At 41.7% G+C, this 121,896-nt stretch overlaps 1 protein-coding gene and 1 long non-coding RNA gene across 3 annotated transcripts; one reads left to right on the top strand and one right to left on the bottom strand.

Moving 5' to 3' along the window:
• Positions 1–1,777: 1,777 nt before the first annotated feature.
• Positions 1,778–46,015, bottom strand: LOC311253034 (activin receptor type-2A-like). Of its 2 annotated transcripts, XM_084346752.1 has the most exons (12): positions 44,705–46,015; positions 24,494–24,701; positions 23,334–23,467; positions 20,154–20,308; positions 14,101–14,124; positions 9,132–9,275; positions 8,054–8,197; positions 3,946–4,091; positions 3,742–3,856; positions 3,083–3,221; positions 2,863–2,993; positions 1,778–2,677 (listed from the first exon to the last, which is right to left on the bottom strand). In XM_084346752.1, the coding sequence occupies exons 1-12, from the start codon at positions 44,757–44,759 to the stop codon at positions 2,483–2,485; spliced, it is 1,590 nt and encodes a 529-aa protein (XP_084202878.1). In that variant the 5' UTR covers positions 44,760–46,015; the 3' UTR covers positions 1,778–2,482. The 2 variants fall into 2 exon arrangements, with proteins under 2 accessions (XP_084202878.1, XP_084202879.1); XM_084346753.1 differs by lacking the exon at positions 14,101–14,124 and having other exon boundaries at positions 44,705–46,013.
• A 1,090-nt stretch (positions 46,016–47,105) lies between these two features.
• On the top strand, positions 47,106–74,922 carry LOC311253172. The gene is made up of 5 exons (XR_014621630.1): positions 47,106–47,307; positions 72,426–72,528; positions 72,621–72,722; positions 72,831–72,906; positions 73,888–74,922. It is a non-coding gene; the product is annotated as an uncharacterized lncRNA (long non-coding RNA).
• The last annotated feature ends 46,974 nt before the right edge of the window (positions 74,923–121,896 follow it).

Genomic DNA, 121,896 nt, shown 5'->3' with positions numbered 1-121,896 from the left:
CCGAAGCTTGAGGAGAGACTGCAGGTCTGCCGGCACCAGTGTTCAATGTCCCTCAGAGGAAATAAAGACTCAAAAATGCCACTGTCGCCTTCGCAACAAATGACAGATACATCCGTTTTGCCTGACATCTACAAGAGTAACTAATATGGATACGTAGAGATGGCACCAGGATGAAAGAGGAGAGATTCCTCGTCTCGACTCGTCTCGCTCGAGTTAGCCGTGCGATCGTTTCCAGCCCCGTGTGAGGAACGTAAACTGCACCTTAACGAGCAGTTCGTCTTGTTTTGTGAGCAGCTTGTGTCTAAACTCTGGAGAAGACATAAGACAAGCCGTCTATTCAACCAGTTGTTCAGAGCTAGAAAGGTCGGGAGGCAAACAACCCTCAACCATCAACACAGGCAACAGATAAGTTGCACAAAAGTGGAAACCGAGTAACCATCTCTGAGGGTTAAGGCCGGACCAGATGGTTTGGTTCTAGAGGGAACTTGTGGACAAGGTTTAGTCTCTGGAGAGGATGCCATCTACCGAACTAGTTGTCCAGAGCTAGAAAGGTCTGATCAGGAAGCAAACATCCCTTGTCGTCCACCACAAATCAATCAACACAGACAACTGGGGCAACAAAATAGTTGCCCAAAAGTGGAAACACTGGCCAACTAACTGGATCTCAGGGTTAAGGCCGGACCAGATGTTTTGGTTGAGACCGGTTCTCTAGGATTGGCAAGGTTCGACCAAGTCTTAGAGATGTTTTCCAGCCACGACAGCACAGCTAAACCCTGTTCCAAGTCGAGACGAGGCGAGAAAGAGAAGGAGAGGAAGCGTAAGAATCAGCGAGAGAGGAGGAGGTAATTCCAGTCCGAGACAGGTGAGGATGAGGAGGAAGAGGTGGAGGACGTGAGGCGGTAGTGAGAGTAGCAAAGATTCCTGAGGTGTATCAAAAGAGAGCAGAAAACTCTTGATAGTAATCCAAAAAAGAGATGTGTGCAATCAAATCAAAAAGCAAGCTGGCTCAGCTAAATACAGGTTTTTGATTCCAAAGTAGGGCTGGGTACCGGTGGGAACTGATCTTCAAAATCTGACACCTCATTGGCTTTTTTCTAACTGATCGCACAAAATGATAAGAAGATGCTTCAAGAGTTTGACAATCTTGAAGCGTTATAATACTAAATTTTTATATGACTGGTACCCAGCGCTAATCCAGAGATATAAATACTTTAAATCCAGATATCACGGCCAAAATTAGGCTTGTCAGCGATAGAGATTATTACACCGTTGACAATTGACACGGCAAACCAAAAAAAAAACGACAACTTCATCATGAGGGTATCACCTTTTTTTTTTTTTCTTTTCACCCCGCTATCAGAAGAACAATAAACAAAACTAACAAAAAAGGAGAAAAGTTGTTATTCAGTCAAAAACCAACTAAACGTGAGATTGAGAAAGGGGAGGAAAAAAGGGGAGAAACACTTGTGTTTACGGCGTCTGTGTGTGTGTGTGTGTGTGTGTGTGTGTGTGTGTGTGGCCATGTATGTCGAGGCTTCGCTTGACTACATTACCCATGAGCGTCACGGCTGACAGCAGATTGTTTGGATGTCGAGAGCCAAGGTTGTGGAAAAAAGTGTGAGCTATGACTGTGAAACAGGGAGAGGGACTAAATTTAAACTGTGTCCATCTGAAGTGAGGTATACCTGGTTGAAGGAGGTTTATGGTTTTTTTTTTATCGTCGTAATGCTTGAAAATGGACCCCCCCCCTCCCCCCTTCCCCCTCACCCCCTTTAAAATAAGCTTGATTACCAAGTTGTCTGGGTCCATAATACACTATGTACAGCAGCATTACACTATAAACATTCAGAAGCCGTTGCTTATTGGCAGAACGATAGTCGTTTCTTCAAAAAAACGCACACGAGAAAACAGCAAATGTATCCAGAGCCAGGTGCTCGTCTTTTTTTCTTTTTCTTTTTTTTCTTTTTTATACACTAAAATGCACTGAGAGTTTCTGTGAAATTTCTCTGCCGGATCGTCTCTCTCACTCTCTTTCTCCGTAGAAAACCGAGCAGAGCAGGTCGCCCTCCTATGTGAGTGTATGTGTATAAAAACAATACATGATAAAAGTGTTTTGTCCCAGCATGTCAGCGCTAATCACTTTAGTCCTCGTTAATATCCTGAATCGTTTTTTGTTTTTGCTCGGGATGAGAGAGTTGTTTTTTTTTTCCCCCCCGACCGGTAAAATGTTAAAATCCTCAGGCACACATATCAAAATGAGGTGGATATCAACTGATGTGGTCGTGAGGTTGGGCGCAGGGTGTTTTTCCTGAACGCGAGTAGCGGCCCGCACTTAAAGAAAAAACAAAAAGATAAAAACCAAAAAAAGAAAGAAAGACAGAAAAAAAAAACTCTCCGCCAACCAACCAGGGTCGGCTGCTCATCCCTCTCGTGTTGATCCGTGTTAATGCGAACTCATCCGGTGTCGGTTCATCCGGCCCGATCATAAGCTGGACTCCTTGGGTGGGAGGTCCACGTTGGTCACCATGGTGACGACCGTGACGATCTCCTCGGGGCCGATGACGGGCGCTTGGCGCTGCATTTGGCCGATGCGCTCCTCGACGCAGCCGGCGGACAGGCGAGCCTCGGCCTCGTGGTCCCAGCAGTCCTCGATGGTTTCACACAGCATGGCCAGACCCTGAGGGAGGAGATCAACGCGACTGTCAGAGTTTTACTGACCGGTGTTATCTCTTACATTAATTATTTTGGTGTTCCCAAGACTGCTGATAGATTATTGTGTCAGTCATTATTCTGTTAAACTGGCAATGTTGAACAGTTTTAATAACTCAAAGGTGACAACAGAAAGATCTTCTCTTAGCTCACCGTGTGTTTCTGCCAGCAGTCTCGCAGGCAGGGCCTCAGTTTCTTATGAACGACGACGTCCTGCATGTCCTCCAGTGACGGATGCTGACCCACCTCCTCCTCAAACGGGAGCATGTACTCATCCACTGGGCCTGTGAGCACATGAACACAGTCCGAAATTTAAAAAAGTTAATCTGGAGAATCGTGACGCAATAAAATGATTGCAGTGCATTAGACTTACCGTCGGCGGCGGTGCACCTCGCCGCAAGCTCCCAGAGCACGAGGCCGAAGGCGTACATGTCGATACGCAGGAAGGAGTCGCGCTGGAAGTTGATGGCGCCCTCCAGGACTTCTGGAGCCATGTAGCGCCGTGTTCCCACCTACAGCGTCAAAGGGGGGGGCAGCACAAGAGGTCAAAGGTCAGCACGAGGACAGAAAGACAAAATCAGGCACCAGCAGCGACGAAGAGGAAAGTCATGACACAGCTCACAGATGGGCTGAGACGACGAAAAGTGACGCTCGTCGTGGAGGATTGGTGTCGCTTAGCTGGCAGATGCATCAAAACCAAAACTGTGAATCCGTTCAAATGACGTGATTTCAGCAAGTTTTTACCATTTGACCGCTTTCAAAACGGTCGAGATTAAACTGAGGAATGACCTAAATCTGTTACCACTTACAGATGATTCACATTATTCATCAATACAGAACAATTCCCTTTACTACATTTTTGGCCCGTATGGCCACTCATTCCCGACAATGCACAGGTTTTCCCCCCTTACATTCGAACCAACTAAAACATTAAAAGTGCCACCGTGACAATCGCTTTCATGTCTTTGTTGGTTTTAGACACCTGTGTGTGTGAGGAGTTGTAATATTTTGACCTTTAATCATAAACTGTACCTGTCCATGTGTGTCTCCTGCTGATTTTCCTGCTTCAAACTGCAGGGCAAGGCCAAAGTCAGCTACGCAGGCTGACAGGTTAGTCTTCAACAGCACATTCTTGCTCTTAATGTCCCTAAAACACACAAAGAAAGAAGAAAAATACCGTCAGTGTCTGACTGATGCTGCCGTCTTGATAAATTGGCTCATATGTCGACGGCGTACCTGTGAGCGATGGAGGGCTTGTGTCCGTCCTTGTGTCCCGGGATGTCTTCATGGAGGTAGGCCAGGCCGCGGGCTGCCGTCTGAGCGATGTGGCACAGCTCGTTCCACGACACCACGTTGGCCTTCAGGTAGTCTGTCAGCGAGCCCTGGGCGAAGATAAGGAGAGAAAAGAGACATCTGAGCTTCAGGTGCATTTTTCCCCTCAGAGATATTTTCCAACCATAGTCGGCTTTAAACTCAGCCTGCAGGCGAGGAATAGATAGAGATTAGCGCTGTCAAAAATATTGATTTTTCGAATCATATTTGAAATGTTTTCAATTCTCATTTTCTGCCGCATCAATACACCAGTATCGGCTCCGCTCTCCGCTCTCTCTTCTTGACTAACATGGATTATTTGGGCTAAAGAGAAAAAATAAACAAGTTTCCAAGAAGGTGATCTTTTATCTGGACTATCGTCATTCTGCTGCTCTCGTCTACTATCTTGTTGTCTTAAATCATAAGATCCTCCTGCACAGTTTAAGGATAAACAACAGCTGGTAATCTCAATTCCTGCTGTATTTTAGTGTGGACTAGTAGTTTTTACACACATCTGATGCAGCTTGTTTTTTCTTGGAGATCTAATGAGCAAGCCGAGCCTTCAGCCATGGTGGCCAAAGCTTAGGAAACTTAAAATCAGGAAACCAATATATGACTGTCTGTCAGCGAGCTAGAGAGCTTTTACCAGTTATTCATGTGAGGATATTCACGATTAGCCTGATAATGAAAATTCATGCTTTTTTAATTATTCCGATAAAATCTTCCCATCCCGACTCAACACACCTAGAAATGTGGGTGATAGTACGAACAGAGCTGCAACCAACTACTAAATTATTACAAACTATTTTGATAATCGAGTAAAAAAGTCGAAACTCTCCGATTCCAGCTTCTTACATGTGAATCTTTTCTGGTTTCTTTCCTCCTCTGTGACAGTAAACTGGATATCCTCGGGTTGTGGACATAAGGAGACATTTGAGGACGAGCCTCTTATTTATTCACTCATCGCTGTGATCATTGCTCTTTAATCCCCGTTTATCAAGGGGAAGGTTTGCTGAGCAGGCCGTCTCTTTATCAGCTCAAATCTCCAGACACTGAGAAAATTCTTTGTGCGCATGCTGAGCATCTTTAGCCAAAGGTCTGTTTCATCCCGCTTCCTTTATACAACATCTCTGCTCTTACATAACGTACTGTATATGATACAAGGTCACTTCTGGCAAAGATGCATGTAGTTTGGCGGAGTGGCCACTAGAGGGCAGTAGGCTCCAACAGATGGAGAAACTAATCCAATCTAGTCCTGTTTTTGGATAAATGCTTTCCAGTGTGTGTTTTTATACCAGAGTTCTGTCTGTGTTTTCACTTTTGTGTTAATTTCTATTAAATTGTGGAAATGCAAGAGGCGAATCAGGTAATATCTCTTTAAAAGACACCCGTCCTCAGCTATTAATACCCATGCTTTGTCTAAGATATGAAAAGATTTAGATACAGGGAGTTTTTGGAGGTGGTGGTATCCTTCAAAGCAAGTCATTGCATGCTACGGATGCTGCAAATCTCAAGCTCCCTCAGATGCATGATACATCGAGGCATAAATCAGCTGTCAAGGAGACACTGAACTCTGCAATCACTCTTCCAGCTGTGTTACACAAGCTGAGGCCCAGGCCGAGCTCACGTTGACACCTCTGCGCTGAAAAAACTGGCAGGAAGGAAGAGCTTTTTGTAGGTGAAAGATTAAGTTATGTCTCCTCAAAAGACTTAGAAGATAATAGTGTGTGCTTGACGAGGCACTAAATAGTGTTTCTGATACATTACTGATGGTATGACCTTTCAGAAAACTCCTTTAAAACAAATTCCTTCAATGTTATTTCGACTTGGAGAGCTGCTACAAGTCAAGAGTAGCACTTAGTAGCAGCGCTGCAGAGTTAAGTGGCTTACAAAGAGCCTCACCGCCACACCCACAACCTTTAATTTTTCAACCTTTATTCACGCAGGGAAGGTTTCTTAAGCACACTGATTCAAATTCCTCGCCTGGCTGGGGAAATTCAAGCAAGTGAGGCGTACGCACTTTCGTCGGTAATGACCCTCAACACACAGAGGCACTTAAAGGCCCAAAAGCTCCAAAGACTGTGTGGTTGAGAGGGTGATTGAAGCACAACGGGGCTAACAAAGCTCAAGTTCTCCGGATAAACGAGGCTTAAAATGGGGAAAAAACAGCATCGAGTGTATTGTAATTATGGATTAGCTCTTAAGGCACCAAACACAATCAATACAATGTGGAGGTTTTGGGCATGTTTTCCCCCCCTTTTTTGCAGTGTCGAGCAGCCTGTCCTGGAGGGTTTCAGATCTGTGTACAATGAGCATGACATGCGAGTGTTTACATGGACACAAACAACCTCGTTAGGAGAAGAAATCAGGCGGGAAATCAGAGAATGTGTTGACATGCGCTGTAGAAGACACTTTGTTTTTTACACTTTCATACACAGCTGGTCAGTAATCAGATTACTCCAGCAGCATATCTTGGTCTATTTTTATATTTTTGGACGTGTGACTCCTTATTTTTACTTGGTTTCGGTTAGACATTATGCTCCCATCAGTTGCAGGGGGTACTGGGCTACAGCTAGCTTAGTTTAGCCTAGCCTAGCCTAGCCTATCAGGTTTAAATCAAGCTTATTTAGGAAATTTTTTGGTGCATCTGACTCCTGAATCAAAACACAGCACCTCCTTACACAGTATGTAAAATGTAATTTCTGCAAGAAGCGAGGGATCATGGGACGTTGTCTTCACTGGTAAATAACTGCCATCACTTATAAAAATCTAGCCACATTCATTAAGGGTTAATTAAGGGATCTAACCATAATTTGTACATAGTTGATAAAGATGTTAATTAACAGTTAACTAATTGTCTAGCAATGTTAATTAACATCTTTATCAACTATCTACAAAATATGGTTAGAACCCTTAATTAACCCTTAATGAATCTTAACGAGAAATGTGTTAAATGTGTTACTTAATGCTAATTATTATGTTAATTCACTTTTAGTTAATGCTTAAATAATAATCAACTAATGTTAAAGGCATCTTTATAACCTATTAAATAACATAAATGAATACCTTAGTACATTGTTACTAGCTGTAAATTAACATAACTAATTAACTAATTAGTATAACTAATGTACCCTTATTGTCAAGCTTTACCATTTTAATTGTAGCTGTTTCACATTTAAATTATAAACCAGTTGAATTTAAGGGCTTCAACAAATGTTGTTTAGTACCCTTAATCAACCTTTAATATGTTAACAACATTTACTTAACACTAATTATTATATAAAAAATATATTTATTAACTGCTAATGCTTAAATATTTGACTAATGTTAACAGGATCAATATAAACTTTTAAATAATACATACAGATGTTAATTAGCTGTTAGTTACTGTTTATTACTGTATTATATAATGTTATTAATGTACAATTATTGTAAAGCTTTACCATTTTAATTGTAACCGTTTTACATATCATATTATATACAATAGATGCAAAGTTTTAGTGCTGTATTGGTACTTCACATAACTGTATTTTTACATTTTAACTACCATCATTTATTTACCCATATACCCTCAGACCTGTAAACTCCTGGGTAGTGATAAAAATGAGAAAAGACTCCCGATCTACCTGATTCTCGTGAATGTTTGCAGAACTGTATCCTCCATAATCTAAAAGCTGTTCATGCCTTTTTACTTGCCAACTATGTGACTGCCTTTTCTTTCGGTTCATCTCTTTGTCGTCGTTTTTTCCCTTTTCTTGTGTTCTGTAATGGACTCGATGTCAATATAAATGAGGGTCACCACTCAATGTTCTCTCGAGTGTAAACAAAGGTTGAACAAATAAGGATAAGCCTCACTCGCTTGTACCGTTTAGATGAAGAGGACGCAGGAGGAATCCAAAACCTCTTGAGCTGCGTGTGTTACTATTCAAAATATTAGCTGCAGCCTCATGTTATAAAACAAACAATGAATCAGTAAATAAAAGAGTACATCTAGCAGTTTGCTGGTGCTGCATCTCCACCCAGGATAGCGTACCTTGTCGTGGTAGGCGGTGATGAGCCACAGCTCCAGGTCCAGGTTGTTGTTCCTCTTCTCCACGCCGATGAAGTGGAGGATGTTGTCGTGCTTCATGCCGCTCACGCTGTAGATCTCATATTCGTTCTGCCAAGACAGCTTGTCCTAAAGGAGAGCACGGACACAGATGCAGATGTTATTTATGATATATAGGCGCCACAATTAACAAAAGTTATGGAGGAAAAGGAAAGTAGAATAAGTAAAAAAAGTACTACTCGACGTGAGTAATTGCCTCGTCTGTTGCTCGTTTTTAGCCTCTTCTACTTCTGTTTGTCTGTGATTGATTGTTAAAAGAGGGGACGTACCACCATAACATCTCTTCTTTCAGACTTGTTTTGGTATTTACTTTAGTTCAGATTTATGTTCTGGATCTTTAGCATGATTAATTAGATTGCCTAATTTGCATATTTAAACATTTTTTGTCAAAAAATGTATACAAAAATTAGTTTTTCTCTGACTCTTGAGTTACAATGCTCCACTTTTGTAGCACTTACACACACCGAACTTTCCAGTTTTACTCTTATTTATATTCTGAAGGTTTTTACAAATGGTTTTCCTTATGTATCATTCAAGGCCTGATTTATAGTGGACCTGTGTAGACTTCTGTGTAGGCTGATAGAGACGACGCAAGCGACAGAGTAGAACCATTCAAGTCTGCAGCTAACGATTATTTTCATTATTGTTACGCAGATTCTTTTCTCGTTTTGTCCAAAAACAGGTAAGAAAAATACCTTCAAAAAGCTTCTTTTGAGCCACTAACAGCTGAAAATATTCACATTTCTGTCACATAACACAAAAAAAATCCAGAAAATCTTTGCTTTAAAGTCACCTGAGCTACCAAATGTTCAATAACCTTGCATCGAAAAAATTATCCAAAAGATTCCTTGATTATAACACTTTAATACTAAAAACGACTCTTGTCTCTAATATGTCAATAAAATGGAAATCAATGTCTTAATGTAAGAAACCAACTCTTAAAATATTCATACATGCTACATTAAAAGGGGTCAGACGCCAACAAATCGGTCCAGTATAATACCTGGATCGGGAAGATCTTAACAGCCACATAGTCGTTCAGCAGCTGGGCTTTCCACACGCATCCGAAGCGCCCCCTGGCTTTCACCTCGATCAGCTGCAGCGGTTTGTGTCCCATAAGGGGGGACGGGGGTGAGGGCCCGGGATCCTGTAGAGAGGGGGAAGAAAAAAGAAAAAGAAGAGAGAGGACAGTGTTATTCTTTATTCTTTTTTTGTAGCGCATTAAAATAGCATTGGCTTACACTGAAGGTGACCGGGCTTTTGGCTCAGCAACAACGTGCCTGAGGAGCTTAGGCCAGCAGAATCACTATCATCTTCACATCTTAAATCACATCTTACAAATTACATTTATACACTCGCTTTTATGTGCCGTAATTCTTTTCACCAACATGCTGTTTTGTGCCTTTTTTTTTTGACTTCTCGCTTTATTATTACGGGTCTGTTGTTTGCTTTATTTGATTGTTAAAGAGGAAAATCTGCTGGAGGAAGTGCTGCATGTTTGAGTTTAGTATTATTATTAATACTATATGTTTTCCTGGCAGTGAGGACGCAGCATACCAAGCAGTGTTTAGATTAATTCATTTTAAATTCAGTTAAACCCCCCTCAGGGCTGCACTTGCTTGGGTACATGGAAGCGGGACTGTAACTGGAGGGTTGCCAGTTAAAATCCAAAGAGCTGCAGGGGAAAAGTGGGTAGGGGAGAGATCTGAAGACCTTGATTAGCCATGAATGACATGAATGAAAAAAGGAAGCAGTGCTGATGAACGTGGTTCAGTGAAAACATCGTGTCGAAAAACCCCTGGCAGGTCAAACCTCATGCGTGCCCCCGTGTGCTCATGCTAATCCCGTATAAACAAAAAGTGAAAGCGTGGAAGCCAAGTGCTCCAAATATAAAGTAGGTTAAACACAGCTGGTGATCGGGATTAAGCTGATCACTTTCACATGTGACTTCACAGGGAAGGACAGAGGGCGAGCGAGGATAGAGAGACTCAATGAGAGAGAGAGAGAGAGGAAGGTTAAAAAGAAGCATGCAACGAGGGAGTCACATTTCCAAAAGGATAAAAGGTAGAGGAGAAAGTGTAGCACATGACTGATGGCCTTTGATGAAACCAGATATGCTGCTGTAAAATCTCGACGTTACTTCAATGCCTCTGTATCGCTGCTGTCAGTAAAAAAAAAGAAAAAAAAACTCTCCCCCTGCAACGCTGCCGATGTTCATGTTTTTACTTGAACTGAAGGCTTACAAGGTGCTCGATAAGCTGGAGCAAGTTTCAAGACCCTGAGGCCCACAGGATCCACTCAGACACCGTGACAATATATCAAAAGCGCTCGTCAATCCCAGTCTTGTTTTTCCCTAACTTCCTGTAAAATGCCCCCCCCCCATTTTGCAACAAAATGAAAAACGCTCGCAACAATCAGTTCCCTTTGGTTGTGCGAGGAATAAAAAAGGTAAATCTGAGCACACACGGGTCGAGGCTTTGGCACCCAAGACAAATATTGGTGATATCCGAGTCTTCTCGCTGTGAAAAATGAGCTCAAGCGGGTGCCAAAAAGCATTTAACTGCAAGGGTAGTAAAACAGGGAGAAGTGGCTTCAGCTTTTACCGCCTGTCCTGACAAGATTATTGTGGCTGCAGAAGCAAACTGTATATCACTTAGCAGCATTTATGGGTTTGATTTTTATCGATTTGAAATGGTATGTCTGGTCTTGAACTTTGGCCTTTAGTGCACACAAGAAGACGCTGATGTTTGACTGAAGAAAAATGTGTCTTAGAGAGACAGATGTTGCCATTTCACACTTAAATCTGTCTGAATCTTTTCCTATGAAATTTGGTGCAGCCATTCATGGTTCCCAGAGGATGAAACCTACAGATTTTGCGGATCCCCTGACTTTTCTTCTGCGGTTGAGATTCGAATGTCTCCACAGCTTCAGGATGGACTGCCATGACATTTTGGTAAAGCCGTTCATGGCTCCCAGGGGATGAATCTGTTCAACGTTTTACTTAACGCCACCATTAAGTCAAAATTTCCATTTACGGTTTATAAACACAGTGAAATTTATACCAATATAACACGTTTGCAAAGTCATTGAGAGCATGCTAAAGTTAGCGTTTAGCTGTCCCAAGTGCTGTACAGCCTCAGAAACCTCTTTCCCACCAAACCTCTGGTTCTGGAACCGGTGTTATTCAGGGTTATTGGATCGTTTGGGCTATCTATCGAACCAGCCCACGTTTCCAACTGTTTTGAGCAAAACTGCTGTGATCAAGGATGCATCACCAACGGAGGACTGAAGTCAGAGGTAGTAGCAAGATGGCAGATTGCATGGATTAGCAAGCTTTTGCTCTATTATGACAGATATACCGTGAATGTTAAGAAGGTGACCATCATTTTTTTGGGTTCCCACTGCGAACAAACTTTACGGAGCCCGGACTGATTTATTTCTGGTCCAAATGGTTAAAAGTAAGATGCACAAACCAGCTACTGTAGACTCTTAGCTTTGTTTTTACTCAAAACAAAGTAGTATTATTTGCTGTGAAATGACCGAAATGCTCCCCGGAGATGATGAAGTTTCCTCCAGTCTAATCCATTATTGAGTGGAGCTTGCAGTAGTACACATTGCCATAGTAGCAGCTACGCGTCTGCCTCTTAAAAGAAGCTTTGTGAGACTAAAGGAAAACATTTTCTGTTGTTTTTAGTAGAAATATGGAGCAGGGCGTTGGTGTCTTTCGCTCTCTGCCTGTTAGTGCAAGGGGTAATGGAGGATTTGAGTGGGAACTGGTCTGTTTACTTAAAGCTTTTTCCCTCTAACACCGAGCTGCGAGGCAGACCTGCTGTCTCTGCACCCTGCTTTCACACTGAATGCCAGCCAAATGACGGGGAAAATTACCCACGATGGTGCTGAGGTTGGATTACAGAGCGACCCAAATGGTCCCCAGTTGGCACCTCGGAAAAAATGTCTTCAAAAACACATTGTACGAGCCAACTTAATGAATGTATAGTTTCACAGAGCTGTATCTCTACATCTGTTTTCTTTGCTGTTTTGCATATATAAGAACGTCCTCTGAGGAAGTTTTAATGAAGACGAGGCTGGAGGAAGGTTTTTTTTTTTTCTAGTTAACCATCCACACAGCAAACAAGTCGGTGCAGGACTTGTTTCTGTCTGCATTGTTTCTGAAACCTCTTGTCTGTCTTCCAGGCTTTTGGGTCTGACGAGGCGGCCCGGCTCAGCCCGGCCTCCCTCGGGAGTCACCGGATCCCTTGTCCGATCACAGGGCGCCGTGGCCTCAAACGGGGGCGCATTACACTTAGTCAGCAGACCACAGGAAACAGGAAAACAGAATCTGCTGCTTCACGCCGTTCTTCCCAACCCTCAACCATCTCCCGTGGCCTAGTCGGGTTACACCTTCATCTGTAACACCAGATCAGGTCCTTTAGGTCTGGTTCGTCGTGGGTTTAGGTGCAGATAAGTAGACATAACAGAATTAAAATGCCAAGTTTGATTTTGTCTGGACTTCTCAGGTCATTCTAGGTTTTTCTTAAGGTCATATTTTGTTGCCGGTATGAACCTGAAACTTGAGATCATATCAAAAACAAAAGTTGTTGATATGACCTTAAAGGAAAAGTTCAGCCGATAATGAAAATTCAGTCGTTATCTTCTCGACTCCATGCCGATGGAAAGTAAGATGAAGTTTCGTAGACCACAAAACATTTTTGGACCTTCATAGCAAAAGAGCGTTGCAGTATTCTTCTTAACAACTTAAGTAGCTGGAGATTCGGCGTTATCCAAGTCTGAAGAAGTCCCGAGACCCCAAACTGGATCGCTCATGCAACTACTTCAGACGGGGGTGCCCGCTAATGCTTTTAGTTTAGCAGCTAAAGTTAAGGTTCTGGCTGAAAAACAGGGTATTAATAATGTATTTTCAAATCATTTTGGGATCGTGGGGCTTCTGAAGACTTGCATTAGACAACCGAATAGAATATTAAAGGGATCGAGAAAAAAACCCTGAGGAACTCCATAAATTGACTTCTGCTGGATGTAAAGGTAGGCAGATATTTGCCAACACGTCAGACAGAAGGTTTCAGTTTTACAAAGCGTCTTTTCAAATCAACTTGGGATCTCTGGGCTTCTGGAGACTTTACGCCACACAAGCTATATGCAGTCATTTTTTGTTGCACGCCCCATCTACTTCAGTTGTTTAGGAGAATAATGCAACACTGTTTTGCTGCGAAGCTCCGGATATGTTGAGGACTGAATCTCCACTTTCGGTTGAACTTATCCTTTAAAAAAGAGCTAACCCAGAAGCCTCAGTGAGCTACCGACTCTTTTTAACATGAGGATTTTCAGTGATGTCTGCAGCCACACTTCTACACCACTGTGATAAATTTTGAGCCAAAGTACATTTGCAAAAGGCTTATGCTCCTCTTGTACTTAAGTAATTTACACTCTCTGACTTGAAAAATGTTCCAGGTAAGTGGCAATTCTCATACTTATGCAAAATGTATCCACACTCCTCCTCAGTCTGCTTTTAAGATGAAAAAGCATGCTGCAGTTTCAGTTATAAACACTCCGGCTCTGTCTCTCTGAAACACGGTGAGCCATAGGTCTAGCAGATACTGTTCTGGAAACTGGGTCACATCACACACAATACGTTACATAAACATTACAGGTGGACACTGATACAAAAAAAGGGGGCTGCATTCAGAGCCATTTTGGCTACTCTCCACCATGCACAATACATTTTGAGCAGGGAGCACAAAAGAAATCCATCCATGCAATAAACCCAGGCAGAAAAAATAAAAAAAGACAACAGACAGAAATGTGCTATGAACCGAGTAAACAAGACGCTGTCGAAAAAAGCAAAGAGAGGAACAAAATGGTGGTCTGGGATTGAGGTGGAGAATTCATACCAAGCTCTGAACCCAAAAAAGGGGGAGAAACCAATAGTGTTTCAACTTCAATTGAACTGCTCTTACCTCCACCATAATGTGAAAGGCGTGCTTGTTGAAAAGGAACATAAGAAGCAAACAGAGAAATTATTTTCTGTCAGTTAGTGGATGAAATAGAGGCAGGTAAAAGGTAGGAAGATGATGGCATGTCCTTGGGAAACCTTTTGTTCACCCCCTCCAGTACTCCAGACCAGGGAAGGCTATGGTTTGGGACACATGATGGGGGTTTGTAATCCCACATGGATCGGAGAAGGTGTTAATAAGCATGGCACAAAAAGGACGATGGTACATTCGAAGAACTTAAATGACGCTCTTGAGCAGAGCAACTGAAAATGGAACAATATGTAGAAAAGAGGAACAAAAAACTTGCTCCTCGATCAACAAACAAACATGAATGCAAAGTTCAGAGCAGCAGCACCCTGATGACGGATGCATGAATTGTTCAGACGTACCCACAAAGACAAAGAGATGCTGGGTTAAGAAAGCGAATGAAGAGCTCAGACTGTACCACCTCTTTCTCAACAAGGGCTCGGGAATGTTGTGCCTTTTCGGCACATTTTAGTCAGTGTTTTAAAGTTTTAAAGTTTGATACACATATAGACAAATGTATGGTAGGTGAAGAAAGCAAAATAAAAGACCAGGAGATTTACAGCAGCAATGTTGAGGCCTTTTAAGCTTCAGAGAGCATTAAACCATGAATATTTGAAGCTTTGACATTGGAGGTATGAAATGTGCCGTTCTTATTTACCTTTATACTTTGCCATGATTGTAATTATGAGTTTAAAGAGAGACAAGGACAAGAGGGGAGACATGAGTCACTGGCCTTCAAAATCTCAAAGCGTTGAGCAGTTGTGAGAGAGCGTTGACGGTCGTCATTTTTATGTACACGGGTTATGACACTACTTTGGCATAGTAAGTAAGTAGCTCCATTTCTAGCTCTCTTTTAAAGTCTTTTGCTTCTTTTTTTTTGCAGCCGACGCATCGAAAACTGATTTGGACCCTGAATGTCACGGCAGCGATTGAAGTTTAAAACGTTTGTACCAGCCGCAAACACACAAAAGGTCTTTTTCAACCTGCTCGATGAAGTATAGATTTCAGTGGTATTTCAACATGGCAACACGTGTGCGTAACAGCTGCAGTTACCCAGCTAGAGAATAACTTCCACAACATGTGCCCGAATCCTTTCGGAGTAATCACAGGGTTGGCTTTGGGGCCTTTTTCAGGATATTTGGAGTCTGCCAGCACTTTAGGAGTTCTTTGGAGGGCTGCACCCAGACAAACAAGATGTAAGTAGCTCCATAATAAAGCAATTGATGAGATTTTGGTCAGAATCAATCTGGTAGATGGATAGAGATAAGAAAATAAGGTCCAGGTCTAAAAAAAAAAGAAATGGCCAGACTTATGTTTAAGTGCTCGGGGCCTCTCCGTGTGAAAGCTGTGGGTCTGTGTACTCAGACAGAATCAATTCCAGTTTGCCTCCACTTCACACTGCGCTGTGAATAATGGAGGCTTGGTGGCAAATATGCAGCCCATGATGGACCACAATTATAACATAATGACAGTGTGCAATAAAGTTACTTTGCCGCATGTAATTTCCTGCTTTTTCACACTGGATTTAATCTTTTTAGAGAGGGCTGGGGAGTCCATAAAGTGTGCAAGAAAAATCATCACGACGTGCGTTTTTGGGTGCGATAAACCCTCCATCGTATTTATAAGCTCCACCTCGGGCCTCGCCCCAACGTAGAGCCGATGTGTGAAAGTACAGCAGGAGCTCTTTTCGTATAATTATAGAACAGAGCGGTGATAATGAATCCATTAATGATCATTAAGTGGGAACAATTACTTTTGCATCATGAAGACTGCATGTGTCATTACCTTGCGAAGAAAATAATCGAAGCAACTTGATGTGTTTCTCATTTAATGACTCATCGGCAGAGAAAGATGTGACTGAACTCAACGGAGGAAATGTGCAAAAATGCAGAAAATCAAACCAAGTTTCTATTTATGTATATTTGGATCTTTGTGGTGTGTTATTACTGCTTATTTCCACGATGTAGCGTCAGATGCTGGATTATAAACATCACGAATAACAAGTATTACCAAGTTAAATGTTCATAAAAGATAAGAAAAACCAAAAAAGCTGCGATGGAAATCAGCATTACGTATGTTAGGTCTTTGTCTCCGGCTCTCTCCAGACCGCAGCTGCTTGTTTATGATATAATCAGATTCCTTTTCATTAGAGATTTAGATTAAATGCGCTCAGTGTGATGCAGAGATCTGCCCATCTTAAATCAGATGCAGCGACGTAGATGAAACATGGATGTTAGAGAACAAAAGGTGAAAAGCTGGTGTATGAACAACTATAATGGCGCCCCCAGACACAAAGGGTGCTTTGAAATCTAACTAGCAACAGGTGTGGGTAATTTGTTACCGCCACATTAAAAATACATGAGTAAGTACAGTGTATTATGCTCAGGAGGGCACAGGAACAAGCGTCATAAAGCAGATCTTTGGACTAAATCTATAGAATATCTTTAGTTTTTGACGTTTCGCTGAAAGCTGATATGAATTAAAGTCAGTTGTTTAATGCAACCGATGTCTCTTTAAAAAGGAAAAGTTCAGCATTTTGTGAAACACGCTCGTTTGTTTTCTTGCCAGAGGTTGATAAAGAAGATCGATACAACTCTCTTGTCGGTGCGTTACGTGTGGGATTAAAATTAGCGTGTTATGTCATCAAATACCGATTATTATTATTACCTTTAACTACAGTCTCTTCCAAACTTTACGTTGAGTGAACCATGTTTGAGCGTTGAACGCAGACGGATAGAAAACTCTCCAAATGCCAGTGTCTGAGACTTTAACTTGTGGAAAAGTGGCCAAAATTCCTGCGTCCATCAGGTTATGACGTTTCCATCGCTGCCGAACAGAGTCGATAAATACCGGTGACTCGTGCCACTGAAGGAAAAACCCCATGTTGGTGGGATTAGAGCATATAAACAGGGTTAAGGCAGAGGACTCCTTTCCAACTGTCATTTGATGAGTTGTGTTTACTTCTGCTCTGCAACATTCGATGTCATGAATGCGCAGGAACACCAGGACCAGTAGAAAGACTTGTGGAGGCCAGTGATAATGTGACAGCGGTTTTATTTTTATATCTTAAACTCAGTGCTGACAGAACGTCGTGCCAGGAAAGAGGTGAAAACTACCATGTCCTTTAGGGTGGTATGTTTCCATCGCAGCCAGTACGAACACCTGCCTGCTGCAGAGCCATTTGACCTGAGAATAAATGCAGATTGTACCCTTTGCCACTGAAGAAGAAAGCCAGATGTAAGTGGGTTTTTATTGTAGAGAAGAGGTCCTGTAATCTCTTCTAATAAAGGTGTGATTTCATCAGGTTTTACTCAGAAACCTGTGGTTGAAGTGACTGAGGTGTGTTTTCACTCTCAACAGTGCAAGAATTGCCGAGAGCTGTCCTTGGTGACTTTGCGAGAGTGAGCCGTTTGAGTGATCGTCGAAGTCACCTCTGCTTTTTTTAATACAGCCTGTGGTGCAACACAAAAACACATTCTTCAACAACAACAACCCAAAAGAGGAGATAGAAATAAATCCCCTCTCGCTGTATCCATCTCTCTCCTCTCGATTGGCTTTCTCCATCTTCTATATTGAAAAACTCGGTCTAATCAATTACAAAACAAGCGATGGACGCCAGAGCAATCTGATGTGTATCAGATTGTGTTTGTTTTAGCCTCCTCCCAGCGGCAGTCGAGTGGGGTTTGCTTGCATCACCTCCTTCCAGAAAAGCATACGAGCCGACTTTTAAATACATTCCTGTACGAGTGACCTCCTTTCCCTCTCTTGTCCTTGTACACCTACTCATTCACGCGCTAGTACACTTCTGCACACACATGATTATACACATCCGGCATGACTTCATTTGTTCCAACCTGGCTATTTCATTTTCTCTCCCCCCCCTTCCTGATTTTATGAATATTTTATCTGTTTGTTTTTTTCCACTGTGTCATCATCAGTTATCTGATCCACTCCTCTCTGCTCATGATCTTCATTTGTTTTATGTTGTTTATTTATTCATTTATCCGTTTCCCAGGTATGTTTCATAAGCTGTTTTTTTTTCCTCCGCGGCACATTAGCATTTGTGTCCTGATTGCATTGTGTCACCGTCTTTTTTATCTCTTCCCTGCTTTGCTTTAGCACTGTGCAAATACAATAACTAAGTTGAGAGAATAGCATGTCTCTGTTCGCTCCCTCCCCCGCACTCCCCACCCACCCACCACCACCATCCTCTGAGGCAGGGCTGCGAGCGTCTCTGTGTTTAGTTTTGTTTGCCTATATAAAGCCTCATCAATAATGCAGAGGCCCCTGACTCCTCTTCCATACCGTGGAAGCTCTGCATGGGTTTTCTTTTTCCCCTGCTGCCGCCGAGCAGCAGAGAATACAGCTCTGCTGCTGCTGTCGGGTTAAAACCGCTGCGGAGCCATAAAAAAAAATAAGTGAATCAGGAATTTGGATGAAGAGCTGTATCTGAGAAAGGATATTTGGGACGTTGAAAAGGTTTAGAAAAGGTGATTAAACTGGTAGAGACACGAATATGATCAGAAAAGGTATATGGGAGGTGTTCGAGCAGCGATAGAGCGCCGGAGGGATGATTTGTGTGAGTTAGCATCACTCGCTCCCTCAACAAAAAAGCCTGTTTTCTAATTAATGCAGAAAATAAGCTCTGAGGCTGACAAGTTTATGGCACAGGTTTTGTTCAGCGAGATAACGTTCACAAATCAACACCACTTTTATGCTTTTTGAAGTATAAATCGAACCACAAGAAGTGGAAAGCTAATAACACTGCGGTCACGTGACTTCATCGTCACCACCGGTTTGTGTCTGACTACGATATACTATACACACTTTACTAGAGATGCGCCGATGGCAGTTTTCTTTCTTTCTCTAACAACTATAATTAACAGCAACACACAAACCTTTTAAAAGGAAAATTGCGGGACAAAAAAGCTGTGTGGACACTGAAATGGTTCAGAGAAGGGATCCTTATCCTCAAAGTGAATGCAGCATTCATTAGCCTCTGCTACAATTTTTTTACTTTCCCAACAGTTGCAAAGTGCAAAATGCAAACTTGTTTCTGGGTTTTAGGACTCATTCCTGCAGCACTCAACAGAGAAAACATGGCAGAGTAAAAAAGAGAAGAAACAACTGATCAAATGTGGGTCAAAACTCTTATTTTTCCAACAATTATTCTAACCTGCGCCGCACACTATGCACTTAAAATTTTAAGATTTTAAAGATTAATTGGAGCACTTGTCTGTGATTAAAAGCCAATCTGACACAATAAGAAGCAACCCAATTACAGTCATCTCCAGACACACTCCAGCGTGCTGCATTCAAGGCGAGTCTGAGAAGTTTTTTTTTTTTCCCTTTCAGAAACAGACAGATTTAGGGCTCCTCTCATGCTGCTGAACAAGTTTGAAAGAAGAAACCGAAAAAAGCAATTATCCCCAACGTAAACCCTCCGCACAGTGTGTCTGTTCTGGCTGACCGTAGTTATGTCCCTCTGCTGCGCGGGGCAGGAAAGGTCAAGGCTGTTTCAGTCGGCCCACTGAGAAACTGGAGCAGCGGTGAAATTGAAGGTTGGTTAAATAGAGAAGGTAGAGCGCTGAGTTTATACTGTTTCATGCTGCAAACAATACAAGAGCAGCTAATGAGCTTCCACTCATGTCTTCTGTCGGTGCACGCTGAGTTTTTACAGCGGCTAAACTTGAACTATTACTTGTTTATTTCCAAGTTTTTTTGCGTTTGCACTGTGAGTAAGGAAAGAAATAATTCGCCCCACAGGAACTGGCGCGTTTTACATTTCCCCTTTGTTTGCAATTAACAGATGCAGCGGGACGCCGCGGCTGAACGGACAGAAAGAGAAACTCTAACTGCATCCACAGCAACTTCGAAAGAAAGAGGACACCACGGTCGCACAGCCGCACCGTCTGATTGACAGCTGACCTCTGGAAATGCACCGCGGTGAAAAAAAAAACTTTTCATTTTCTCACCCCGAGAAGACTTACATGTGTGGGGACGAGGGCAGCCGGGTAGGCCAGTTTGTGATGCCTCCACATCCAGAAGGAGAAGAGGACGACGGCGGCCAGGCCTATGATGGGAACCAGGGAGTAAAGCAGGGTGCTGAAGAGCTGGGGCTTCTGGGGAAATGGGTTGGAGGTGGCTGTGGGAGGAGAAGAGATAGTGAAGAAGAAGTTAGGAGGCGTTTTATCTTTGTAAGAACAAACATAAAGCAGTGGAAGAAAGAAAACAGGGTGTCTGATTGGCCTGACATTGTGCTACATCATCTCTAAGTGCAGCACTAACCCTGCTTACAGCTTACTGCCACTGTGCTTAGGGATCATATCAATGCACGCACACACACACGCACGCAGCAGGATTAGCGAATCCATCTCGTGACATAACGTAATCCGCCTGCCAAAAATAACAGAGCTCTGAACTGTGCTCGACCCCTGCAGGAGTCTCTGGGTGACGCCTGCTGGCTCAGCCTGTCCTCCCATCACAAGGTGTGACAGTCTGATTCGGCAGCGCTGTCAAAGCACCGACACTCCGACGCCCACCAACACTGCCATCCTCGGGGGTGGAGGGGTCGGAGGGAGGGGGGTTGAGAGAACGGGCGAGGGGCCGATGGGGGTTGCACCAGCTGCACGATGGGACTCTCGGGGCGTTTGTCAGAGTGATGGTGAAAAGTTTTTCTCTACAGGGTGTCTGCAGGTTTCACACAGTCATATTTAAGAGGAATACAAAGAGACACTCGAGCTGTGGAGTGATGAGTGCAAGGACAACAGAAGTGCCACTGGTTGGTGAATGAACACAGACATTAGTTATTATGTGCGGGTCAAGGCAGTGACTTAATTTGTATTTGAAAACAGTCGTACCTGCATCTCTGCAGATCAGCTTTGTTATTCCCTCTGAAAAACATCAACCACCGTGAATTCTTTGGTAAATACCTCCTCTGCTCTCCTCAGCCTTTTTTTTTTCTTTTCAAGATAGTTATGTCTTTGGTATCTTTTTCATTCGCTGCTAGATGTTGTGCCGTTTTGTCTGCAGCTTCTCTTATCAGACGCTCACTGTTTTGAATGACAATGGGCACCATTATAACTCTTATAGATTAATTGGATTGACAGTATTTTTCAGGGCTTTGTGCTCATCATATAATGCTAACACGTTAGCAATAGGGTTGCAGGGAAAGATTATTAAATGCATCGCAATTCCCTCTTAAAAGATCACTCCGATGGTCCCATTTCTTGAGTTTGGAAGTCGTTCTTCCGACTTTTTGGTGCATTTTATTGCTCAACATGTTAACAGCTGTTTCTAGTATTTGAGTGATAAGGCAGAGCGAAGGACACGATACAGTACATGACTTTAAAAGTTTCTTTCCATCAACCCAATGTTTACTTGGGACGTCAACCCGGCGACTCGCTCCAAGTTGTTGTTACGACTTCACGTGGATTTTCCTGCAATTACTCTTGAAGACCGGGCTTTATGTTCGTTAGGGTTGAACCCTAAAAATATGCGTTAGGTTTACGTTCTAACACTGTGTTTTAACTACATGCAACGTGACTGATGCTCAGCCACATCATCAACTTGATTTCAATGTTTCCTATTGGGTGTCCTGACTGTGAGCGACACAGCGCTGTGCGTTTCTATTTTTATGCCGCCTTCCAGTCAACTCCAAACTTGAACATTTCACACACAACTATGGCAGCACCCCTGGGAAGGGGGTGGGCTATATTTGTATTGGTATTAAAGGGCGATAAAATAAAAGGTATAATGCCGTCTCGTGTCGTTTTTCGTCCTCTATTTCGCTTACAATGCAACGTAGCTGCACTGCTGAGGGGTCAGTCGTGTGTATACTTGTCAAATAGACACAACTTTGTCATGGACACTTTTGGAGTCAACACTTTGAGGTTGGAGATTGGAGACTGTCACTCATGGTAAAAGTAATGAGATGAACAAGGAACGGCTGATTTATTTGGTTGAAACCTAAATAAAGTGGCAGCTGGTGGCGTGATATCACAGAGTATAAGCCTCGAGGTAAGACTGTTTCTTTAAAACTTCTCGGACAAACTTCTGTCCGTTTGTCCTGCACACAGATTCACAACACTTAAAAATGCATAAACTGAGATTGTAGCAACTTTAAATCCTTTCTGGAGATGTCACAGCAGATGTGTTACGGCTCCCTCTCACAGTTTTGGCGAGGACGGCTGAGCGTATCTCACGGTGTGTAAGTAAATTCATCCGTTTGTTTTGGTTATGGATCATTACAAATATGCTGTGTTTGAGGTAGCAAGTAGTTATACAGTGAGAAAAACATTTTAACGCATCAATAATTGTCTTATAATCACATCGTAGCCTGTTCACATATATTAATAGTCATTTTTAATCATTTGTAAGAGGGTTTCTTGTTTTAAACTGCAACAGTGAGCTCACTTAGTCCAGGTGAGATCACTTCATCTCTGGCTGCAATGAATGAAGCACATGTCTTTTCATGTCTTTTGTTACTTTTATTATCCTTTCCTCGAATCTTAACATATTTCTGAAGACAGTAACACCTGGTAGCTCAGCAGCTGGCCGACATCCAGAGCACAAGTGCCTTACATCACACACTTGGTGGTGGAAGAGCTCTTCAATGTAAAAGCCTGGATGTCGTGTCAAGGTTTCCAGATAGTAGAGAAGCGAAAATGTAAACATTTAATTTGAGAAATATCCAAGATCAGAGTAACTTTTAAGAAAAATAAGTCGAAATTCTCTGATTACAGCTGCTTAAATGTGAATATTGTTGGTTTCTTTCTTCCTCTTCGACAGTAAACTATAAATATCTTTGGATTGTGGACAAAACACGACATTTGAGACTTTTTTCACCATTTTCTGATATTTTATAGAACCAGAAACAAGTTGACTGAACAAGAAAATATTCAGAAAAACATCATTTAACCATTAAATGACTTTTAAGGCTTAAGATTATAACATTTAAGACATTTTAAGTCTTTTAAAAAGGACTGGTCGATACCCTTCAGTTCATAGTCTTTGTTCTGGTTTCTATGAATTTGAGGTGTAAACCTGAAGACAACAGGAAATAACTGTAGGTGTGGCTGCAACGCAAACAAAGTAAACACTGCCTGTCATTTTTCAGTGGATTTTATCTGTGCGTGTGTGTGTGTGTGTGCACGTCGGACTGTACATACTGTAGGCGGTTGAATGTTGCAGGTCGCCCTGCAGGGGTGCCTCAGGGGCGTACAGGAACCTCTCGTTGCACATGTTGCCTTCGCAGCAGCAGAAGAAGACGTCGGGACTCTCCTTCCTCTCCACACACTCATTACTGCAGAGGACACACGGGGGAGGAGGGAATTAGAAAACACACACATCTCTCCCCTCTTTCCTCCCCGCACACCGCAAAAGGACATGGAGGCAATTTCAGTTTTTAAGTGCGAGTGAGTGCACATCATCTGCATGCACTCACTGCAGAAGACATGGTGCTTTCTAAAGAGCGTACACACACACACACACACATCTCCCTCCTTCTCCACCACGAGATGTGAAAGAAAAACATTTATAAAATAACTCCCACACACGCCAATACACTCGCATGCAAACAAACACACATGAGCACTAACAATCACACACACTCACTCTCTCCCGCTTTCACACTCACACAGTCATCAGATAAAAGCCAAAGGAAGTGGCAGCCGCCCTCGACTTGCTCTGCCCTCTCCAGGGAGGCGAGGCGGCGCCGTCTGAGCAGAGGTACCCAAACTGTGCGGGCTGCAGAATCTACAGCAACTTTATCGCTCAGGAATCAAAAGGAAAACACAAGCAGAACCGGCTCAAACCAGCATCTCATGCCAGGTTGATGTTCTGGAGCGAGGAAGAAACTATAATAATGCCGTCTATTAATATCTGTTTACTGCTCCGGCCTTGGACGGGTACATAAGGCTGAATCCTTTTGCAGCGGAGACGCACAAAGTAATTTATATTTCACTGCTATGTGGCAATTAAAATGTAGCCTTGTGCGGGTCATTCAGAGGGACAAAAAGCTCTTCAAGGTGTTTTTAATGTCCCACCTTTGTCCTGTCTCAGGGCTGCTGCTTTCCCTCAGATATGAATGTGGAGTTGAACCAGAGTTTAAACTAAAGTGCAAAGAAAATGTTCATTTGCTGGCGCTCGAGGAGAGGATGAATACGCTGGTATGTTTTCTGACAGGGTTCAGTTTATTCAACTGGCCCGATTTTTCCACCAACAGCGAGTCACCACAAACTTCAAATGAAATCAGGATTTGACGCTGAAGGGTCAGCAACTCAAAAATATACATAAAGTCAAATAAAAATATAAAGTCAAAGTAACGTACCTGTCGTAGCAGTTGACGTCGTCCAGCCAGCAGCCTTGCTTGACGACCTCTACGGTCCCGGACACGTTCTTCCACGTGGCGAAGCAGTGCCGCCGCTTGTCTTTCTCGCCATAGCAGGGCTCGATGCCGCTGCGGTTGGTGCGCTCTTTCTCCCAGCTGGAGTTGTAATAGGCGCACTCCTGCGTCTCCGAGCGTCCCAGGATGGCACCTGGAGAAGACAAGGAAGACATTGTTCAGTTTTATTGAGGATTTGACGGATGATCATCGCTCAGACAGTGTCCCAGGGGAGATGAAGTGTAAAAATAACAATTATTTTATTATGAAATGTTGCCAGGTTAACTCTCAGAGGTGTGTGAAAGCAGCTTTTGGATTCTGGGATTTATGAGCCACTGTGGCTCGGAGATGAAAAAGTTATTTTTCCTCCACTGTCATTGACAAAGAATGTGATTTAGTTTTGTATCAATAACTGTTGGAAGGACACGTCTTTACAGCCTCAAAGTATGAGATGGAGAGAAGCCATAAAACATTTAGTAATGATAAAATTCACTTCTGTGGTCCTGTTTTTTTGTTGTCAGAGGTCCCAAGAGCTTTGGAGTCAATACACCAATGAAAAATGAAAGCTTTTCTAAGATGAACAATAAAAGCCAGCCAGGCGTGACAGAGAAAATAAGGTTACAGAGTGAAGCAGAGAAACCAAACTCTCACTGCTCACAGACACAACTCAGGCGAGCCAATCGACTTCCCTCCCCCGCCAAAATAAAGGAGACTCTGATTTCCTGCGGATGAATGCGGGCAGCAGCTTTCCGCAAACCGATATCCAGGGGAAAATACTGCATGACAGCTTGTCAGTTTAGCGTTGCTGCTGCCGCCTCTCATCACCTGTCAGGGAGTTAGTCCAGTTTAGACTGCTGACAAGACTGAAGATAGTCAGCCGCTTCAGACACACAGGAAACCGGCAGGATTGCTTCCTGTGAATCACTCTGTTCCTGCTCCTCAAGGTGTAATAAGTAGGTTTCTGATATTGAGTCTCAGCCATCCGGAAACGCCGTCCAGGGCTTTGTAGAAGTGATAATTCTTCACTTAACCGCCAGCTTTCTCCGCTCTGTTGTGAAAATGTGACTTCACTTGTTTGTGTGAAAAACCGATCATCATCATCATCTGGAAAAAGGAAAGTGCGTGTGAGTGTGTGTCAGATGGTTCAATCAGCTTCTGCAGGCTGCTGATTTTAAGCGAAAAAACAGTTTGCAAATGACACCGTCACGTTAAATTAATCACCAACTATTTTAATAATTGATTTGAGTACGTTTATAAGGAAAGAAAAGTCTAAATTCTCTGATTTCAGCTTCTTACATGAGAATATTTTCTGGTTTCTTTCCTCCCCTGTGACAGTAAACTGAACATCGTTTGGACATTTGATGATGACATCTTGTCGTCATCTTGTCCACCATTTTCTAACATTTTACAGACCAAACAGCTGATTGATTTAGCGAGAAAATAATTGACGGATTAAACGGCTGTTCATTTGCTGGAGCATTGGTTTGCTTTGGTCTGAAGAGGGACTGAGGATCATCATCTGTAACGTCTGTCCTTTGTATTCGTCTTGTTAAATGCTGCAGGATTGACTCTATATTAGGGCCCTTCAGATGAAAACATTTGAAGATACTCTTGTGTAGAGGCATCAAGGATGTGAGCAGAACATCTCTTACATATAGTCCTCGTTACTCATCTGTTTATACCGGTTTTAGTTTTTTAAATTCTTCCAGCCAACAAGGATTTGCACTCTTGACCTTATCTGCTTTTATTTATTCTTCCTCTTAATGTCTCAAAAGCTCTCTGTAATTTAACCGAGCAGCGCACAACAAATAAAGAATAATGCTCCAATCTACGTGATCATCATCCACTCGGCTCTGCCAGTAAAACGCTGTCGCGGAGGAGAAGTGTCCTGCCCCCTCTGACCGCGTCTCTGGTCACAGCGGCTTCCAGAAATTAAGGGCTTAGCTTGCGTAATGGAGGTTACCTTTAGGAAAAGATCATGTATTTTTCAATAAAATGGCTGCTTAAGTAAAGTTCAAGCCAGGAGCTGGACGCGCCGCACATCTCTCTTCAACATTAACAGCTGCAGATGGAAGAAGAGAGGCGAGAGGGGACTTCACCGGCTGGCAGGCGAGGTCACTCTGCCTCGCAGCCGAGCTGACGGCATTTTCTCTCGTCAAATCCATTTCCCATGAAGCCCCCGACTATTTCACAGCAACAGGTGCAACTGTGCGCCGCAGCCTTTATGATCGGGAGCAAATGGCCGAGGTGGAAAGAGAGACGAGAAAAATAGTCCGGGATGATGGATGAGTGCAGCCCGAGCGAGTGTGCTGCAAATGCAGGAATAATTGTTGCACGTGCGTTAACATAGAAACGCATGTGAACATGGAAGAAAAATGTATGGACCGAGCTGCGTGTAGACATGGAAGCTAGGATACGAGTAAATAGACCCACAGGGGAGTATTATATCTGCGAGTGGAAAACATGAATTTGCCCAAACGTGCAAATAAGCATAAATAACACCGCAGGGGAGATGACATCATCTCACAAGTGGTTCATGTGGTCTTCGTTTCCCTCCCACCTACAGACTCTTTGAAAAGGTCTTTAATGCAAACAAATCACTTTCTCGGCTTGTTTTTTTAACTGCACATTTCTGGGTTGTTGTTTTTTTCAAATTTAACACATCTAAGACTAACAAATTAAGGCAAAGAAGGGTGTGAAAGTAAAGTTTTTGAGTTCAAACTGCTGCTGAGCCAAAGAAAAAGGAAGATTAACTCTTTTTTCAACCACAAACTACAGCATAGACCCAATTTATCTGCAGCAAGAGTCTCTAAGTATCAGACACTTAAAGTTAAAAAGGTGCAGTATGTAGGAATCGACCACCTCTCGACCAACTTCTGCTGATTGTAACTGCAGTTAAGTATTCGAGACAATAAGATAAGACAGTATTTGGTTAGGCGCTAAACTTAAAGATTTGTAAAATCAGAAAAATTGACTTTAAATGCAGAAAAGCTTGACTCATTTTGACAAAGGGGAATAAAAGATGGATAAATGACAATAGATCAAATGTAGAAAGTAAGACCTCCTGTTTAATGACCTCCAAGGCGTAATATTTAGAAAAGCAGACACCCTGCTGCAGCGGGGATCAGGTGTGAAAAAGAGCAGTTGTGGTCTACATCGTGCCTTTAGGGTGCTGTGTGCCTCCATCACAGTTTCCACCACATCTAGATGCCACATGAGCGAAGAGACGAATGACAATATTTTCCAACCGCAGATCAACTTGAGGGTAACAAAGATAAAGAAGCAGGTTTTTTCCTTAGGAGGCCCCGTCCTCAAATAACCTCCCCTGGTGTAATGCTGCTACACCATGATTTATGCTAAAACCAAGGTGCAAAATCCCTGCCTGTGTTTGTTAAGTCTATCCCCTCCATCGGGCCCTTCAGCAGTTAGTGTGTCCATTGTATGGCGTCTGGTTTCTATTCTTCCTGGATGGGGATGGATGCGACGTTCCCCTCGCCGGCCCTCGCGGGAGCAGAAGGCGATAATTATGGAGAGGTATGCGGAGGTAAAGCGGAAGGTTAGCTCATTAGCCACTTCTGGTGTAACGGCATTAGCCATGCTAGCGCTGATCCCCATGGACGTTCGCGTCGAGGTGCTTGGCATACGCATTTCCATTTTACTCGGAGTGATTTACAATGAATGCGGGAGGAGGATAAGCCCGAGTTCCTGTATCAACTTCATTACAAGCAAGTCATAATAATGAGCGTGCAGGACACAGAAAGCAGGTGAAATAAACACTGTGTGTTTGTGTTGCTAGAGAACTAATGAGGGATGGATTAAACCAAGATAAATCAACTCAAAATGAGCCATAGATGCAAGAAAATCTAGATTTTTGATAATTTGAGTCGTTTTTCAAGCAAACATGTCACGTTAGAGCAGCAAATTCTCACATTTTAGAAGCAAGAACCAGCAAATCTTTGTCATTTAATGAAGTATATGATGAGTTTTTGGGGGTTTGGCTGTTGGCAGGACAAAAGAAGCAATATGAAGATGTCACCTTGGGCTCTGGGAAACTGTGATGAGCATTTTTTACCATTTTCTGACAATTTAATGCGTAAAAATCATCACCAAATTAATCGATAATGAAAATAATTGATAATTGCAGCCCTCGAGAGAAAATAGCCGTATAGTATAATTTCCCAAAGGTATAAAATCATATCTGGCAAATGAGAGCATCAAATCTTCTCATTTGACAAGCTGGAAACTGCAAATATTTGGCTTTTTGGCTTGAGAAATATGCCATTTCTGTCAATTAACACATTGATTAATTGACCAGTTGTTGCAGACATATATTGGTTTGTCTGTAGCACTGAATCAACCTGCTCTTTCATGCTCTGCAGTGGCCAAATCTGAGCTCCTCCCTCCAAGTCAAAGGCTTACTGTATACACAGAAAGTATAGGCAGCGAGACAATCTTCACCTTATATAAACTGACAGTAAATTGATGTATTTTCTAGAAAGTGAGTCCTCAACTTTTAAAAAGCCGGCCCCTGTTTGTTCTTCAGCCGAGGCAAGCAGCAACACCTCAACAGCTCCATTGATAATGGCTCTATTCAGGTATTACACTGTGTGAGCAAGAGCGAGAGTCATGTGAACTGCAAATACCGAGCTCCGTCGCAAATACAGCCATTGAGAGCTCAAATCAATCACGCCTCTGAAATGAGGTGGCAGTACAGGACGGCTGCCTATAGTGCCGTGTGCCAAAGGTGGCTGCCCGTCACTATGGCGGATATAAAGCAGAGAAATCAATCTTCCGACTAAGTCGCAGCTCAGAGTTCACTAAAGCGGATAATGTCACCGAGTGCAGGAGCCTACACGAGCGATTGTGCAAGGACATACAATAGGGCTTCCACCCACAAGCATACATCCAAGCAATAAAGAGAGAGGCCTCTTTGTCTCCAGGAGATATTTCACGCATAGAAATGTCAAACATGAGCAGCACGGCCTCACTTTGTTTGCCGTAATAAGGTTTGCTGGGGAGAAAGAAATGCAGCGATGGATGGCTATAGCTGCGCTCTGTTAATGCGAGGTCGTTTTCTTGGTAATGACGCGGGCAACATTTATTTCATCCGCGGCACACTGAAACAAAGGAGGAGAGCGAAGAATCAAAAGAAGGAGGGAAATCAAAGGCTTCAGACTTAATCAAGACGTCGAGTTAATTGATAATAATGCCTGATTGTGGTCAAGGTCAGCTCAGGAGGGGGTAAACGAGCAAACGTCTATTTATGTAGAGTATGTGCAGACCTGCGTCACCGGGAGGCCACGTCTGAGGACGTTAAACCAAAGGGTTTTTGTAACTTTTAATTGCTCTGATCCCTCAATATAAGAGCTTTGTCTGTCCTTTACATCATCAAGAAGAATATTTGCTCACCAGGAGTCTCCCAATCAGTCAAAACACAGCAACAGCATGCATGTCCCTTCAGTTTCCTTTCCACAAAACATTTCACAGAGCCTCCTCTATTCTTTCCTTTCCAGTCGTACAAGAGATTTATCAAGGTTAACCGCGACCTACTTTAGCTGCGGACATTTCAGCAATGCCTCCCCTGCACAGCGTCTAAACACCCGACCCACTTCTCGATCCACTGGGGCTTTTTGAAAAACTGTTCCTCACCCCTCGCTAGCTGCCTGGTGGCTCTGAAAATTCACTCTGACATTTTAAATTTTTACATTTCGGGCATTTAAGCTGATGCTCTTTTTTCCCGCAGTGGGTTAAAGCTTCCAATTTCAGGCAAACTCGCAAGAAAGAAATCTTGAGGGTTGCAACGTATTCCTGCAACCACAGAGTGATCAGATAGAGCAATTAGACGGGATTTTCTCAAGAACAATGAGACTGCAAAGATAGTGCAATATGGAGATGAAAAAGATTGTTAACTCGGAAGGAAATGACTAAACGATTATCTGCAGCCATCATAGAGAAGTCAGTCTTTTGTATGGCGGAAGAGTTGCGGTAGAGGCCATGACACCGAGAGCAACTCGCAGAGGTTCATTCTTTCCTCTCTGATAGCAAGATGACAAAACTCACTGCTGGCCTCAGTTCACCTGAAGCTTCTCGAGGACACATCAACCAAATTGATCCAAGCTCTGAGAGCTTAAAAGTTACACCATGGAAGCAAAATCTGCAGCAAAATTGAACTAAATCATTGTTTGATTGCGCAACTTCAGCTGCAGAATTAGTGCTATTGTTGGTTTGAACACGATCATAGTCCCGACTAGAGCTCCAACCATTAGTTGATTAATTGATCAAAAGAGAATAAGTTCATTTTTCAAGCAAAGATGTCAAATATTTGCTGGTTCCAGCTTCTTAAACGTGAGGATTTTCTGCTTTTCTTTGTCATTTATGAAAGCAAATGAGGAGTCTTTTGGTTTTGGACTGTTTGGGTGCACAAAAGAAGCAATTTTAAAAAGACGCCACGAGAGCATTTCGATCGAATTGAACAGATCAATCGTAAAATAATTGGCAGATTAGCTGATAATGACAATAATCGTTAAATGCAGCCCGAGTCCTGACAGATGACAATTGTTTAACACACCAAGAGACAGTTTCAAAGAACTTTTTGTCCTCTGGTGCCCCCAAAAACCTGGAAACTTTACTTTTAAAAGATTGTTTTTCAAATCCCAAGATACAAAGTTGGGGTCTTGGAAGTCTACTATATTATTGGTTGTTTCCATTATATCTTTCCAATTCTCCCTTCAATTGTGAAACATGACCGAAAGCAATTTCTCCTCTAAGTATTTCCTTTCCTGAGAAGAGCTGAGTAATAGCACAAATTTACTTCTTACTCAAATGACATGCACTCCCTCCCTCTCTCTCTCAAGCACCACTTCTACCTCAAATATGAGCCAGCCTTCCAAAGGAGGAAACAAAAATCACAAGGGAGAGCTACATCAGATCCTGTGAATTGGCACGCGTCTCTTGATTAGCAAAGTGAGAGGGCTACAAGGTAGGAAGCCACGCAGCAGAGACGCTTCTGGTCTGATCTGTGGCCAGGCCAGCGAGGTGGCATGCTGGGTGGGAAATGACCACCAACCACCTGCCAAATGTTACAGAAACTTCGACGAAGACACTTTGGCAGGTGGCCAGCTGACGCCCGAGGGTTTTGTTCTCTCTACTCCAAAACTAAAGCTGGTGGCACGGATAAAGTGTCTGATTTATTTGGGAATCTCTGAGCTTGTGTGGCAGGAAGGGAAAAAAAACTGTTTTCCTTACTGACTGCAACGAGAGAAACAACAACACCTGCCTCACAGGTGAACACAAATCATATCTTTACATAAATAAACGTATACTTGGCTCGTCTCCACCGGCATTTGTATTAACACCACCGTGATTCAACCTATATTGTGTTCAAGAAAGCTGTTCCAACACACCGATCCTGTTTTCCTTAGGAAGCAATGCCTTCACGTTTCTGGTTTCACCGACAGCTGATCTCCGGGTTGTGAAGCATAGAAACACCACAGCAATAAGTGCTTCTCTCCGAAGAATTAAACAGCACAGGTGAGTCCATTATTGCCCACTAATTGCATTAAAATGTGACATTTCAGGCTCAAGATCTGTCCATCAGGCCTCCTTTTTGCCTAACAACTGCTGAGGAATATAGGAACTAATATCCAATTTCCTCTCTGCTGCTGGTCACAGGGGCAGGCTGTGCTGCACTCTGCTCTGTAGCCTCATAATGAAGTGGCATTTTGGCGGGCCAGGCCTGCACTCGGCGCTGCGTGCACCGAAGTAGGTAAACAACTCATTCATCAAGGGTTTTTTTGTGTGCCTGCCAGGAGCGGGGATTGTTCGTTATGATGGAATTTGTTCTAAGGATCAACTTATCATCTGCGTCCGGGCAGAGATGAAATAGATTTGAGGTGATGTATGGCTGTTCGGGGCGCTGGCTTGTGTGGGAATATGTGCGGCCAGCACTAAAAAAACAAATGTGAGCAATGATTTTTGAATAGTGTTGAATAAAGAAGTTAGGCTGAGGCCATAGGTCAAAATGCTGTCTGCAGAGCTGGCCTCTTGGCTTGCCAGCAATGCTTGTTGTTGCTACTGATGCAATTTGACACTCCTCCCCCACATAACTGAGTCAGGACACAACTAAATACAGCGTGAATAACAGCATGCATTTAGTAGAAAACGTCTAATCATAGTAGTGCTAACACCTTGCTGCATGCTTTGAATAAAAGCAGCAGTGACGTCTGAAGAAAGTCTTCCACATATCCTGAAAATATTCTGTACTAGTTCTGTCATGTTGTGTGGAAGAAGAAGCAGTCAAGTTTAGACTGTGTGTGTCTGAATGTGAATGTGTGTGTGTGTGTGTCAGAGAGATATGGAGGGAGGGGAATTGAAACTTGGCTCTGAGGTCAGGTTGGGTTCAGGCGATGAGATTTTGTACGCTGTGAGGGCTGGATGGGGATACAGTCACCCAGAAATGAAAATTCAGTCATTATCTACTCATGACCACTGCCGATGGAGCATTTGGGGAAGTTTTGTTGCAGTGTTCACAGCTGAAGTAGCTGGGGACCCGTTTTAAAACACCAAAAAGTAACATAAAATGTCTCTGTACAGCTCGTCCGGCATAATCCAAGTCTCTGGAAGCTGTATTGATTTGGAAAGACGTTATTTACACACTTTTAAAACGACCCTGGAAGACCGGTCAAGCTAACGTGTTTAGCTTAGCAGCTACGCTGAAGGTTTCTGGATGGGTCATATTGGTGTTTGGGACTAGATTGATCAAAAACCTTCAAGAAATACAGGTCAAAAATCATTTTAAAAAGATACAGCTCACCACATCTGACCTCTCTTCCTGCACCACCGTCATCAATCCCTTCCTCCCTGACTTGCCGGTTAGAAATGCATCCCACCACTTGCCTTGAGGGCAGCTCCTGGCAGGCTTGGTTAAAGATTTTTTTACACCATTTATAGCCGTTTGACTATCACAGGTATTAGACACCAGGGCCAGCATGGGAGACCATTGGCCTGCGGCAAGATAACCACCTGGCGGCAGATTCTCAGGTCCCACTGCAAAGTGTGGTGAGGTGTTAGGCCTTGGTACTTAATCAGTGTTTCTGTGATGTGATGGTGATTATCATAAAAGTGATTATAGAGGCGATAAGGGGGGAAAGATAGGAGTACTGATGAGTATTGTTCTCTGGATGAAATTATGTATTCTAGTGGCCAAGTTGTGTGATTATATTCATTTAATATTTTCTCCTGCAGGAGTGTAATCTTGTTGCTGCGGCTGAATGAATAGAGGTAACTGTGCACAGAGACACTATTTTACAGTAGACAGTAATTTTACAGAGCAGAGTGGCCTGGCTCTCACTGGAGTTAACACTCAATCAGATAGTGTCGTGACATGGCAGGGGTGGTCGGGTTGGCTCGGGTGAGCTGGTCACAAAGACTGCACTCTTTCCATGGGCAGGAGGAGGGCACATGGAGGTGGTGAAGGGGGGTTGGGGGCATTAAAAACCACAGCACTCAGCAACTGAATCCAATCCCTTTAATCCCCGCTGGTATGCCTGAGCGACAAACGCCCATTGGTCTCCGCCTCAATTAGCGCTGATGGAGCCGGTTGCCGGACGGGTCAGGAGAGCGTCTGGATCTCTCGCCACGAATTGACGCAGCCTGCACCGTTTGCACAAGGAGCAAATACCAGCGAAGCCCCCCCGTGTCCCAGCTCCAGTCGGCCACTGCATACCGTACATTCTTTACAGGACGAGCAATTTAAAACTCCTCGTTATCTCTCGCAGGGTACTGTAGAAGGATCTGCAAAAAAAAAAACCCCTTCCCTCGGCTCCCCCCGTCCTCTCTGTGCTTGGATTGTTTGGATTTATTTGAAGGGTGTGTTAAGTGCCACTTGGGCTTAAAGCTGAACCGTGGATTGAGTTTGCAGCGATATTGCAATATCACCAAAGCCTGCAGCATGGGCATTTCAATTCATTTTTATAAAACAAGCAATCAATGAGTGGAGAATGGAGGGGGTGGGAGGCACAGAGAGAAGGAGACTGGCAGACAAGCTATTATATATATGAGGAGATTGGTCCTTTGTGAGTCCAGTCCAGTTCAGTGAGAGATATTTCCCATAATCCACTGCTGTAAAGCTATTGAATGTGCCTCTAGCACCCATCACAAGGTAATGCAGGCTTACAATAAAACCTTTAGAAACGGTTCATATTGCACACTGTCAATGCAATCAAAATATGATACGTCGTGTTCACCTTCTGCAGCTTCGCTTTCACTGGAAACCAAAAGAGGAGAAAGTCTAAAAGTGTACAGAAATGCTCTCTGTGGTCAAGGTTAGCCCGCACTGGATCACAGGCTGCTGTCGCTGATGTGTGGAACTAATGCGCCGACCCATTCCGAGTCATCTCACGTGGCCCCCTCCAAGACACGTCGTCCGCCATTCAATTACGTCCACTGTTTGCACTCGCCTGGCTCGCATTTGGACAAGACAAACCAATAAACGCCGTGGAGTCAATAAATCCCCCTCTTTCATCCATCAGACGACCTCGCTGACTCCTGGCTCGTCTTTATATTTAGTGTAAACTAATGACGCATTCTGGTCACGGGGCCTCTCACGAGCCAAAATAAAAACACTTGTGTATTTTTAATTGGGATTGTATTACAGGTGCAGTAAGCTAAGAATTTGACTCCCCCCAATGCAGAGAAGAAATATATCTGCAGGCTTTATAGATTTGTTTATCAATACCGATGATGACTCAGTTATTGCCAGGCACCGCTGAGGGTTTCAAAACTCTCTCTTTCCCGTCAATACTGCTTGGGAGGAAAAACATTAAGAGTTTCAAGACCGAACAGATCCCGGTTTCACCTTGCTGGCAATTCAGATGCTGGCTTGAGCAACAAGTCGGCTACAAGAGCTACAAAGCTTTTCAGTGCCAAGGTACAAAACAAGTATTATTCCAGTTATCGGCACACCTGGCACTGATTTACGACCAACACCTACACCAAGAATGACAACCAAAACGATGATGTGAGCATCCACACTGATGAATGATAAAGTTTTGTAAACAGTGGCGGCGAGCAAGTGCTACACGTTTCAGCTGTGTTGGCACAAACAACAAAAAACCCTGAAGGAGATGATTTCAAGACATCCTCCAAAGATGAGGGTGGAAAGGAGAATCCAACACTCTATTACAAGAGTTGCTGTCTTTTGCCTTTATATTCATATTTTCGTATGACCAACAGCAATTATCCTGGCGATCGTCAAAGAACATCAGTAAAGACAAGACCAGCGGGCAGTACATGTCAGATCAAATGAACAATATTATGTTATATAAATATTTAGGAAGTTGTATAAATAACCTTGACTGAGTGATTAGAGCAGACCCTCTAAAAAGTCTTTAAATGTCCATAAATCAGCTTACATTTAGGAGGTCGGCTGCAAATATTATGAGCACTGCAGCAACATTATTTCATAGAAAAATATCCCCAAAAACAAACGTTTGGATTTTCCATTGGCTGCTGTTCATCAAATCACTCTGAAAGTGACACCAAAGATATGATTCGACAGTTACATCGTTACAGTTGTGGTGTTTACGCCGCCATCAATTTGAGTTAAGACTATTTTTTTATAATTATTAGTTTGTTCCTGGTCTGACTGACTTTTTCTATCCGTGTTGATTACAGGAGAGAATAAATGTCGGCCGAAGACCTGTTGATGTGTTTGTAGCTCACATGGCTGCCGCTCGATGCATCCTAAATGACATTTGAGGTTTATTAGATAGTCGCACACAGTGACAGCAACAATAATGGCAGGATGATGAACCCGCAATATCACGAGGGAACAGTGTTCACCCGGGCCCCGCCGAGTCCCCGAGACACCATTACCCTTTAGTGGTTTTGGTGATAAGAGGTTGGAGCGACCTTCACGACAGTGAGGAATCTTGGCAAGAGATGGACAAAGACGAAGAGGAGGAGGAGGAGGAGGAGGAGGAAGGAGGGAGCGTAAAGCAGGCGAGGACCCTTGAGAGAGCCTGAAACAAGAGCATGATGAATGTACAGCTCGCAGTTTTTAATCAAGGATCAAAGCAGGGCCTCTCCGTCTGAGCAGCCAGCCTGTCTAGACTGAAACTCTCCCAAGCACATAAAGCAACATCTGCAGGATGCATTAATTACAGTAAAGAACTGTTCTGGACTGTTCTCTGTGGTACCGACACATCAAGAGGTCGAGAATAAGATAAAATACTCTTGTATTTATCCAAAAAAGTGATGATTTATATTGTGAGACTTTAAATATCTCCAAAAGTACAGGCTCCTTCCTAAAAGGCGGTGACGTTTTCCAACCCTGAACTCACCCTCTTCCCTATCATTTGTCCTAATTTCAGTCAGTAATGGTTACAGGGGCAATTCATCGACTTCCCATTATAGAGGTGCGCTCGGCCTGCATTTACATTTTAGGCTTTTAGCTGATGCTCTTATCCAGCATGACTTACAATAAGCCGAGCAGGTAGGGTTCTGCTCAAGGGCGCGCTGACAGGATGAATGCCTGTAGCGGATGTCGAACATTTGACCTTTTGCTTACAGGGTGGCCTCACGCCGGCCTCGATGACCCCACCTGCCTCCTACGGCTGCACAATTAATCAGGCTTAGTCACACATCACAAGTATACAATTACTCATCACAGAAGCTGAGTATTCCTCGAGTATCATTTCTTTTAATTATTACCCGCCGGACTATTTAGAAGCAGAAAGGCCAAAAGAATTAAGCTCTCATAATAATGGAGTCTGATTATCATGTGATTAATAGCTTTGATTATAATATTTAGCAGCGTAATCAGCTCAAACTGTCTTCCTGTGTCTTCTTCCAAGCTTACACCTCTGCTTCCTCAAAGGAGCTGAAAGCTGAATTAAATATGTATGTTATTTTAGTCCCTTCACTGCCTCTACACTGCTGTTATAAAAAGACCCAGAGACTTACAAGAATTTAAAATAAAACTCGGTGTTTGGTTTGACCCGTCAGGAGTATCTAAAGGTTTACTACATCAGATGGTGAAAAGAAGACTTTTAAATGATTTCCTACAATTATTTAAGCTGATAAAGTGGTGCTTTTTCCAGTATATTGTCCCGTGTGGAGACACTCAGGAGCAGGTTGAAACGAATCCCTGCCGAGAAAGAAAGAAAATCCCCTAAATAGCAATTATGCTGTTTTGATGATTCTTAATTGTAGTGAAAGTTTAGATAGTCACTTATGTGGTGAGTGTGTTTTAAGAGGCCTTGGGCTTTCGAAACCTGATCAAACATTATTGTGTAATTTAAAAAAAAAGGTTACCTGCAGTGCCTTCTACCAATGATACACACAAGTGGCTAGAATTGGTTTGTTTTCAGTGTAGTTCAGTGACCAGAGAAACTCGGCCAACATGTAAACAAGCAGTGACGCAGGGATCGTATTCAACTTTCCAAAGGTCATCTACACTTTTGTTTTCCCCTTTTTAATGTTGTTTTGTTTCTCGTGCAAAAGTAAAAGGAGATTTAGTTGAGTGCAGTTAAAATTTTGTTAAAATTCAGTTTGGCCCGTTTCTGGCGTCAATGTTTAGCTCCAAAGTCCTTTTTCGTAGATTATTACACACTTTAACCTCAAAAACGCAGCTTTACCACATCAGAAGTGCCATTTTCTCAAAGTAAGAAGTACGTAAGAGACTCTGACGTCACCGAAGTGTACACAAAAACCATCTGTGTTGCTTGCAGAGTTCGGAGAGCAGAAAACACCTGGCTACAATCTAAATTTATCGAGTTCGAGTACTTTTTTGTAAATCATTTCTCACTTAAGACTATAACAAATTAAAAGTGCAATGTTCTCAAAGTAATCGGTGAAGTAGAAGACATCACCGAAATGTACACAAAAACCATCCGTGCTGCTTGCAGAGTGAACGCAGAAAACACCTGGCCATAATCTAAATTTATCCGGTCATAATTTCCCCAGCCGAGTCCGGCAACAAGCCGTTTCTGGTCACCATTTTACCTCCACGAACATGAACTGGTCCTTGTTTTTATGATGTTAAAGGTGCAGAATGATACACAGCCCTGGAAGGAAGCAGTCCGACTAGTTGGGCCCGATGGGAAATCGAGGCTACATCTGGCCTTAACAAATACACCTGTGCTTTTGGAGCCTAATGCATAATGCAAGAGAACATATTAGAAATAGATAGGTGGGGGAAAAAAATGGGACAGAGCTAGTAGCCGGCCTCTGGCCACTCGAGGAAACGTCGAAAAACACTGCAGCAGGAGGGTACAGGAGGGTTGAGTCACAGTGGAAATGGTTATAAATGTAGTGACGACTAAATAAATCAGTTTTTATTTAAGTCGGGCCACATTTCCTTCTGGTTTTACACTTCTGAAAGTAGTTGTATGTATTTATGGGTTTCACAAGAGATACAGAGAGAAGCACAGCTTTTCGAGCCAAACCACAAAAAAAAAGAGAAGTTTTAAAAATATTGCTGGCAAAAGCTTCGCAAGTGGATAGTTCCTCGATTTCCACTCTCAGTTCAGTGTCATGGTTTTTTCAGTAAATAAATAATGAAGTAAATAATCAACTCAGCCAGCCAGAGTAAACATTAGTTTTAGTCAGCCACTAGGACACTTTGTAACAGCACAGTTTGTCTTCATTTAAGTTTCAGGATTTTAAATTCTTCATCTGTTCGGAGTGTTTTTCAAAGTTTGTAGTTTAACACTAAAAAACACTTGATTAACTGTTTCTGGGACGGGGTGGCAGTACAAGTGTTTTTTTGAGGCGAAGCCAGAAGAAACCTTTTCACCATTAATCAACAACTTGTTTTTTGGGGGGTTTTCAGTAAATTGTACTCGAATGATCAATTGACTATAAGAAACAATCAATAATGGTGAGACTTAGTTGCAGCTCTAACTTTAAAAGGTCTCGTCTTTATCGGTAACGCTTTATTATTATATTAACCTTCTTTATAAGGCCCTTATAAGATGTTTATTAAGTGATTAGTTGCATAATAAAACACATCTATGACGAGGATGAGCTGTTCCTTTAATAAAAACATCTACTTTCTAGGTCTTGGATTTGTTTATATTTCACATTCGCAGTTCGATGTTGTGTGAAAACGATAAAACGCGGATGTTTGAGGGAAAGGTGTCTTTGTCTACTTCAGTCCTCTGTCAGGAGGTCAGAGGTCAGGATCGACTGTAAAGCACCGAGCTTGGAGCCGCTCAAAAAACTCTTAAGCGTCGGGGAGCGCTTGATGACAGAGAGGCTTCATCTGGTGGCGGGGAAGTCAACCATTTCGTCCAGTTAATGCAGCTGGTAAATGTTGGTTTTCCCCAGTTCAACGGGACAGAACACAGACACCGGCCTGATGATCGACTGAGTTCACATTACCGTTTCAAGTTGAGTTTGATGTGTAGCAGAGCTGAAACTGAATCATCAGATCTGTTGTGCTGCTGGGGATTTGGAAAGAAAAAAAAAAAAGAAAAAAAACCCTCAGAGCTGCTTCATCCTCGCCATATTGATGTAACCTTACACTGGTGTGCAAGAGGATCAATGTCTGTGTGAAACTGCTGCAGTGTACAAAAAAGGAGGCCAAATGTGAAGGTAGAACCGGAGTCTCGACTTTAGACATCTATCGGCCTCTGTGGTGGAAACATGCACAAATCTAAAGAGACGTTTTCCCCCCAAATTACCAGCAAAACATGACTTTTACATCGGGGAATGACCTCTACAGCCGGCGGTTGATTGCATGAGCTGCATTCACATTAGGTTAGAAGAAGATGAGGAACAACTATTAACTCATTTACTCGTCAGAAAAATGTGGTGGCCGTCAGGTCAAATGGTCAAACAACGGGCAAATATTTGCAAGAAATCCTGCACATGTTGCTCCCTTTTAGTTTGCATAATTGGCTGTTTATCTAACATTTGGGTTGTTGGCACGTGTTGGCACACTTCTTCAATTTCTGACACCTCACTGGAAACATCAGGCTAAAAAAAACCCTCCACCACATGTCTAATTTGTAATCACCACCAAGTTCCTCTCAGCCTGCAGCTCATGCTCATATTAAATCTGACATCTGGATCTGAACGTGCCATAAGTTAGGAGGCAGCACGGTAAATATTTACCAATTTGCAGTTCAAGTTTGCAGGAGATCTTTCAAACTGATGACCCAAGTTGAACATCCGCCCGCTGCAGACTCACATTATCAGTTCCTTGGAAGTGAAATGTCACTTTCCAGTTCAGCAGAGCAGCGTTTCAAACTCAAAACTTACACAAGAAGCCCGTCTACAATCTCGTCACATCAACACTTTGGCAGACAACCTTGACCCGCCATGTGTTACGGCAGCATTCAAACATGCCAACATGGATCAAAACACTGGGCAGCTGCTGCATGCAACATTAAACCAGGTCAAATGTCACATTTCTTCTTTTTTGTGGGAACATACTTCTCTTCCAAACTGATCGCATATTACAGCAGCAAGCTACATCTGATATGGAGGCTTAATTAGGCAACTTTCAATGGTCAGAAATATCCAGGAATCACGTAAAAACACTAAAAGGGCTTCGTCAAATGTCTTGTTATGTCCACAACCCAAAGACATTCAGTTTACTGTCACAGAAAAGGAAAGAAACCAGAAAATATTCACATTAAGAAGCTGGAATTAGTGAATTGTGACTTTTGATCGACCATTATTTTGATAATTAACGATTGATCGATAATTAAAAATAATTGGCAATAACAATGTTTGACAATTCAATGATCATGCTCTAAACACGACACTGAACATTTGCTGGGTTAGGGTTGTCAAGGGTTAACAACTCATTAATTACTGATGAATCTGGCAAATACTTTGTCAATTAAATGACTGTTTTGGTATTTATGTGTTTGTTGTAAAGAAACTCAAACACTGTTTTTTTAAGTGTCAAACAAAAACACTTAAATTGAAGAGATCAAGATCACTATTTTCTGACATTTCATAAAGATAATAATACTAATTGTTTTCACAGTGCAAAGATACTTAATTAACAATAATATAAGACAAACTGAATGAGTAAATATTCACATTTCAAAGCTTGAAATCAGTCATTTCTCTTTGGCATTTTGACTAAAGTTGTTCCAAGTCCAATGTGCAGCAGCGCTGGAAAAATGCCTCCGAGTGTTGGAAAATGTTGGACTCGGTACCAAAGCGTACACAAGTTTATGCACTGATCCAATATCCAGAAAAAGGCAAGCAACTTGTGTAACTTCAAGCAATCCCATAACATAACATCCATAATGAGTTAGTAGCATAAAGTAGTTACAAAGATATAATATTATATATACAGATTTCTTTGAACATACTGCCGGTATCGGCTCGTAGCCAAAGTTCAGGTGTTAGACTCGGTATCAGAAAGGGGAAAAAAACAATGGTTGCAAATTAATTTTGTATCAATCGTTTAAGCTTGCTTGCTTGTCATTGTGTCTGTAACCCTGATCTAAAATCAGAAATTAACTTGGGCAAAAAAAAATTAAAACGTGTGTTGTTCAAGTTGTTATTTGGCGAAACAACTGCAGTTTTACAGACAGGCTCCCCTGCATGTCATAGTCTCTAAATAAAAACGTCAATGTTATCTTGAGATTTTTTGGCATGTTGCAATAGGCCTCATCAAATAAAACCACTCTGGGCTGAGTGCCCTGCCCTTATCTGAGGCTTCTTCTTGGTGTCGTCTTGAGCTGTGCCAATTCAACTTGGATTTCATAAAGGATTATTATTCCACCTCAAGGAGGAACCATTCATTTCCCCACTTCAGACAGTAATGAGCGACTGGAATAATCATCTGCTGCACTGTGCAGTACAGACGGCACCTGGCTTACACTCTAACCAACCCCAACTATTACCGTATTTGAGAAGCCTTTTAATTTCTACTCAAGTCCTCAAAGACACCCCAGGGCTCGCTGGGAAAGGACAATTTCTCTGCGACTTGAGATTTCATCTTACCTTTTTCCATTTCTTTACTCTCAACTGAAAAAGCTTTTATATCCAGTAGGTACACTGTGGAAACCAGGTTATTCACTGCCATTTACCTCCACGCAGCACAGAAAAGCTGCTGCACAAGTGTGGAAACATTAGATAATAACTAAAATATTGAGCTGCAACTAATGGTTATTATCAAATGTGCTGTTTTGTCCACAACACAAAGATATTCAGTTTATTGTAACAGCGGAGGAAGGAAGCCAGAAAATATTCACATTCAAGAAGCTGGAATCAGATAATTTTTACCTTTTTTCTATCTTAAAAAAATTAATTGTAATAGTTGATGATTAATTGTAGTAGTTGAACAGTTGCAGTTCTACAACGACAAGAAAAAACCCTGCTTCCTCATCAGATTTTTATTTCCTTTACCCAACGCTTACTCAAACCATATATCATCTGTGGTTACTTTAATCTCTGCCTGTCGATCACAATCCAAAACCAACAGATAACACAAAGTTTAACTATTGCTGCATGTAACATCGTTCTTGTTGGACGCATGTTTTAAAAAAATGGAAGTTAATAACCGTTATACCGTATATCAACTTTCTTCCGTGTGAAGACAACAACCATCATGTTCCCAATGACCTTGTTGGTCCATTAAAGTTGATTTCCTGGTTATACACATCACTTGGTACCATTTGAGCATCCTGTGAGGCTAAACTGTCTAATTTAGGGAGGTGGAGCAGGTTCGCTGAAGGCTTAAGGTCATCTCAAGCAATCATCGTCATTGGCTGCATCCAATGGAGCATCAAGCCATCGAACTGGTACAACTACACGAAATACAAACAGTGATTTTAACAATACTGACGCCTTCTTTTTACACCGATGTTTAAAGGTGCAATTTGTAAGAAAGTCGATTGTTGAGTCTTATTCCTAACTCCTCAAATACTGGTGATTAGAGCTGCAACAATAAAAGTGCAATTTCTCAAGGGGGAAAATTTTCCGGTTGTTTCTCGTTTCTTTACTTCTCTGTGAAAATAAACTGAATATCTTTGGATTGTGGACAAAACAGGACATTTGAATGACATAAAATTATGGAAGTACGCATCGCATTTTCCCCATAACCCAACCTGACATCTTCAAATGACTTCTTTGGTCCAGCCAACAGTCCAAAACCCAAAGACTCTTCATTTACTGTCATAAAAGACAGAGAAAAGCAACAAATCCTCACATTTAAGAAGCTGGAACCAGCAACTGTTTGACATTTTTGCCAGAAAAATGAAATAAAATTAACTAACTCTTGTTTCACACTAAATATTTAGTCTTGTAAATATCTGCTGGCATGATGAAAGCAAGCTGAAAATGCCCTTTTAAACCCACTGCGAGCAGATCAACACGAGAAATTACTTCTAAGCCCACCCACATCCACATAACCACTACGCTCTGGAAGAAAAGCACCACTCTCCGGTTGACCCCTTTCTCCTTATTGTCACCTCGTCGACCCCGCTGGCATTCAGTGAGCATCCACCCCTGGGACACGAGGACGCATTCCCAGGCGTGGAGGCTGAATATCGCCTTGTTGTGGCCATTTTTATTGTAATAATTCTGGCTGAGCGTGCTGTACAAAAAGGTTAAGCCCACCTACACAGAGTTTACCCACATTCTTATATATGAGTCATCACCTTCCATGACCTTTTGAGGGAATATACATGCGTCATTGATCTACATGTTTGGATTTAAAAGCTTTTTGAGGGACTTTTAAAGCAGATTATTTTTGGGGTTTATTCTAAATTAAATGATGGTTATTTGTCAGCTTGAGTTTTGGACCTTAACTTATTTTTATATCCATATCAGCCCCATCTAATGTTGGATTTTCCTCTGTTAATTGCATAAATATGCGTACTGCAAAGTTGCAATAAGTCTGCAAGTAGCCGATTTGCATTGGTACGTCCCACAAGGAGCCCTTCAAGGACCCCTTATGGCCCCATCTGCAACATGTTCAATGCACATCCACACACATGGAGGGCACCAACAGTAAGGGGGGGATGGCAGAGAGGGATTTACCCCCCATCTCCCCCCCTCAAACTGGGTTGCATTGCACTGCATCCCTCCACATTTAACAACATGCACTCTGCAGAGGCAACAATAAGCATTTGCACTGGATCCTCCACAGCTGATAATGTATAACCCCCACCTCTCCACACCCACCTGAAGAGCAGGAGATGAGGAAAACGGCGAAGGCCAGTTTGGTGGCGTCTCCCATTTTCCATCCGAATCTGATCCTCTGACTAGAAAGAGAATAAAAAACAAAACAAAAACCAAAAAAAAAAAAACACCCAAAAAGATGTGGAAATCAAGGAGTCAAATTAAAAGTCTTGCTGCTCCAGAGAGCACTGTCTCTGCAAAAAGGACATTTTTTTTTTTTTAAATGTCAAGATCAAGCTTAAATCCAAAATATCCCAATAATGCCAGTCCAAAAAAAAAGAGGGGAGGAGGAGGAGGGGGTGAAGAAGAAGAGGAGGGGATGGTCGGTGGTATTTTCCAGGTTTTTAAAGGCAAGCAAAGGAGGACGACTTGTTGGCATGCGAGCCAGAGGTGTCATGTATTTGCCAGGTCTGCAGCATTGTCATGAACAGACCCCGTGTGTTCACCTGTGCCTCCTGGTGTTTAACCTGTTATCTTCGGAGCAGCGGAGCAGACAGCCGAGCCACAGCCGGGCAGGGCTAACATCCATCGGACTGGAAATCGAGCGCACTCCGCTCTCCAATCAAACTTCTCCTCGACGAGCTCCGTCGCATAGCTTTAAAATGTCAAAAATGTCGTTGAATACAACATTTCCAGGCTCCCCTCACAGGGACAGCGGGTTTAAAGCGTGTGTCGCTGTTGTTGTATTCCGTGCGGAAGCCTCAGGTTTCGTCCCGACAGTCCGGCGGGGCTGCCCGGCCACAACCACAGCTCCGTCCGCTCCAAGAGGGAAACAACCGATTACGCGGCTCCCTCCGGTGTGTTAGTCCGCTCCAAAGTGCGCCAAACAGCCGTCCCTCCGTCGAAGAGACTCGCACGAACGAGTGGAAACACTATCGTATGATGGCAATAACCTCTAAAGCTGCCGTTAATCCGTGTAGCTAACGCAGCTATCGAGTTTAGGACGAGCTGGTTTTCCCAAGTCCGTCTCCTCCTCGCCTCCTCTGGTCGGGACAATTTCAAGATGGCGTCACCGTCCCGCGGCAAGTGCACCGAGTTTATATACGAGGCTTCCGGTGAAGCGTTTCAAAATAAAATGTTCAACGCGATGGGAATGTTTTTGTTGGGGTTTTTTTATAAACTCAAAATACATTATGTCATTGTTTCCTGTGTTATGTAATGAATCCATTGTGACTGTATGTACTAGAAATGTATAAAATGCTACAGTGGTAGAGTTTGAGATTGAGATTAACACAGCTGGTAGTGGTTATAGTCCAATATTTAGACAAATGAATGAACAAACAACACTAAACAAGGTCGGTGTTATGTTGTTTGATTAAATATTAATAGTATACTGTTACCTTATGGTTGAGCGCCTATGTCAAGAACTAGTTTTGTGATCTTCTTTCTTTTAGTTTGCAGTAAAATATATTTAAAATCAAGATCCAAGATGTTAATTGTTGCTCATTGCTCAACATGTTCATCTGGCATCTTATTTTGCTTTGCATTATAGGTTTTATTTTTCTAATCAATAATAATCCTCTATCAAATATTACGTTATCAAATATGCTGTACTTTGGACATTTAATTGGTGTTTTGTTGTTTGATTAAATACATATATTTCTTTAGGAATTTGCACCATATTAACTAAGGTGGGTGTCCTGTATTGCTACCTAATGGTATGGGCAAAAATCTAGTTTTATGGTCAATGAAAGTGTTTTTTTGTTTTGTTTTTTCTATCAGGAATAAATCAAACATCAAAATTAAATATTGGCTAATCAAATATGCTGCAGTTTGTATTTTTAGTTGTGTATTTCCACGGTTTTTCGAGCATTTACAGTCCAATATTTAGACAAATAAATGAATATATAATACTAGGTAAGGTTGGATATTTAGTTGGTAGTCTGTTGTTTGATAAAACACATGTATTTCTTTAGGAATCTGCACCATATCAACTAAGGTGGGCCCAGTATTGTAACTAAATGGTAGGGTACTATGTCAAAATGTAGATTTATGACCTTCACTGTTTTAATTTGCATTAAAATATGATTTAAAGGGGACATATTATGCAAAACTGACTTTTTCCTTGCTTTAGTATGTATATTTGCGTATCCGGAGTGCCTCCCCACCCCCTAAGCATGAGTTTTGACAACCATGTCAATATTTTGTACCTGGCAGAGTCAGGAATTGAGTCTCGCGAGCCGTTTGGATTTCACCCGGATTGTGACGTCACAGTCCGGGTGATTTGCATACTCTTTGCGTATCTCCTCCCACATTACGCCAGCTACCTGAACGAGGATCCGCCATTTTGTCGTCCTCGCTAATCCCTAAATTGTACGCAACAGCCTGACCGCTGCCATGTACAACCCGAAAGCCAAGCACTGCTGCTCTGTCGTCGGATGCACGGATCCTCCTGTTTCGCTACATCGCTCCTACCAAAGAGGATATCAGAGCGAAGAGGCTACTTTTCATTTATCAGGGTCCAGCTTCAGTGAGCAGAAGCGTTATGGTCTGTGCCAGTCACTTCACACCGGACTGTTTCAGCAACCAGGGTCAGTATAACGCTGGACTGGCAACGAGATTGTCCCTTAAAAGATGGATCCATACCCGCTGTCAGTGATGGAGCTGTAAGTATTTAAGAAACAGTGTAGTTTGTGTTACTTTGGCTGTTTAGCACATGAGCTAACGCTAACCGTGGGTGTAAATATGAGGCTGAGCTAACATTACATGTGAAGTTATCAACGTTGGGCTTACAGGCCGGAGGATTCACGATAATGTTAATGTGTCATATCAGCACTCTTTTAAAACATGACGGTGAATTGAGAAAATGAATTGGGATATTGAGATTTTATCGCTTCTAACCGGCCGGTGAACCACTGCTCGGCCGTGGACATGGGGAGGAGACGGGGTGAAATGTCTCAGTTGTTCGCGGACAGTGAGCTGCTGCTCGGCGGTGAACAAACAGAGGAGACGGGGTGACATCGTCTCAGTTGTGTGTGTCAGTTGTTCGCGGACGTTTAGCTGCTGTTCCGCGGTGAACACGCAGAGGAAACGGTATGAACTGGTCTCTGTTATTCTCGGCCAGTGAGCTACGTTAATTCATTAGCATGTTGTGCTAAAGGACAGTGTGTAAGCAAACTTCTAGAAGCGTGTCTTGTCTGAATGCACTGCTGACTGTGTGACAGCCCGAGGAGCTGCTGTAGTTGGGCAGATGTCATGGCTCTGGGAGACCGTCCTCTGACCGTTTTTCTGTGTGTTGGTATACATGTAATACGTGTGTAGCGTTAGCCGTAGCGTTAGCTGTAGGCTACAGCTCGTCGTTGTTAGCTGTAGGCTACAGCTAACGGTACAGCTGATGCTACAGCCTGTAGCGTTAGCTGCTGGCATGAGACCTGAGCGTATCAAAACGTTATCTGCAGTAAAGCAGTCACTACTTTGTTTTGGAGCCGGAGACAGGGGCTACCTGCTACATGTCTGCTGTGCTACTATCAGTTATTTGCAGGCACGGACACAGAAAAGCTGCGTCGCGCTGTGTGTTGCTCGTTGTTTTTTTTTTCTGTTTTTTTTTTTTCTCTCAACTTTATTGAAAGTTGCTGTGTAGCGCTTGTTGCCATGGTTCCGCAATGCCTTCCTCACGTCTTCCGGTCGGCAGGAAGAAGTGGGCGGCGCACGCAGTAGCTCATTAGCATAATGAAAAACAGTCCCTGAATCCGGCCGCTGAGAGCAGGGCTGTGAAACTGGTGTGTAAACAACCCTGCTGTGCTCAATCCTTCGGTTTTTTCGACCAAAGCATGTTACTATCATTCCATTTAGACACCAAGGACCCATGTCAACAAGCAGAAATGAGCATAATATGTCACCTTTAAAATTATATTTAGTTGTTATAGGGGCTCAAAAAGCAAACTTTGAGGGCTCCTGACTTGACGAAATGAGCACGAACATGCTCATCTGGCATCTTATTTTGCTTTGCATTATGGGTCCGTAATAACTTTTTCTATCAGGGATAAAACAAACCTAATCGAATATGCTGGAGTTTGTATTTTTAATCTTGTATTTCCAATAATTTTGTTTTACTTTAATTTTGAAAGCGGAGTCGTCCATTTCCGGTGCAGCCTGGCTCACTGCAGCCAGCTTGATGAAAGTGCTTTACGAGCTGGGGATTGTTTTTAATTCGGGAGGGCTGCTCGTTTTAAACTCTGGGGTGAGCCGGTACAAGGAAAGAGGGGCGGGGACAGTCAAACAAACACCTTGTCAGAATAAGAAATAACCCAAAACAATCTTTACCTTGTTGTTAAATCATGTATTTGCAGATAAAAATGAGTTTGGAGGCTAAACTGTGCGTTTTTGTTGGTACAATTTATTTTGTTTATTAAGCAAATGTGTATTTTTCTGTCCAAAATATACAAAACAAGCTATAAAGGAGCTCTTCAACAGCTCCCAAAGCCAATTAAAGTGATGTTTCATGAGGTTTAAACCATAAAATATGTCCTATTTTAAATCAACAGCATGCTCCAAACATGCATCTTGTCACCTCTATGTAGGTCAACACATATCCCACCTCCATATAGCCTCACGCTGCAGTTTGAGCTACTATATGGTCAAGTATCAGATTTCAACATGGGTTGGGTGCTCAGTAATAAATGCTGAGAATAACATGAAGTACAGATATAGGCTTGGCCTACTCCCAAATCTGCGTGACACTAATCTCTCTAATAGCCTGGAGCAGATCTCCAACCATAAGCGCTGCTAAACGATTAGGAGGTCAAAGGTCTCAGGGGATTTCTCTGCCAAGCTGGAAGCTGAGTCACCTGTTCTATATTGGAGCGTTGGCTTTCATCTTCAGCAAAACACACGGTCCTGTACGTAGCTTAATGGTTAGAGCTGGAGGCACTAACGCAGGGGCCGGGTGAGGAGTTCAGTTCCTGTACATGTTATTCCCCTGGCAACCATTTTGAACTTTCCTCACAAATGAACTCTCTCTCTCTGCGCAAAGAGCTCGGCTCCGTCCTGGAAATGTGGGGGATGTTTTTATGGTTTCACCGATTACTCACCGAGAAATATTTGGAACACGCATCAAACAACTGGATTACATATCGGGACCTTTATGGTCACCAAATCTCTGTGTAATTAGATTACACTTCATTGTTCGTTTCCTTTGCTTTGCGTCACAAATAATTAACTAATTTAATTACAGGAATTTAGGGTGAACCGTGCATGAACTCCTGCCTCAGTTGCACGCACATCATCCTTCACCTTGCATGATCTGACCCAGAAAATGGCCACACGGTATCGTGACTTTGGATTTTTTTGAATATAATCTGTGCTGAAGCTGAAACAATCAATCAGAAATATAAATGAGGGGTACGACGGCAGCACGGCAGCATTACCAGCTGTTAATGACACATTTGTTTTCAAAGACCTTCCCTGTCAGATGTCCTAATACAAGGAGACCTTAATGAGTCACAGGATATTAGCATATGTTGTTTCTGAAGTTATATAATAGACTTTCTTTGATTTATATAGAATAAATTAGAAAAACTGGTTGCCAGCCAACATGTAATGCTCAGTACGAGATTATATCGGAGCTACTTGATAGAATTGAACAAAACAGTCCCTAAAAAACAAATTACATCCGTACAAACTGAACAGCACAACACACAAAACAAGTCGAGTCATCTTTTTCACAACTTGATATTTAAAGGTCCAGTGTGTAGGATTAAGAACCATCTGGAGATTGCAACCAACTGAATACCCCTCGCCTTACTCTCCTCTACGGTGGACGCCAAAAAATGTAAGCAAAACCAGGAAGGCCCTCCCAAATGTAAAACCTCCATGGATACAAAATTCATATTGGAAAGAGTCATCATCGACCTTGTTTGCAGTTCTTGGTGTCCTGACAACAGTTTTACAGACGTCTCCGTTATACTACTACTACTACTACTACTACTACTGCTACTATACTGTATAAGCCATAGGAATGTGTCCTTATGTCCTCACCATTTTTTTAAAATGATGTTCAAAACTCAAAAGAAAAACAATCCACATAAGAGTTTAATTTTTTATTATGCGACTGTGTACAATTGTATTCCAGCAAGAGTCAACTGAAAGTCAGAAAACGTTTATATTTAATTAATTTCTCAGTAGTTTCCACTTTAAGCCCCTTTTCCACCAACATGGAACCGGTTCTCTTCTGTTTCGCGCACGTAATTTTGAACAGTTTGAAGCATTTCCACCAAAAAACGAACTGGTTCAGAACCAAAAATAGTCGGTTCCCAAAAAATATCAGTGGGAACCAAAGCGGGCGTATCGTAATCTACAGGTCGTTGAGCATTCGTGCAACATCCTCCATTGATGACGCATCCGCGATTTACAATGGCTCCACTCAAAAATCGAAAGGAACGTGGGCCGGTTTCTTTGCCAAGGCTCCAAGAATCTTGAACAGAACCAAGAACCAGAGATAATTCAGTGGAAAAGGGGCTTAGGTGAACAATAGCAGTTTTTGTCTTCTCTCTGGAGTCTGGTCTGCAGCACGTAGCCTCCGTCAGCAAGTGAAGATGATGCTGTCTTAATCATCCAACCTAATTCAAAGGAGATGAATACCTTCGAACAGTAAGCACTCACTCCTCTCCTCTTACGGACTTGTTGAACCTCCCTGATGAGTTTTCACGACGTCGTTTTCTTATGTTCGTATCTCTGTATGTTCGTTCCAAGGTCGCTGAAACCAGCAGTCACGCAGGTAAATATAGTCGCTTAGACTTTCTGTAAAGTCTGTACAGTGCTCTTATTCAACATGTCTTTGTATGGCAGGATGTGAGTGGGAGCAGACGGTTCTTCTCTTTGTAACATGGAAAGAAACACTGACATATTGCAATTAGAGAGAAAAGTTGAGCTTTCTCCACTTTCAGCAACTTCTGTTCGGAAATTCGACTTTTTTACGGGTTTTTATGCTGAAAAAAAACGACTTAAAATCAACAAACCCGACATAATTAACAGACAAACTGACATTTAATTCAATTTGAAGTCTCAGACACTCAAACTATAAAACCTGGTTAAAGTTACAGTTCACCCCAAAATCAAAAATACATATTTTTCCTCTAACCTCAAGTTAATCATCCATTTAGATTGTTTTGGTGTGAGTTGCAGAGTTTTGGCGATAACTCAACAGCAGCGTCTCTTTCCAGAAATCATGACCCCGTTACTCAAGATAATCCACGGACCCTGTTGTGAGCAGCTTCATGAAGGAACTATTTTCTTTTCCCATAAGCTCACATTGTGAAAGACGTGGCTTGGAAAGTCGAGAAGAGCCGCACGACTAAAGTATTTTATCACCATTTTAGTTAGCTGGGCGCTAAAGGAAGATCCGGGTATTTTTATCCCCAGGAAGTCGAACTTTTTGGCTTCAAGCGCCTGGATGAACGGGGCTCCACCTCCGACACTGTGTCCAGGTCTCATTTTACATCCACGGTTACGTTAGCTCGCTAAGTTAGCCTAATTAGCTAGGCTTCCTTCTGCGCAGCAATACGGAAAGAAGATAGTTCCTACATAAGCCTGTTAACAACAAACTCTGTGGATTATCTTCAGTAACAGTGTCATGACGTTACTGTTGAGTATCATCAGCTGATTTCTCCAAAACTCCTCAACTCACACCAAAATAAAACAAAAAATATGCTTTTTTGATTTTGGGGTGAAATGTCCCTTTAAATACAGTAGATTTTCATCTGTGATTGGCAATATAAAGACTTTGTGTACAGTACTGCCCCCCCAAAATAGCAAATATTTATTTTTTTGAAAGACACAGTGGCTTATTATATGAAAAAAAGTAAAAGAAAAACAAATGTCAGCAAAAGACACGAGTTACTAGAAGAATTCAGGGAACATTAAAGACAAATGTGTGCGAATAGTTGTTTTGATGTTTGCAACAATGCAGGAGAAAGAGAGACGAGAAAGAAACATGTTAGAAACATAAAAGGAAGATTAATACTTCTAAGAGCTGCAGCATTATTGGTCCAAAATGTCTTTTAAGTGATACAAACATTGTGCTTTAAAGGGGTCAGCATGCTCCTTCAGAAGTACTTATTGGATGGACAAACAGCATGAGAACCCCCCCCCCCCATGCCTTCCTCCGTCAGATTAGAGGGATCTGTGTCCAACCATTTCTGCAACCGTCAGAAACTGACGATCCAACATCTACACCCACTTCACGGCGTGATCGGCCAGTTCTCTCCGGCTCTCTTGGCATTTTTCATGCGAACGGCCGAGCACAGCATGATGAATGTCTTTTCTATCCTCGTGTTCGCATGATATCACGTTTTTCCCTCACAAAGCCAGCTGTGTAAATCCAAAGGAAGACATGAGTAAGCATTCAGCCATGACAAAGGGATGACTTGCATTACGCTCATGTGGAAAAAAAGGCGGGTCGGGTTTGTGCGTCTATCTGTCTTCCTTTGAGTGGGGAAGACCTTCAGTTCTGGTCCTGGAGATTTACCGCCCAGCTAATCCCATTACTCAACTATCAGATGCCAAATCCCCTCTAATGGCATTACACGTGCCAGAATTACGTATGATGATGCTTGCTAATGAGAGCTCAGCAGATATACCTTACTGGAACCAGTGGCCCTCACGCTCAGAGTAGCCCCATGGCTCTGCGGCTTAATGGACTCAGTATTGAGTGTCGAGGGAAGTCAAATTTATCGACAAAGTGCTTTTAACAAAAAGCAGGTTGCCTCGCAAAGTGCATCGCCGGGCAACAAAGGATGCAAATACATCTAAAAACCTGCGAGCGTGGAAATGTGTGTGTTTGTGATGTGTGCGTGCGACAAAGAGGACACGATGAAGGGCGAGCGGGCGCTTTAAGACGCGAGCGTGAGTGATGAATGGAAGGATGGAGTTTCTCATACAAACCTCAAATCAGGCCGACGCCGCCGCGTCCTCTCTGTGAGCGCAGAGGTCAGTTTGTAAAGGTGATATGTCCACTTAGTCGTTAGAAATTTACATATATTTTGCAGGTGGTGTTGTCTTTGATTCTGCAGGTGCATCAGCATGAAGAAATACTCAAGTAGAGTGCAAACAGACGTGGAAAGTAAGAATATTTCTGCAGGTTTTTTAATTTATAAAGCAAATTCCATAAAAAAAGGGTCGATTCAAGGTTAAAACGACACAAAAACAAAGTTCAACAACTCAATTAAAAGTAAAAAGTAGCACAAAAAGAGCAGAATAAAAGATGAATCTATATGGAAATAATATTTAAAAAAATATGATGAAAGCATAGAAATAAATAAGTAAAAACCATTTAGTTAAAGGGGCATTATATAGTTTTGGAGAAGAAATTCAAACTCAGAATTGTAATATTTACAACATTAATGAGGTAATAACACAAACTATGAATTAAAATTATTTATCTTTTCTATAAGTGAATAAACAAATAAGGTCCCAGAACACTGTTTGAAGCTATAAAAGGTGGCAGGGTCCGCCACATATAAACAAAGTTAGACAATATGAAACTGTGTTGTCATTTCATTAGTTTGTTCTTGTGAAAAATAACATTTCCAGTCTTGATTTGAAACAGCAGTTAATCGAGTACTGTACTTAAAGCGGCTACAAGGAATGTCTTGTTTTGATGATTCTGGCGCCCCCTATGGACAAAAGCGGTAACAGCACCACCGCCTCGTCTCACAAAGACAGTCTGGCTGGAGCGTGTGTGTGTTTTGGACGAGTATTTTTAATACTGTTTATCATTTATAAAAATAGCTGTTTGCAGGATTCATAGTGATGAGGTAATGCATCTGTGTGTGGCTTGTGTTCTTATGAAGGTTATATAAAGGCGACGTTATTAAACTGAGACTGTTTCATAACGAATTAAAAACTCCTTGCAGGAAGTTTAAGTATAATTTTGAGGGACATAAAAATATCTCAGGACTCCTCAGATTGATCTTGTGACCCTACTATATAAAAGTATTTAAAAATATGATTATAATATTTAATAATATCACACAGAATCATATATCAGTAACAGGGGACACTGTTGTTTTTATTGCTTTGTGTGTTATTCAGTTTTGTAAAGCACTGTAACTGTGTTTTGAAAGATGCTATAATAAGAAAGTTTATTATTATTAATTATATTTTTGACAATGTGGTATTGGGACTAACTTGAGCAAAGGATGTAATATATGTAGAAAGTTAGATTTAGACTTTTCGTAATAACGCAGGTGTAAGTGTGATATAAATAATGTGAAAGTATCAAAACATTACATTCATGGAGAATCGAGCTGATGTGGGCGGGGCCTTCTCAGGCCTGTGAGAGCCGACCAATCAGAGCAGACTTGCTTTTTTTTTTTAAAGGGCACCTTAAAAAGACAGGCGCTAAAACACAGTTAAGACAGAAGCTGGATTCAGGTGAGAAAATGTGTTTTTGGATCATTAAAGTATGTAAACATTTTCTAGTTGATGTTCAAAATAAAGAGAGAGCCTTAAAATTAGCATTATATGGGACCTTTAACGTAAAGGTAACATTTAATTGCCTTGACGAACAAAAAGTGATGTCGTTGCCGTTTAATCCCTTCTTAACTACATGTGATTTGTTGAAACACTCTTTTAAATCACACTATGACATCGCTGCCTTTCAGCCGAGTTACTCTTTAACATTTCTTTCCACAACAATGAGCATCAATCTGCATCTACAACAGCTTTCACTCTTGGTTTAAGGCTTTCCACCAGTTATTTGGAGCCCGTCTGTAGAGATCTGCAGCCAACACTGGCGCTCGTTCAGGTCTGGGTCACAGTCGGCGTTAGGTGTTGGATCGAAGTCAGCGCAGGTCAGTCGAGTTCTTCCACATCAAGCGGGGGAAACCTTTTCTTTATGGACCTGGTGATTGACGTGCTGAAACAGGAAGATCCTTTTACAAACTGCTGACACACAGTTGGAAGGGAACTGTTGTCTAAACGCAGAATAGAAAAACAGATCAGGAAAAGTATGTAGACACAAGTCTGCACATACTTCTGAGCTTACAGCGTCTGTATATTTTTAAGATGTCACTTTGCACTGCGTCGTGTTCCTCCAGGTTTTTGTTCTGATACTAATAAGACGGCGTTTTGCAAGCGGAGAAAATATGCAGCCGAGCACACGAGCAAAAATAGAATCGAAGTCACATTAAAGAGACAGTGAGGTAACGTTTCCTACAGCGTGCACTCCACCAGGCAGCGGTCCAACGCCGAACCGGCAGCCTCCTTCACAGCCAAAACCCTTTTTTGAGATTCTTCAGCATCACTTTTAAAACCCAGCACGGGAGCAGTTCTACATCATTTCTTGTCTCATTTAACCCGTGTGATTAAAAACAATAGTATCAGCAGGTAGTTCAGTGGCCGGGCGGCGTGGCAGGTGTCGCCTCTATCTATACAGAGGAGCTCAAATCAAAGCCTCTCCTCTTGCTCTTAAAGCGCCCAGGAAAATGATTTATACGCCTGCTTTCGGCTTGTCGCGATGCCACTCAGAGCGATTTATCTTGTCTTGGCTCTGGTTCTCTGTTGCCCGAGCCAGCCAACCTCCCCCTCCCTCCTTTCTGTTGTTTCAGCATGAATGATCTTTTCCATTGACAGCTTTGTTCATCCCTGCAGGCAGATCTGCACCTGTAACCAAAGCCCGGTGGATACCGGCCTAATTACCGTTCTCATCTGGCACCCAGCTGCCTTCCTTGTCCTCGCATGAACCCGTACAGCAAGCCACAGAAGAGGAGGCATTAGCGAGTTAAAAATGAGCCTTCATCGCCGCCGCCGCTGCTGTGGGAAAACCACGTATCTCTAAGAAGAAGAAGCGGAGGAGAAAAGGCTTTTCAAGGTCAGGAAGATGCATGGAGCGAGCCGGAGAAGGAAAGAGCACACTAAATCTTTGGTTACAGCGGCAGTCGTCGACGACAGTTCACGCTTATGTCATAGAGGCAGGTATCACTGTCTCCTTGATCCCCGGCTACTGTTTTTACACACAGACATGCGAGAGCTGTCAGAGCCAGCAAAGGCCGAGCGGAGGTTGACGGGTTCAAGCTCAAAACAGAAAATCAGCGCACACGGGAGAGGCAGAGGGAAGCAGTTCAACTGGTTACCAGTATATGTGAGGCACGTGGGAGTTGAAAAATGAGCAGGCAACCTTCGCTGCTTGAATAAAGGTCAAATAAACAATATATCCTATGTCGGAGCAAATATTTCTGTCCTTGATGGACGCATTGAACCCGATGATGACGCACGCTGCAGAGATGCACATTGTATAGCTCCGACTAAAGAAAGCACAGCCATATTGTGAGGCTTAAAGCGCCGGCATCCAGCGCTTTTCATTAATTCTGTTCAGAGCTCAATGCCGAATGCACTCATATCAAGGCCTGCCATCGCTGCATTTATATGCAAATCTTGACCTTTGCCAAGCTGTTAGATGAATACTGTACATCTCCTTGTTTTTCCTGCAATTCTCATGTGCTAAACACTTGTTTGGAGTCAGATTTGCAGAATTTCCTTCTGGATTAAGACACCGGCAAGCAGTTTGTAACTACAAGGATGAGATTAGCATCGGTCACCAAGCAGTCAAACATACGGCCCGTCCTCCTCTTTATTTTCCTCTCCGGAGGCGCTGACAGCTCTAAATTTAATATGCAGTGGCCCCGAAATACGCGTCGGCATGACCAGGCTAGTTTGAAAATAACACCGCGGTAAAGCTGAGGCGGCCAATGCTCCGAGCATGACGTGACTCTTATGCAATCGCACAATGAGAGCGCGATATTTCAGGAATGTAACTCAATACACCGACACCTTTATAGACGAGTTGTTGCCAACGTTCAGGAAGGCAAGCGGGCAGGCGACACAGAGAAGAGGGGTCCAAAGAGCTGCAGACTACAATTTTGCAACTTTATTTGAATTTTACCCAGATTATCATTAAATATTCAGAATATTTGGAAAATATTTCAGCATAATTAATAATGTGATATTGACTTCTGCGTAATTTACAGAAGCCCTGAGGGGAAAGTGAGAGTTTTGTTTTCTTCTCGTGATCCATATTTTTTTTTTTACTTTTTGAAATAATCGAAGAAAAAAAAAGTTTTTTCTCCTTCTTTTTCACGTTTTCACAGATAAAAAAAAATGAAGGAACTTTTTTATTCCAGTTCTCTAATAATTAAAGTCTGATCTAATAATTTAGATCAGACTCGAAAGATGGATCCCCTCAGGGCTTCCGTAGACATCTGTCTGACAAATAAAGTTGTAACAGTAAAGGTTATCCCTGCTTCCAGTTGTTTTGTAATCTGTTTACGATGCTTAACGAAGAGCATCTCTTAAATTTTAAAGTTACGCCTTGTTTTGGAAACTACTTACTGTCTGCATGTTTCAATTTGATCTACATTCGATGATGACCTCGTGTAGTGTTAACATCTTGTCGATAATGCTATAATTAACACATTAAAATGTTAATAATCATCTTACAAAATCTAATCTTCTTACCTATCAACTAACACTTTGTACAAGGAGCTTATACAGAGCATTATAAATAAAGATTAGCGCCGATGGTGTCTGAACGCGTATGGTGTCCACATACTTTTGGCCATGCAGCGTATATTTGTGTACAGACACTGTGTGTGTGTGGTTGTTGTGTTGCAGTTGGTCGTCAGCCTGGACTTCACAGCCTCTTGTCATGAGAACACATGTTTACACGACTAAAAGGGGATGAATTACAGCCTCCTGTTTGCGTCCAATCAGACGGCACGGAGGCCTATTCAAAGTGTCGTCGCTGGCTTAATCCTTACAGTGTGTGTGTGTGTGCAGTCATAGATAATAGTCCTGGCCTTTCTCAACAGTGTGACAGCACTCAACAGCTGTACGAGGCTCTGCCAGGGACCTCCTCTGTCTCTCTCGCTCACTGTTTTGTTCTTATGTCTCTCGCTCTGTTTCTGCCTGTCCGTCTCCATCTCCAGGTCCTTCTCTTTGTTTTTCTTTTTCTTTTTCTTTTTTCCCTCCATCTTTCTTTTATAATCATAAAATCTAAGCATTTAAAAAAAAGAAAATAAAAAAGTATTGGGTGAATCTTGTACCATCCAGGGTTGTACAAGTCCGTCATCAATGCAAAACGTCGGTCGTCTATGCCCGCCCTATAGCCTACAACAGCCAATGACTGATCGTGTAGACAAGTGACCCTCTCTCTCTTCTTCCCCCTCTCTCCTGAGCCACTTACATGCCAGCTTCTATATGACTGATGCATCACGTAGCCAATGAGATTTCAAATCCAGTTATATATAGTTTATATACACTTTGAAAAGGCCATAAACTTGGAAATTATGCAACTTTGTGTAGTTTTCTTGTCTTTGAATCGACCTAAGAACTTGTTTTTGACTATTTTATGTGCACAAAGTTAGTTTAAACAAGGAAATAAGGAACTATGATGACTTTTAGCCACTTTTACTCTCAGGCAGGGTTATTTTGAGGTCCTATGTCCTCAGAAAAACACGTGTTAAATGTTCGTTTTCACTGATATTGTTGTCTACTTTGAACTTGGACCATGTAAGACTCTATGATGTGGATCAATTGTGTTTTCCAGCTACTAGAAGCATTTATTACCTGACACCAGAGATCCTAAGATGGCAGCCATTTGATTGACAGCTCATTTGAGTAGATATGAGCTTATATGCCCGCCCTATAGCCTACAACAGCCAATGGCCTATCGTGTAGACAAGTGAACCGCTCAAACTCCTGTAGATTAAAGCCAGAAGCACTTAACAGAGCTTCAATCAACTTACAACCTTAAGAAGAGTCTAAAAACACAGATGTACTCCAAAAATATTCAACAACAGCTTTGAATTTGCTTTGGGCTAGACTGGGAGGCGTTTTAGGATAATTTCACATACATTTCCAGCAATTCAAACATGTACCTTTGCACATTTCATAGTGTTAGATACTTTGTTCCTCATTATACAAATGAACAATGGAGCTGAGGTCTTTCACACAGCGCAAAGCAAAGACTAAACATAGATTCACAGACAATAATTCAAGTCCTCCAAAGTTGTTTTTTTAACCCTGAAGATGATGAGCTGAAATATTATATTGTTCCTGAAATTTCAATGTTTGTTTTCAAAGTTTCAGGTCTATTTACTGCATAATTTTCTCATCAACAAATACTCCTCCGAATGAAGAATGCACTTTTTTTTGTTTTTTTTCTGCTCACTTTCTCCTCCATCTTCCGTCTCCCTCACTCTTTCTCTCCCGAGATAAAACATAGCTGTTACCCTGCAGCAGATGGCTGCGCTCTGCCACCCCCACTCCCACAATGCACTGGGCCCCCACGTAGGAGTTAAACACAAGCAACAACATGGCCTCTGCATACACATACACCTCACATGTACTACTATATACGGTGACATTTACATAACCATCCTCGGTGCGGCAGGTTTTTTTTATCAGGAGAAACACATCGACTCCACACTGAACTACGTTTGTTTTTGAGTCCAAGAGGGAAGTTCAGTCTTTCTGTCATCAGCGTCCAGATATATAAGAAGTTTTCAGGACAAGTACGTTAGTGACAACTTGTTTTGAACTCTTGAACTTTAAATTTCATGTCATCTTGTTGCATCTTAAAGCCTGCTGGATTCTCAACAGTCTTTTAAGTCTTATAAATATACTTTTTAAAACTTTTTTAACTCGCAAAGTCAGTTAATTTACAAACTGAGCAATAGAATAACTCAAAAATGATGACGCTATCTGTCTTAGCTTAGCTTGTTAGCATGCTAACATAGGCTGAGGGTAACATTGCTATAGAATGAGCTAGTACTAGTTAGTTACTTCACTTTTAGCGTTGTCCATTTTGTTAAGTGTTTACCAATTTTTTTTGTGCCTTAGTGCCGAAGATAACCATTAGCAATGTTAGCTAGTCACTCAGCTTAGCTAACGTAAGGTCGCCATGGCTCTCTTATGCTCAGGGCTCGGAGGAGCAGCCAAAAATGTCAGTAACTGACGTACCCGGTCTTGAGAAAGCGGGCAGTAACCCCCTATATTCCACCAGGTCCGTGTTCGGTCCGTATCCGATCCCCCACGAGGGCAGAGCTAATAGGTTTCACTCTAGTCTATGTGTTTACTTCCACTGGCTCTGCCGTGTTATGTACCTACTCCGAATGCAAGATTCCCTATCAGAACTAGTCACAAGCTAGTTAGTTAGAGACCACAGATGTAAACTTTCCTCCTTCAGCGGATGAATGTGAAGGCAGTCTGTTGAGCTCCCACAGTACATCAGTCTGCACAGCAAAGGTCAAACCCAACAGTGAAGTAATGAAAGGCAAAATAGCTTTTTAAAGTGAAAGAGGGGCTTTAATTTATCAAATCTGTCCTTCTCAAATAGTTTTATTTGAATATTTGTATGAATTGTATTTATTGCAAGGTTACGTATTCAGTAATGTAGTCCAAAAAAGCCTTTAAAAACATAATTCTGCATTGGAGAAATATGTTGTGACCCCTGACATTTTTTGTTCTGATGCCTCATGACAGAAAATAAATTAAGGAACGATCTTTTAGGTGGTTAATCGAGCAAAAATGACAAATATTCTCTGGATTCAGGAGCCTGTGTCACATTTCTTTATGGTTTAACGACTACAGGATTATTGATTTATGTGAAAAACAATCACAGGATTAACTGACAACAATCATTTCGGTGTGTTCAGCCACTTCCCTGTGTCTTGTGAGGCATTATAATCCTCACTGGGCAACATTTTAAGTGTGCAGCTTCACACTCGACCGCACCTCCATAAGGATTGCGTTGTGTTCGAAGGAGCAGCTTCACCTTGTTTTTGGGAACCGAACTCCTCACTTGGCATTTTTTTGTGTCCGAGCAGAGGAGGTGAAGGGAGAGAGGGAGCGTTCTCGGTCTAGAGACGGTGACATCAGCGGTGCCTTTGGCGCCACTTATCTCCACAGGATCTCCCAGCTGCCCTGGCATTTCCTGAAACGGGCCACACACTATCAAGCTAAAAAGATTCAGGGAACCTTTGAGGAGATTTTTGTGCTTTCCTACCATACAAAAACCTGTTTCTGGGTGTCAAGATATAAAAAATCTGATAATAATGATCATAAATGATTCAGGCACGCATGTTTTCTGCCCAGGAATGTTTCTGTTTTTAGCAGAGGACCATACGGTGGGTACGTCAGCTTGTTTCGGATTAAAAATAGATCCAGAATTTTCTGAGTGTTGCCCGCATTGATTCATTTATTCCCACATTTCCACTCGTACATGTGCTGCGTGTTGTTGTGGTCGGGTGAAAACGTGTTATCTCAAACACCAACTGTTCTTTCTGTTTGTTGGAGCCACTTTGGATTTTTGTGTTCAGCCAGTTTTGCAGGTTTTTGAAAAAAAAGGTTCAATAAACCCAAAGAGCAAATGAAATTCATCAACAACTGCAAGAAAAACAAGTCTTGTAGTTACGTTTAAACAATACAAGTGTATGTTTACTGTATATTTGTCTGACAGTTCAACCCACACACCAGAATAAGTGTTGGCGCTGTACGTTTCTGTAAACCACGGACAGAGAACGTAACTGTATTCTGTTTAAGTTACAGGAAAGTATGTGATTAGATTACACATACATTCAGAAAAAAGGGATTACTGACAGGACTGTAACTATAACGTAAGTTAACGCTGGAGTGGAAAGGTTGTCTGTTGGCACTTTTAAGTTTCTTTCGGATAGGTTAAGGCACAAATCCACTTGGTTAGGGTTAGGAAAAGATCTCTGTTGGCTTAAAATGCCTTTTGTTGTTGCCAAAAAACAAACTTAAAAATGCCCCAAATCTTGTTGGAAATATCCAGTTTCGGTGCCACAAACACGGCTGCAAAAAAAATCACATGGTCTCTAAAGTTACCTGTTGAAACACCATCTTCTCTTCCCCCTCCGATGAGAAGGTAAGTCCACATACATGCAATCTTGTTCGTTTAGTAGAAATATTGATTTGAATTTGACATACTGGCAAATATGCTGTGAAAGAAAAGCAGCCCACACAGTTTAAACGTATACGGTGGCACTCTTAAAGACAAAATCTACCTTCTTATTGTCGGCTAAAAACACATTTCAGCACTGACGCTGATGAAGGCTTGATGCTACAACGAGTTTGTTTTATAAAATGTAGATTTTTTCCTTCTTGGAAAGTGCCAGGGTTTTGTTCTTTGGCAAATATACTGGACAATTTGACGAATGAACTTGAACTTGCACATAAAAAAGGGATGATATCTCCAAAGCTCATCTCTGATTGCCATTTCTATCACTGTCTTCATGTTTCTGTCTGTGAAAGATGCAGCAATAACAGAGATGTGCTTCCTTTTTAAAAGACAATTGCACCTGTTCGTGATCCTTCATCGTGTTTTCTAGGTGTCAATCCTGAGACAGAACATGATGTAGTTTATGTGCTTTAATGTGTTTGTTTCCAGGTATGTCAGACGAAGGAGAAGCGGTTTAATGGGGAGAATTAAGCTGAAATACGGCTTGGTAAATGTTGGATGGTGATGCCGGACCTGTCTGTCACATCTGTTTGTCTCTAAAATGTATTTTCATGTTCAGATGTTACTGCTTTCAAAAGGAATAATGTATCAAGTTAGCAGCTGTCGACGATTCACTTTGCGTCTGCATTAGCAGAACAGTTGCCGCCTCTGAGGGCTTCAACCGGAGAAGGAACAACTCGTTCTCATCAGCTCATCTCTACAGTTTTATCAACAATGATTTATATGTGCTGTTTGTTATCATCCCCGGTCTGTCGGTAAAGTTTGGCACCTGTAACTTCTTTGTTTTGGTAAAAGATCGTCATGGAAATGAGAAGAAGTGAAAGCACAAACACAAACCTTGATATCTCATCGAAGATGTTTTGCAGCAGTGAGATGTCAACAGGTCGTTAATCGGAAAAATGCAACCAAACGTCTTTCAGAAATATTGAAAATGTGTTTTTTCTGAGGATCGTCAAAGAAGGAAAATGTGATCTTAACGCTGGGATCAGACAACACGACACTCATATTTCTTTGAGATGTCCGCGATGCGAGATTAGGTCGTCATGGCGCTCTACATTCCCCACGAGTCCTTCAAAATAAAAGAAAAATACAGTTTTTGTACATGCCTGCAAGAACAGCACATGAAAGTGTTTTCAGCTGTGAGAAATTAAAAATAGATTTACTTACTTGTTAGTACTTGTAAGGTAAGAGGACCTTTGTCATTGTGTTTACGATCATAAACAATATGTCACTTGAATGTAAACAAACTCGAAATTCATGACTTTCCAGGGATTTGACCCTTGGCCTATCAAAGCTTTCTTATCACATGCTTATTGCGCAAGTTTTTTTTGGACATAGGAGCCAAAAACAGGTATCCCTCGATCAGGAATGTCAACACCAGTTGTGTGAAGAAACACTTTGTCGATGTTATCAAACTAGTTTGACGAAACAATCTGAACTCGAGGTCAACTTCCTCGTTTTTTTCCACTGCTTTCATGAGTAAATAATAAAGCTGAACTTCTGACCTGAGCGTCGTGAAGCGCCGTGACTCCAGGGTCGTGGTCCAGGTCATTCAGCTGAGCTAAAACCTCAGGGCTAATGAACAAATTAAGCACGGGTGTACGCAGAAAAAGGGCGGGGAAACAGACAAAGACAGGAAGTGAACACATAAGGAACTTTAAACATAAAACAGGAAATCAACTGAAGTGAGTGTTGTTGAAGAGGGAAAGAACAAAGTGGAACAATCTTGCGATGTCGGTGCGCTAACGCTTTTAGCTGAGCAGCTACAGTGAAGATTTCGGCGTAAAAAAGGTTGTTAACAACATATTTTCAAATCAGTTTGGGATCCTGGATTACTCGGGATGAGCTGAATGAAGCCATTTCATATTTTTTGGGTTGTTTTTTTAAAACAAGTCTCCAGCTTCTTCATTTATTCAGGAGAACGCTGCACCGCTGTTTTGCTGTGAAGCTCCAGAAGTGTTTTGTAACTTCACCTGACTTTCCATCAGCATGAGGGGAGGAGAAGATGACTGGATTTCTGTTCATCAAGCTGATATCGTGTGGTCTGACGCTGATGAAACAGCTTCTGACAATAACAAGAAAAATCCTCTGATCGTCTGGATCAAATAGTCAACAGCTGGTAGGGGAAAGTGAAGGTTTACTCTTCCAGGTCAGGACCCTTCAGAGGTTTACCGGCTCTGTTTGGATGTTAGCGTAACCTCGGTTGAACTCATGTGTTTCATGGTGCAGCGTTGGGATCCATATTCCTGAGGCGGAGCAGGCGAGGAGGAGGAGGAGGAGGAGGGATGAATGCGTGCAACAAATTGGCTCTATTGAAGTTGCTTGCTTCGTTGAGAGGATTCATCACAGGAAGAGAATTTAATAGTGACGCATAAGCTACCTCTGTTCGTCTCCCGTTTACTCCTGTTTACTTCCTTCGGCTTGTTTACCGTCGCGCACGCTGACACTTTAAACGCTTATTTTGAATCCAACAAATCACGGATTAATGCTTTCGAACTCTCCGCCTCGCATCTCTGTTTATCTCTTCATTAGTGAACTTCTAAAAGCTTTACACACATCACGGCGAAAAATCTGAGTCACACACAGCCTCACACATGTGCACGCACACACGGCGAGTAATGAACTTTAGCCAGCCAGCTCTGCACAGTAAGACAATTCCAACCCCTCACACACTCACGCGGCGCTGCCAGCACAGCTTGCCATTAGCCCAGGGTTGTCCGACTCCAGACGATGTTTCCAATCTCTCGCACCATCTGCTCCTCGCCTCGGCGCTACCGAAAGGAGGAAGAGTGCAGCTTCCTCTTCCTCCTCCTCCCTGTGAGGCTGGCCATCTTGTGTGGAGGTGTGAAAGCTCTGGGACACAATACCCCTGGAAATATTAGCGATTACAGTGTGTTTGCATGATTAAACTTTTGAGTTTAAGATCCATTTTTTGATTTGAAGAAGTCCTTTTCAATCTCGCTGCACGTATTCAGTCGTGGCTCTTAATGTCATGCCATTTAAACGTCAAGCAGGCGACTCGCATGATCAATAAAACAATAAAGACGAGGCACTAGAAACAAAGCACCATTAACATAATAGATATGTGCAGGTAATAGCGCATTAATGTCGATAACGTTTGCCATTAATTTCCAGGAAATGATGACTTTATCAGTGTTATTCCTCTTGCAGGAATGTTAAGAATAGCCTCCACACTGTCGACACTCACCTGTCGCCTCTTAACAAAAGCGGCATTTAAAGATTCAAAGAACGATGCATACGCAGATGATGCACACGCTGTCCTGTGAATCTAAATAAACAGTATTTATTATTTATCTGCCGTTCGGATGCAGCAGCTACACGCAGGCGGTGGAAAGGCCTCGGCCGGCATCCATCCCCTCTGCTGCCTTCAAGGTTGAGGCTTTGAGAAATGAGATGGACGCCTTGTGAGGAATATAAAGCAGAGGACGTGATGCATCACGCCAAGAGCTGACAGAAAGACGACATGAATCATATGTGGTGATATTACACAATGTACTCTCGCAGTTCCCCCCTTCTCATTCTCACACGGCTTCGCTGACGTAGGGAAGCATTGGCGCTGCTCGATCGCTTCAGTCATTCGCAGAGGTAATCATTTTCCAGTTTTGAAGGTGTCTTTCTTTATTTTTCTTAAATGAAACGTCATGTTTCGTTGTGGAAAAGTGACAATAAAAACTCACCTGTCAGCAGCGAGATAACTCATTTGTTTTCATTCTTCGTCTTCTCTTTTTTAAACGCTTGATTTCTGTCTTCCTGCACTGAAAAATGAAGCTGTTTTGAAGCACATTCAACACAAACGTCAAGGACAATCTCTTTTGTTATGCATCATCAGTGTGAGACTTTAAAAACGAACGCCTGCACTGATTTATTTAACCGCCTCGTGCCAAACCTCTACAAGACTTGAACCCGTTTAAACATTTAGGCCATCGGTCAGTTTTCCTGTCCAAATGTCCTTTTCCTCCCCAACGACTTCCTCCACCTCCTGCTTGGGGATGACCAGTCGCTCCCCGGCCAGCTGGGAGTTGTAATCCCTCCAACAGGTCCTGGCTCTGACCTGGACTCTCGGTCCTTCTCCCAGCTGGTGAGGACCAGAACGGGCAGCCTGGAGGGATTTCTTTTCATTGTCTTGCAATAAAATCAGCTTTGCTTTACTTGTTTACACGTTGTCTGCAAGCCACAAAACATCCGACATTGAGATAATATCACCAGCGCTTCAGTCGGACTGGACTTTTGCCCGCTTTCTCAGGGTCCATGTTGTTCCCACGTTACAAAGTGGTTAACCTTCTCACTGTTCTTTCATTTTCAAGTCATACGACGACGTAGGTATGTTGGGTTTTCTCCACACATCTCCCATAGACTGGCACCAGTAATGACTCTTCTTTTTTAGGGTCCTTGACTGGCAACAGGAAGTTAAACTTTTCTGACAATCATCATTGCAGCCAGTCGCGGCTGTTCTCCAGCGCCTCGTGGTGGACGCAGGAAGTCACACTTAACTGTTTCGCATTCAGAGGCGTGTCAAACGGTCGATGTTTGGCGATGACCGCTTTAATTATTAACCCATTTTCCTGTTAAAACGTCTTTTTCACTGTCATGTTTTTAATATGAAGTCTTGAGCTTCGTGCGACTGATGAACCGATGATGAATGGTTGAAGTCTGCAACTTCGCTTTTTCTTTATTTGCTGCTGGTACATGATCAACAACGCAGAGTAAATGTACTTTACAGCAGTCATTAAAAAGACTCGACAACATCTCTCGGTGACATTAGAGGAAAGCGAGATGCTTTTTAAATGCTGAAAATGTTTCGGCATTTGCAAAGATCTCTGGAAGCACTTGTTGTCTCTACAGTCTTCTGTTATTTTCCGGCACTGCGCTCCTGCCAACTTCCAAACACTTTCTCCGGAGCTGGAAAGTGTTGCTGATATGTTTAATTTCACGAATGCTAATTTAAAAACACAAAGGCAGCTTCGCTCTGTGATTCAGAGGGAGCAAATCTGACATTAAGCATCAACGTTTTAAGACTGTTTTTCATCAAGATGATTCACAGGAGTGAAGTCCTGACCTTCCTCGGAGATTAGGGGATAAATCATGATTCATGTGAAATCCCAACATAATACAGCTCTCATGCAAACATGGATTTACAGAACAGAAATCTCACTGTTGCAGTTTTTCATCCGGTACGCTGACGACTTTGTTTCGTCTGTATTCTGCGCGTCTCTTTTCTAACCTCATTTTTCTTCGCACAGTTGTTTGTTTCTCCATCAGCACCCTTTTTCAATCTATTCTTCTCTCGTCCATTTTCATTTTCTTTGGATGCAAACGTCTCCTCTCCCCTCCTCTCTTTAAGTATTTACCTGTGTCTTAAAGCCATCTATCAGCCGCACTGATCCATCTCCGTGAATAATTTATAAACGCGGACCTCTCTGTCTCTCTCGTCCTCTTTCGATCTTATGTTCGTCTTTTCTTCTTTTTAATAAATGCAGACCTTTCTGCCCTTTTCCCGCTCTCTTCTTCTTCCGAGTTAATTATCGCCCTTTCTTCGCCGACGTGCCTCTCGCTCACGTTTCTGCTGCTTTTTGTCTGCCTCATTTTTCTCTTTTGTCGATGGATGCAGGCGTCCGTCTCATTTATTTTTTCCGAGCAAAACCTGCCTCATTTTTCCCTCTTTCAGGCTCATTTTCTGTCTGTCCTCACTGACGTGCACTTCCATCCCTCATCTTCACTCTATCTCTTTAAATGTGAGGAAATATATTGTTTATTTTTCTCTTTTGAAATCCTGTTGACTTCTGTTTGCTTCTGGATGTTGTTGCACCTTTAATTTGGTCTTTTTCTTCTTCTTTTTCTTTCAAGATATAGATCTGGGTCTATCTTTTTTTTTCTGAAGGTGTTCACAAAACTACCACTTACCACGTATATTGCACACGTCATGTACATACAAGGACAGTTAATGTATATAGTATGTTTATCTTTATTCTAATTGTTATTTTATTCTTCATCTTATCTTATAACAGACTATGAGAGTTGGTGCAACTTCCAAAATTGTTTGCAAACTAGCTTATCTATTAGCAAACATTAAATTGTCCATTAAAAGTCCATTTATTGCTAAGCATGAAGGTTCATTATTTAGGGATGTTAATTATTAATCATCATAATAAAAATATATTAATCGACAATCAGAGGCGGGCTCGGATACGTAAAAAAAAAAGTATATATGTCATAAATTACACTTTCTTTTCTCAAAAAATGCTCAATAATTACCTAAAACATCTGGTCACCATCTTTTTTAACAACTGTAACTCAAACAGAAGTAAGTGGTACATTTTCAGGGGACTATTTTCTGCGGTGGATGAACACACATCCAGAATTTAAGGCAGCAGGACGGTGTATGTGTCAAATAACCTGCAGTGTGTGTTGGTAATGAAGTGAACATGTCACCCAGTGCAAATCTGTGGCTCACTGATGTGTTTTTAATGGATTTTGGACAACAATAGAGCGCTACAGCACGGAGGAAAAAACACACAGACAATGCTTTTTAGTAGGACATGCATTGTTTGGGTTTGGTCTTTTCATGAGAAAAATGCAGAATGCAGCTAACCCTGTCCTTTCCCGCCTTCCTTTCAGGACTGCTGACGTTGTGCGCCTGAATCACTTGTATAATATCTCGCCTCAGTTCGAACACTCTGTCCCGGCCTGACCCACCACCGAACAGCACGTTCGCCATCACCCCGTTAGCGTTAAAAGCATGTGTGTGTGTGTGAGCTTGTGTTGTGTAAGTGTTTGCATCGGTTTCTCCTCCCACAGTTGCCCCACAGACTCTAGAAGATGCTGTCGAGTCGGTGATAAAAAAAAAAAAAAGTCCGGGTGCAGAGAGAAATCCAACAATTGTGCCTTTAACAACTCAGGAGTTATATAATCTGAGAAATGATCACCAAACAATAAACTTCTTAACGTCTCTCCGAGCTCTCGGCGAGCCCAGAATGTGTGACTCTCTTAGGAAGCAGAGACTGCCAAAGACATTCAGCTTGTGTAATTCAAAACTTTCTTTGTGGTGCACATACATTTTTTTTGCTAATTAGACCTACTTAACTCTGCTTACACTTACAGTCCAGCTGACATAACCAAGAGGAAGGCTTCCCGTCTCTCCGACTCACAAAAACCTGCACAAGTGTGATACTACAGGACTTATGCTACGAACAGTGACTAAACTTGGAGCGTTGGCTCTCGCTTCTGAGCAGATTTTACCGGGACAGGTGCCAGCACACATGCTGATCGACATTTCCCAGCAAGCGCGTCCAATCTCAGTTACCGTGACAGTTTGTGTTTTATAATACTCCAACATTGAGATGATGTATTCATTAAAAAAAACCACAACAATGTGGCTAGCAGCTTAAAAGTGATGGAGAGAGAGAGCTGAGGGTGCTGGGATTAAATCACAATAGAGCCATAATGAACTGAAACGAACAATAATTGGAGGATAATTGTGTAAAGCTTTTAAATGTAAGGCATATAAATATAAAAAAGGTTTAGTCGAGGCTGGACTTTGCAGAGAAAAGAGCATTTAAAGTTGCATTTATGTATAAAATGGCGGTTGAATTCATGCGGCAAACAAAATGGGGTCATCGCCAAAAAGTCCACTGTTCTCGTAAGAAACAAGGAAATGCAACGATGCTACTGTAGATCTTTCTTTCTCTCAACAAACAGCTAACTTAGCAAACATATTAGCGCTGGTAACGGTATACAATTAGCTACTTTTGTAAGGTATTGCTAAAAAGCTAATGTTAGCATTAAAAGCTGTTTAGTTACCAGTCGGGAAAAACGCGTTACTCTGTTACGATTACTCTTGTTTTTCTTCTACTTCACGTCTTTTCTTTGCTGGACTGAGGGTACACTGGACGCCACAGTGACTCACTATCACCTCTTGAGGTACATGGTGGTATTACAAGACGAGGACGGGCTGTGGCTAGCTGTTTAGCATGCCAACTTAAGGAGATGTCTTCACAACGCAATACGTTGACGTCTTTGTCAAGTTTTCACAGGAATCGCTTGTTGCCAGTTTACGAGATGAGGGTAAAAAAAGGTAAGGAAGGCAACAAAGATTTACCATTTTATGCAAAAACCATTAAAAAACCCATAATTCTTGCTACTTTACGAGCTGTCTGACTCAGCTCCTCCATGCTCATATGCCCTTCATCACTCCATTAGCCTAACAGCACTTATATACCAGCCTGATTCGCCCAGTCACTCACCAGATTGTCTTTGTTGCCACAGCTTGCCTGCCATTCCTGCCTTTCACTGCGCTGTTGTTTCCTGAACTTGTTCCTTCCTGCCTGACTGTTGCTTGTTACTTGTGTTTTTTGACCTGCTGCCTGTCTCAGGATTTGTTTGCCTGTTAGGCTTTCACACGGCAGGAACTCAACCATCTGCAACACGAGTTCAACCGTCTCAACCGTAGCTCTGGGCGTGATGTACTACACTAGTGTAGAGGCAGTCCAACCGAACTCTAGAGCTGCACATTTAATCTTGTGATGAAGAAACACTTCTGATTACCTGTTGCCTATTACTCAACTGTAGCCGTGTTTTCGTTGAAGCTCGTCAAAAAGGGTTGAAGAAGATGGCAAAATTAATAAAAACTTGTAAAAGATTGTACGCATGCTTGAGGAGGTTTCTGCCCGAGGTTTTAAGTTTTGATGTTGCGAAACTTTAACTATCTGTCAGCATCTTCCCAGATATTTTCTCACATTCTTCCTTTTCTGAGGTTTTTTGGTGGATGGCAAACGACTAGTTTTGTTTCTGGTTTGCATCTTCTTCTTCTTCTTCTTCTTCTTCTTCTTCTTCTTCTTCTTCTATGCTGCACGATGTAGAACCTTGTTTATTAGTTGGCTGGTTGGTTGGTTTGTTTTCATAGTTTGTTGTTTTTTTGGTTGGTTTGGTGAGTAGTTTGGGTTTTTGGTTGGTTGGTTGTTGGTTGGCTGGTTAGTTTAGGGTTTTTGGTTGGTTTGTTGGTTGGTCGGTTAGTTTATTTTGTTTTTGTTTTGGTTGGTTTGTTGATTGGCAGGTTAGTTTTTTTGGTTTGTTTGTTTTTTTGGTCTATTTGTTAAAAACTACTGGACAGATTTCCACACAACTTAGATGGAGGACGGGTTTACACCCAGAATAGACCCCCTTAATTTTTGGTGTGGATCTGGATAAAGGAATGGATCCAGGATTTTTTTGTTTTTCAACATTTTTTTCAATTTCACAGGGAATGAATGATGGATCCTGATGAAGAATCATGCAGATTTAGGTGACTGGTGTCTATGAATGAGTGCAATGAACTGTTGGGCCTTGGCAGAGGTATGCTCTCTACTGAGTGCCGTTCTAGTCTTTTTTTTAGGCAAAGTTTGCCCCCATTCGCCTGATAGTTAGACAGAAATACAACTTGCAACACAGAATAGAAACTGTGGGTTGTAGACAGCAGAATTATGAACAAAACATGAAGCAGTGTTCCAGATTTCAGCTAAGTAACAAACTTTCAGAGATATTTTGCATTGGTGGAAACTAAATCTCCATTGTCATGTCATCCATCCATCCATCCATCCATCCTCGGCTGCTTCCCTGCAGTAATTGCTGCACAGGGTGGTTCGGCAGGAGGCTTTTGCTTCCTCTGACTGGGATAGAGGATAAGAGGCGCCAGCCTGCCTTCAGGGCTTTAAGGCTTCCACAAATCTGTCTCTTCTCTGCCTTTGAAATAAGACACCCTCCCTCGGCTGACTACAGACCACCAGCAATCACTCGGTGAGGTGTCAGGGACCCCTGCTGAGCAAACCGAAGGGACCGCAGACCTTCGGGGTGTCAGGTTAGAATGAAATGCTAGTCATGGATGGCGCTGGAGAAATTCAGAGGGATGTAAAGAGAGGCTGCTTTTAAAAAGAGTCTTTTCATTTTCAGGTGTCAGGAGAGAGTTAGTGCATGTGGCGGAGCAGCATGAAACGTGACGTAAAGGAACGAAAGAAGGCTTCAAGGACCAGCGGCGTGATGAAACAGGTGAAAGTAAGTAAAATATTAACGAGAGTACATCCCTCGATGTCGTCCGCAGCACTGAAACAACCACAATGAAGTTGTTGTATGCTTGATGCAAATGAAGTGTCTTATATATAGCTGCTGGTGTTCGGGACGCGGCTGCCGCTCCCTCGAGATGCTGTTTTCCTTGCAGGATCAGGTGAAGCACTGACAGGTGTGTATGTATTTTTTTGGGACTCACACACTAACACACACTGCAACCGCCACCCAGTCGCTGTCTCTGGCGACGGTAATTCCAGCTGTCGTCTTGTATGTTAACTGTACTGCAATAAATCTACTTTAGTACAACTGGGTTACCCTGAAAATATCACTGACAAACTTTAAATATAGAATTTACAACTTCTACATTGTTAAGTTTAAGTCCTTGTTTGAGTTGAGCAAACTAAATATAAGTTTTTAAAGGATCACTTCACCCAAATAATTGTTTTTATCATAAAATATCACGCGTTTTAGTAAATTTGTGGTGCTCATTTTGTCAAAAAGTACATTTAAACACATTGTTTAACTTCAAAACTCTGATGCGACAGGCTCAAAGAAAGGCTCGCTTAAATCTTAGAAAGTGTTTTTTGGTGTTAAAGTGTCAGCCAATGGAAGTTTTACACATTTTATCACTTTTTTTGTACTTAAAGTAAAGCTTAAAGCAGAAGTACACCACTTTTGAACAAACAAACACAGTGTACGCAGCCTGGATACTGTCCGAAGCAGAAAAACAACCCAGTTCAACCTTGAAACCCTGATCTGTTGTATGTTACACAGCTACCATGCTACCAATAGCTAGCTAAATATGCCGTAGACTTATTACATAACTTTTCAACTCTCCTCCCCTCGTAGTGTTTCCCTCTGGTATTACTGTTGTTGCCACTGTTGCAAACACAGCGTCAGCAACATGGTCCGAAGTGAAAAACAACCACAAGAATCCCAGTTTGACCCAGAAACCCTCAAACAGCTGGTTGTTTTAATAAGTAGTCTCAGGAAACATATGAAGGTTGGCGCTCTCCATTGAGTGAATGCCGTCCGTTCACTCTTGTTTCACCCTGGTTTCTTCAGCTGGGCTCTTTTTCTTTTCCACAGTTATTCCAGTTGTTACCGGGGAAAACGATGCCTCTTCATTTGTGCTGTAATTTGTTTCTTGCAGGACAAATCGAGCCGGGTGGCAGGCCGAGTAATCACAGGGAAAGAGCGGTTTATAGGTTTATAGGGAACCGATCTAAACGAGGATTTTTCTCAGAATCATACATTTTCCCTAGTAGGAACTTCATCTCAAAACTCGAAGCTGTTCTTCAAAGAACCTTCAGAACTTGTCGGGGATCTCGAGACGGCTCCATGGGGAACTCCCTCACGCTCTTCCACGAACCTCCGGGCTCGACACAGAACCTTTGAACAAAACCCTGAAGTCTTAAGCAGCTATCTTCATTCACATCCTCGAGGAAAGACTTTTGGCTTGAGAAGGGGAGCGATTCCACGAGTGCGACCTCCTCGAAGGGAAAATCGATCCTCATTCGTCTGGAGGCTCTTTCTTTTTTTGTACTGCAGCAAAAACAAAAAACCCCTACAAGAGTTTGGGAGGTGTTGCAGTGATAATCAATTTGGGTTTTCTATAGTGGAGCAGAGACTAATGAGGAACACATCTGCAGCACCGTGGGGATCGCTTTTATTAATACTATCGCGTCTGCAGCCTCTCCACAACACACAGCTTGGCCGTGCATCAGCGCTTACTCAGGTGAGGTTGTTTCGAAACGGCAACAGAAATCATTGGACTCCCTGTCTTTCCTTTTGTTTTCTAGCTCTCTGTTTCATAGAGCTGCAGTGCTGCCGTCAGGTGAGAACCTTAATCTAAAAAATATTGACTTTTTTGAGGAGGTAAGCCTTGTTTTAGATTGGTATTAATGCATTGATCCTGTGTTTTTATGACAAAAAAAGGCAAGAAAAGACAAAAAGAAGATTTCGGTTGCAAAAACATTAATTAAATCTTTACAAAAGTATTAAATAAGCAAAAAGATAAGTAGTTGATCTTCTGTGTCTAATTTCCCCCCTCTCTCATTACTCACCCATACTTACTTTTTGCATCTTTCTTCATCACGCTGCCATAAAGCCTTTGAGCCATGTACTATTTTCGTCTCTTTCCTTTATGGAAAGCAGTGGATGCAAAGAGGACATTAGTGCATATAAGGACGCATTAACCACGACTCCCTCTCAGGTCTGTCTAGTCAAAAATCATACATCGAGCTCATTAAAGGTGATTCATTGTTCGATTTTAAAATAGATAGCAGGGTATGGATTAGTCTGGGTGATACAACATTCGAGACTGCGTGGAAAAAGCGGCAAAATCAGAGGGCAGGCGAGGTAGCGATGCTTCAAACGAACCCGCTCTTCATCAGACTTTCTTCATCAGACCCTGCAGCGTGCGAGCTGATTTCTAGAAAACCCTCGTTGAGCTTATAGAGGCGAGAGTGTGATAATCATGTGAATCATGTGAGCAGGCTTTTTTGTTTATGTGGGTAAACCCTGCTTAAGATACGTGATTGACTGCCTTCCCATTGCCAGTAGATGAGTAGGCAATGTCTGGTATGTCAATACGCATGGCGCCGGAAAGGGGTCCAAAAAATTAGCATTGTCATGTTTCCATTACTGCCAATCGGCAACTCTACCCTTCTCCATTAAAGACAAAAGCCAGATGTCAGTGGGTGTTACTGGGTTTTTCTGTCCAAAAGGTTTTTGAGAGATGCGTTCAGACCAAACGCCTTCGGGTACTCGCACCGTCCTCCTCAGGATGTTGTGTTAGACTTTTTCTGTCCTTTGGTTTTTGGGTACGACTGATTATTTACATCGTCACTCATCTTTTCTGTTATATTTCCTTATTCGAGATATCTTACCTTCTTAATTTCCTCCCTCAACTCTTCAACTTCCGTTCTTTTGCCGCTTAATTTCCTCGATCTTTCTCTTTTATAGTTCAGCAGCTTTCCCCTCTTCTTTCCCCAAATATGAAACCTCCTCTCCCTCGTCCTCTCTCATCATTTATCTGCCTCTTTTTCCGCTCACTCCCTCATCATCCTCTCCTTCTTTCACCTTTAAGTGTCTCATTAATAATGTTTCAGCTCTCCCTCTCCCAGAGCGTTCATTATCTCGGCGGCTGCAACACCTACGCCGCCGTAATCAATCCAAATTAAAAACTTAAAGTCGACCTAAAATAGAAAGAGTCGGGCGTCGGACGAGCACAGAGGGATTTGCTTTCCTCAGCGGCCTTTGGAGGTGAAACGCCGGCTGCGTTTCGGTTTTTGTTGTTGTTTCCATTTATTCCTCGCTTGGCACCTCGAGAAGAAGGCAGCGATAATTGAAATTAATGTCAGTGTTTGCATCAAACGGGCAGGGGTGTGTCGGCGTGTCTGGGAGGGTGTGTTGTGGCGGTTCGGGTCGAATAACATACAGAAGTGTACGCGCTCATTTGAAGGAATGAAATCATGCACACACACACCGAAGCCTGGTGCTCTGACAGTGATGAAGTGGAGAGTGTGTCGGAGCCAGGCGGAGAGGAGTGATGAACATGGCCGCTGAGACAAGAGGAAGCCATCTGGGGGAAGCGTGAGTGTGTTTAAAGGAGAGGGAGGAAAGTCTATAACGTGTGCACACAGTTTATTTTTTTACTCTAAATAATTCAGGAATGTGTATTTATCATGAATATTAAAAGCGAGGGGGGGGAAATTCGATTTAAAATAAGCAAACAGGAAACAGAAGTCCAGGTTAAATATATTCAATTTTTTGGTGCATGAGCAGCTAATTTCATTTTCTTCCTGTCACTTTCTATCAGGCGTCTCGAGGCGAAACGCAGAGCCCGACTCGCCACAACAGAACCTCAAGAACACAAAGGTTTGGGTACGCTTCTTTACTGAAGCCTCGGGGACTGCCTCTAAATAATTACGTTTATATATTACTAAATTGTTTTCCAATTACACCGTGGTGACACTTTAATTTCTGTGAGTGTTATGCTCAAATGCAACATACTGTAGAGTTTTTTTGTGTGCTAGAAGTTACCGAGTGACCAAGTAAAGGTCTTCATGGGTCCTAAAACTCAGAGGGAACGAGAAATTTACTTCCCAGAACTGAACTGTACCTCTTAATTATTTGAAAGCTGGGACCCTGGACCCAGGCAGAACCGATAAAATGTTGGACCCAGCTAGGAGAGACAGCTCCTAGACACATCCAGTCCATCTACCTTGCCAAGAAAGTTGTTAAAATACATCCAGTTTTTCTGGTACTCTGTTGCGGACTGAAAAAGCGTGGTTTATCCAATCGTTGTTTCGGTTTGAAGGTACATTTGACATGTACGATGGTACCGGAAGACAAACAAGACTCGTTTAGAATCAGCTTTGTTGAAGAAAGATAACTTCCACTGTTTGTCCTTTTGAACTGTGATGGTGCTGTCCGATCACCTGGGACTTAACGTAACAGAACAGCACCCAACCCAGAACCAACTGACTGTAAAAAACCTTGATCTGAATCTGTACAGGTTCCAGGTCCTAGCGTTTGGCTGGACTCGAGAGGACGTCAAGAAAGGACTCCATTTCTTAACTCATGTTAGCTACTGTTGCTCTCCGTTAGTCACGGACAGTCCTTCACAAAGAAATCAGCAGTCCAGCAGCAATAAACAACTTAAAGAAATCATCCACAGGCTCGTACAGGCAACCGAGAGAGACTCGGTGTTACAATCCACTCACATGTGGCCAATAAAAAAAGTGATTAATACATGTAAATTACTACAAATTGCAACGTAGAGACCCTTTAACCAAGCCCTTCTAGTCCCTAACCATAACCACCAGGACGTTTTAAAGGCAGCAGTAACTTCTAGCAGATATTGTGTTGCGTGATTGGATATTTTGGCAGAAAAACAAATTAAATACGATGTTGGCGAACATCTTATTAACATGTTCTGTATCAATTTTTGTGACTTTCCAGATACTTTAATCAACCACATTATTGTTCGCTAATGCAAAATGTAATCTGACGGACGTTATCGTCCCTGCAAAACGCACCTGCTGTTGCTATGAGTTGTACGGCGGCGGTATGAAGGTGGCGTTTTTTTCATTTGTGTTGTGATGGTGCAACTCAACTAATACGAGGTCACGAACTGTCAAGATGTTTTGCAAAAGTTCACGAAATGTGAAAGTACTTCAGCAAATGTGAGCGAACGTTCTGATCGCAGCTTTGAATCAACGTATTATGTTTGTTCTTAAATTTTGAGGTCTCCGAAACCTCCCTGTCTGCTGATCCATCCGTGACGCAGGTTCAAAACCCCTGAAAACAAATGCCACGATAAAGGGATACAATAAAAATATGAGAAAACAAAGATGTAAGTGAACAAATCTACTATTTCTAAAAGAAAGTGTGTGTGAGACAGAGCAGTCAAATCAAAGGGGAGGCTGGATGCATTATTCTTAAGTGTAATGTGTGTGCAAATCCTTCCAGGAAAGGACAGATTGAATGCAGAATGTATTTCGTGTGTGTGTGTGTGTGTGTGTGTGTGTGTGTGTGTGTGTGTGTTCCTGCAGACAGGATAATGTATTTCAGAAGTCCAGTCGTCTTTCTGACTGGCTGCAGCTCTCAGCGAGGAGCCGACTGATGGAGGAAGAAGTACAAGTCACTCTGTACTTTCACTCCTCTTAGACGGCATCTTGTACTTTTTTAAACATCCGCGATATTTTAATTGAACGTCTTGTCCCTTTAATCCGAGCGATGCTTAAACAGACGATGGTTTGATTACTTCTCTATTGATCCTGTTATAAAAAGATTAGATTTTGGACTTTTACCTCCATCCTGCTGTAAAAAAAAAAAAGAAAAAAATCAATCATGAGCAACATTCAGTCTGTTATTGAGTCTTCAAATTTTAATTTGTTCAAAGAGCAGAGTCAGGATCATGTTTAATGTTGGAGATGAGTCCATCTAGAACAAGTTAACCTGGGTCAAACTCTGTGTTTGTCAAAAACACAGCAAAAACATTAGAGACGTCCAGTGGAGAGCCAGTGACGTCCTTACTGGTGAGAGTTTTTAGACATTGTTCAACTTCAGTTACAGACGTCTAAAGACCGCCTTGTGGTTAAAAATTAAAGTTTTAATGACGGCCAAGCTTTAATTCATGCTGCAGAAGCTACAGGGCCTCAACCTCAGCAGCCTGCATGAGGCGTGCACTTTACCTGGAGAGCTACTGTATTTATCAGCTTAATCACTCACCATGTTTTCATCATCCACTGACTCTGAGCCACTTAAATACATCGCACTTTCCAGTGAACCTAATCCAGGACCTATATTCTGTAGGAGGGATTTATTGGTATAATGCTGCATTTCTATATTTAAACATAATATATCAGAAAACGTTGAATACAGACAATAATTGTCTTTCATGGTGACATAATATTTACCCTATTCACCTGCCGTGTCTCCCCTTGATACTTTCGTGCTTGATACACAACCTAAGCTCAGCAATCCAACAGCGAGCAATCCATCAAAGAGGCAGTAATGTGATACATTTCTTTATGCACAGGAGCAGGACATAGACTAAAATCCAATGCATGTTTGGTTTAGAGAAATGGGACCAGGTCATCCCGGGAGATGTAGGAAATCACTAACTGACAGAAGCAGTTGAGGGTTGAATATGCTGATGAGATGCAGCAGTGTCAGAGCCTATTTTTCACGTTAAAGTCTTGATAGCGGAGGTTTCCAGGTTGTACCATCAGGCGCCAGAATACCGGCTTCTCCTCCACAACAATCCTCCTCATCAGCCTGGAGTGCCCTCGGCGCTCGGCCAGCTTTAATTGCGTTTGGATTTCGAGTCTGAGCATCGTCTCCGAGCTAAAGAGCAGCGCAGCAGTCTGCCTCGCTGCGCCCAGACTCCTCTCGCTCTCTCTCTTTCTGTTTCTTCTTGTCTCTCTTATGTAATTAAGCAAATGTGGTTACCATGAAATGACTCCCCGAGCTCCCAAAATAGGAAGGAGGTGTTAATCGAGGAAACGTACATAAGCTGCCTGTGGAGAAAGAGCTGCAGAGAATGGGATTAACACATGAAATGCGGCATTGTCGAGGCCAAAACACCTCATATGCAGATGTTCGAAGGCGTCCTTTTTTTTACTCGCTGACATCTATGGAGTGTTTGACATCACACAGGGAGGTTTTAAAGGCCATGTAAGACTTCAGTGAGGCCAAACAAAGAGAGAACAAGCTCCTTCATGGTAGTTACATGGTCTCAGATCCAGATTCAGTCTGCCTGAAGCGATGATGCAACTGGTTTTTATTGGAAGAGCTGTTAGTTGGAGTAAGTGAAGCAACAAGGGCTCATAAAAAGTGCAACCAGCACTAACTTGTTGGATTTAAGAAATGTGTTTGTGGACATGAATAATGTGGGAATGACATTTCTTCACAAGCTGCATTTCGATGCCAATTGGCTCCTTTGTAATCGATCGAACATCCATCCCACTGGGACATTTGTTCGTGTGCCGAGTTGGGAAACAACGTCCTCCAGTTAATCCGTCGCTGGGAAAACTCAGAATGCGCCAAATTTGCATTTCGACAGCATCCTCGTTTTTATGCATTTCCAGGCAAATCAGGTTGGATAATAAAAAAAACTCATCAGTGTTTATAGCTGCTGGTTTTCACAGAGAATCAAGAGGATGCAGCGTGAACGCAACACGTCGGCACCGTTTCATTCTCAGGTTCTCAAAAGAGAGCAACACCAATCATAAATAGCCTTTCTTGCAACGTAAAGACGTCCTAAAGAAAATGAATCTCTTCTTATGACTGAAAATTCATTCTTGATCTCCCTAAATGAATATTTTGAGCCAGTATGGACAAGATTTTCTTACAATGCTAAGAAAAAGATGAAAACATCCATCCCACTTACAAATTTGTTGTCATGAATTGGAAAAAATGTCCTTGCGACGTCCACTATTCAGGTTAGATTGTAAAATAACTCATCAGTTTTTATAGATTTTGGTTTCCTCAGACAATGCCATGATTCAAACTAGTGACCTCGTGGCACAAAGACGAGGGATTTAGAGAATCAAGAGCGTTTGTCGTGAAATCAATGGGTCCACAGTCCTCTGTCTCTGAGAGCACACTTCATGACGGTCACAGAAGATACAGCAAATTCTTGACCTTCAGGTAACTAAAGAGTAAAAAGTTGAAAGGTTCATTCTCCAGTAAGAAAATTACTTTTCTTGCAAATCCTTAAAAAAACAAACCTTCAACAAACATGAATCACTTCCTGCGATTGAAAACTCATTTTTGATGTTGCAAACCAACAAGTTCACAAGTAGAAGCAGCGCTGGAGCTTTCAGTCAGGATTAATTTTGTTTACGAAAAATGTTCCTCGACAAACTTAAAAGCTGTGATGAAATGCGTGTTTGGTCTTTGAAGACGAGACTAAGATGTTCATGGTTGGCTAATTGTTTCAGCACTCGTGTGATTTTAAAGGTGATATTTGTACGTACAGCCTGACCAAACTGTCTGAAACTGAAGGAGTATTTTGATTAAAAGCTGATTATGTATGACTGTTCGTTGAATTAAACTATGAAGGACTTCCATCTAAATCTAAAACAGCCTCCAATAACAGCAGATCTCCCTCAACGAAGGCCAACGTGCACAAGATGTTCTCAAAATGCTCCGAAAATATAAAAATTCTCAAGTCTACAACTCGTGAGAACTGGGCAAAATGTATCTGAAGAGGAGGACTGTGTGAAAATTCAGTAATTTAAGAACAATAAATCACACTATAAAAGAAAAACAAGATAAAGGCAGAGCAGAAATAAACACCAGAAAAAGGATTTTTACACATTTCCACGCAGACTGCCTGGATTCGGTTTCATGGGCGAACAGCTGCTGTGAAAATCTGATGACCTCCATGTGAACGGATTTTACAATCAACACATGGTGCAATGAAAAATAAATGTATTTCACTCGGAAAAATGCCGTGCGTCATGTCTGGAAAAAGCAGCAGAGACAGAGGAAGAAGAAGGAGGACTGGCAGCCGCACAGGAGGAGCATCGAGTCCAGCGTTGTAATGCTCACAATGTATATATCATCATATCATATCACAGAGAGCGTCTATATGAAACATATCTCGGATCGGTATTAACTTCAACATGATCTCATACCTAAATGACTCATTGAACTGGAGTTATATCTAGTAACCACTCTTTAACGTTAGGAAGCTATTGCAGGTTTAAACGTGGTTATTGTTGTGAAATTGTTGTAGCTAGGTCAGGTTTGGGATAAAATAAGCAGGTGAGTGTTGTTCTGATACGATACCAGCGTTGGAAATGCTGCCGATATTGCCTGAAAAAAAGCCAATACCCATCACGAGAGAGCGGCTTGTGTGACTTCAGGCAGATCTATAACCAAACTAGTAACACAAAACTGTTAAAATAATAATAATTATATATAAATATTGTTTAAAATGCAAAGTTTAGGTCTATGAATCGTTATCTCGAGTAGTTTACGTTACGCTTGTGGCCTAAACCTGACCACCTGACTTCCTCCTTCGCTCATGTCGTAATTACTTTGGCCACTAGAGGTCGCCACCTCACAATAACATCGTAATAAGCCGCCTGCACAGGCGACATTAACAGCTGTTTATCTGGGGAGGACGGCGGATTAATTTACTACCATCATTCATTCCTCACATGCCCTTAATTAACCGCCCTGCCGTCATTTTTTTCCGCTGTAACCTGATTTTTTAAATGTCACCGAGACAAGAAATCCAGTTTTGGTAATTGGGGCAAGAGCTTCGATACACCTGGTGAGCAGCCTGATTTCTCCACAACTTCTTTGTCCTTTTTCTCTTTCTGTAGGAGCCACTTTACTTTTCATGTGACTCCCCTCTGATGCGGTGATATTCATGAGTGGTAACAGCTGTAACAAGAAGCCACATATTGAACAGACATCACTCACTTTGCAGAGGGTATAAATAAGTCCAGGTCTTCTTTGCGCACCATATTAAATCCCCACCCCCCCCCTCCTCGGTCGCTCCTGCTGTGGATGTTATGCATCATTGCTGAGAAACGTATCTCGTGTCCTCGCAGCTCGCGGCCTCAGACTTTTCATTTCCATTTCCACGCGTCCCGCTGCCCTCTGGGAGGGACCTTGTTATCTGACGAGCCGGCGTGGAGGACGACAGCCATGTAGTCAGCGGTGAAGACACAGGAGGGCCCGCGAGGCTCTCTCACCTCCTTCACCAGTTTTATTACAGTTCGGTTTCCCCTCTTGATTTCCATTTCATCCTTTAATTTTTCCGACTGGTCACACATTTGCATTTAGAGTCTCAGAATAGAGCTGAACTCTTGAACTTGTGACCTAATTCAAATCTATGGCAATTTTTAAACATTTATACGGGTCAAATGAGGTTACGGTGTGATTGTGTTAGTTACTGGTGAGTTAATGAATCTCTAAAGGAATTAAAGTAGTTATTTTAAGGTCCGAGTTACCTCACGCCCGTCTTTAACGGTGCAACAAATTAAAGGTTTTATTCAAAATGACTATATCTGCTATGGGATCAATGTTGCTCTAAGATCCGTGGTTCGTTATATATTAATAAAAAAGAAGTATCACACAGTACAAGGATAACAATGCCGTGCAGCAGCAGAAAAAGGTTAAAGGAAGAATCCATCCTTCAAAGTATGTCAGCCTGAGAAACTATTCTGTATCTACTGAAAAACTATTTTCTTGAGAAATGTTGGTCCAATTACTGGTGTTTCAGGCTTGTCGACCACATTTTGTTGACATTTGGCCGTTTGCACCAGAATGCATCTTGTGTTTCTTTATTATGCATTTTCTGCCTCATTACACATTTGGGAAATCTATTTTATTTCTCTTTTATGGCTCCACCAACAACTGTTGCTGCTGTCTGTATCTGCAATGCACACAATCTCACCGCTCCCGTGCTCGTCTCTATGTCGCGTCTGTAATCGTGCGTGTGATAGTGTAACACATGGTACAAATAGTATGTGGATCAGGGGCCTCATTACAGAAACATCCGAAATTCCTCTTCCTAAAGTCTGAATTCCTGTCTCATTTAAGTTTAGGATGACATTTGGAGTTTTTGGTGTTACAGAGACCATGTTTCTGAGCTGCATTTAGGTAAAAACACTAAAAAAAATGGCAGGTCTGCATGGCAACAACAAATAAAGATGGGGAAATAGGCCTATTATGATTGAAAGGCTACTCAAACTGTTGGAGAAGCTAACAGATGTTGTTGGAGAAGCTAACACAGATGTTGTTGAAGAAGCTAACACTGATGTTGCTGGAGAAGCTAACACAGATGTTATTGGAGAAGCTAACACAGATGTTGTTGGAGAAGCTAACACTGATTTTGTTAGAAAAGCGAACACTGATGTTGCTGCAGAAGCTAAAGCTGATGTTGGTCTTTTGGATAAACTAACATTGATATTAGTCTGCTGGCAAAGCTAACATCTGTGTTAGCCTGTTGAAGAAGCTAACACTGACATTAGCTTTTTGGAGAAGCTAACACTGACAATAATAGTCTGTTACCTGCCACTTACATCGACATTGGCCTGTTGGACACACCGATGTTTGCTTGTTGTTAAAGGTAACACTGACAGTTGCATGTTAAACTTGAAAAGAACTAGTCTGTAGCTATGTTTTCACAATATGACTGGCCTGAGATGGATATAGATGCCGAATTGTCGGTTTTGGAAAGTTACTGAAGTACTCGAGCAGCCGTCCTCCGATTCTGGCATCAGAAATGTGTGTGGGAACCATCTGATAAGCACTTCTGATCAGGCGTACTGGCAGTTTAAGATAAGATAAGATATAACTTTATTAATCCTGAATGCAACATATCATGTGGCATTTCGATGCATTAATGAACCCCAAATGAAAAATGCCCCATTGAACACCCTGTTTAAGTACTGAAGGGTTTTTTTTCCTTACATACCTCGATCCACATAAATATGAGTCAACTTCTTATCACCACTGATAAAAGCGTTAACCAAGACTTGACAAACAGGAGTATCAGCACGAAACGATGAATAAAACATGTGACTTGAAGCTGAGTTTGTGTGTTCGATCAGATCCATTTGTGGAGGTCGGGGGGTTTTTAGCTCAGTGGTACAGATCGATGTTTGCTCGAGTGTCTGAGAGCACAGGGATCCTTTTGTTGGCTAAAAAAGCTCCTCGCTCTCTCCCTGCCTTTCATCTTTCATTTGGGCTCGGGGCATTGATTGAGTGAGCGGGGAGCCATTGACATCAAACCTAGCCACTGTCTTTTATTCCCCTCTGGTTTCAATGAGGCGAGGATTTACAGGTACTCCAGTCGTTGGGTTGCCAAGCTACAATGCAGGATTTACTTCAAAAGGCGGGATTATTTATCATATATGTCAGAGAGAAAATGTCCTTCAGCAAACGTGAAGGGAGGATTTACAGATACAAACATCAAAGGGCAATCTTTAAGAATGAAAATTCAGCAAGCAAATGGTCCTGTCAGAGGAGAAGAGATCTTACTGGGGAAACTATTAACGCAGCACCTTCATGGTACTTTTGAGCAAGGCATCTAACCCTTTGGTATCAAGCAGTAACACGTTGTGGTTGTACCAGGCGGCTCCCAGGTGTTAGGAGAGACATACTTATGAAGTCTTTTCCTGCATAAGTACAGGAGGATTGAACGCACAGTACGTCCAGTAAATTCTCACAGATGATCTAAAGTAAATCTGATGTTTACCCTGAAGTGCACGGTTAACTCGAGTCAAATTACAGATATCGCTGGTTTGAACATTGTTGGAAACATTTGGAATAACGTAAGTACACCGCTCAACAAGGTATACAATGAAGGTTTAGTGGTTTCTCGACATTTAAATGCAGAAATTTCACATATTATTTATGTTTGTGTCATAATTATCGATTTAGGGATGACAATGTCCATCTTTTGGTTGGTCCAACACTAGGTTCAGGTTGAACATTAAATTTTTTCTTACGTATAGGAAAGGCTACATTCTTTGCTTACTAACATTAACTTTGGGGATCCCGTGACTTTTCATAGAGACGTAAAGACCATCACGTCAGGTTAGCACATTAGGTTGGGGTTGAAATGGAAAGTCAATGCGGGGTTGTTTGAATTAATGTCCATAAGTTATCAGATGTGGCATATTTAACTTTTGTCACATACAAAATGTCATCTATTAGAAGTGTAGTTGCTTAACGGTCCACTTTTTGTCAGAAAGTAGATTTTTAAGTCTCTTTAAGACTCGTCAAATACAGTTTGGGATGGCCACGGACCCGACCTACAATCCCATAGCGTCAGTATTTGATAACGAATAAAAGGAAAAGAAAATGTTAAGGGGGGACAAGTTGGAAATTCATCCCAACCAAAGGCCTGCCAGCTGAACAAACCAGCCACCAGTTCATTTCTTGATGCGACTGAGAATAAATGTCTCAAAGACGTAAGTGTCAATACAGCTAACTGAATATATCGCAACTCTTTTAACTCTCTCACAATGCGCCGTCATTAAAGGCCACTTCATCAATCTTCCCATTAAAACCGAGAGCAGAGAACGATGAGGTTCATTGTTAAAACATATGATAAACTCCAGCTGAGAGCCTCGACCTAATGTGTAGAGTGCATGAAGGTCATTATGAACAAACATGTTGCTCCGTCAGCGAATCAGAACCTCCGTCTCCAGATGTTTACTCTGGCACGCTGTCATCTTGATGAATTTGTTTGCGTGCACGTCTTCATTAGGCTCTGGGGTTAAACTTTATCCAATCAAATTGCTACCTTAATTGTGAGCCTTATTGGAGGATTGATTATAATTAGACTTGCTTGATGGGAAGTTAATATCCGTCAATTATGCAAGAGGCAACAGAATAACAAAGATGAAACAGCGCTCATCGTTATTCCCCTGCTGATGATTTGTTTGGAGCGGAGGATGACAGAGACTCCAGGCTGGCCTCAATCTGTCTTCAAGAAGAAATAGATTTGAATATTAAATACTTCTTAAAAAAACTGGATCTCTCCGGGGAGGGTTGCCTTAATAATGTGTACTCTTTTAAACCATCTGCTGCTTTTACACAGTTGCTCGCATTTACTTTAAGAGCTGTTAGGAACAGTACAATAAACTCTAATGCACATGATCACATCCGTCTGTCGTTCAATATTTACTCAAGGCTTTTTGACGAAGTTTAAAACTCCTATAAAGATTGCGAGGAGTAAACTTGTACATGTTTGCACTTATCAAGCTCCAGGGTTAACAAAGAAACACTGTTCTGCCACTTAACCAGTATAATAGATATAAACGTTCACGGGCAGGTGTAATTGAAGCAATTATTACGAGTCTTCAGGATGTTTAAAAGAAGACGAGACATTGTTAACCAGCTCTGCGTTGCCCTGAGGACGTTCACGGTCACCTGTATTGTGCGAGCGGATGCGCTGATGAATAAAACAAGCGATCAAAGAGTTGGCAAGCGACAGGAAGTTGAACTAATTCCTCACATTCAAACTATAATGTGAGATCTAAAGACTTTCTTTCTTTCTTTCTTTCTTTCAGGAATGCAGAATATTTAAACCCAAACCCAAAGCCAGGTTTGTTTAGCCTTGAATGAGGTCTTGAGAAAAATCTGAGAATAAAAACAGATTTCTTCAACACAGATAGACACAAATTCGTCTAGTCAAGCATCTTATTGCTTCCCATTGATGATATATAGAAAGCATGACGGGAGCAAAGGAGGAAGTCAGGTGACGAAGTATAAAGACAGCAAATGTAGGAGGAGCCAGAACCGGAAACTGCTGTTGATTTCCCGTGTGAAACCAGAAGTCTGTTGACTAATTTAACAAAAAATTACATAACTTGTGGCATAACCGAAGTTAGCGTACTTATTTTACCCCAAACCGTAATAGTTTCGTCAACCTGATCAAGAAGTTTGAGTGTTGAAACCAAACTCAAGTCATTGAAAATGTACCTATTCAGTTGTTAAGGTGGACGTGTTGCATGAATTCACAGGATGTGGTACAGATAATACTGTCACCCTGAACATTAGGGCATGTTGATTGTGCAAAACATAAGAGTGAACATCAAGAACCAAGATAAAAACAGTCCCAAGGTAGCTGAGACCAAGTAAGGACTTCAGACCGGAGTTGGTCCTTGGGACTAAAATAAACCAAACGCTCTTTTTTCTTCTTCAGTCCTGTTGTCCTCGTTGACGGAGGAAGTCAAACTCAATTTCCACCGGCAGCTGAGAGCGAAACGAGTGTGTCAGCTGTCAGAGGAGACACTGACAGACTGACACTGCAGGTGAGGGCATGTAAACGTGAGAAAGCCGCAGTGTGAAAAGGCCTGTGGTCGACTTAATACACTGCAAAATATGGCGATAAGCACGGGGCATTCACAGCGAGCCGGTGGGTCGGGCTGATTACACCCCGCAGACCACAAGACAACAACACCAGCAGATAATCTCTGCGTGTCAGTCAGCAGCTGCAGACAAACACACACTCGTGTCAGACTGCAGGATGGACGTGTCTCCTCCGGGGTGAGTTTATAATTTTAATATAATTCTTCCACGGGGAGGTCCTTCGCTGTCTTTCTGTCCTCTCTGGACATTATTTTGCCTTCAAGTGTTTTTTCTCCTGGCGTCGCACAACGCTGTCACGGAGAATCTCATCAGAAAGGTCAGAGGTCGCCGCAGCAGTGTGGCGATACGGCGTGTCCGGTTGAAATAAGGTGAGAGGAAAGCTGCTTAGAAACACACGCGCACACACACACACACACACACACACACACACACACACACTGTTGGCTGCTCTCTCCCAGTGTGTGTGTGTGTGTGTTTGTCGGTCATAAATATAGCTGTGGGATTCCTTCCCTCCGGCCAACCTGATTACTGAGATCAAAACATTTCAGCAGGGGAAAGGTATAAGGGTGTGTGTGTGTGTGATCCTTTACTCCTATCTTTGTGAGGTCCCGAGCTTTTGGACAGGTAAAGTGAGGACATTTGGGAAAGTGAGGACGTTGCACCAAAGGCCTTAGTTTTTGGGATTTATAATCAAATTAGGGTTAAATGTGGGTTGTGTAATATATTCTAATATATATTCTTGAGAAAATATATATTTAATATACAGTATTACATTATATATTTTAGTACACTGGTATGAAGTGAAGGCCTATGTTTGAAATTAGTGTCATCTAATTTATTGGATATATATATTTTATAGTATACTTACAGTACATGATTGATTTATTCTTATCTATATTAACAATTATTGCTCTTTTTCATATATTGTAAAAACAAACACATTTATATATAAAGATATATATATGCCAAATATATTGTATAATATATTATAATGTTTTATACAATATATATTTGTATGTTTTGCATTATATATATTTAAGTATACATAATTCATGTTTTTTATTTTTAAATATATCATCATATATGACTAATGTATCATCAAAATGTAATTAATTATATTTTGTAATATATATAATTGAAGCAAAATGACATAACATTGCCATGTTTGGTCAAATATGTCAAAAATCACATCGTATATTAAAATGTTATTAAATATTACATGATATTTTTTTAATATACTCTATGTAGATTAAATCTATTCATATTCTAAGGTTTCTGTTGATTAGTTGTGTCATTTGAACAGTGTTGTGACAATAATAAATTTATGTTTTTTTGGATTTTAGTAATAGATTTTTACATTACATACACTATATATAACCAATGTACTATTCTATACATTTTGTAATATATTCTTAAGGCAAAATGACAATATACTGGCATGTATTGTCAAATATATGTGGACTCTATACTCTCCATATATTGAAATGTATTTTTAATATATTACACTATATTTTTCCGTACATGTCAATAAATACTTGTTGTTTATGGGTTGGTGTCTGTTAAATGTCCTTTTGAGACTGGAAGTGTTTGCTCCACCCTCTTCCTCCTCAGGTCCCGCCCCCCGGCTGTCAGTCACATTGACGAGCTGTCATCTACCGTGCCTCTGAGGTAACCGATGTCCTTAAAGCCCCTGAATTTAATCCAAGACCGTTGATCAGTGTGTTCCTGAACATTCAGCTTCTTTGTCCTTCCTCTGCCTGCAGGTTGTTATTGGCAGGCTTTCATTAAACGCCCACAGGAGGTGAAATATGCCCCTAAACATCAGAGTACGACTGCAGGGCCGGAGTGAGAGGAAGCAGGGGCTGCAAATGCAAACTGAAGTCTGCCTGGTTGTCATTAAATATACACATTGCAGCCTTTAGGTACAGTCATGTTTTGTTCCTCCACAAATGGACATATAGATGTCCACGTTTGGCATCTGCATTTTGTATTTCCCTGACTCCAACAGGCTTCAACCTCCAGCTCCAGCTCCAGCCAAAAGCCAGACAGGCGCCACACACCGACACGCACACACTCTCACTGAGCACCGCTGGTCCGAGGCCAGTTTCCAGCACTCCCTGTTCGTGCCAGCGCTGTCATCGCCGCTCCAAACACGCTGCTTGATAACGCCAGAGAGAGACACGGAGAGCGGCTGCCAACGCGGTATCTGATCTAAGTATCGCTTCATGCTATTAAACCACAGTGATCGTCTTATGCAGGAACCTGGCACGGCTGTCAGAGGAGAGGTGGGGGAGGGCATGTAAGTCATTGGGTTATTTCATTAGGCCCCGCCCACCGCAGATGCTTCATTGATTTAGTCCCGCAACACCTCCAGAAGGCTCAGCAGTGATTTTTATTATTTCACCTGGCAATCTGTGACACCTTGACGCAAGAAAATGTAGGGATTTGCTGTTAAGGAACATATAAGATGACCTTTAATGCTTAATTTGTTTAATTAAGGAAGCGTTTAATGACAATGTTCAACCAAACAAGCCTTTAAAAACATAAAACATAAAAGTTTTGCATGTTAGAGAGAAAAAAAGCAGTTTGATTTGATGGCTGGTGTTGATTTTAGTCCAAAATCCCACCACGCTCAAGTAATTTGCACCCAATACCCAAAACATTCTTTGTTAATTAATTCAGTATAGTTATATTTTCTTTATGTTTTATCAGCCTTAGTACATTTTGAAGCCTTATGTACGTTGCAAGTGTGTAGCTCTGGTGTAGAAATACCAAACATCTGATATATTTTGATTAAAATCCACAGAAGATTGTTATTTTTTCCTTTGTGTGTAGTTTAATTAGTTCAGTATAGATACATTTTCTTTATGTTTATCACCCTTAATACATATTTAATACCTTATCTACATTGCAAACAAGTAGATCTGTTGTAAAAATACCATTTATCTGATATATTTTCATAAAGAAAACCCAAAAGATTGTTTTCTTTTAATGAATTCAGTATGAATATATTTTATTAATGATTTTTCACCCTTAACGCATATTTAAAGCCTTATTCACATCGTGAGAGTGTAATTCTGGTGTAAAAACACAGAATATCTGATATACATTGATTAAAACACCGGGAAGTTTGTGATTTTCCTTTAATTAATTTACTATAATTATACTTTCTTTGTGTTTTGTCATCTTTAATACATTTTAAAGCCTTATCTTCACCACAAGTGTGTAGTTCAGATGTAAAAACACAGAATATCTGACATATGTTGATTAAATACATTTTATAACCCTTTCTGATGTTGCAAGCTTTTAGTTCTGGTATAAAAATGCCAGATATCTGATATAGTTTGATTAAATATGATGTTTTTCTGCACAAAACAGTCCATGTGGAAGATATTTAGTGTCAAAGTCGCCTTTTAAAAGCCACCATGTGTAATTTTTGTGTAAATATAGACCGTCAGCTGCTCCTGCGGTTCTTAAAATCTCAAATTCCTGGAAAACAAATTCTCAGAGGACATGACCCTGGTTTTTAGAGGTAAAAAGACATTGTTTTTAGACTTTGCATCTCATTTCAAGCTGATTTTCACTTATTTTGGAAGTTTTCTAGTGCAGAAAGTAGAAGTTGCTTCGACATTATCAACATAAAAATACATTCTTGTGTCGTTTATTGATAAACTGCTGTGTGTTCTTGATTTATCTTCATTTCCACTTTAAGAAAAGGATTATATTGAGTAGTTGTGAGACTTTAAAATAGCCCTCGTTGTTCAGATGTTCTTGGTCAAACAGGAAGCTTTATGTTTCCAAGTTTTTTTTTTTACATTAAAAGAAGAAGAACTCGGGCAATGATAGCTGTCAAACTCCCATAAATGTCCCAGTGTCTGAATGACAGCTCATCCCTGGCGTGAATCTTTAAAATGCAGCCTGACAGGATTTAAAATAAATCGCTCTAATCAATCAACACGTCTCACCGAGAAAACACATCAACCGAAGCTCCTGACTGCAAAAACTCTCATCGTCTTTCCTTTAATTCACCAGATTTATGATCTGCATGTAACCTCGGTACTTTCTGCTGCTCCCCCTCGGCGTCATTACGGTTTAACGTCGTCGATACGTGCACATTACCGAACGTTTGAAGATGCAGATGTTTCGCTGCCACATGTTCGGTTTGACTGCACGCACACGGACGCTAATTTGGTTGAGGCTAATTCCAGCCTCCGACTCTCTCGTGAACACAATGTACTCTCTTAAAGGGCGAGTGATGCTAATCATATCAGTGTGTGTGTGTGTGTGTGCGATGACCGACTCACCTTCTCAAAGTGAAACGAGGACGCAACATGGAAGGTCAAAGGTCATACATCTATCTATCTATCTATCTATCTATCTATCTATCTATCTATCTATCTATCGTCCGTGCTCTTAAAAATCTCTCTGTTCTGTCGATTCCCATCAGCTTATCTTTCAGGGACTGAACACTGGGTTCATATTGAGTTCACACACACACACTCACACTCACTCTGATACACAAACTGTGTGTGGTTGAAGCAGAACGAGGCTGACAGCTTGTGTACAAACAGACACAACGTCCCCGAGCTCCGATGACCTCGAAGATTTGGTCACCGGTGCATTTTTTTTAAATAAATGCTTTAATATTGTCTTCATTGTGAGCGTTTCGTCAAATAAAGACGGCGTTCACTCTTTTCTCTGCCGCCCCGAAGGACAGAAACACATTTAAAAGAGATATTTTCTGTAATATTTGGATCAGTTTTCCAACACTCGCATCAAAAACTTTCACAAGTAATTTAAATGTTAGCGAGGACGATGTCTCTTAACGCTTTCTGTCTGATCTGCTTCTCTTGATATGTACACAGTGGTGGAAAGTAACAGAGTATATGTACTTACATGCAGTTTTGAGGTACTTGTACTTGAGCGTTTGGTTACTATGCAGATTCAGATTAATGAAAAAAATACATAATTTTCAAATACTTGTATTCATTAACTTTTTATTTCAGTACATCCAGACGGTATCTTTTGGGTTTACATTAATTTGCAATGAAAGCAAAATCACAAACTGTATCTACATATTTATCTATACATGGACACAGCTATACCTACATGTGAACCTGCATATTTGAAAAAAAAAATGCGTTAGATGTTATTGATCGGCAAAAGTAAATTAAACAAGTTATATTTCTGCACAACAGGTGGTTCGGTATGTTGGTAACGTCGGTATTTCAAATATATATATTGATGCTTGTGCTTCTTAAGTGAAAGATCTGAGCATGAGGAACCATCTCTGTTGGAATATATTTAATAATTTTGATTAAAGTAATTAAACTGATGGTTTGATTCACTTTTGGTTTTGGAAACTGTTTGTTGCCTTCTTCTTTGGAGGAACTGTAGTTTAATGTTAAGTTGTTTTTGTACGTTTTTTTTAAGTGTATATTTAATTTTTACTTGTTTTTGAAAATGAGATGCTAGATCTTTAAATAAACTCAACTTTATTTGTTTGACAGTCGGACTAGAGATAGACGAGACGAGTCAGGATGTGGACGTTCGATTATTTTAATCTAATCTGACATAATCTGACAAATGTGCCTTTAAAGTCCAGTGAGTTGGATTTAGTGCCATCTAGAGGTGAGGTTGCAGATTGAAACAAACTAAATACCCCTCGTCTCGCTCTCGCCCTCGGTGGCTGGTGAAACGCAACAAAAAAACAAGACGATTCTTAGTTTCAGGCGATTAAACACTAATAAAAACATAACGAATATCAGATTTCTACTCCTGGATCGCACACACTGCGCCCTGTGTGCTGTAAAGCAGCTGAAACGCTGAAGGTGAGCGAGTTCGTTTGTTTGCCCGTTTGTTGAAAACCTCTTGAAGCGCTTTGTTGACATCTGAAAGTTCAACTGCAAAGAGAACAAGAGACTTCTCAGCAACAAAATACCAATGAAATAAAAAAAAAACCTTGGACTCATAAAAACCGTCAGTCATTCGTTTACAGATGCACTTTTTTTTTTTTTTTCAAGGATCGCGGCTGAGAAAAACATTTTTCTTATTCACTGCAGAATAAAAGCAGAATACGTTTTTCTGCACCGAGTCTCCGAATGTCAACAAGTGGAGCGATGGTCTGAATATCCTCTCTGGATTACTGCTGATTGTGCTTTCAGCGTATAGGAACCATATCTGACCACTTTTCTGACTCACAGTGTTCGAATCTTTCCCTGAGTCACCGGGGCCGAGGTCAGGTTTAGTCATGGAAAGCCTCTCTCCTTGTTACACGCATCGCAGCGGAGGGTTTGGACGTTTGAACCAAACACGATTCGACCTCCTGACCCCTGTGAGATTCAGCCCGTGTCACTCTGAGCCAATTCCCACACGTTAAACCCTGCGACAGACGCTGCTGTGAAAGCTCGTGTCACGGAGAAGGGGATTGGCCCGCGGTGATGTAATGTACCTGATGAATGCATCCGGCTCCTCCTCCTCCTCCTCCTCCTCTTCCTCCTCCTCGTCCAGGCAGCCGGCCAGGCAGCATGAGCTCATACGTCCTTGGGAAAAAAAAGGGCGGGGAGGTGGGGGCATCTTTCATTCTTAAGTAGCCTCTTGACAAATGAAATGGGACTGAGCCACTTTTTTTTTCATAACACTTCAGAGAATAAGAGCAGAGCTCTGTAAGGCTGCATTTACATCTCCGTGTTTAGCGAGACTCTTATCAAGTGCAACAGCGGGAACGAAGCTGCGGTTCCTGCAGCACGAAGCAAAAAACAACCTGTTATACTCATCGTCACATCTCACATTTGAGTCAGTGATCCTTCGGCAATACCTACATGACTTAGGATATCCTATATTTAAATTTGTCACACATTATTTCAGTCAATTATTCTATTCCTAACTAATGAAATACCTAATTTACCTTATGCAGATAGGAAATAGTGGCATATAGTCCCACTTTGTCACCGTAGTTTGTCAGGTTTTATGAAAAATGACATTCATTGCTTGAAAAACCCTGAATCAAGGTGAATACGAGGACTTCTCTGTGTTTCGACAGCTCTTTCGTTTATGCAAAATAAAAACTAGAAAGCTGAATAAACTGGAAACTGTTCGGATGTTATTTTGCTCATTTAAAAACTCTCTAACAGCCTGTTGACCTTGACATTTCACAGGGCACTGAACGTTGAATTTATCAATGTTTTTCTCTTAAATCGCTTATTCAAATTACACAAAGGAATCTAATTAATACAGCGCTGCTTTTTCAGCTTTTAATTTGCCCAAACACTGTTTTGCTAATAAAAAGTGCAAGCTAATATAACTCTGAGTGGAAGTGCTGCGTTCGAGGCACCATATTTTGTTAAACACTGACCTCTGGTGGCTGAATATGTCAACTACAGCAAAAACAGCAACACATGCTGAAAACATGAATAAAACTTCAGCTCGGAGAGTTTAACATCAACATATATCATAAATAATAAACTTAAAAGTGATAACACAACAGCTGGAGAACATGTTTTCTAATGTACAGCAGTAAGTAAATACACTATATTTCAAAACAATGCATCGCTCTCAAGTGGAGGAAAGATTGTGCATAATGAAATACTGACATCCAGTGGCCAAATGATATATTACCAGCAGTTGAGTGGTGATGAATATGTGCTTAATTTATTTAAATCACTCATCTCTCATTTAACTGAAAGTGTGTAAGTATTATCAACAAAATGTGCTTCAAGTAGTAAAAGTAAAAGTACTATATCTGCAGTAAACTGTTGGACTTCTACCCAAGTTTCTTCTTCTTCTTCTTCTTCTTCTTCTTCTTCTTCTTCTTCTCCTTCTTCTTCTTCTTCTTCTTCTTGGTCACATGACCCACTCATGCTAATTGAAACACAAGTGTGCAGACTGAGAGTGAACACACCTCCTGTCAACTAACACAACAGGAACTATTGATTATCTTCAGTAAACTGAGAAGATTTAATGAGTTCAGCCTCTTTGCCGACCTGGAGTTAGGTGAGTTGATTTTTGATGTTACATGACTGTTTCCTGTTAAAAATGTCGATTATTAGCTGATTTAACTTTAAAATTGAAGTTAACAAAATGTTCCCCCACACATGATTCAGCACTTATTTACAACTCCAGCCAGTTAAGTGAATAAAACAGTGAGTTAATATCAGTTTAATGCAGCAAAATACAACGATTAAAGTCAAATACCAGAAGTAAAAGTACTCCTTATGCAGTAAAATGGCTCCTGGTCATGTTTAAATATAAGTTTATACATGTTGCTGTTGTCTTGTGCTGCTTTAAGAAGTTTATCAAAGTTTTAGCATTAGTTTGAGCTCATTTAACTACCTTTTCTAGCTACTTCTGCTGGTTTAATGGATAAAACATCCTTATTTTATGAGATAGTTATGTTTTGTGATTTGCAAATTAAATGTTATTGTCAGTAAGTCCAGTGGAGTGATGAATATAGTATTTTTCTCTGTCTAAAACCTGAGTTATTGTTGTATTTTAAAAGAAACAAATACTTTAATTCATTTATTGTCCTGATTGTGACATGGGAAAATGAATGTTTTTAGGGAAAGGCTTAATTTATCTTAATGTGTGTACATATCAGCTGATGGATTACCTTAAGGAGGATGATGGTGCACTACAGATGTGTAAATCTGTTAAATTCGTTGGAGTTTTAACCGAAGAAATGTAAAAATGCATCATCTAAAAACAGATTTGTGCCTTTTTACATCAAATTCTCACCAACAAACTTGATAAAAGTTATAATACAAACACAATGTTGTCGCCAACAGTGTCGTCCACGTGGGAATGAAGCTTTGTTCCTCAGTCGTCTCTGCAGCGATTGTCAGTGGGCGGATATTTGAGCTGCTTGGTAACTGCAGACTGAGTAGAAATATCTCGTATCTATAAACTCATGACGAGGCCGGTGATTGATGGAGATGTGGAGGAAATTGATTGAGCGTCTCGAATGGAAGTTGATCCGTCTCCGCCTCCCTCACTCTCTCTCTCTGCTGATGTGTTGCAGCCGAGCTCAAGCTGACTCAGCAGAAGAAGACAGAGCAGGTGATCCAACGCAGACCTGCTGACGTTTATACATGCAGTACAAATACACAAGTGTGTTGTGTTGAAGTGAAAGTAAAGCTGCTGCAAATAAGGACGAAAGAATAAAGAAAAATCACAAATTAAATGTCATTTCTTGAATATTAATCATATTAGATTATATGTCGATGATGCAGTGTTTTATATCTCAGCTCCGCCTTCATATCTGCATTAATTTAACTGCTTAGACGACCTCACAACGAGACCCGCTTTAAAACAACTGGGCCAGCAGATGTTCAGGCAAGTCAGACTGGAGCTATTCTCTCAATACTGTGAAAATTATCATAGATGCTACTTAAAATCTTTGGCAATGTGAGCTATTATTTGTTAATGCGTGGTGTTTTCTACAAGAAAATCCCTGCAGTCAATAACAGGAAATGACACAAGATGAACTTAACACGGCAAATCAAGAGAAAAAGTCCTTTATGCTCACATTAACTGCAGCATTTTATGGGATTGTGTGAGTTTAAGTGCAACAACCGAGCAAAATGAATGTAAAATCACCACGGAGAGCATCAAAACCCGCTAAATAACTCAAATATTGGTTTTGCGTAAACCTGTTAAAGGGACATTGTTTATGTAAATGATCAATTTAATAATTTAACTCATTGTCGATTAATCTGCAGATTGTTTTCAAGATTAAACGATTAGTTGTTCGGCCTTTAAAATGTCAGAAAATGTCAATCAGTGTTTCCTGAAGCCATCGTTTTCATCTTGTTTTGTCCTCAACCATCAAAGATATTCAGTTTAAAAAATATTCACATTTAAGAAGCTGGAATCAGAGAATTTTGACTTTTTTTGATTAAAAAAATCCCTCAAACCAATTAATCAATTATTATAATTAACAAATACATTATTTATTTATTTATTATTTACAATGATTTCTTGATCTCAAGGCCGTAAGTTATCATCGTCTCCTCCTCGTTCTTCTGTAATGTAACTGCTACAATATGTATTTGTTTCAGGGGCGACTCAGACTAAGTGAGACGTTGGATTTGAGCGCCACATTATACATGTAATAACAGTTTAAGGATACAATCCATCACCGCTGTCCTGTGTCACATCAGCCGGCGGAGGAAGGGGGGAAAAAAAGAAAAAAGAAAGAAGTTGATCCGTCTCCCCGGGTCATCGTTTTTCAGCGTATTAGATGACAAATAATTGGTCATTCATCAATAGCAATAGATGAAAGCTGAAATGATTTATTGCCTTTACAACAAAAATTGGGCCGGCCCTGCGATGATGATGGAGCTCTGTGGTCAGTGAGGCGGAGAGGAGAGGGAGAGGGAGAGGAGGGAGGTGGATAGAAAAAAGAGAGAGGAGGGAAGGAGGAAGGAAGGAAGGAAGGAAGGAGGAAAGGTGGAGCAAGAGGGAAGAGAGGAAGGAAGGAGAAGGGGAGGAGGCAGGAGAGAGAAGATGACTCGAAGAAAAATAACCTTTTCAATTTGAATCAACCTTCATTCTCCCAAATATGTTCCAGGAATTTGTTAGAAATCCAACAGAATGACTCGATTAGGACTGTTTGCATGTCACTTTTAAGTCGACGGTTTTATTTTCTTTGACTTGGTTTGAAATTATATTATAAAGTAGAAAAACAAATCTGCAAAGCTCGAGACTAAAGCCAGCGCGTTCGGGATGATGACCGAACCGAGCTGCTACCACTGGCTAACTACCCTGTGAAAAATAGATGTTGAACTCTGAAGGATGTTGTGTGTTTTTCCCCTGATGATGCCACTTTGTGAACAACAAACCTGTGTTAAAAGTTGTGTTTTGCTCCGGGAGCTAACAGCTAATGAAGCTAAACACACAGCAGGACTGAGAGCGTCCGTTCAGCGGAAACATTTACATTGTGCACGGTTAAAATTGATTTTGAGGACGGCTCTGCTGCAGACACGCGTCACACAAACTCGTCGGACGGCCAGATCCTTTGAAAGGCGGCCGGCCTCGAGCCACATCACACCTCTTCCACTTCTTTAGTTCCGGCTGCTCGGCCATTGACCAACTTTCAAGTGGTGATGGATCGCCCCGACCTGATAATCCTGCGCAGCTGCAAGATGTGAACACGCCGCAATCCTCGTATCGATCGCTTCAGTGAAACACAGATCCCCCGCCTGATTACCACCTCGCTGTGATCCCGACAGAGGGCCTCTCCATCTCCCGCCATCACGGCTCGTCCTCCGGGACCGCTCCGGTGGAGGGCTAGGGTTAAAGCCGGGCCATAAACTGAATATGTGAGGGTGTCGACAGTCGGTGGCTAACTTAATTTCACCCATGTCAGTCCTGTCAGAGTCCATGGGAAGACATGATGAGGACTAAAACAGCAGGGAAACATCCAAACAGCCAACAGCATTTATTTTATTTTACTTTATTTTAGATAGTTTGAGAGACGATCAATGAGACGTGTGTTCAGCTTCAGAAAAACTAACTTTTATTGTTTTCGTCCTCAGGATTTGGGCTGCATGGCTGTTAGTGTACGGAGGTGATGAGTGGACCTTCCTGGCATGAGGATCGATCTTATGAGTTGTATGTAAGTAACATAACAGTCCCATCTTCACTAACAGCAGCATGAATGTGTCACTGTGGCTGGTTCATGATGGAAAAGGAGTAAATTACCTATCTGACGTACACTTTTTATATAATCACTGGTTGACATTGATGGCAGACGAGTCGAAATCTGCATCATCCAACAATTTCCTACTTCTCCTCTTTTATTATTTAACTTTATCTTTGTAATCAAACTGTTGGCTGACGGGTTTATCCTGGAAAACCTGGAAAATCTGGTAAAAGGGTTGACAAGTTTTCCAGTTATGGAAAATTTAGAGCCAAAGCAAAACGTCCCGGAAAAGCTTGTGTTGCTGTGCTGTCGTACCAGCTAGATGGTCATTGAAAATGTCCTGGAAAAGTCCTGGAAAAGAAATTCTCGGTGAATAGTTTGCGAGAGATGTTTCAAAACATTTTCCCGTTCATCTCTCCTTTTTTATCAATTGAAAAATAAAGTTAAATGAAAAAAAATTGTAGATATTTTACCACATAGTCAAACTAAATTAAAGAAATGTGACCTAAATCAATTTATGTCACATTTTTGGATATTAATAAATGCCTAAAATGATTTTAAATATTACTTTTGGTGCTTTAACTGCCATTTATTTATTTATTTATTGAGTAGTTTATGTCTTTTTTTGGATTTTGACAGTCCTCCATAGTCCTTTTCCCTGTCAGGTGCTTTTATTTGTAAAAAGTAAAAAACCCTCCTTCCTCTCTGTCCCTGAATGCTACAGTAGCTGCTTCCCTCCGTCTAAAGTCAGGAGACGTGTTTCTTCTGGCTGTTAATTTGTCAAAGCACTTAATAAACGGACGGCAGCAGACTGAAAGTCCATCTCGGAGCTTTTTCTCGTCACCGTCACGGCGGCTACTTCATCCGAGCCGAGCGCTCAGCCGGCCAGTTATCAGAAGTCATAATCTCTGTGTTTATCTGGCGGCTGGCCGAGCTGGCACGTCTTCAGTCGGCGAACAAACTGGATCCACGACCTGCCAAAGCATCGTCCGAGAAATCAATAGATCCAGTTACAGTAAGAGGCCGTTTATCTCGTCATCTCGGGGAGGAATTACAGCCAGGGCCTCGCTCTGTCGCGCTCTCTCGTTGCATTCTGGGAAAGCTGACAGACACCGGGAGCTCTCTGTTGGACGGTTGTTTGGTCGCGTCGGTAGGGGGCCAGTTCTGAGGATGAGTGGTGGAGGATTGTTTTACAGGCGCTGGACGAGTCGTGAAATCTGAGAGGCTGCACTTGATTTGTTTTTGCCCCCGTTTCACCTCGTTCAGCCACTTCACAGCGCTGTGCTTCATCCTCCCTGTGCTTTGAATCTGCATCTTCACCTTTTCTGCATTGATTAATCTTCTTCATTTCCTTTCCTTCTGTCTTTTTTAGCTTGCTTTCTCTCCAGGATGAAGTCAAACCAGCCTTTCTTTCTGCCTTATTTCACCCTCTCCATGACCTTTTGACCTTTCGTCTGTCCTCCTTCTGTCTTATTAACGTCCTTCCTTTCTTTAAACTTGACTATTTTCTGTTTTTTTTCCTCCTCTATGACAGCAAACTGAATATCTGTGTGTTGTGGGGAAAACAAGACATTTGAAGATGTCAGTGATTGACATTTTTGACATTTCATAGACCAATCGAATAATCAAGAAAATAACGATGAACAATGAAATAATCGTTAAGTAGCAGCAGTACTCTCATCGTCGGCCCTCCCTCCAGGATTAAGGACATAAAAGACATTATAAAGCATAAATTATGAGCGATAAAGTCATGACTCTTCCTTCCTGGATGCTCAAGGGACACTTTTCCTTGCCTCCTTCCCACCTTTCCTCCCTCCTTCCCTCCCGTGTCCTTGCCTCCTCTGCCCCCCGGTGTCATGTGGACTTCCTTGCAGATCACGGTCTCCTCTCTTCTGCTTCTCTGACTTCTGTAATTCTGTTCACTCTCCCCTTCCTGAGTAATTGAAGTAATTTCCCACCTTGGCTATGATGAATGTGTCCCGCGCTCACGCCGTGCCCTTCTACTTTAGCCGGCCTAATTAAAGAAAACATTCCATGATTGCCTATTTTTCCTCGAGCGTGACAACCTATTATTCTCCCCAGCACCTGATTAGAGAGTTATTATGCTTAGATTTAGATTGATTTAACCAGGCAGCCTAATAAAAGACTACTTGGGGTTTGATTTAAAGTGGGGGAATTGCAGGTTTTGGAGCCAGTCACGGTGTGTAATTGTTATTACTGGTTCATGATATGGGGCCGAGTCGCGGGGAAGGGGAGTTTCTCGAAATTGAATTAGAAAATTAGAAGGTCACTCGGCGTACAACAGGTGACATTTTGGGACATTCGTGCCACGATAGAGCTGTCAGGAGGAGGGACGTTCAGGCGCAGATTTGTCCAGAATGATAAATCGCATCCATCACCGCCTGACGAATCTGACATATTTCTATCAAAGCAAGATTAATCTCTCCATCAAAAGGAGGCAACGCGGCTCATAATCATCCGACAGAATTGGATGCAAAATTGGGCGAATTGACTGGTGTTTGTGTTGTGGCGCTCTGCTGTGGCTCGATACTGTCTCGCAAGAAGCTAAATTGGAGGATACAGTCTCATGATCCAGCTGCGTGAGTGCTTTAAAAAAAAAAAAGCTTCATATCTTTTTTAATTGTAGTGAATGACTCCATGGAGCAGAAGCTTTTGTAGGTCTGCAGATGTTTTGTTCTTTAGCTCCACGTGTCAGAAAAGTTAGAAAAAGACAGTGATACAATACATTTATATAAACACATGAACACATATCGTCCATCATTTTGATAAATTCGTTCACTTCAACCCCCGACTGCGATTAGGACTGGGTTAAGTAGGTCCTTCAAAGAGCATGCAAGCCCAACAGGACCAGAATTTAGTTTAAAACATTCAAAATATGAACTGACATCATCAAAGTGTGATAAACAACAGTGTTACGACGGACCTTATGTCAAAGACGCCTACGTACTGTGTTGCAGAGATGTCTACTGAAGGTAGCATGCTAACCAACTAGCCTTGGCCGGTCCTTTCTCCCAAAACCACTTTATATCTCAAGAGGTGATGGTCTAGATAAACTAACAAAATTAAAAACTCTCATTTCTATTTTCCTTAACTTAGAAAAATACAACCGCACACTGTCCGAATTCAAGTTTCTCTCCAAGACGAGCTTAATTGCCTCGTTAGCTCATCATTCGAACTCGACATAAACTAAATAAAACTCACCAACACAGTCTTGACTTGTTCCCACAATCACCAAATAAATCCTTGAGTGTTTTCACTTGCTGGTGATGCCGGGCTCCTCCACGCTCCTCTACCATTTCATGCTGTAAATCGCCTCCATACCTGAACCCGTCTTCAAACTGACATCTGTCGGTCTCAGAGACCAAGTCTGGTTTCCAGCTGTGTTTATCGGGAGGCCGTGTTCTCAGGTTGTGGTCCAGTCCAGTAGGGCCACTAGCTCCAGTAGCTAACTGAGCTAATTAGCTAATGGCAGCTAACGAAGAGCAGCAGTTGTCTGTTACTCTGTCAATGTGCTGCACCGTATATTTTTTGAGCTGTCTCAAGTCAGCTCAAAATATCCAGTTCCCTATTTTGTCAGCATAGACTTATAAAAACAAAATGTAGCCATTCTTAAAATGTATTTTTATTTCAGATGTTAAACATTGCGTAATAAAACCAGTACCTAATAATCTGTGCTTCAGAAACACATAAGTAATACATTTTTAGATATTAAGTCTTTTTAGAAAACAAATATTATTTAAGATAATAGTCAACTGTTTAAAAGATAATTCAGACAGAAAATACATATTTGAGGCCTCAAAATGTATTTAATGTTTAAAAAAATACTAATATACTACATATCCAGGGCAAAGTCTATGTTTTCTGATGTTTCTCTTTTCACTACTGTCTTCCAGCGATCTCACAAAGGCCAGAGGTCAGGCAGACACTTGTAATTGGTACTTGCCTCCTTGCTTGAACCTTAAAACACACAATTTACTCCTATAAATGCATAAAAGTGACATTTTAAAAAGTGGCACTGGCACTGTAAATATGTGATTGGTACCTACTGTAGCTAACATCTGTTTTGGAGCCCCCCGTAGCTGAATGATGGCTCGTCCTCTCCGTGGCCTCGCTCACATCTAGTTAGCATAACTGCACTTACTGACGCGGCTGAGCAGCATTTTGATGAATGGCGCGATTAGAGGTAAAATGAACAATTTGACTCGGGCCACGCCACGAAAGCACACGGGCTTTACGCTGGCTGTCAGAGGGGAGAATCAAGTCCATCTTTCATGTCTGAAATCCAGCAGTGTCAGAGTGAGCTCTGTGCAAGTTGTCTTTGACATGTATTCACTGTTGGCGTTATTGGCAGTCACTCCCTCACTGTCACGGTGAGTAATGGCTGCGTACTGTACTGCAGCTTATAACTGCATGCATAGATTTGATGTATGAATAGATGGAAAGACTGATGGGTACGTACGCAGATACTGTAGGTGAATGAATAGATATTTCAAACACATTAAGTAATATCATGTTTGAAATGGATGGATGCTCCGGGAGCTGCGCAGTCAAACAAACCCATTGATTAGTGTTTCAGACCGTGTGTCATCCTGACAGAAGACAGAAAGCAACCCTCGGTTGGAGTTTAAAAATGTCAGTCTGTTAGATGAATGTGTTGAAATTACTCATGACGTTCATTAGACGGAGTGTGGTATAAAAATATGGAGCATGGGCATGTGAAATATTTTTAATATACCTACGCTGAGGAAGGATTAAGAAAAACTACTGCTTCGAGGCCACAGCTGTGACAAACAGGGGGTCAAGGGTCAAACCTGGCTTTTCATGCCTCATTGATTAATAATTACACAGAGAGAATTCAGACCTGGTATTAACATCCGCCCTGAGTGATCTGATCAGTCTGGTCAGTCCACACGTGCCGTTTCAACTGAGCACTTAATACGATCTCACTTCCAAATGAACGCTTTGAACAAATGGACACAATGTTTTTTATATAAAGAAATAAATATTGAAACATTGGCCGAATTCACAGGACGGCTCAAATAATTAAGAGTTTATCAAAGACAGCTTTTCACAAGGTTTATAAAGTTCCTCCTGGCTCCACAACTCACAAAATTGAGCGATTTTATAAGGGAGTCTGGGTACTTTCTTCAAAGAAGCGGCCTATATTGGTTACTGTATACTGTATTTATAAAACTTGACAGGTTTATGGTTTAAATGTCTTTTATTCAAGATGAATTCAGTTGAAACATTGTGTTCAAACAGCTGCTAAGTGTTGGCAGGTAAGACTCACTAGACACAGAAGTACAGTATACAGGCTGGTACAGAGATCCTGTGACAAACTGACAGTTTTTGCAAGGAAAGAAACAACTTATCATATTGAATTTAATGCCGAATTTACAAGAAGGCACGAATGATTTAGAATTATTGCAGACGGTGTTTCAACAAGTTTAGAAAGTTTCTCCTGACTCGACAGCTCACAAAATTGAGCGATTTTCAAAGGGAGTCTGGGTACTTCCTTCAAAGACGCTGGTTACTGTTCACTGTATTTGTAAAATCTGGCATGTTTATGGTCTAAAATGTTGTAAATTCAGTGTAAATAGTGAAATCAGTTGAATGAAGGAATTTGTCTTGGTGACACTGACGCTTTAATATTTTAAGTCTGCTTTTATCCCGTGTCTCTTTCAGATCATTCAGATTTTTTCCCCTCCATCAGTTTTATCACTGGCCAGTGGGTCTAAAAAGAGAAATTGGTGTCATAAATGTTACAGCAGGTAGTACATCACACCCAACTCCTCACATGTTCCCGTCCTCCTCGCCTCACTGTCTATGGTTGCGTCCTGTGGCTGTGGTTGCCAGTTACGTGAAAGACCCGCTCACATTCCCCCACAGTTTATTTGTTACATCGGTTATTAAAGCTGTCTGCCGCCTGGCAACCGAATGAATGGGAGGAAAATTGTGCACAGATAGATCCTCTATTTGTCCAGTGAAGCAGCAAATATAGACCTGAAGTGGCACAGCATGAGTGGAGTGAGATACGGAGGGAAGGTGGGAGGATGGCAGGGAACGGGAGATGAGAAGAGAGGGAAAAGGACGAGAACGGGAGAATGAAAAGAAGCAGAGGATGAGGGAGGAGAAGAGAGGGATGAAGGAGGAAGGTGAACAAAGAGTTTTTGGAGACGGAGAGGAAAAAGAAAATGAGAAAAATGGGATCAGGGGAAGCACATTTCATACACAACGGCACGTCAGTGGGTTTTATACAAAGTGTTAAAACACAGAATATAAAGCATAAAACAAATACACAATACTGTGCTTATGCTCTGGTTAGGTTTAGGAACAAAAAACACTTGGCTAGGGTTACGAAAACAACATGTTTCGGCTTAAAATACCTGTTTTGGTCGCCACAAACACAACCAGAGATTTCCCAACTTCCAGTTATAAATATCGGATTCTTGTCGCTGCAATTACGGACGAAAATGTCCCGACTTATGTCACAAATATCCGTTATTTGTCCACGGAAATCGCCCTGAGATCTCGTTAAAAATCCAGTGGTGTCACACTTACAAATGTTGAAACGCAGACTCAAACGGCAGCCTCACCACCATCTTCCCCTCCACGTCCTGACATGAAAGTCAGGTTATAAACACGAACACGATACGAAGAAATGTCAGTATGTTACGTCGCCTTTGACACGTGCAAGTGTGAATGTATCTGTGGTTTGCAGAAATGTTAACTGCCAGTGTTTTTGTCCTGGTGGCTGAAAGATATGAAGCGATATTAAGACGAGCAGCAGAGCTTTAATTCAGTGCAGAGACCCCTAATAGTGCTGTGATCAGGCTGGAGATGAGTGGGATAAAGTTTAGAGTATTGAAAGATGAAGGAAAAAGGAGGGTGATGGAGAAAGTTTAAGGTTGAAGTAGGAGGTAGAAGAGCTGAGGAGGAAAAGATGTTTGAGGTGGAAAGAGAGGAAGAAGAAGAAATCATGAAACCAAATGCAGAAGAGCAAAGAGGCATGAAGAGGAGGGAGAGCGGTAAGAACAAATTAAATGGTATGGAGAGAAATTAAAGTAAATGACATGGGAGTAAAAAAAGCGGCGAGAGAAAGAGAAATCATACATGCATGATGTTTATTACTCGTTGGATAAATGAGATGTTGCAGCAGCTGGCTGCACGATAAAGCTAAACATTAAAAATAAAGAGATGATTTCTTTTAAAGGATTAATAGCACTCTGAAGTCACTGATGATCACTCACTGAAGACTTCATTATTCCAATTAATGGGCCCCCTCCGCTACTTGACCCGACCGTCAGAATTAGTGGCAAGGAACCTTTAAGTCAGATGGATGAACTGCCACAGCCTCGCCGGCTAATTGGCAGCCACAATCAAGAGCGAATATGTATCAGGAGAAGAAGAAGAAGCCCGAATATATTAGCAGAATAAGAGAAGAAGAAGAAAAATGAGGCTGCGAGCAACATGGCAGCGCCAACTGTCTCCGTGTCACTGGTGGAGAAATGGTGATGGGGGCGGGCGGAGGAAGGAATGATTAAGAAATCAAAGAGAGCAAAGCTAATCGTTTCTGAGGAGTTGATCAGAGTTCGGAGCATCATATACATTTTGTGTTTTCTACATTCACAAACAAGCTGCCGAGGCTGCGTTCAAAGTCGCAAAGCCTCATTAATTTCAGTGATTTCGTGATCTTCTACTTACTTTCTCACTCGACGATGACACTTTTTAACCATCACGGCTGGAAAAACACTAATAGTTGTCGTGTGTCTGTGTTTTGCGAACGGTTCGTGAAATTCAGTCCCAGATTTTGTCGCCCTTCACCTATAAATAGGTGGTAAAATGATTTATATCTTCATTTTTCTTAATGTTCTGAGACGTTTAAAGAGAAAAATAAATGTTTGTGCAACTTCAAATGTTTGTGTCTGCAAACTGCAGTTTCAGATGTTTTAAACTCGGGGGCCAAAAAGATTTATATTGCTGCTTTTCCTACAAAATTAGCTCGTCTACACTGTTTTTTAAATGCGGGTCAAGCCCTTTCCCACTTCCCGCAGGCAAGGCAGCCTGTCTGTTATGTTGCACGTCATTGACATCACCTTTCACGTCACGATCGCTCTGGAAACAACAGAGAAAACAACAATAGACCCATTTTGAATGAAGCATCTGTGAAACGAGTCATTTCAGATGCTCGAGAACTGATCCACCGTTTCACAATCATAATTTGAGCCATTCGGTCCAATAACATTTGGAAAGTATAGAAGAGCTGCACGATTAAATAATTTTATCCGCATTTACTTTAGCTGAGCCGAGTTTACACATTCCCATTGCACACAAAAGCCTGATCTTAGCGGGTTTAAGTGGGATTTTTGACCAGTGGAAAAGCGGAAATATGTCGTTTGGAGGAAAAGTATAACTTAACAGGTTCATCTTGATCATTTTTGAACATAGCAACAGGTCTTCTGAAAGTTTTAGCACTGAAATGTTCTGGCACGGTCGGCTGATGAGCCTGTAAGAGACGTGACTCATTTCAGCAGCAAAGATTTCATGCAAGAATACTACACAACACACACCTGCTGCGACAGTGAGATCCCAGCTCTGTCTGAAGCGATGTGTAGGAGTGGAGTCGATACTACCAGTGTGGGCGGTGCGTTCAGGGGCCCTCGGGGGGGGGGGTGGGCTCCGCCGAGCGGGGATGAACGGGGCCCAGGTGAGTCGTGCTGCGTGCAGACGCAAGCTCGTTTCCCAGCTAAAGCAAACATAACCGATGGCCTCTTCGTGTCCCGCCATCGATTTTCTCTTTCACGGGAGAGGAGGGAAGAAAAAGGGATAAAAAATGGCGCCGCGCTCTCCTTCTCATGCATCAGCCAAGTCGGGCATAAAATAGTCCGTTTGGATGGGTGATCATGAACTGGCAGCGACGGGGGGAAGTTTACCAGAGCTAAATGGATGCCCAGGCTGCACTTTTTATCTGCCTCCCACCTCGCGTTACAGCCATAATTTATGGTAATAATATCCCTTGAAATGGAGGGGGGGGAAAGAAGCAGATGAGAAATGGGCCTGCTCGCAGCATGTTTACATTGCCTATATGATGGCGGGGGGAAAACAGGAGTTTTTAAAGCGCCGCAGGGGAGAAAGCGTCTCCTCGGGCCGATTGGAAAAGGTGATTCATCCGATGGTTGTTCAGTTTCAGTGAGCTTCAGCCGTCATTGCGGGCAGATAAATTCAAACTCTCGTGCACCGCGTTGCCGCTGCCTGGCTCCTGACTCGTATGCTGTAAAGTGGTCACTTTCTCTTTCCCTGTTTTGTGCTTTTTTTAAAATAGCACATTACCTCCTCTCCTGCTGGTGACTGCAGGCGTTTTTTCTAAAGGAAAAAAGGTGTTAAAAGTGCAGCAGATGATGACTCACATCTTCATCTGTTTTCCAGTTGATCCAAACTCTCGTAGAAGCCGTGAGGTGATGCAACATGTGGGTTCGTCGGCCCACACAGTCACCTGAACGCACACACCTCGCCTGTCTTCAACTATAAATAAATGTTCTGCAACAATAGATGCTGCTCTTAATGCTGCCTGTCGTTTCCCGAGGATTTATTTTATTCTCTCCTTAATTAGCCTGTTGCACTTCACAACAAAGTCTCATATATAAAGTGACGTGTCATCAGCGTATGTCTAAAGTTTTTACTAACAGAGCCCTGGAGTCCGTTTAATTTACGTTTAATCAGGACAGTGTTTCATAAACTTTATTCACATTGTACCGCCTCAGAAAATATTACTCTGCACGATTTTGATTGACATCGAGGTCACATCTCTTTACTTTAGGTACTGAAGGTGCTGTGAATGCCTCAGCGGCGCCGCTCAAGTAGACACTCGCACATGTTTTTAGTGTTGTACTTCTGTTTTTCGGTTTTTCTTTCTTGACACCACAGTTTGGTTTGGTTGAGGCACCAAAAGTACCTGGTTAGGTTGAGGAGAAGATCATGCATTGGGTTAAAATAACTACATTCAGTGTCGTAACGTAGGTTATGTAATAATGTACATGTTAACTTACTTATGTTACATGAATTCAAAACAAGTCACTCTTGACAGTCACAAATGTGAAGCGAACCAAATCTACACAACCGTGTCGGCCACAGACTGGGTATTTTAAAAGTGTTATAGGTTTTTAAATTAACATTTAATTAGGAAGATCATATATCACCAGTGGTACTCATAGTTTAAGAATAGTGGATTTAGGATATTTTAATATTTTTGTCTGAAAATTCTCAAGATTTAAAAGTTAAATTGCTCTTTTAAAGTCTTTGTTGCACTTTCCAAATTCATGATTCTCAGAAAATGTTAGTTTTTTTAAATAAACATGTATTTAAACAAGAGTTTAGTTTGATTTGAATGCATAACTGTGGAAAAACGGCTCATTGAACTGATTTTCTCATATTCATTTATTCGTTCACAGTTTACTTTAACTCAGAAATACATCAAGGTGGAGACCTCACTTACAATATTGTTGAATAAAGATATAGAAGATTCTAGATATCACGAATGGAGGTAAAATAATAAGACTTAATATAAACAAAGCAATAAAACCCTGTGACCGGGGACGGATGGTGGTCTTGCTCTAACCATTACAGAACCAGCTCCTCCTGTGACCCAAAAAAAACCCCGTTACAGCAGAAGAAATGAGTCATGAGAGCGTTGGAGGATCCATCGAGCTCCTCCCTTCTCCTCCTCATCGTGGCCCTGTAAGTCGTGACGGCAGACGGAGAGCTAGTTAAGATCATTTACATCCCGGCCATCAAGACTTTGAGATGGCTCATTAGCCTCTAGCATGTAGATAAAGCTCCAAATTGACAAGTGCAAAGTATGGGCTGCTCCTTCAGTTCAGGGGGAGAACGGGAGGAGGAGGAGCCGAGGCCACGGGAGATTGATGGTCCTACATTCACTTGGACCGCCACAGTCCGGCTCAGACAGAAGGTCCAAAATGTGCTGCGACTGTAACGGCTTCATTAGCGCGCTGATTAATGAAGTTGTCAAAACTTAACTCCAACACCTCTCTGCTTGGTTTTTATTTTTATTTAACCCTCAGCCACTTTTTTTTTTTAAAAAAACCTCCCAAAATGTTTCATCGAACTAATTTATTCTAATTATGCACACCGCCTACTTCTGTGCCGCGTCCCCCACCCTCCCCCCCGCTTCTCCCCGCTCTCCTTAAACCTTTTGGTGCAGATTAACGTAACAAAAAGTCTATTAATTAATGTTTTGTGGCTTTTAATTTCTGGCAAAGGATGCCGTCTTGATGCAGCTGCCTGTCGAGGCCCGTCACTGTTGAACCCGTGCCAGAGAAGTGCAGATGTAATTCTGTTATCTCTTGCTTTAGTCGTTTACGCAAATTAATTTGAACAATTAGCCCTCTACCGGCCTTTCATGAATCACGCGAGAGGGGCTGCCAAAAAATTAACACTCGGAGATTTTCCGTTTCAGGATTAGATAGCTCACGTTTTAAAGGAATGAAATGTTACACCTGGTGACTCCAGTGAATTTAAACGAAATGATGAACTTGAGTTAACACACACTGAGGTTGATGTGCTTTTTAAAATCACCTGTGTGATACGCTGACTTTGACTTTATGCGGTCGGGTTTACCACCAGGTGCTTCACACATACCGAAGCAGATAAATACCATAAAAAATAATTAGAAGTGGGGAACGATGTATCCCAGAGTTTCCATTACACTAATTAAAATAGCTGCAACCTTAAAGGATCTTCATTAGTCTGTGTTTTACTTTCCCACAGTGGTCTTAACGCTGCTTTAGGGGATTTTTCACCAAAGACAAAAAGCAGCTTTTTGAGCGTTATAGTTGTTTTTGTATAAAGACACTCAAATATCAGCTTTTATCACCTTAAATCAAAGGTTAATAAAGTTTAGTTTATCAGGATCGCAGCAGATATTCTGGTTCAACAAAAGCTTTACATCGTGACTATGAATTAGCACAACTTGGAGCATACAAAATAAACTGAACATGACTTTTATTGAGAGTAAACACCAATGTTTGGTAAGATTTTAGTAAATAAATTCCTTTACAGTTTACTGATCACCTTACACAAAATGTTTAATGTAAGAATGGTTTATTTCAGGACACTTTTTGTACAAACTCTCTGCAAATCATGCAGAAAAAAGGCTGCCAAAATGTTCATTTTCCCACCATAAATTTGCAGCTTTTTCCAGATATGGAGACATATTGATTCTGAATATTTATAACTTTTTTTGCCTTCAGTGTCGTCTCATATTTCCCCTGTGGTATTGACAAATCCAAGAGTGAGGTGTCGTACCTCTTTTGTCCAAAGGTGCCGCTAGAATCAAACACTGAAAGTTCCTCGTAGCCACTTTAATAAAAACGGAGTAATGTGTGTAAATGTGCTAAATGTGTACATTATCTGCAGCAGAAGAAGTGAAAATACATTTTACTTGATTGCAAGGATTGCATCTCGACTGAAACGTTGCAAATAAATGTGCTTTTGCGAGCTGGACTATGTGTGACTGTGTGTGCAAGTTAGACAGTGTTCAGGAGTTTACTTGAAACTTTTAGTCCTGTTGTCCGTCTCCCATGCACCTGGCCTTTTCTGCTTTTAAAAAGTACATTTATCTGATTATTAAGAGAATAACAGCACAAAACAGATGTTATTCATGAGAAATCCTGGAAACTGTGACGTGTTTTCTTCTCCAGTGACTGACTGCTCACCGCTAATGGCTCCACTTCCTCTGATGCACATTCACTTCCATCTTTCAGGACGTGACTTTTATAAAAACGCATCACCGATGTCTGAATTACTGAGACAAATACTCAGTTACAGTGAAGAGGAGAAGCTTCTGGTGATTGAGCTCCACTCGTGGAGGCCAGCAGGGGGCGTCTTCCCTCCACTCCTGAGCCGTCTCCTCCACTCACATCCTGTCCTGGCTGCAGTAGAAACAGGCCTTTTTTCTTGGACATGGAGCCGCAGTGAGTGCGAGTGTGAGTGTGTGTGTGTGTGTGTCATTAATGGCCGCCTTTCAAGCTGTCAGGCCTAACGAGCTGATTGCAAACGGAAATTGAGGTTTGAAATGTAACTGAATAAGCAGATTCTTCGCTTCCAGTGAAAGGAGGGAGCGGAGGGAGGACAGGAGGGGAGGGCGAGCCGACACCCGGGCATCCTCCTTGGCATTATCTTTAAACACCGGGCTAACCGCATTCTTTTAAAAAGAGCCCATTAGGCCACAATGAGTGGATCCATACGATCGGCTCAATAATGACATGTAATTTTGTGACAGTTATGTGTTCTTACGCAAATGTATGGGGCAGGGCTTCTCCCCCGTAAGTGCCCGCTAACTCGATTGCGCTCGTGTATTTCTTTCGGCTCGGCGTTTAATGTCCATTAAGAGTTGAGAGACGGTGACCGAGGAATGTAATGTGATGGTGTCCTGCTGCGGCGTGAGCTGCAGACTTTTTAAAAAGGAACAAGTTACTGAAAAATAAACCTCGACGTGTTAATTGTATCATCAGTTACACAACATCCGCTTCGCTTCTGTCAGGGTTATTCATTTTATAGTTAAGGCGCGTTTTTTTGCTCACAAAGACTGAGCTGTTCCTTGTTAACTGATCATCAGAGTGCTGAATGGTTAAAAAAGGCCATTTTAGTCCAGTAAAATTCAAACTCTAGTTTGTGTTCCCCTGTCGGTGCGATTCCTTTGGGTGGATCAGATGTCAAACTCAGGTGTTCCCAAACTCCCAAACAAACTCTGCAGAGCTTGATCAATATTGGCTCCCTTGTCGTCTCGAGGCAGCACGTCTTACTTGCGAAGTCAGCTATGCAAAACAACAGATAAGTTAAGACTGAACGTTTCTTTGTGTTGCAACTTGATGTTTAGGTAAAATTTGTCCTGGTCTGGCTCAAAAGACCTCCTCTGGTCGCCACGATTATGGATGGAGATGGTTTGACTTCCGGTGGTTGCGACAAAAACTGCTGGAAATCAATCAAACCAAGTCTAAAATCTCTCTGAACTGACTCGGACCAGAGCAAACGAACTACATGTAAAGGTGTGAACATGCCCTTTGTCTTTGTGAGGTCAGAGGTGAGCAGAAAGTGTTGATGGCAGCCTGAACTCGAACCAATAAAGTACCCAGCACTCAGTGATACGTGGAGAAAAGGAGCCTGTTGTTAAATGTTGTTGTCGTCTTGCTAAACTTCTCAAACAGTGCAGATAAAATGCAGATGTATTGTCATTGTCGGGTGAAAAATCTTGCAGCTAATTTGAGGGTTAAATGGAAAGTCATAGGTTGTTAAAGAGGATCTATCTTTGGATGATGAACTGCAGGCTGTGGCTTTAATACATACAGTACAAGGCTTTCAGCGTATGATGAATACAGTACAAAGAGTACTTTTTTTATGGTATTAGAGTCCCCTTTGGGAATCCAGCCCATAACCCTGACAGTGTTAGCTCTTCTCTCTGTTCAGAGCGCTCCACAGAGAATTCAACCACTGTACTTAGACTAATAAAGTGAAGCTGATATCAACCTTTTATTGAATATCTTATACAACCAAATAATTTCCCCTGCCCTCTGATCTGATCCCAGATCATCCCAGAACGCATTTATAAAGAAATCCTGACGGGACGTTCAACTGAATTATTAACGTAATTGTAAAAAAAAAATAAAAAATCACATTTTATGGACCTTAAAAGGCAAAAATGTATCAAAGAGTTTGATCTAGTCTTCAGTTTTGGTGCATCACCTTACGTAAAAAACTTCTCAGGTGGCTCGTTTAAACTGTGTTATGGGGATTCATCCTGGTTTCACTGGTGATTCACGGCCACTCTGACAAGAAAAGAGGGATTTTTCTACATAAAACTCGAAGACTTTGGGTAGTAAATGGCTGTTTAACCATCCCAAATTAAAGGCGTACATCTGATTTCGGAAGTGGGGTTCCTTGATCGGTTAGTTTCTTTGCGTTATTGTGAGACCAAAGTGACACGATAACATGAACAAAACTCACCGATGGAGGCAGCAGTAAGATACGAAACTCTTGTGTTCTGGGAGGTAAAATTAGTGTTTTTGTAAATGGAGTTTGGTTGCTTTGCAGAGGGCTTCAATTCTGTCTTTGTAAACAGGGAAAGTATTATAAATATAGTTTATAATCCCACTAGCGTATAAGTGATTGAGGCAGTGGTAGAACAGAAACTCCTGTTGTCTACAAGGTAAAATTAGTGTTTTTGTCAATGGAGTCTGGTGGCTTTGAAAGAGCGATACATCGGCTTCAATTCCCTCTTGTAAAGCGATGAAAATATTATTAATGAAGCGTATAATCCCACAAATGTATAACTGATCAAGGCAGGGGTAGAAGAGAAATTCAGATGGTCTACAAGGTAAAATTTGTGTTTTTGTCAATGGAGTTTGGTGCATTTGGAGAGAGCGATATAACTGCTTCAATTCCCTGTCGGTAAAGTGGTGAAAATATTATAAATATAGTTTATAATCCCACTAGCGTATAAGTGATTGAGGCAGGGGCAGAACAGACACTGCTGTTGTCTACAAGGTAAAATTAGTGTTTTTGTCAATGGAGTCTGGTGCGTTTGGAGAAAGAAAATTGGTTTAGGGCGAACGTTAAACGCAGGAATAAACAAATGTTAATGAGCGCCAACAACCTAAAGTCAACATAAAAGTACTGTGGAGTGTATTTATAAGAAATAAATAACCTTTTTTAAGAATAAAAACCAGCAGCAGCTCAAGCCAACTCCTCTACTCTGTTTAAAATAAGTGGAAGAAGCCAATAAAACGCATTTCAAGCTCTCGCTCTCGCGGCTGATCTGCGCCACAACCTCGGGCAGCGAACAACCAGTCCAGGTAGAGCAGCTGTTACCGCATCATCATCTCATCATTAACATACACAACACCGCTCAGCCTCTTCTCATCGGCTGTAATCACCTTAATGCAAAAGGCTGATGAAGTTGCCACGGCGCTGGAGTGCTCCGTCTCAGACCTTTTCTCTTTTTTTGTTGTGTGTGTGTCTGTGTGTGTTTTTTTTGTAATGGCGCTGTCATAACCGCTCTGCTCCGTCTGGGCCTAAGTGAATCTGAGGCGCCATCTTTTAAACGAGGCTAACAAATGAACACGTTTTCCCCCCATCAAACGGCCCCTGACAGTGATGCATGGGCTTCCAGATGAGCTCTGAAAAACTGATGGATCTGCGACGGTACAAGCGCTTAGATAAACTAATGCATGTAATTACGTTTTCCATTCCCTCTCCATTGCGAGGCATCTTATTACAATATCATTAGTTGAAATGGTCGGCAAAAAAAAAAAAAAATGATATAGTTTGCAAATTTCTTTCTTTCTGTTTTTTTTTGTTGTTGTTGTTGTTGTTGCCATGTGGGGTAATTACTGGAAGTTGATTTCTTTGACTGGAATAAAAACGAATTCAATTTGTCGGCTTCTCGGGGAAAAGACATTATCGGGCATCTCCGTTGTAAGTGTTGGTAATTGTTGGAAGTCTTATTCACCGCCAGTCGAGATGGTTAGAGAGACGGCCCGTGCGGGGTGAGCCGCGAACACGAGATAGTCGTGGGAGCGATTCGGATGTTTTCTTTATCCCGGGCTCGTAATTGATTCCAGCTCTTATCACATCCGCTCGCTGGGACGATGCTATAAATAAAAAATACACCTTTATTTTCAGCAGATTTTGGTCGCCATGATGTTTTTCTGGGTCGTGTTAGCTCATCGATTCTGGGTGATTGTAACTGAGGGCATCGACAGTGCTGCACTCTGAAGCCGGGCTTTGGGTTAGGTAGTCACTTCAGCTCACCAGGAGTGATACATTGTTGGTCTTGGTACCTCCCTACCTTGGAGTTTTTCAAAAGTCCTCTTTGTTCCCAGTACCAGAGGTCACAACTGGGTCTCATGTGTGGTCGTATCCGCGTTCGTCCAGGTTGAGTTCATGTTCTGTTTGCTTCGACTCCTGATCGTCCTCGGGTCTGTGTGGACCGGATGTGACCGTCCTCAGGTCCCCTTTTGGGCGATGTCTCTCTTAATTTGAAGATAAATTCATGCACACGAGGTCTGGGGCAGGTTTTTGGATCCGACCCCATTAAGACTCCAAAACTGGCCACTTAAAAGTCGTTAATATAAATAATCGATGAGGTGACTTCCTAAAAAAATCTGGTAAGAAATTCTCAGGTCATTTATATATTATTAATTCAGAGTTGGTCCTGAATACTAACCCTAATAACACTGTGTGCTTAGTGTTGCCTGCTGCAGGAATCAAAATATTATTGAAATCACAATTTTCCAAAGCTACAATTTTTTAAGTAAAGGTAAAATGTGACAAAACAGCATGTTAACGAAGCTCTGCAGTGCTGCGGAGATGTCCCGGCCTGCAAATCTTCTTCTCCAGATGTAAGAAAACCCCAACAAATGTCACATCATCACGATTTTAATAGCTTTTTTAAGTGAAAATCAAAATCTCGATGCAAAAACGACAATTTCCACTAATCCTGACTCGTATCGCCGCCGTAATATCTGTCAGAATAATCGCAACATGGTGGTTTCTACACATCCAGCAGTGTGTAATGCTCTTTAAGTTACAGTCGATGCCACAGCTGTAGCAAGATGGTGTGTGTGTGTGTGTGGCACTTTTAAGTGTATTTATGCATGCTCTCTCTCCTGCTCTAATAAATAATCTCTCTCTCCTTAGTAGAGTGGGCTATGCAACAGCTGTGAGGTGTGTGTGTGTGTGTGTGTGAGTGTGTGTGGACTATTTTTGCATCCCGGTACATTCGACTGTGTGCATCCTTGTTAGTCTCGGACTGTGTCTGTATGTTTGAACATGCATATTGCCATTCTCTGAGTGTGTAATGTTGTAGCTCTGTGCTGCAGCTGTGCCGTCCGTGTGTGTGTGTGTGTGTGTGTGTGCGCCTCGCTCCGTCTGCGAGTGTGTGTGATGTTGTGGAGGAGCGAGGGCTCATGTTGGAAGCAGTAGTGGAGCTCATTAGGGGAGTACCAGGGGAGCTTCGGCTGCCGCAACCCCCAGCTCCCAGCGCTCCTCTCCGGGCCGCTGCGCCGCCTGGCCGAGCCCTCAGCCGCAGCCCTTCATCTGCACACATCACACTGAAGGCTTGTGCACAGCGCAGTGGCAATATGCTGTCATATGCTGGGTGACGGGTGCACTTCACACCAGCGTCGGGCTTGTTTTGTAGTGCAGATTCTGGCTGCAACGAAAAAAATCTAATCTTAGGGAAGGGTGTTTTTATTTTCTTTTTAGCAGCAAGCAATTAAATGTTTGTGTTTATCTTTCAATCTGGCAATTATTTTTGAAGTAACCGTTTATTTGTTTTGTGAAAAGAAATGAAAGAAAACTGAGAGAAATGTCTTCCAGTTTCAAAGTGACCTCTTCAAACAATCCAAAAATGGTAAATTTACAATGATAATGAGCAGAACACCCTCACATTTTTACTCCAAGTGTCTCGTGATACCCCGATGACAAGAAAGCTTAACTTTTCTCCATAAAACTAGGAGCATTTGGGTAATAAACATCTACCTTCACTGGCTCATATCACCCCAAATTAAAGGGATAGTTCAGATTTTATAAGGGGGGGGGTCCTCCATCGGTTAGTGCTTGTTATTATGTGACTCTGGTGTTTTAAAGTGATCGAGGCAGCGTTGGACCAGAAAGTCTTGTGGTCTGCGAGGTTAAACGTGTGTTTTTGTGAATGGAGTCTGGTGGCTTTGAGAGAGCGATAAAATGGCTTAAATTCCTCACGAAAATATTATAAATATAGCGAACAGTCTCGCATACAAGTGATCGAGGCTCCTGTTATCTGTGAGGTAAAATGTCTCGTTTTGTTAATGGAGTCTGGTGACTTTGGAGAGAGTGAAAGCTGAAATAACTGTAAATAAGAAAGAAACAAGTGATCAACAATCATCAGAAATCCATTTATTGGGTCATTGCACAACTAAAACAGGAAGTAGTTTGCGGTTCATTTTCAGAGAAGCTGAGTTTTCTGACCTGAACCAAAATATCCTTCCAGGAAATGAAAATGAAAACAAGAATTTAATGTCGTCGCTGCGTCACCGCCGCTCAGGTCAGACGGAGGCGTTCAGTCGCAGCTGCGTCAGTCTTTCATTTTGGAAAATGGACTCTTGATTCATGGACGCAGCTGATGTTTGTGGACGGAGACACAAGTGTTTCTCTTTATCGTTTAATTTTAAATATTGTGGGATGTGAGAGAATCGGGTCACCACCACGAGCGTTGTGGGGGGGGGGGGGCTGCAGGGTGCTATCATGAAAATACTTTAAAGGAGCATTGCAGCACAGATTGAAATCAGTATATTATCCCTGGATATCGGCCAATGCCTGATACAGATCGTCACGTTCATCCTGTGACGTCACGCGACGCCATTGGCTGTGACGGGCGTGATGAAACTGTGTCATAATTGGATATTAATGAGCTCAGCAGAACAAATGTAGTTGTTTTTTCCCCTGTTTTACATTTCTGTGTCACCCAGATCTGAGCTCTCAGCAGACACGTGGGGCTAAAACCATCCTCACCAGTTGTATTCAATATAAATCCACTTAAATAATATCTAAACTCAAGAGCTGTTTGTCTGATGCAAGGTTTCCAGTTACTCCTGACAGGATGATCTTATCGATCAGCGCGTAACGTTTGTGAATGAGCGTGGATGCATCCAGTAACAGTGGAGGAAACTGAACTGGAGGCTGTGCAACGCAGGTTTTCAGTTATGGAAGTGGATTTCGGGATGCAGCTCATCTTTGTTGTCGCTGATAGAAAGCACGACAAAGTTTTAAAGCACAATCAGGGAGTTTTGGGCGTCTCGCCTCACCTCGTCAGCTGTAAGAGAAACGGTCGGACAAATAAAAACAACCGTGTTACATTGTGGGCTGAACTGGAAGCGCTCGCCTCTCCCTCCGTTTGACAAATGAGACTTTCATTGGACAATTATCGTTTTCGGGATCGCAAACGTGCGAACAGAATTTGTCACTGTCACTTTGTGTGTTTAAGGGCATATTAATCAAGTGATTAATTGCCAGATATTACCCGCTGAACACGGCCTGTGTTCCCATTCAAGTGCTACTTTGCCTTTGAGCGTGATTGGTTAATGATTGCGTTTTGGGTTTTTGTTTGCGGAGGGCTGAATAGATTTGTTTAATGTTTGCTGGCGTGTCTGAAGGCAGCCCCACGTACGTTTTCTGACACGTTTTGATATTAAAGATGAAGACCGGGGGATATTTTCATTTCCTGGGCTGGAAAACTGTGCGTGGCGTCGACTTCTGACAGGATTTCTGTCTTCATTTAGGTAGATCCTCATCCTGAGATAAGAGCAGAGATTCAGATATTGTGGCTTTAATTTCTGTTGTAGTTGTCTGCGTTGAATAGAAGATAGTTTTCTGATTGTCAGTCGCAGTTTCTCCTCTTAGTTTGATGACATTTGATCTCATGTAACAGTGAAAACACTCCTTCAGGGCGTCATCTTTAAAAATAGCTCAGTAACACGGACATCATTGTTCATTTCATGTTTAAAACTGAATCACAAATCCTGATTTCAGGTTTCAAACACCAGCTATTTAGTGAAGTTGCACACCGATGCAAAAGTAGATAAACTTTACATTTAAAGGAAATAAATCGCAGAACACGTCGGTGGAGTCGTGTCAAATATGTCTGGTGATAAATTATTTAAAGATAATAAAAAATGGACACATCAAGTCAAAATTCAGACAATGTGACGCTTTAGTCCTGTTGATTGTAGCGCTGCAGCTAACTATCAGTTCTGTCATTGATTAACTTGACTGTTGTCTCGATTAATCGATTAGTTGTTTGGTCCTCAGATGTCTTGTTTTGATATTTAGTTCACTGAGAGAAAGCAGAAAATATTCACGTTTAAGAAGCTGGAATCAGAGAAGTTGGACTCCAACTGATCAATCAATTATCAGGATAGTAATAGTTGACAACTAATCAATGAATCAATGAAAATAAGACATGAAATATGAACAAATCAAGTCAAAAATCTCCCATTTCTTTAACAGTATGCTATAAAACCTTACTGTCACAGTAAATCAAGCTCCTTCTGCAACTAATCATTATTTTAATATTCAATTAATCTGTTGATTACTTTCTTTAATAATCGATCAGGTGTTCGCTCTATAAAATGTCAGAAAATGGTGATAAGTGCCCGACATGACGTCATCAACACAAAGATGTTCAGTTTATTGTCACAGAGGAGGAAAGAAACCAGAAAATTTTCACATCTGAGGAGCTGGAATCAAAAAATTTAGATTTTTGATACTTTGAAAATGACTCAAACTGATCAATTGATTACCAAATTAGTAATAGTTGATGACTAATTGATTAGTTGTTGCAGCTGTTGTGCTAAGCTATAAAAAAGACATTAAAAATAGACAAATTGAGTCAAAAATCCTGTTACTTTGCTTATTTTAGGACACTGTAATGGTGTTTTTCTATCGTTGATTCATCAGTTGATTATCTTCTTGATTAATCGATTAGTTTGGTCAATAAAATGGTGATAAATGTCCAAGATGACGTCCTCAAATGTCTTGTTTTTGTCCTCGACACAAACATATTCAGCTTATTGTCACAGAGGAGGAAAGAAACCAGAATATATTTACATCCGAGGAGCTGAAATCTCAAATTATGACGCCAAACGATTGACAAAATTGGTGGTAATTAATTTAATAGCTGAGAACTAATCTATTAATCGAGCATGGGAGTACTTTTAAGACATGTATAGCACATGAACATGTTTTGATCCTCTCAACCTTCTTTAAAAAAGCCAGAAAATATTCAGCCACTTGAATAACGATTAACTGTTGCAGCTGTGGGGCTGAACTATGAAATAAAAGACATGAAAATGGACAAATCTGGTCAAAAATCACTGTTTTTCCAGGCTTTCACTTAAATACATGAGATCTAATATTTGAATAAGCAGCGAACGACAAACAATAAACGGTTTAAAGTCGTCCTGAATCCTCCGTACGACATGTCCACATTTGTTTTACTCGATTATGACAATAAAACACGATGTACTGCAGAGAAACTGTGCATTAACACACATGTTTCCATGTAGTTTCTCTGGTTGTGCGGTTGGA

The sequence above is a fragment of the Pagrus pagrus genome (genome assembly GCF_965226575.1).
Source record: "Pagrus pagrus genome assembly, chromosome: 24".
Classification (NCBI taxonomy): Eukaryota; Metazoa; Chordata; class Actinopteri; order Spariformes; family Sparidae; genus Pagrus; species Pagrus pagrus.
The sequence above is the reverse complement of the archived record's forward strand: the minus strand, read 5'-3'. Positions and strand labels throughout refer to the sequence as shown.

What these genes read in the sequence shown, in the direction of transcription:
- LOC311253034 (XM_084346752.1), bottom strand. Translation starts at nt 44,759, where the DNA reads ATGGGAGACGCCACCAAACTGGCCTTCGCCGTTTTCCTCATCTCCTGC. An exon ending in GCAACATTCAACCGCCTACA is followed by an intron (nt 20,309 to 23,333) that starts GTATGTACAGTC and finishes CTCCTCCCACAG; the next exon opens with CCACCTCCAACCCATTTCCC. An exon ending in CCTTTCACATTATGGTGGAG is followed by an intron (nt 9,276 to 14,100) that starts GTAAGAGCAGTT and finishes CCCTCTCTACAG; the next exon opens with GATCCCGGGCCCTCACCCCC.